The 140345-nt window shown below is 51.4% G+C and overlaps 4 protein-coding genes and 1 long non-coding RNA gene across 26 annotated transcripts in view; 3 read left to right on the plus strand and 2 right to left on the minus strand.

Moving 5' to 3' along the window:
* Positions 1 to 14748: 14748 nt before the first annotated feature.
* On the minus strand, positions 14749 to 27388 carry LOC120391409 (CD209 antigen-like protein C). Of its 2 annotated transcripts, XM_039515074.1 has the most exons (10): positions 27245 to 27388; positions 26238 to 26400; positions 23601 to 23726; positions 22241 to 22303; positions 20014 to 20076; positions 19754 to 19816; positions 17521 to 17610; positions 16740 to 16885; positions 16537 to 16643; positions 14749 to 15268 (listed from the first exon to the last, which is right to left on the minus strand). In XM_039515074.1, exons 2-10 carry the CDS (start codon positions 26326 to 26328, stop codon positions 15121 to 15123), a joined length of 897 nt encoding a protein of 298 aa, XP_039371008.1. In that variant the 5' UTR covers positions 26329 to 26400; positions 27245 to 27388; the 3' UTR covers positions 14749 to 15120. The 2 variants fall into 2 exon arrangements, with proteins under 2 accessions (XP_039371008.1, XP_039371007.1); XM_039515073.1 differs by lacking the exon at positions 27245 to 27388 and having other exon boundaries at positions 26238 to 26769.
* Positions 27389 to 42169: 14781 nt separating this feature from the next.
* On the plus strand, positions 42170 to 44804 carry LOC120391429. The gene is made up of 3 exons (XR_005591303.1): positions 42170 to 42464; positions 43292 to 43375; positions 44429 to 44804. It is a non-coding gene; the product is annotated as an uncharacterized LOC120391429 (long non-coding RNA).
* A 3435-nt stretch (positions 44805 to 48239) lies between these two features.
* Positions 48240 to 98444, minus strand: LOC120391363 (adhesion G protein-coupled receptor E3-like). 19 transcript variants are annotated; one of them, XM_039514955.1, is made up of 30 exons: positions 98383 to 98444; positions 86139 to 86195; positions 85091 to 85228; positions 83598 to 83753; positions 79506 to 79625; positions 78573 to 78728; positions 77614 to 77769; positions 75322 to 75477; positions 71078 to 71197; positions 70075 to 70230; positions 69519 to 69674; positions 68519 to 68674; positions 67961 to 68116; positions 66517 to 66672; positions 65960 to 66115; positions 64978 to 65115; positions 64420 to 64575; positions 62070 to 62137; positions 59220 to 59324; positions 58000 to 58177; positions 57349 to 57468; positions 56457 to 56659; positions 53064 to 53234; positions 52715 to 52909; positions 51941 to 52176; positions 51128 to 51194; positions 50271 to 50362; positions 49857 to 50025; positions 49633 to 49740; positions 48240 to 49104 (listed from the first exon to the last, which is right to left on the minus strand). In XM_039514955.1, exons 1-30 carry the CDS (start codon positions 98411 to 98413, stop codon positions 49099 to 49101), a joined length of 4038 nt encoding a protein of 1345 aa, XP_039370889.1. In that variant the 5' UTR covers positions 98414 to 98444; the 3' UTR covers positions 48240 to 49098. The 19 variants fall into 19 exon arrangements, with proteins under 19 accessions (XP_039370889.1, XP_039370873.1, XP_039370874.1 ...); XM_039514939.1 differs by having other exon boundaries at positions 52995 to 53234; XM_039514940.1 differs by having other exon boundaries at positions 52995 to 53234; positions 64438 to 64575; positions 85091 to 85246.
* A 26318-nt stretch (positions 98445 to 124762) lies between these two features.
* Positions 124763 to 131864, plus strand: LOC120391412 (maestro heat-like repeat-containing protein family member 2A). 3 transcript variants are annotated; one of them, XM_039515083.1, is made up of 5 exons: positions 124763 to 124890; positions 125610 to 125752; positions 130343 to 130465; positions 130960 to 131217; positions 131337 to 131518. In XM_039515083.1, the coding sequence occupies exons 1-4, from the start codon at positions 124851 to 124853 to the stop codon at positions 131074 to 131076; spliced, it is 423 nt and encodes a 140-aa protein (XP_039371017.1). In that variant the 5' UTR covers positions 124763 to 124850; the 3' UTR covers positions 131077 to 131217; positions 131337 to 131518. The 3 variants fall into 3 exon arrangements, with proteins under 3 accessions (XP_039371017.1, XP_039371018.1, XP_039371016.1); XM_039515084.1 differs by having other exon boundaries at positions 131046 to 131217; XM_039515082.1 differs by lacking the exon at positions 130960 to 131217 and having other exon boundaries at positions 131337 to 131864.
* A 214-nt stretch (positions 131865 to 132078) lies between these two features.
* The window catches only part of LOC120391223 (maestro heat-like repeat-containing protein family member 2B), a 10474-nt gene continuing 2207 nt past the window's right edge, over positions 132079 to 140345 (plus strand). The window contains exons 1-8 of the mRNA XM_039514695.1: positions 132079 to 132136; positions 133404 to 133552; positions 134084 to 134227; positions 137224 to 137316; positions 137789 to 137858; positions 137976 to 138089; positions 139123 to 139196; positions 139458 to 139580. Of these exons, the coding sequence (XP_039370629.1) occupies positions 132079 to 132136; positions 133404 to 133552; positions 134084 to 134227; positions 137224 to 137316; positions 137789 to 137858; positions 137976 to 138089; positions 139123 to 139196; positions 139458 to 139580 (825 nt within the window). The remainder of the gene's footprint in view (positions 132137 to 133403; positions 133553 to 134083; positions 134228 to 137223; positions 137317 to 137788; positions 137859 to 137975; positions 138090 to 139122; positions 139197 to 139457; positions 139581 to 140345) is intronic.

The raw sequence follows: 140345 nt of genomic DNA on the forward strand, positions 1-140345 counted from the left end.
CCCAGGAAGGTGTAAGCTTCTTGCCCTGGAGACAGTATGCTCAGAGAGGAGGCTCCGCCAGAGTCCTGACTGGCTTTGTATGGAGTTGTTCCAAAGAATCCCAGCATCCCCTTCCACACCATGTGCTTCCCGGAAGTCTGCACAGGCACTGACACTCCCTCCTCTGGCCTTTGTCTCTTTTCCAAGCATTAGGAGGCCACCTGATCTCTTTGTTCTCCAACACCTTGCAGGAGAGTGGCCCAGGCCATCAGTTGCCTGGAGACAGGGTGTCAGCCATTCTCTGTGCAGACAGCATCACACTGGCCCTCTAGGGCTTTACAACAATCACACCCCCTTATCCCACCATCTAGAGCCTTAAGAAATGCATTGGGGAAACTGAGGCACACAGACAGTATTCAGAGAAAACACCTGTATACGACCAGTTACATACTTTGAAGGGTGTAAAGTAATCAAATATTGTGCTAAATACAATGATACTCCAAACACCTTCAGTTGGCACCTTGCAGGAGAGTGGCCCAGGCCATCAGTTGCCTGGAGACAGGGTGTCAGCCATTCTCTGTGCAGACAGCATCACACTGGCCCTCTAGGGCTTTACAACAATCACACCCCCTTATCCCACCATCTAGAGCCTTAAGAAATGCATTGGGGAAACTGAGGCACACAGACAGTATTCAGAGAAAACACCTGTATACGACCAGTTACATACTTTGAAGGGTGTAAAATAATCAAATATTGTGCTAAATACAATGATACTCCAAACTGACCACCAAATTTAAGTTGCATGTTTTTCCCCTCAGGTGAGGGTTTTGGGGTGGGGCTGGGGATGAGGGGTTCACAGTGCAGGAGCGTGCTCGGTGCTGGGGGTGCAGGCTTTGGAGTGAGGCAGGGCTGAGGATGAGGAACTTGGGGTGCAGACAGACTGCCCCAGGGCTAGGGCCAGAGAGGACTCCCCATCACCACCACTGGCAGCAGCAAGCTCCAGGGGAGGGACCCCTCCTGCCCCCCATGGCACACACACTCTGCACATGCTCCTAGAGCCCCTTTCAGGTCCAGAAAGCTCACTCCCCTCCCCTATGATGGGTACTGGGGGGGGGCACAGGTGGCCTTCCATGTTGCCCCTCACCATAACTTCACTGTGGATGGGGGATGGGGCTGCCCCTTGCCCAGCATGGGGCAGAAGTGGGGTAGGCAGGGTGGTGGCTGGCTATGGGGTGGGGGAGCAGGGTGTCATAAAATTCACCCAAGCCCCAGCTGCTCAGGTCTAGGAAGCCTCCCTCTCCCATCCCTCCTGTGGCGGGTGGGTTGGTGGGTGCTGGGGGAGGGGGCATTGCCTTCACATGTGGCTTCCTGCCTCCCCTGTGCAGCCTGCTGTGCCTCACTGGGGGGCTGGGACTGGGGCTGGGGCAGGGGGGGAATCATAGGGTCAAACACTCAAACATAATAAAAAATCATAGGGTCAAACACTCACGAAAGTCCCAACTGCTGCTAAGGTGAATGATGTCTGTCTCCTGGCCCGTTTGTGTCTCCTCCAGGTAAGGGCGGGAGGGGAGGGGAGGCCCCCTCCACTCCCCTCCCCCTCCTGAGTGCTTCAGGAGTAGTTAGCACATTCCTCTTATGTTAATGCTGCAGCCCTTAGGCTACCGGCAGCAGCAGCAAAGGAGAGAGAGAGAGAGACATGCTGTGTGCTCTCTTTACATTCAAGCAGGGAAACTCCGGGGAGGGGGAAAAATCTAATATTTCCAAATATTGGTGGAGCAGAGCCCCTGATTATGAATATTCCTGGGGCTTTAGCTCCAAGAGCCCATATAAGTTGGCGCCCATGCCTGCACCCAAGGACTACCTACCTCCTCTGTAGCTCATTTCCTCAGAAGGTCTCAATGTCCTTTACAAAGGAGGCCATTATCCGTATCCCCATGTTACATAAGGTTCCTGGGAAGCAAGTGGCAAGTTTTGGAATTGAAGGGCCGGGAAGCGCAGTCCCTGGGGATTGTTAGATAGTGTTGGCAGACTCTCCACACCCGAGTCTGGTGACATGGAGCTGAGCTGCATCCACACTAGAAAAGGTTTGGGCTCTGACTTCCGTAACAGTGGGACTTTGGCTGTGACCCCACTCCCTAGCAGGCTGTGCAGGCCTGAGTCAAACTAACTTTTATGTGGACGGAAGCGGGGCTTGGTCTTGAACCTGAGACAGAGCCCCGCCTTAGTATGCTGTGTAGACGTACCATTGGTGCTTACCAAATAGGCATTGTAGGCACATGTCTAGGGGCATTGGGCATTCTAGGGGCACTTTACTTTCTAAAACTGTGTGTGCAACATGAAGGACAGTTGTAGGCAGGTGGGTGGGGGGCTGAAGATGCAGTGCCCAGGGGCACATAAAGTGTAAATCTGGCCCTGCCCTCCAGGGCTTGAGATTCTCCCATTTTAAACTTACAAACTGATGCGGAAACACCTCTCAGGCGCCTGAGTCACTTTGATTCTAAGTAAAAAGCTTGTACGTTTTTTAACTGCTGCTTCCATTGCTGTTGCTCAGTCTGTTGCTTTGGGCCAGGTTACATCCCCTTCTGTCAGACGTCGTCTTTGAATTCCCTCATTGCTTTGTGGTGTCACTAGTCTCCCCTGCAGCACATAGGACATTTCCAACCGAATTCTAGTCAGCTAATATTTTTAGTTCTTCCACAGACACAGCTACGGTTTCACCTCACCGCCTCACTCTGCGATGACACTTGAAATGTTCTATGGTAACGCTTGGCTGTGGTGTCTGTGCTTGCTCTGTTCTGATCTCTTGCAGATCTTCTGAAGTTTTACCTCCTGCTTCCTGGGAGTGCAACAAAATCTTAAAGAAGGAGTAGGTTTTATTTAAGCAGCCCTGAGGAATATCACTCTGTTTGTCTTATATTTATAATCTCATTTACAAGGAAATTACTGGCTCCGGTTCTCCATAGATAATGCCGAGCCTCACTTTCTATAGGAAACTTCAGTTTTCCCATTACTCTCCAGTCTTACATTTTTTCTCGTCACCAATGTTGTAAAGTGACTGCTCAGTGCAATGAAAATAAGTGCTCAAGAGAGCCTGCTGGGAACTCGCTGCTTCGCTTAACTGCATCCTCACAGAGTGTGCGTGTACAGGCCCTGGAAGCCCCATGGATCAGTGCCTCCCCCACCATCCAAGTGCTACCTGCCCGCTGTGATCAGCTGTTTATCGCTGGTGTAGAGGGGGTGGAGAGCGGAGGGAAGGGGCGGGAGGGGGCGGGGTGGGTTCAGGAAGAGGCGGGGCAGGGTTGCGTGCTTGGGGGAACAGGTGGAGTGGGGGCAGGCCCTGGGGCAGAGCTGGGCTGGGCAGAGGAGTGGGTGGGGGTGGAGGTTTGGGGAAAGGGTGGAGTGGGGGGTCAAGCACCCTCCAAGCAACTGAGGCAGTTGTCACCTGTGTGTGTGTGTGAATTCCAACAGGGGGGTTGTAGTGTTGTTGTTGTTGGGGGGGGGAGGGGTTCCCCATGACTAAAACAGGCAGTAAGTGGCACAGGATAGCACAGGCTGAGCTAGCAATCCAAGGCAGTTAGGGCAAGGTCATATCCCATAATATTCTGGGCAATTCTGCCAAGACCATTTTACTACACCCCCCTCCTCCTGCCCCAGGGAGATGGGGCAGAGTCGTGGGCCCCCATTTCCCACCCCCAGGAGCAGCAGCAGCAGTGTCTCTTTTCTCCCACAGAGCTGGCAGTGGGGCCCTCCCCATATTTACCTCGGCAGCCTGGGTGTCTTGGGCGGGGAGGGGCAGGCATGCTGGGCTCTTACCCTCCTGCCCCCACCTCACAAACCCCGTGCCAGGGAGGGCTGGCAGAGCCCCCGCCCCCCCTTCAGGGCTCAGAGTTAATGCCCCAGTGGGATACACAGTGCAGCTCCCCCTCTCTGAGCGACTGTCTCACAGCCTGGACGAAGGGTGGCTGCCACACGCACCGATGTCAATAACGTCTGGCGCAGGCCAGAGCACCCTCATCCCTGGGCAGGGCTCACCATGATCCCCGCCCCCCCCCCCCGATCCTCTATCCCCCAGGCAGGGCCCACCACAATCCCCTCCCTCTTGGGCAGGGCCCACCACGATCCTCTCCCCCTCCCCGATCCCCCTCCCCCCCAGGCAGGACCCACCACAATCCCCTCCCTCCTGGGCAGGGCCCACCACGATCCTCTCCCCCACCCCCGATCCTCTTCTCCACCCCAGACAGGTCTCACCACGATCCTCTCCCCCACTCTGGGCAGGACCCACCATGATCCCCTCCCTCTTAGGCAGGGCCCCTTCCCCCCCGATCCTCTCCCCTCTGGGTAGGGCCCATTATGATCCCCTCCACTCCGATCCTCTCCCACCCGGACAGGTCTCACCACAAGACCAAGCGCCTCCCCCTCCCTCCCTGGGCCCACCAAAAGGCCAAGTTCTCCCCCCCCCCCCCCCCCGGGTAGGGTGGTCAAGCCCAAAGCTGCCAACTAAAGCCCCTCCCTGATCTCTCACACCAGGCAGGACCCAGCACAGCCCCCCCACTGACCCCTCAGCTCTGCTTAGGGCCCAGCATTGGGCTGAGGCCTCCTGCCCCTGCACAGGGTGTTCTGCTCACAGCCTATGTACAGCGAGATAGGGAAAGGGGGAAAAAATCTTCCTGGCAGGTTGCCACGTAAACCAGAAATCTATCGGTGACCCAAGTCCCCGCTGATGGCAACTGGTCGAGGGGACAGGGGCATCTCAGAGATACAGGGATCCCCTTGGACATACTAGTCCATCGAAGCATCCACATGAGGGCGCTAATGAAAGACTGTCTCACACTGGTCTCCATAATCGTTGAGATGTCTGTATGCAAAGTAGGAGAACAGGTATGTACAGATCCTGGCAATTATCATCTCTAGGTCTGTGAGTTAAGGCAAGTCACCAAATGGTAATCCACGTACTCCAGGTATGGGGCGGGGGGAGAGATACTTTGCGGGGGGGGGGGGGGGGATACTTATCTCACTTGAAGCAGCAAAGAATCCTGTGGCACCTTATAGACTAACAGATGTTTTGCAGCATGAGCTTTCGTGGGTGAATACCCACTTCTTCGGATGCAAGCACTTGAGTTTGTCATGTGTGAATGAAGGACTGGATGGTTCACAAGGGGCACCTATTTACAGTCTGGGATAAGCCATCTTGTAGGAGACAGGGGAATGGCTTGGTAGTGAAGCTTAGGCTCTAGAAAGTGTGTTAGGATTTTCTTCTCTATGTGTAACTGTGACGCTGGCAAAGCAGATGTCAGCTCTGCCAGGGCATTAGGCCTCAGCCGAGCACTGACAAATTCATTGCTGACAACCAGTCTCACTTGCCTGTGTGTTAGCAGGGTTAAGATGGGTACTGGACTTATGACAATGTTTTTAGTGTTTAGAATTTAGGAAATGTTTGTAAGTTGCTGCATGTATTAATCCTATTTCTGACCCTATGCCATGCTACAAGGTCATATTACATGTTTGCCCTGTAACTGTAAAATGATTGTTCTGTTTAACTCACCAACCAGGGAAAAAGCTTCACCTAATGTAAAATGCTGAATCCTTACAGAAGGTGTCACCTCCTGCCCATCAGGGAGGACAATTGAATCCAAATGGGCCATTGCGGGACATCACAACACAAAGGCTTTGCTAATGACCCCATCACACCCATGGAGGCTCCCTGCAAAAGGGCTCCACCCATCAGCTTGAATTGTGGAAGAAGGAAATAAAACTAGATGACAAGAAACTTTTACATCTCTCTCTCTCCCTCTTTGCTGTTTGGAGTCTCACAGGGCTGGAGCTAGGAAACAGGAGCTGAGATCCTCTGGGTCAACCTGGGTTAGCCCTAAAAGACATTCAGTGCTGACAGGTTGCTACAACTCTGTCACCTTTTAGACCCACAGAGTGTAACTCATTTGCATACGCAGGCTGCCTGCTTTCACTCTCTTGTTTCATTTGCCTAGTTAATAAACTTTTAGTTCGTGTATTACAGGATTGGCAGCGAGCGTTGTCTTTGGTGTGTGATCTAAGGTCCAGCTTGCCTGGCAAGGTAGACTGCAATGCCCACAGGGACTGTGACTCCACAATAAGACTGTTATAGTGCTTCAGGAATTCACTCTTCTTACAGGGTTAGTGAAAGCTAATCATAGAACAACAGTTTGTCGTCTCTGTCCTGAGGTTGGCACTCAGGGTTGTGGGCCACTCCAGACAGTGTGACAGTGACCATTTGTCTCCAATATTCTCACTCTTGATTATGGGAATCTCTGTTTGTTGATCAACTTATTCTTGTTTTCACTGCAGCAGAACCTCAGAGCGGTTAACCACACACCTCATTTGGAACCAGAAATACGCAATCAGGAAGCAACAGAGACCATTCCTTTGCTAATGGTTGTGAGATTGCTTCAGTAGCTAGTTCCTTAAGTAGGACAAATTGCATTGGGCCCTGGCATCTTGAATACATCTAACTTATCGAACTATTCCTTAACCTGAGCATTCCCTAGTTTGGCTTGTGTTCCTTCCCCCTGGTTGTTAATATGAATTGTGCTGAGTCTCTGTTAACCATTAACCTGAAGCGAAATAGGCACTGAGTCACTGTGGGGGGAAGGGAGCTGTACCCCCTCACATTTTTCCAGGAACGGTGATTGTACGAAGGTTCCCAGCTGCTGGGGGAGATGTGACAGGGACATGGTTCTCTGCAGTTCTGAAGAGAGGAAGGGTGACTGAGTACATGTGTTTCTTTTTCAGACAAGACGACAAAAGGGGGAGCCAAGCCAGGTGTCCCTGAAGCTGGGATGTTTTGGGAAAGGGAAAGAAACCACAGAAAGCGGTTTGGACTGGCACAAAGAGCACCAGAAAGAGAGGTCATGGAATGGAACACCCCCAAAGGAGCCCAGGACTTAAACCCTCCTGAGAGCTGGAGCCATTTGGAGAGCACAGCAGACCCTTGGATGACCTGGGATCAGGACAGCACTCCTGTCCATCCTTCCCCTGTTATCATCTGGCATTACACCCAGGCCTGGCCAGTCTAGGATTGTGCGTGTGAGTATGAACTTGGGTTAGGGCTTGGGGCACTAATGCTTTCTTTCTTCCCCTGCGTGATGTGGGAACAGCCCCAGCACTCTCTGCTGTTGTTTTATTATTTTTATTCATAAAGCTTTAAAATTCAGACACTTGGTGTGCCTCATCATCTCCTCCCCAAAAAGATCCTGTGGTCCCAGCCTGATCAACAGTGGGCCGAGGCAGATGGGTAATGAAAATCTGTCACAGGAGAAGCTCAGAGCGGTGGCTTTAGACGGCATTTACCGGAAGTGTGAAGAGTGGGATCAAGTGGAGCTCAAGGAACAAGAGGGAGAAATTGCATCTGGAAGAGCAGGTAACACCCAGGCTGCAATAGTGGACGATCCCACCATCACTTCCTCCCAGTCAGCTGACTCCTTAATAACAAGCCCCGATCCTGCAGACCTCACACACCACTGAAACCGAGGGCTGGGCGGTTTGAGTGAGCTCTGCGGAATTGGGCCCGACATACGGAGCTGGGCGGTGCTCACCCGAGAAAGGGATCCTGTTCTCTGGAAGGGGATGGGGCGGGAACTGAGCAGGTTTCTACTCTGGCATGTGGCTTTTCAGACATTGCAGTCAGAAGGTGCTGGACAGAACCAGGCTGAGACTTCCCAACTTGATTCAGCAACATTTTGTCACATGTTTGTGTTTGGTGCTTGGGTAGTACAGCAACGAGGGATCTAAAAAGTAGATAGATAGATAGATAGATAAAGAGATAGAGAGCTAGTCTTGTAACTGTATTGGTCCCAGGATGTGTGAAAGACAAGGCGGGTGACAACCCTAACCCTGTTCTTGGACCAACTTCTCTTGGTGCAAGGGACAAGCTTTTGAGCTTCACTGAGCTCGTCTTCAGGTCTGGGGAAGGTAAACAGAGTGTCCAAGAGTTCAGTCTGATCACCATCCAGGCTGGCTGTCTGGCTGCAGGTGTTGGCTGGGGTGGGCACAGCTACAGGTGTCGGGGGGAGCTGTTTTTCAGGGTTTGTCTCCTCCTCTCTCAGCCTGATTCATTCCTTTCTTTTCCTAACATGCTTCCTGCCCTGCCCCGCCAATTCCATGGGGCACTAAATCTCCCCCCCAAAAAATACAAGGGTTTCTGTGATTTAATTTTAATGAAAAGAAAAAAATTAGGTAGAGAGATATGGGGTGTGTTGGAAGGAGAGGGAAGGTGGGGTTGGCTAAGGAGAGAGAGAAGCTTTTGCACCCACCCTGCACTCAGCACTATTGCTGCTGATGCACAAGTTGCTGGGCAATGGAGCCCGTTATACACATTAGAGCCCTACAGAGGGGCTGGGATCCCTCAGGAACTGCTGCCATAGTAGCAGGAGCGGGTAAAACATACTGTGTTGCGGGTGGGATTGGGTGGGCAAAAAATACAGCCTGAAGGAATTTGTGGGAAAACACGAAATCTCTCAGCGGTTTGCTGTGAATAGAATGGCAGCAATGGGAAGCAAGATGGATTTTTTAACTAAAGGTTCTTAAGTGATATTTAAGCGAAGGCTAGAAAGAGATTTGATGTCTGTTATAACAGGAGTTAAAATATATTTTACATGGTTTAAGCAAGATTTGTTTTATTCTTCTAGTGCTAAAAATTGTATCTCAGAGCATGACTATGCTTGCAGATGTAGATCGCTTTGAGTTAAACCCGCCTTCGGAGAGCGCAGTAGGGAAAGCGCCGCAGTCTGTCCACACTGACAGCTTCGAGCGCACTGGTGTGGCCACATTTGCAGCACTTGCAGTGGCATTGGGAGCAGTGCATTATGGGTAGCTATCCCAGCATGCAAGTAACGGCAATGTGCTTTTCAAATGGGGGGTGGGGGTGGGGTGGAGTGTGACAGGGAGTGTGTTGTGTGTATGTGGGGGGAGAGAGGGTGGGTTTTGGGGGAGCTGAGAGCATGTCAGCATGCTATCTTGTAAGTTCAGACAGCAGCAGATCCCCCTTCCCCGCCACCTCTCTCTCACACAGCATTCCACAGTGATGGTTGCTTTGTCTCAGAGCAGATAAGCAGCCAGCTGTCAGAAATGGAGCTTTGAAAGGGCATTTCCGCATTCCTTCAGTGATTCAAAACAATGACAAGAGTGGCCACTTGAATAAGAGGATTATGGGACATTTCCAGAGGCCAATCAGAGTGCAGTAATGCAATACCTAGTTCACACTGATGCCTGGGTGTTGTAGCCAAGGCGCAGCAAACGTTATTCCACTCGCCGAGGTGGAGTATCAGGAACGCTCTAGCTGCGGAGTCAGAGCGCTCTTCATGCCTTGCCAGTGTGGATGGGTAGTGAGCTAGGACACCCGGGGCTGCTTTAATGCACTCTAAATTGCAAGTGTAGCCAAATCCTGAACTGCATTTATATATAAAAAAACGAGTGGGTTTTTTTGTTTGTATTTTTATTAGCATGGGGGGATCTGTGTCTCTTGAGGGATCTAAGGTTTTTACGGGTGGGAGTGGGATAAAAATGCAAGAAGCAATGTGGGAGCGGGTGGGCCTGCGTATTGCAGAGCAGGACTAGAGCGGGATTAAAAAAATAGTCCCATGCAGGGCTCCCATACACATCCCAGGTCATGCCGTCAGCAGCCTTGTCCCCAGTGCCTTTCCTAGGCCCAGACGTACATGTCCTACCCAATCCGTTTCAGCTCCAGAGTCCTGCTGACCAGGCAGCACGACCCTGGGTTGCGCAATGGGAAGATGTCGTGTGCTTCCTGGGTACAAACAATTCTGCATTTGCAGCGGATTTTTGGTTCTTTTCTTCCTCTTTTTTTATTTTCATTCCTGGGAAGCGAAGGGGGGTGATGTGTGGGATGGGGTTGATGTCAAGGGGTTGGGGACACATCTGCTTCCTTCCCCCCCCCCCCCGACATTATCTTTCTGTAGCTGATAAACTTATCTGAATGTTTTATCCTTACCAGTGAGTTTATCTAAAGTGGTTGAGGAATCGGCTCAGATTATATTAGATGGTGCATGTCTACTGTCCTTTGGTGAAGCGGTGAACTAATTACTGAGAAGGTCTTAGCTGTGTACGATGGTACATTTCTGGGGTGCAAGAGGGGGGGGTATTTGCTGGTGTTTCCAGCTCTGTAGTTCATGAGTGGCTTGCACAGCATTCATATAACTTACCTGGGTGTATCTTGCTTGCTGGTGGCTGAGTGAGGTTTGCTGCTGTCACTAGTCAAGCATCATGACAGACAGCCCAGGCTGGCGAGTTAAGGGGACAGAGCAGTCCCAGTTCCAGGTTGTACCCTGGGGACCTGTCACACTAGGAAACAATGCAAACACAGGAGATGGGGAGTCTCCCATTTCCCCACTGCTGCAAGGCCACACTATGAGGAAGATGGCTTGCCAGCCCCACTCTGCTTTGAGCAAGGGAAGAAGTGGGAGTGTTTTCTTAAAAGCCATCAATATAAGTGGCACCAATATGGGCTGTCACTCCCTGAAGATTGCGCAGAACGGCCTATGAGCTGCTGTCTCCTCTGACACATCCCAACCAGCAGCATCAACATTTAAAGTGTCCTCGGGCATCTGAAGTAGCCAGGATGAGATGAATGGGGCTGGTCGCCCCCCGGAAGCTCCCAGCTCCCCCCGCGGCAGACATCTCTCACCACCAGCATTGTGAAGTGAGAGGGGAGCGCGAGACAGTGGCTGCCCTCCAGAAGGGTCCCCTGGGCTCGTCGTCTCTTCTCGCCTTAGCGTCAGGCCCGGGGGGTCCCAGGGCAGCGTGCCAGGCCCCGCAGCAGCAGCCCCCTGTTCTCAGACTGGGACATTAAGGAGAGGCAGACCTGGAACACACAATAAGAGCCCAGAGAACACCTCCTTTGGGGGCCAGCTTGACCTAACTGCAGCGCTCAGGGGGACAAGTGGTGATGTAGCGAGGTTTAATTTTTCAGTGAACATCTGGCCCCACTTACCCCTCCCTTACTGCCTGGTCCTAATCTGACCCATTAGGCTCCTCTCAGGTGTGGGGCTGGGGACCACCAGTGTAACTGAGCATACCCCCAGTGTCAGCCTCGGTGATGTCACTGCTGATGTGACACAGTTCGACAAGCCGGTGAGTCGCCAGTGCCTCGGTTTGGTCCATTATTATTGTTGCTGTCGTTGGATTGGGGCAGGAATCCCAGTGTGTGTGTGTGGGGGGCTCTCCATGGCCCATCTGGGCTCTAGACAAGTGTTGGGGGGACAGGCTCTTGCCTCCTTGGGGCAGGAAAGAACAGGATTCATGGAGGAGGGGATGCCACCTCAGATCCCTGCACCCCATAATAATCTCTAGCTTTTCAGAGCATGTTGCAAAGGTGGCCTGGTCTCACGAAGTCCCCAGCCCTTCACCAGAACATCTTGAGCTGCTGGCTCATGCTGGACCCTCACGGATGAAGAGGCCAAGGACTGTTGGAGGGAATTTGGTGGCCATGATGACAAGGGTGAGGCTCACGGGTGGTCAGTTCATGAGTGGGGGGATCTGGAAAGGGGGGAAATGTCTCTGATAACCCTGTCCTGGCCACACCCTGGTCCTTAACCCCAACCCCCCAGCACTGAGCGGGATGCACTTTGGATCAAGCTTGACAATAATTAAAGGGGCAGGGATCGGGTGTGTAGCATCTTTAGCTGAAAGAGCTTTTCTCCCCACTGTGTCTCAGGCATTTGAGTTAAATGGGCATCCGCAAAAATGAAAAGGATGAAGCTAAAGGGCCAAACTCTGCTCCCAGTTACACCAGTGTAAATCTAGTGTAAAGGCAATAGTGTGACTCAGGATTTACACTGGTGTAAATGGGAGCAGATACTGGATCAAATAGGTTCAAAAACTTTGTTGGCAAATAATCATGTCCCCTGCCAGCCAGTGTGGTTTCTCCTGCACAGGGTATGCTGCTGTCAGTCCTGACAGCTCCCCAGTCACCCCCAGGGCTTCCAGGGATGGCATAGTAAGTGAGACCCCCATTTGTGATCTGTTTTTGAAAAGAGGAAAATCCAAACTGCTTTTTGAGCTTTCTTCCAGCATCATGGAAGAGCAAAAAGGGAAGGAACCCGACCGCCACCCCCAGAGAATGAGCAACACATGGAGCAGCAGGTTCCTCATCAGCCAGCAAAGGAGCTTGCTTGTCTCACCGCGGGGAGTGGACAGACCCCAGCTCCTGTTCCTGGGTCCTCCTGGTCCCACTGAGGATCTCCAGCCGGGTTGGGCATCTGCTCTGGGTCCCCTTGGATCTCTCAGTCATGCAGGCGTCTTCCTGTCTAAGGCCAAGGGTAGCGGACTGGGTGAGTGCCCCATGTGCTCTGCTGTTAGCTCCCACTGGGCTTCCTGCCCCATAAGGGGGTGTCTTATACACACAGTGACTCAGGTGTTCCCGTGGTGCAGCCTGCATGGGCAATGTCAGGGCACTGCTCCATCACCCTGCCTCCTGTGCCAGGCAGTGGTGATCCTGAGTGAGTCACACTGTCAAAGAGGGAACAGCTCTGCTAGGTCCCATCTGGTCCATTGTCCCAGAGCAGGACTGTTCTCCCCAGGCTAGTTTTAAATAGAGCATAACCGGGTCGGTTGTCGGGATCAGAGATTGAACCCTGGACCTCTGGGATGAGCTGCTACCACCTGAGCTAAAAGAGCCACTGCAGTAGCAGGCTCATAAACATCTCTCTGGGGTCCCACCGCTGCAGGGAGACAGGGTTTGGCCATATGGGTTAGGCAAATGTCCCTAGCCATGGAGCTCCCAGTCTGCTCCCAAGGGAAGTGACTCCCAGCTGGCACCATCACAGAGTATTTCCTGGTATGCATATAGGGGGGTGAACAGTGAGGTGGCAAAATTTGAAGACAATACAAAATTACTCAAGCTAGTTAAGGCCAAAGCTGACTGCAAAGAGATGCGAAAGGCTCTCAGGAGACTGGGTGACGGGGCAACAAGATGGCAGATGAGATTCAGTGGTGACAAGGGCAAAGTAATGCACATTGGCAAACATAATCCCAACTACACACACAGACGGATGGGGTCTAAACTAGCTGTTACTACACAGGAAAGGGATCTTGGAATCATCCTGGAGAGGATGGGTTAGGCAAATGTCCCTAGCCATGGAGCTCCCAGTCTGCTCCCAAGGGAAGTGACTCCCAGCTGGCACCATCACAGAGTATTTCCTGGTATGCATATAGGGGGGTGAACAGTGAGGTGGCAAAATTTGAAGACAATACAAAATTACTCAAGCTAGTTATTGTATTGTATTGTATTCACACCTTGAATACGGCGTGCAGTTCTGGGTGCCCAGTCTCTAAACGGATATATTGGAATTGGAAAAGGTGCAGAGACGGGCAATGAAAATGATTAGGGAGCTGGAACAGCTTCCGTATGAGAACAGATTACAAAGACTTGGACAGTTCAGCTTAGAAAAGAGACGCTCGTGGGGACGGCTGTGACATCATGAGACAGTGACTAGGGACGTTTTATTTACCCCTTCACACACTGCAGCAACCAGGGGTTACCCAAGGAAATTATTAGGCAGCAGGTTTAAAACTCACAAAGGGAATCGCGAAGGCCAAAAGCATAACAGGGTTCAAAAAGGAATGCGATAACTTCCTGGAGGCTAGGTCCAGCAATGGTTACTAGCCAAGATGCTCAGGGAGGCAACCCCATGCTCTGGGTGTCCGTAAACCTCCACCTGCCAGAAGCATCAGACACTTACCACTGTCAGAGATAGAGACAGGACACTGGGTTAGGTGGGCCATTGGTCTAGCCCAGCGTGGCTGTTGGCCTGTTCCTCCTAATCTCCCCCATATGAGGCCCATGGCAGGATGAAGGCCTAGGTGCTACAAGCCCCTGGCTAGGGCCTCAGCTCCTGGGATCATGTTGGGGTGGAGGGATTTAGGCCATTACCCCTTCCCACCCCGGCCCACAGCGGGAGGCGGCGGCATTCTCAGCCCCATTTCACAGCAGGGTCAGCAGAGCACAGCACGGAGCAGCGTCACCCGGAGCTGAGACCTGACTCCCAGCCCCGTTTTAACCACTGCCCCCCCCGCTGCCTCTTCCCCCATAGGGCAACAAAACCAGCCCCGCTGGGTTCACACAGCGATGGGGGTTCAGAGCGGGTGGAAGCCACAGGGGCCCGATGCAGCCGGCGGAGATTGCAGGGGCGAAGGTGCTTGCACTGCGAACAGCAAGTTTGTAAATGTGAAGCAGTGGTGAAGGGGGGGGGGCAAGGTGGCACAGGCAGAGCGTGGAGCATCTCCGGTGGATGGCCTCCGTGGGAGAAATTCACCCCTGCGTGGAGAGGGGGCACATGGGCCCTATAGGCTGTAGGGTTGCCAGGTGTCTGGTTTTGGACTGGCGTGCCCGGTCGGAAAGGGACCCTGGCGGGTCTGACTGAGCTGCTAAAAGTCCAGTCGGCGGCACAGTGGGACAAAGGCAGGCTCCTGTAAGTGGCCAGCATAACCAGCTCCTAGGCACAGGGCACTGCCCCCGCCCCTAGCATCAGCTCCACAGGTCCCATTGGCCAGGAACCACGGCCAATGGGAGCTGTGGGGGTGGTGCCTGCATGTGCGGGCAGCGGGCCAAGACCCCTGGCCTCTCTGCCTAGGGGCTGGACAAGCTGCCACTTCTAGGAGCTGCCTAAGGTGAGCGCCACTCGGCTGAAGTCCGCACCCCAAACCCCGCCCGCACCCAAACTCCCTCCCAGACCCTGCACCCCTTCCCGCACCCCAACCCTCTGTCCTAGCCCTGATCCGCCTCCTGCACCCCAAATCCCTTATCCCTGGCCCCACCCCAGAACCCACACCTCCAACTGAAGCCCGCACCCACTCCCACAAACCCCTCGACCACAGCCTGGAGCTCGCACCCCCAGCCAGAGCCTGCACCCCCTCCCGCACCCCAACCTCCGGCCCCAGACGGTGAAAGTGAGTGAAGGTGGGAGAGAGCGAGCAATGGAGGTGAGCGGGGGAGGATTATGTGAGCAGGGCCTCAGGGCTTGGGCAGGGCAAGGGTGTTCAGTTTTGTGCGATTAGCCCTAATGAACTGGTGTGGGGCTGGAACGGTTCACAGGCCTCGTGGGCCGGGTACATTCCAGCCGGTGCTCAGAGCAAGGGCGGGACTCCGGCCATTTAGGCAGAACCAGCTTTTTCGCAGATCCACCTGTAGTGCAAGTTGCAGGGCTCATCGTTCCACTGGCCGTCCTCGTGCAGGTGGGCACAGTCCTCATTTCTGACGTGTAAACTGTACATGTTATTGGGCTCCCCTGGGGCCCAAAACCTGAAAGGGAAGGAAGAGAAGAGCCCTCAAGTCACTGGGCTACCGGTTCCGGCTGAGATGCTCCCATCTATGTGCTGCCTGGTAACCGGGTCTCCCCTCAGCATAACCTAGAGCAGCCTCAGGGTTGGTCTAACTTACGCTCAGGCCCCTGCGGCATTGTGGGCAGCCAAAAATAGCCAAAGCACAGCCGTGCTCCAGCCCCAGCCCTACGTATGGGGCTTTTCTGCTCTTCTCCAGGCCCTTGAGCTCCAGGCAAGTGTGCGTGTGGGAGATTACGTTCCCTTGATGGGGCCTGAGCTGCATAAAGGGGCATCAGGAAAAGGAGTGAACAACATGGCTTCCAAGGAAAGCAGGCTGCCCTCTCCCTGAATGGGGGTTTGTGGCATTTTCACCCCAAAAACCCAAGGGTTTATTAACCCCCCTCCCCCAAAACAGACAGATTTTTTTTTATTTTGAATGATCCAAATGAACAAAGGGCTGGGGACAGTGTCACTTGCTAGCAGAGCAGGCCTCGTTACTGGGCCCCATAATGGCTAGCTTGGAGATAGTACCTTTCATCGGGGGAGAGAAAAGCACTTTACAAAGCATCATTTGGCCATTTTTCAGAAGGGGAAACTGAGGCACAGAGTAGGGCAGTGACTTTCCCAAGGCCACCCAGAAGGCCAGCAGGACAGTTGGGAATGGAAGTCAGCACTACTGAGTCCCAGAGCAGGGCTCTAACCACCGGGCCAGGATGTTATTTTTACAGGCCCTTAGTTCACACCCATGCAGTGGAGAATGTCACATTATCAGTGGTAGAAGCTGCCACCTACAGACTATGGCAGCACAAAATTCTCCTTGCCGTGGTGTCTCAGACCTGTCCTGCCTTGGAGAAACCCCTCTGTCGGCTTAGAGGGGTGCTCCCGCTCCTTGGCCCATTCAGTCCTCGGCCCCTCGGCTGTGATGGCCGACAAGCCCCCAGTGCGATCTGTGGATGCTTTTCCCACTGGGAACTGGGCTGAGACCCATCAAGCTCATTTCACACAGAGAGCACCCAGCAGCAGCGCCATGTAGTCGCTACAGACTTGGGTCAGATTCAAACCAGTGACCTGCAGGGGACCGATAAAGGTTCGAGTCGGTCAGTCGTCAGGACATGAAATCAAACCCGAGTGGTGCTGTCCCAGACCTCAGCCTTGCAGCTACTGAGGTGGAAAGCACCTGCAGGAGCAGGGACAGCTGGGAAAGGTTGGGGGCAGGAAGGGGAGAGCAGAGGATCGCCCCATGCTTACGTAAATGTCACAGGAGTGTTGTCCACCCAGTGCCAGACGCCTTCAGTTGCTTGGTCTGTGAAGCCGATCCAGTGACGAACAGAATCAGCTTTAGTGGCCAAGTAATTCTAGAGAGGATGACACAGAGGATTGGGTGGTTAGAACCCTCTGCGTGGGTGCATTTTACCCAATGGGGGGGGGGGGGGGTGGTTGGTGGGTCGTACCTGCTCCATTTTATCGTTGATCACCACCAGATCAGCAGCATGGCTCAAACAGGAGCTTCTGGCCGCCTGCCAGCGCTGGGTAGATGTGGAGAAAAAGTAGCACCTCCCTCGGTACTGCTCCCAGCCAGGCTGGCACCGGAAAGTGCCTGCCGGAGAGAACACAGCAGAGCCAGTGCGTGACTAGAGTAGTATGGGTGGGATAAACCCAGCGAATGCCTTCAGCAGGTGCAGGAGCTTCCTTCAAGCAGACCCTGCCCCCTGGAAAGCATTTCAGCAAGTGCTCAGCTGTAAGGTCACTGGGAGAATATTATTCACCCAGTAAATGTGGAGGAAATTCTGAGTCACTTCCCGATAGAACAAATCACTATTTACTCTGAGCTTGCCAGCAGGGTTTTAGATACTTAGCTAATGAAAAGAGAGAGATGGATGGGTAGATACAATAGAGACTTTGCTTAATACTCAGCTGGAAACATTAAACGGACTCTTACAGCACAATCCTTCATATAACTCCGAGGGAAGCGCGCCCCCTAGGATCGTTCTGGGGGATTGCGGTCAGCACTGATTGTCAGGGAAGAGCGCCCCCTACAGACTCCCCTCCCTATGGCTTTGATGACTATGAAGGCCCCCAATGTTTGTGAAGGGCTTAGTATTACTCAGTGTTATTATCTGTATTGCCATAGCCCCCCCAATCTGGCCCCGTTGTGCCAGGCGCTGTACAGATGCAGAACAGAAAACGGTCCCCCTGCCGCGAAGAGCGAGCCGAGGCTGGCATGTATCTCACCGTTCCCTTTCTGCGTGGCACCCAGGATCTTGTAGGTCTCGGCCCTGATGTCATCTCTGTCACGTTTCGCTTTGGCCAGATCCCCGGACACTAGAAACACAAAACGCCATCGGGTATGGGAATGGGGTCCCATCCCTTTCAATCGTTTGGGAGCCTCGAGTGGCGCTCACCATGTTCCGTGCGTCCAAAGCCGCCAAAAGTTAGCCAGGGCCGCAGGTGTGTGCAGCTCGGCCCGGCGTGTCTGTGTACAGACCGTAAACACCGGGATTTGGGGCCTGGCTGTGACACTGAAACGGGGCCCCTTTCTCAGCAGCGGGAGGCACCGAGCTTGTTACAGTCAGTCCGATACAGTCATTAGGGACTGGAGCCTGGCTGAACACTCCAGCAGGACCCCAACCTTTCACCAGGGTCAAATTTATTCAGCTCAACCCTGCCCCCCCTCTCTCCCTAAACCCCAGCAGAAGCCCTGCCCCTCCCCACTGCCCTGCCCCCCAGTTCCCTACCCCGGGCTCCCCAACACCCCGAGCTTATTACACCAGGGACTCCTCTTTCTGCCCAGCCCTTGAATCTACCTGCCTCCCCTCCAAGGGCGGCTCTAGGCACCAGCAAAGCAAGCACCTGCTTTGGGCAGCCTATTTGCAGGGGCAGCAGAACCAAGAGGGGGCTCTGGGAGCTGTAGTTCCTTGGTTAGCTCCCTGCCTATAGAGCCAGCCCTGGAGCAGGGAAAGAACTACATTTCCCAGCATTCCCTTGGTCACTACCAACTGGAAAGGAAGGAGGGGGACCTCATGCAGCAGCCTGCTGTGAGTGCTGTGAGTGGTAGGGAGACCATACTTTAACATTCAAAAAACAGGACACTCCAGGGGGAGGGAGGGTCAGACACGCTGCTGCATACATGCTGCCGTGCTCCCCCACAGAGCCCACAGCTCCCCCTCCACCCCCACCCCAGCACGTGCCTTCCAGATTTGAACACCTCAAAATTCAGGAGTGCTCAAGTTCAGTTTGGGCAGCTGTTACTTCATTTCACCCAAATCAAATATACTGATCCACTGTAACTTGCTGTAGAAAAAGTAGGATAAAATTGAGCAAGAAATGCTTCCCAGTGGTTATTAGGATTGGAATTGCTATTTTCAACAGCCATTGCCTTTGTTTTTTGTTTGTTTGTTTAAAAGGAAGACAGTGATATTGCATTGGCAAATTCCCCAAAGAAAGAAAAAGTGGAACAAAAGAATAATAAAGGCACCTCAAGTTTTCTGCATTGATATGGAGGACAGTCTTATAATATGCATCCAGATATCCTCCAATCCCACAAGCTGAAAATTGTTCCACTTTACTGCAGTTCTGTAACCATATGGGAACCAATCCTGTCTGTGTTCTGTGCACATCCAAAATTCCTGCTGAATGACCCGCCCTGGGAGCAAGTTACCAGTGACCCAGGGCTGCGGCGGAAGGATGGTGCGGGGGCGGGGGGAGAGAGCCCAGGACTGGGGCGGCAGGAGGTGTGGGGGTGGGCACTGGTGGGAGCCCAGGGCTGGGGCGGCACGGGGGGGGGGGGTGGGGGGAGGGCACTGGTAGGGGGAAGGGGGAAGCACAGCGCTGGGGCGGCAGGGGGTATGGGTGGGGGGAAGAGCCCAGGGCTAGGGCAGCAGAGGAGTGTGGGGGGGAACCCAGGGCTGGGACGGGGGGCAGCCAAAATATTTTTTGCTTGGAGCGGCAAAAAACCTAGAGCCGGCCCTGCTCCCCTCGGCCCCTAATGGGTCCCTGTCCCCCACCTCCTCCCAGCTTTTCCCAAAATGATTTTGGGGAGCAAGAAACAGCCTCTCTGTAGCGGCCCAGCCCAGCCTGTTCCCTGAAGGTTAGACTGGGAACACACTGGGGTGAGAATCCCCAGCGCTAAAGGGTTAATCGGCTCCCCCCCGCCCCATTCAGAATGGGGACCCTGGTGCACACAGAGCCCTGAGCGTAGGCTCAGGGGGTTTTGGCTGCGTCCCTGCTGGGGTCCGCAAGGGTGGGGCTTGGTCCTGGGATTCCTGCCTCGGTTCCTCCATCTCAGGGAACAAATCACAAATGTCGCTCACTCGGGCTGGATCCGGGGGGGGGGGGGGAATCCCAGGTTGCCATGGCCACCCAGGGCTGGGATTCTCCAGCCCCATCTCAGCTTCCTGCTGCTGTTCCCCCCCCCCCACCCCTTTCTGCTGCCTGAGCCCTGCTCCACATCCCCACCTGCCCTCACCTTCCACTCTCAGTATGGCCTGGTCCAACTGCAGCCTCTTCAGCTCCTTGGCCAGCTCCTCCCCTAAGAGACAAACAGAGCCATCACACTCCTGGGGAGTCTTGGGGACCGGGGCTGAGCGGGAGCGGGGAGGGGTGGAGATGGGTCAGGGAGGGGCTTGTGAGGAGGAGGGAGGAAGGCCAAAGGGGTGAGATGAGAGAGGTGCAGGGAAGTCATACAGGGGACTTCGGGCTGTGGATCATGAGGACTCGGTTACGTACCAGTGCTGCGCATGGTGGATTGATTGAAATGAAGCATCCCCAGTTGCTTCGCCATCTCGGAGTCTGGAAGAGACAGAGCCCGGTGAGCTGGGGACCGTCTGTCTCCCCCACACTTGTCTCGTGGGGAAGGGCCGTGTTCCCCAGCAGAGCGGGTCTACGAGGGCCACCCAGGGCTGGTGTCTTTCCCTGGAGGAGGCTGCATGTGGGTGGATTTGCTTTAACCCCCCAGGCTCTGATGGTCATGAAGGCCCCAGATGGGAGAGAATTGCCCCAATCCAGGCAGTGAGGCAAGGTTAGAACTCAGGGCCCCCTGACTCCCTGCCCTGTGCTCATTCCCCCAGACCCACGGCTGTCAGCCAGCCCTGCCTAGGGGAGAGCCAGCTAGTGGGATTAGTTAGGGTCCCCCCAGACTAGTGAGTAATGGAGCACCACATCAAGAACATCCTTTGCAAACGGAACGCCCTGAAAAGTCGAGAGACAAAGCTGAGATTCTACAGAGCTGCGGTGCTCAGTATCCGGGCCTCTGGGACTGAAATGTGGCCCCGCACCATCAAGATTGGCAAGAAATTGGACACCATTCAGATGAAGTGTCTTCAAATGATCGAAAGCATCAAATGCCTGGGATGCAAGTCGAATGAAGGGATCTGCTTCCTAACAAATCAGGCCCTGCTCTACTAGACGGTCGCCCAATCCTCTCTCTTGCTCCAAAGTCCTGCCAACTTCCCTGAGAGACTCTCTTGGACTTGATGAAAGCTGGATGGGACCTAAAACACAACAGCCGAATAGTGTCAGAGACCTGTCCCTCACCGGCATCCTACCTCGTAAAGTACAGCTTTGGCTCAGGGCAGAATATCATGGAGGCCCAGAATGCCTTCAGTCACCTCTATGCTGTTCAAGCAACAGCAAGAGAACTGACCGGCCCTCTAGCCTAGGGAAATTTGCACTCATGTCTCCATACCCTGGTGCAAATCTCTAGTGTGGACAGATGGCACGGGGCTTGCACAGTGCCATTCCCTTTTGTAATTCACCAGCGTGAGACCCACTGGAGTGAGTCCTGCTTTGCATCAATGAAGCACGTCTACATGAACGGGTTTGCATCACCTTTTAACCATCGAGATAAAGTCTCCAGTGACAGGGCGGATTTTCCATCACTCAGAGCCTTTAACAGATTGGGCCTCTCTCCCGTAAAGCACCGCTATACTCAACCACCCAATATGGAATCGCTGGGTGGCCTCCTCTGGCCTGGGTTCTGCAGGAGGTCAGAACAGATGCTCCGAACAGTCTCTTCTGGCCATAACATTCACGGGTTTGTGAGCTACCAGGTGTACATTTCCCTGCTACAGACGGGCTCTTAGCTAAATAAAGCCTGATCCAAACGCTATTCAAGATCATGGGAGTCTTTCCCTCTGGCTCAACAGGCTCAGATCATTAATCAGGGAATTGGAGTGCAACCAAAACAATAAGAGGCTTGGTATGTCCTGTTCCCTTGTGCTCCCCCATCTGTTTGCCTGCCTTCACCTCTTGTCCCTTGTCTAATACGTAGGTTGGAAGCTCTTTGGGACACAGACTGTAGATTTGGTCTGTATTTGTGCTGCGCCCAGCACAATGGGGGTCTGTGAGTGGGGCTCCTAGCTGCTCCCGTAATGCACCTAATAGTGTTATGCGGGTGGGTGCTGTTGACTGCCCTCATGTGGGATCCACAGACAATGACAGACCTTGTTAAAGCCAACGGGTGCCAAGTGCGGGAGGAGCAATCAAGCACCTGAAGGCCGTGAAATAGATGCAGACAGTGAAGGCGACTGCCCAAAGCACCAAGCTGCATGGCAGGTCAGAGTAGAGGTGGGGTGGCCTGAGGGTGTCACTGGTTGCAACCCCAGGTGCTAGGAAACCAGCTGCCAGCTGCATGGGTGGAAGGCCGAAGAAGCTGCAAGTGGGACCCTGGGAGGAAGTGGAGACAGAGCTCCCTGGTCACAGAGCTCACTGAAGGGGAAGCTGTGGGGATTTCTGAGCAAGGAACCTGGCTGCTGCTGTTAGTTATTGTCCTGCTCAGTGGAACAGGACCCCGGGTAACTCAACAAAGTCACAGCGAGAACACACCTGCCTGGGAGCAGCATTTGCTCCCCATAATGGGAACAAACCCGACAAGGTCTCAGATTTTGTCTTGGGCCAAAAGGGTAACAACAGTAATACCAACAAACGGACGCCTGGGAGGAAGCTGAATTGTTACCGTTGGCTCTGAGCACAGATTGCTCAGTCCGCATCTGCTCCAGCTCCTTGGACATCTCTGCGTCTAGAAAGAAGGGCAGACGTCAGCTGTTGTTTATATGGTTTGGGGGACTCAGAGTAGGGATGGGTTTTCAGTTTGGAGTCATGGCCCAGGGAGGAATGCTGCATTTCTATTTCCCAGCTTCCCACTGCTCACTCGTGTCTGGGGGAGACAATCTCCCAGTCCTCTCTAAGCCACCCCTGCCCTGGTGCAGTCTGGCCAGTGCCAAATATTAAAAAAAAACAACCCATGATATTGGGTTAAAAATCATGAGCTTTGTAAAAAATAATAAATTTTGGACCCTTTTCTTTGCCTTCTGCTTCCTGAGCTGTTACGTCACTTTCTCAGGCTTTTCTCTGCAACTAGAAACTGTCTCAGTTTTTTAAATGAAAGCTGAGAGTCTCGCCTAATCACATGACTCCAGGACTCACATGACTCCACATAACTTCCACCACTTGGAGTTTTCAACACTGAAGCTGTGTGTAATCTCCCACCAGGGGTCATCAGCAAGATTTGAATATCTGACCCCTGCAGCAAAGACCTCTAACCACTTGAGCTAAAGGTGTAACTCTGTTAGCTGGCAGCAGTAGTTGGGCTGTCATCCATTGTGGAGCAGCTGCCAGAGGGGGTCCCACCACGCACTGTACTAGCTTGTCGAACACGGGGATACATTCAAACATCACACCCCAGTGTGTCCCTGCTCAGATTGCGGGCCCCGGGAAGGGGTCCCGCCAGAGGCGGTGTGATTTCCCTGGGTCTGCTGGACCTCCTCTCTGACCCAGGCCCCCGCTCTCACTCCACCCCTTTCACAAAGGCCCCACCCTGCCTCTTCCTGCCCCCACTCCTCCCCCTCCTCCCAGTGCCTCCTTCAGGCCGCTGAACAGCTGATCGTGGCAGGCAGGAGGAGCTTGGAGGGAGGGGAAGGAGCTGATTGGCGGGGCTGCTGGTGGGTGCTGAGCACCTGCTATTTTTTTTCCATGGGTGCTTCAGCCCCAGAGCACCCACGGAGTTGGTGCCTATCAGCCCCACTGCTGTGAGCTGGAGGTCGGGTGGCCTGACTTAATGAGCCTTGTCTTACATTTAGCAGTACTAGGGCACAGCAAAGTGCATTATGGGGGATTATACCCCAACCCCTGCAGCACCCCACGCTGCCCATTGACAGAGACACGGCTCCAGCTGGCAGGGACTTGTGGGGTGATATTTTGGCCTCACTGAAGCTAATGAGAGTTTGACCATTGACAATGGAGCCAGGATTGCACCCTGGGCTTTTCCACTGGGCCTGACCTCTGTCATGGTCCTAAACGCTCTCCGGGATACTTACACTTTGCAATCGCCACGGCGAGGAACACAGCCCACAGCATGAACGACACGGCATGCAGGACATAAAGGGTTAATATGGACTTTGGCGCCCCCTTCGGGCTCGTAGGAAACTGCAGCCAGGCACTCCCTGGATGGGAGCAGCAGAGACGGGGCGGTTAGAGCACGAATCCCTGCCCCATGGGGAAGGCACTAGGGAAATCAGCAGTCACTGTTATTAGCCTTCAGTAACTCATACGGCTGGACGGGCCTCTGGGGTCAGGCACCTCTGGGCTCCGCAGGGCCATTCACACCCAGAGGGCGGGAGGGACATCAAGTAGGAATTGGAACATGATTTTGTTTATTTCCATCCAGCCTTCCCTGTTCTATCTAATCTCTCTGTCTCCAGGATATCTAGAGTCCATCCACCGTCTCAGGCTTCCATCCCTCCTGTTGCCCTAGCAGTAAGAGAACCCCATTTCCTGGGAGTCCCCTGTGTTTTCCCAAGGATCCTTTGGCAAACCAGGGCTGGTGGAGCATGGCTCCATGGCTCCGGTCTCTGTGTATATCTTCCCCCGCCCCTGCCGCATCCCTTGCTTGACCTGTGATCCCCTTGTGATGGCTGCCTGTACCCCAGCCCTGGCCTCCTCTCCCAGTGCCCTGAGCTTCCCCCCAAGAGTCCTCCACATCGTGCCAAAGACTCATGGGCCATGAAGACCCCCAGCCAGGGAGGCTGCCCCCAGCTCTGTGCTGCTCCCCTCTGCTGCAGCCTCCTATAGGCAGGGACCAGTCGTTGGCTCAGAAGGTTGTTCCCTGCACAGTGCCCTGTGCACCCAGCCACCCCCCAGCCACAGCCCACTGTGCTCCTGTCATCGGGGGGGGGGGGGCTGGGGAGGAGAAGAAAGCAGCTGTGTCCCCAACCCCCACTTCAGCCCCAGCCCACACATCACCCCCCTTCGCTTCCCAGGAATGAAAATAAAAAAGAGGAAGAAAAAAAACTGAAAATCTGCTGTAAATGCAGAATTGTTTGTACCCAGGAAGCACACGACATCTTCCCATTGCACAACCCAGGGTCATGCTGCCTGGTCAGCAGGACTCCGGAGCTGAAACACATCGGGCAGGACATGTACCTCTGGGCCTAGGAAAGGCAATGGGGACAAGGCTGCTGACGGCACGACCTGGGATGTGTATGGGAGCCCTGCATGGGACTATTTTTTTAATCCCACTCTAGTCCTGCTCTGCAATACGCAGGCCCACCCGCTTCCGCATTGCTTCTTGCGTTTTTATCCCACTCCCACCCATAAAAACCTTAGATCCCGCAAATCCCACAAGAGACACAGATCCCCCAACGCTACTAAAAATAAAAACTGAAAAACAAGAGTCAGGTAACATATATATATATAAAAATGAAGTTCAGATCCAATTTTTAGCACTAAAAGAATAAAACAAACCTTGCTTAAACCGTGTAAAAATACTTTAACTCCTGTTATTTCTAGCCCTCGCTTAAATTTCACTATTAAAACCTTCAGTTAAAAAAAACCAGCTTGCTTTCCATTGCTGCCATTCTATTCACTGCAAACTGATGAGAGAGTTCGTGTTTTCCTGCAAATTCCCGCAGGCTGTATTTTTTGTCCACCCAATCCCACCCGCAACACAGTACGTTTTACCCGCTCCTGCTATTACGGCAGCGGTTCCTGAGGGATACCAGCCCCTCTGCAGGGATCTAATGTGTATAACCGGCTCCATTGCCCAGAAACTTGTGCATCAGCAGCAATAGTGCTGAGTGCACGGTGGGTGCAAAATCTTCTCTCTCTCCTTAGCCAACCCCACCTTCCCTCTCCTTCCAACACAGCCCATATCTCTCTACCTATTTTTTTTCTTTTCATTAAAATTAAATCACACAAGCCTCTGTAATTTTGGGGGAGAGATTCAGTGCCCCATGGAATTGGGGGGAGGGAAGTATGTTAGGAAAAGAAAGGAATGAATCAGAAAGAGAGAGAGAGAAATGAGGAGGCGAAAGTGTGCTGGGGGAAAAAAAAGAATGAATCAGGCTGAGAGAGGAGGAGGATGACCCTGAAAAACAGCTCCCCCCAACACCTGTAGCTGCGCCCACCCCAGCCAACCCCTGCAGCCAGACAGCCAGACTGGATGGTGATCAGACTGAACTCTGTTTACCTTCCCCAGACCTGAAGACGAGTTCAGTGAAGCTCAGAAGCTTGTCCCTTGCACCAAGAGAAGTTGGTCCAAGAGAAGATATTTCCTCACCCGCCCTGTCTCTCACACACCCTGGGACCAATACAGTTACAAGACTAGTTCTCTATCTCTCTACTTTTAGATCCCTCGTTGCTGTACTACCCAAGCACCAAACACAAACACGTGGCAAAACGCTGCTGAACCAAGTTGGGAAGTCTGAGCCTGGTTCTGTCCAACGCCCTCCAGCTGCGATGTCTGAAAAGCCACATGCGCGAGTAGAAACCTGCTCAGTTCCCACCCCATCACCTTCCAGAGAACAGAGGCCCAATTCCGCAGAGCTCACTCAAACTGCCCAGCCCTCGGTTTCAGTGGTGTGTGAGGTCTGTGGGATCCAGGCCTGTTATTAAGGAGTTAGCTGACGGGGAGGAAGCGATGGTGGGATCTCCCACTGTTGCAGCCCGGGTGTTACCTGATCTTCCAGATGCCATTTCTGCCTCTTGTTCCTTGAGCTGCATTCGGTCGGACTCTTCACACTTCTGGTAAACATGGTGTAAAGCCATTGCTCTGAGCTTCTCCCTCTCCTGACTCTGCGCCGGTGGGTTTTATAGCCGCTGAGCCTCCGAGCAGCTCTCCTTGAAAAGGAAACACATGCACCCAGTCACCCTTCCTCTCTTCAGAACTGCAGAGGTCCGTGTCTCTGCCACTTCTCCCCCAGTGGCTGGGAACCTTCGTACAATTATCGTTCCTGGAAAAATGTGAAGGAGTACAGCCCCTCCCTCCCCCAAAAAACAGTGACTCAGTGCCTATTTTGCTTCAGTCTTCAGTTAATGGAGAGCAGATACTCAGCACAATTAATATTAACAACCAGGGGGAAGGAACACAAGCCAAACTAGGGAATGACCAGGTTAAGGAATAGTTCGATAAGTTAGATGTATTCAAAATGCCAGGGCCCAGTGCAATTTGTCCTACTTAAGGAAGTAGCTGCTGAAGCAATCTCACAACCATTAGCAAAGGAATGGTCTCTGTTGCTGCCAGATTGCACACTTCTGGTTCCAAATGAGGTGCGTGGTTAACCGCTCTGAGGTTCTACTGCAGTGAAAACAAGAATAAGTTGATCAACAAACAGAGATTCCCATAATCGAGAGTGAGAATATTGGAGACAAATGGTCACTGTCACATTGTCTGGAGTGGCTAATAACTGAGTGCCAACCTCAGGGCAGAGACGCCAAACTGGTGCTATGTTGTTCTATGATTAGCTTTCACTAACCCAGTAAGAAGAGTGAATTCCTGAAGCACTATAACAGTCTTACCACGGAGTCACAGTCCCTGTGGGCATTGCAGTCTATCTTGCCAGGCAAGCTGGACCTTAGATCACACACCAAAGACAATGCTCGTAGCCAATCCTGTAATAAGCTAACTAAAGGTTTATTAACTAGGCAAAAGAAATCAGAAAGTGAAAGCAGGCAGCATACGTACGCAAATGAGTTACACGCTAAACATGACAGAGTTGTAGCAACCTGTCAGCACTGAATATCATTTTGGGCTAACCCAGGTTGACCCAGAGGATCTCAGTTCCTGTTTCCTAGCTCCAGCCCTGTGAGAGTCCAAACAGCAAAGAGGGAGAGAGAGAGATGTAAAAGTTTCTTGTCATCTAGTTTTACTTCCTTCTTCCACAATTCAAGCTGATGGGTCGAGCCCTTTTGCAGGGAGCCTCTCCATGGGTGTGATGGGGTAATTAACAAGGCCTTTGTCTTGTGGTGTCCCACAATGGCTCATTTGGATTCAATAGTCCTTCCCGATGGGCAGGAGGTAACACCTTTTGTAAGGATTCAGCATTTTACATTAGGTGAAGTTTTTTCCCTGGTCGGTGAGTTATTCAGAACAAACATGTAATATGACCTTGTAGCATGGCATAGGGACATAAATAGGATTCATACATGCAGCAATTTACAAGTATTTCATAAAGTCTAAACACTAAACCCTCATGGCTCACACTGAAAACAATCTTCAGCACATTGTCAACAAGTTTGCTGAGGCCTCGCAACTTTTCAGACTAATTATCAGCCTCAAAAAGACAGAATTTCTTCATTAACCTGCACCTGGATCAAATGCTTCTGTCCCGAGTATCTCCATTGATGGCACTCAGCTTAAAGTAGTGGAGAACTTTAAATACCTGGGTAGTGTCATATCCAGTTGTAGCGCCCCTCTCCACCTGATTACCTCCTTTACTGGCAATCTACTTACAGGTTCTGATGGACAGGTCTGGGTTCTTTTGGATCCCGCCACCCACTCAGTAGGGTGAATCTTTATGGTTATGAAATTAGTTGGCGGTGCCTCCACCCCCCTCGCTCCTTCCTGGCAGAGTCACCAGGGCAGCTTGGGCGGAAAATTCTAACTACAGAGGAATCTCCACTTATTTGCCAGATAGTTGGAGACTTCCAAGAAATAACACAACACATAAAAATATATTCAACACAACAATTATATTAAACAGGCAACAATACAACATAACAGGGGAAACACTATTTTTAGGGTCACCGGTGCCCACACTTAAAATACCCGTGTCTGGATGTAACAAATGCAAAACTAGTGTCCTGTTGGTACGCGTACTTTGCTGGGGCCCTTGATGACCGATACAATTCTCTGCAGAGGTGTAGCAGTGCGGCTGACTGGGTTCAGTACAGCCCAAAAGACCCACAAGTGGGAGGAGGTGGTGAATCCCTCCACAGGTGTAATAAGCGGTAAATTATAAAATCCTCAAACCCTCACTCCCTGGCTTGAGGACACAGTTCAGGGAGTAGAGGGTTCCCAAAACAAATTCCCTGACTAACTAACTAAAGACAAGGCACTCACGAACTCCACAAATGATCTTCAGGGTTGAGGATGACGCTGGACGATTTCAGGGGCTGCTGTCCGCTGGCAGGGATCCTCCTCAGGCAGGAATCAGCCTTGGACTAGCAGTGCTGACCATGTGGGGACTGGTCTCACCAGGGGAGCTGGAGGCGAACCCAGCCTGGCTGGGGAAATTTCTCAGCAAACATAACAATTGGGAATCATCCGTGAGGAAGGAAAACCCAGCTGGGGAATCTGGTGTCAGGTCCCTAGAGGCCAGTTCTCAGGGGGAACCCTGCTTGCAGGCCTGGGACTCACCAGCTCCCCTCAAAGCCTGTTTGGCCTTTGCCCTGGCTGGCTCCAGCCTCCCCTCAAAATGGCTTCTCCCTCTCCTCAACTCCCTGGGAGGGGCATCTCCGCTCCCTATTGGTTGCTGGGCAGACTCTGAGGTTGCCTTGGCTCCTCCTCCCTGAGCTGCCAGCAGACAGAGCTCCAGGAATCTCCTTGGGGGTTACACTCTCCCTGGGTGAAAGTCCTTGCCGTCCTCGGCAAGGGTCATTTAACCACAAAACAGCATGCAAGGTCCTCTTCATCAGGTAATAATAAACATTGCTTAATGGACAATAAATGTAATTTACCAATAAGTAGGTATTGCCGTGTCCACATACAATATTAATTTAAAATAACATGAAATTGTTATTCAATGTACATTAATAACATTCTTACTATATTGACATAAATGACTTAACCTTGGAGTCTCCATTGTTAACTATCAGACAGAAACAATAATAGGCCACCCGCACCCATCTGTTTACTAAGTGCAAAGGGACAGAGGTGGAGATCCCTGGAACGTCATAAGTGAGTTTCTGTACAGGCTTTCGCTCTCGTTCTGAACGTCGAAGTACAGGAGCTTCTTCATTCTCAGGGCTCTCAGCAGTAATGGCTGCAGGACAATCAATGATTTCCCTCTCTGCCGGTTGCATGGCTTCTCCCACATCCTCTAGAGGGGGAACCGTACTAGCTGGAAAACCACTTGCCTCTTCAGGCGGTGCCAGCAGGCAGGGGTTATCATGCTCTATTGTTGACTGATGGGGGACAAATGGTGCAGCTTCAGGGTTAAGAATTTGAGCTAGAGGAGGCCCAGATTCTCCCTCTTTAATAGTTTCTACCTCAGGTAACAGCTCATGAAGCATAGAAGGTGTTGGATAATAGGGGAAGAATTCCTCCTCACTGCTACTTTGTGAATGAGGATCATTTTCTCCAAGGGAGGTTAAAGACTCGCTGTCTGCCTCCTCAGCAGATTCAAGTTGTGCAGGAAGGCTTCTTTCTGCAGAAACTTGCTTCCTTAGTCTAGAGCGAGTAATGGGTCGCCGGGAGGGACCACATTCCCTATTGTTCTCTTCACCTATTAACTGCCCCACTGGCAAGAGGTGGTTTCGGTGAATAGTCTTACAAACATTTTTTCCATTTTCCATCCTAAGGCGGTATACAGGCAAGTCTGGTAGCTTATCAACCACTATGTAGGTGTCTCCATTCCACCGGTCAGCTAATTTGTGCTTTCCAGTGAGACCTAGATTTCGGATTAAGACTCTGTCTCCTACCTGCAGATCCTGTTCACGGACCCGACTATCATATCTCTGCTTGTTGGCAAGGTTGCTTTTCCTGGCTGCTTGGGAGGCCAGTTTGTAAGCTTCCCGCAAGTCACGTCTAAGATTTTGAATGTACTGGAGATAAGTTGTTTCGCTAGCTTCATCAGAGGATATCCCGAAACATAAGTCAATCGGTAGCCTTGCTTCTCTACCAAACATTAAATAATAAGGAGAAAATCCAGTGGACTCATTTTTACTGCAGTTATAAGCATGCACAAGGTAACTGACATGCTCACTCCATCTGGTCTTTCGGGATGGATGCAGAGTTCCCAACATGTTTAGCAAAGTCCGGTTGAATCTCTCCGGTTGTGGATCTCCCTGAGGATGGTAAGGAGTGGTTCTGGACTTCCTTATTCCTAAGGTTTTTGTCAGTTCATGAATTAGTCTGCTTTCAAAATCTCTTCCCTGGTCAGAATGGATTCGGGCAGGGAAACCATAATGTACAAAGAATTTGTCCCATAAAATTTTGGCCACTGTACTAGCTTTTTGGTCTTTTGTGGGATATGCTTGGGAATACCTTGTAAAATGGTCAGTAATTACCAGTATACTGGAGTGGTTTTTTCTATCAGGCTCCAATGACAAAAAGTCAATGCACACCAATTGCATGGGTGCATCTGTAGTGATGTTCACCATAGACGCTGCCCTTTTTGGCAGGGTCTTCCGCTTAACACACCGAGAGCATCGGTTGCAGTGGTTTTCCACAGATGCCATCATTTTGGGCCAATAAAACCGGTCTCTGACCAATTCCAAAGTCTTGTCTACCCCCAAGTGACCATGATCATCATGCAAAGACTTCAACGCCATCTCCTGGTATTCTCTGGGTAAGACCAGTTGTTTTCACACATGGCCCCTTATAGTCTGGATGGTCCGGAATAACAAGCCTTTGTTGACCACTAAATGATCCCACTCTTTTAAGAGAAGAATTGTGCTGGGGGGAAAGTTAGCCTTGGATATGGGTTTCTCACCCTTTTCCACAGCTTCCAGCACAGGCCTAATGTCTGAATCTTTCCACTGAGCTCTTCTCAATTCAGTCGGAGTTAACTGGGGCAATTCAAAAGTCTTTAGCCCAATGAGGTTGGCATAAAGTGTAGGTATAGCCTTGTCAGATACCCCCAGTGTATCAGCATATCTTTCATCATTTACATAAGGGGACTGCAGTTGTCCTATTATGGTCTTGCAGGTGGCACGAATAGCAGGAGAAGGTATTTCCATCCACTCAGACTCTTTCTCAAGTGAGTTATGAGGGCGACGGGACAATGCATCTGCATCTGCATTGGTTTGACCCGAACGGTACTGCAGCTTAAAGTCATAAGCAGCCAAGGCAGCCATCCATCGCTGACCAGTAGCATCTAGTTTAGCTGTGGTCTGCACATAAGTAAGTGGGTTATTATCGGTTTTTACTACAAAGGTCGCTCCATACAAATAATCATGAAGTTTGTCCACAACAGCCCATTTGAGAGCTAAAAACTCAAGTTTGTGCACGGGATAGTGTCTTTCCGATGCAGTCAGCCCTCGACTAACAAAGGCCACGGGTTTCCATTGATTCTCATAATTTTGATAGAGAACTGCTCCTAATCCATCAAGACTGGCATCTATGTGAAGTTCATAGGGCTTGGTAGGATCTGCAAAGGTTAATACTGGTGCAGTAGTGAGTTTCTCAATAAGGGTATGGAAAGCTTGGTTGCATTCCTCGGTCCAACAGTCCCCAAAGGGCTCATTCACCTTGAAATACCTCTCAGGAGGACTCGCAAGCTTATGTTGGGGTGATCTCTTCCACGTTGGGGGGTAGCCCCTTGTCAAATTGGTGAGAGGTCTCACAATGGAGGAGTAATTTTTTACAAATCGGCGGTAATATCCACAGAAACCTAGGAAAGACTGTAAAGCTTTCAGGTCTTTGGGTATAGGCCAGGTGGTTAGTGCCTCAATTTTCTCTGAGTCAGTCGCCACACCTTCTGCCGACACAATATGGCCTACATATTTTACTCGGGTCTGACAAAATTGACATTTATCAAGTGACAGTTTCAACCCACTAGCTTCCAGGCGGTCTAACACTTTCATTAGTCGAACTTCATGCTCTTCCAGAGTCTTCCCAAAAACAATTAAGTCATCCAGATACACCAGCACTTCTAACAAATTCATATCCCCCACCGTCTTTTCCATCAAACGCTGGAATGTAGCAGGAGCTCCCGAGATACCTTGGGGCATCCTCTCAAACTGGTAGAATCCTAAAGGGCAAATGAAAGCTGTTTTCTCTTTGTCTTCAGAGCTCATCGGGATCTGGTAGTAGCCGCTTCGTAAATCTAAGACAGAGAACCATCTGCTTCCTGCTAGGCAAGCTAAGGCATCATCTACCCTGGGTACAGTGTATTGATCTGGGATGGTCCTTTTATTCAGTGTGCGATAGTCCACACACATGCGCACAGCCCCATTTTCTTTCGCACCACCACAATAGGGGATGCATAGGGGCTACGGGATTCAGAAATTATTCCTGCTTCCAATAGTTCATGGATATGCTTTCTCACATCCTCAATGTCTGCAGGTGCCAGTCTTCGGGACCTTTCCCTAAAAGGCCTGCCATCTGCCAAACGAATGGTGTGTTCCACGTTAATGGCACACCCCACATCCCATTCCTCAGTGGAAAACACATTAGGTCTCTCACTTAGCTGTTTTTTCAGTCGGTCTTTCCAACTGGGAGATACAGGAGAATCACCAAAATTAAAAAGATCAGGATCCAATGCCTTACAGGTCTTTCTGGATGCAATTGCAGGGCTCACAACACTCTCTACCCTATACAATCGTGCCAACACCATTCCTTTCCTGATGGCTATGGGATGGTTGGTTTCATTTCTTACTCTTACCACAATGCCAGCTTCCTCCATCTGTGGTAAGGATAATAAACCTCTCTGAACCATCAGACCACTAGGGAGGTTATCTCCATCAGAAGGCTCCATCATCACTGTAGGAGGAAGGCTGCAACTATGCTTCTCAAGTTTTCCTCTCAAGTCAATCTCACCATGAGGGGGTATTGACAAAACAGCTTTGGATACTCTTACAACTTTCCCTAGTGAGTCATCGACAGAGCTATCATGGTCATTATACATCCTAGATTTGCCCAGGTTTGGCTCTCGCCCTGGAGGGCAAACCATGCCTGGGGTCTTCTGGCCCAAACTACCACAAAGAGTGGCCAAAGACTGGAACATGTTGCTGTTGGTCCCAATCAATATGGGAATGCCATCAGAATTTTGCGTCTCAGGACAAATCAAAGCCAGAGTATCACATTCCTGGAGATATCCAGCCAGTTCTGCAGGAAAACTTAGAGTCACTAGTACATACCCATCGTACGGATAACTAGCATTGCTAAGGCCCCATATTGCCAGTCCCTCTAGAGGATAGATCTTCACTTGAGGCAGGAATTGCCGATGGAACTCTCTAGTAATAATGGTGACCTGAGATCCACTGTCAAGCAGGGCCCTACAAGGAATTCCTTCTACCATCACATTAACTACTGCTTCCGGGCCTATCAATCCCTCTGGGAATGGGCTCCAGGAAGGCTGTTCATAGCACAACTTAGTGGAGTTCTGCCTGTGACGGCTCCCAGTATGCTCCCTTCTTCGTTGTGCTACTTTCTCTTCGTTCCTCGGGTTGTCACACTGGGTGGAAATGTGCCCATCCTCACCACATCGGTAGCAGAATCTCTTGTTCCTTGGGAGGGTCACCAAGGTCTTCTTTACAGGTTCTCTGTTGATGTCCTCTCTCCCTGGGCAAAAAGGAGGGTACTTCTTTTCCATCAAAGGTGGTGGAAGAATTTCGCTAGGTGACCCCTGAGGCATCTTACTTGTCATAAATTCAGTGAGCTGTGCTGTCAAGGTTTTAAGCTGTTGATGGAGGTCCTCAGTGGTGGACAGGCAAGGGTCATCCTTTGGTTTGTTAGGAGCAACAGTCCTGCTCAATGAGATCTTATTCCTCTCTCTAGCAGTTCTCTTTTCCTCCTCCTCTCGGACTTCTCGCAGCAATTTATGGAATTCTGGAGGGCTGTCCAATCGGTCCACGAGTTTCAATTTCATAATTAGTAAGTCATCATAAATGGCACCTCGTATGACCTGTTCTAGTCGTACTCGGTGTTCCTTGCTCCTCTCAGTGCCTTTACGGCGGATGCACAGTTGAAGGGATGGTTCCAATCTGTGAAGATAGGAAGACAGTTTTTCACCTGGCTGTTGGTAACAGGACCGAAATTGAAAATAGAGGTCTTCCCCTGTCTCTAGGCTCCCAAAGGCATCCTCCATCGCCGAGAGATAGTCATCAACAGTGGCAACAGGCTTGCTGGCTTTTAATGCATAGATTACATTCCCTGCAGGTCCTCGCAGGCTTTCTGCCACACGTTTCCTCTTTTCAGCCTCACTACATTGCCATTCCTGCATCACCTGATTTAGTTGATGCCTCCAAGTGTCATAGTCATCTTCCCCTACAGGCACTGGTTTAATACCTGAAAAGAACTTCAGCTTTCGGTAAGGGCCCGATTCATATGCTGTCTTTATGGACTCCCCTATTGCTTGTCCCATAGCAAAAATTATTTGGTCCATAGAACTGGGGTGAGGTACAGGACTACTTCCTAAAAGAGTCCTTAATTCACTCATGGTCTTCCCTTCCTGCCTAAGAAAGTCTCTCAATTTGGACTGAAAATTGATAGTTTCAGATGGTGAGGCAGGTGGGGAGGGAAAACGTGATTGTGCTTGTATGGTCACCTTCCATCCATCCTTCTCTCCATCTGGCAGAATTACACGGGGAGTCACCACAGTAGACAGTATAATCTTGCTCTCTACAAGAAGGGATAAAGTAGCTTCCCCTTTTCCTTGCATCTGACTCCGAACCACACAAGTTCCCCATTCTTTAACATTAGCAATCTCCTCTTCAATTTTTCTAATGTCCCATTCAGTGGGTACATTCGTGAGCAGGAAGTGGCATTCAGGGTCAGCCCCCTCCAGCTCACACCAAGTCACAAGCCTCTTCTGGTAATCCATACTGGGAACTTACGTAATTTCCCAGGAAGACAGCAGGGGTGTATATAAGGTCTGAGTTTAAAAGACGGGATCCCAGCGGTGCCTCCAATGTAGCGCCCCTCTCCACCTGATTACCTCCTTTACTGGCAATCTACTTACAGGTTCTGATGGACAGGTCTGGGTTCTTTTGGATCCCGCCACCCACTCAGTAGGGTGAATCTTTATGGTTATGAAATTAGTTGGTGGTGCCTCCACCCCCCTCGCTCCTTCCTGGCAGAGTCACCAGGGCAGCTTGGGCGGAAAATTCTAACTACAGAGGAATCCCCACTTATTTGCCAGATAGTTGGAGACTTCCAAGAAATAACACAACACATAAAAATATATTCAACACAACAATTATATTAAACAGGCAACAATACAACATAACAGGGGAAACACTATTTTTAGGGTCACCGGTGCCCACACTTAAAATACCCGTGTCTGGATGTAACAAATGCAAAACTAGTGTCCTGTTGGTACGCGTACCTTGCTGGGGCCCTTGATGACCGATACAATTCTCTGCAGAGGTGTAGCAGTGCGGCTGACTGGGTTCAGTACAGCCCAAAAGACCCACAAGTGGGAGGAGGTGGTGAATCCCTCCACAGGTGTAATAAGCGGTAAATTATAAAATCCTCAAACCCTCACTCCCTGGCTTGAGGACACAGTTCAGGGAGTAGAGGGTCCCCAAAACAAATTCCCTGACTAACTAACTAAAGACAAGGCACTCACGAACTCCACAAATGATCTTCAGGGTTGAGGATGACGCTGGACGATTTCAGGGGCTGCTGTCCACTGGCAGGGATCCTCCTCAGGCAGGAATCAGCCTTGGACTAGCAGTGCTGACCATGTGGGGACTGGTCTCACCAGGGGAGCTGGAGGCGAACCCAGCCTGGCTGGGGAAATTTCTCAGCAAACATAACAATTGGGAATCATCCGTGAGGAAGGAAAACCCAGCTGGGGAATCTGGTGTCAGGTCCCTAGAGGCCAGTTCTCAGGGGGAACCCTGCTTGCAGGCCTGGGACTCACCAGCTCCCCTCAAAGCCTGTTTGGCCTTTGCCCTGGCTGGCTCCAGCCTCCCCTCAAAATGGCTTCTCCCTCTCCTCAACTCCCTGGGAGGGGCATCTCCACTCCCCTATTGGTTGCTGGGCAGACTCTGAGGTTGCCTTGGCTCCTCCTCCCTGAGCTGCCAGCAGACAGAGCTCCAGGAATCTCCTTGGGGGTTACACAGTGATGGATCACTGGATAATGAGATCAACGCACGAATATCCAAAGCAAGCCAGGCACTTGGCTGTCTGTGTGTCAAAGTTTTAAACCACCACAACATCTGGATGTCAACAAAACTGCTTGTGTACAGAGCTGTTGTTCTCTCATCTCTTTTGTATGGGTGCGAAACATGGACACTATATAGGCGTCACATCAAGCAGCTTGAAGCATTCCACATGCTCTGCCTCCACAACATCATGAAGATCCGCTGGCAAGACAAAGTGCCCAATCTCAAGGTCCTTGAGAGAGCACAGATGACAAGCATCGAAATGATGATCATGAAGTCGCAGCTACGTTGGACTGGTCATGTCAGCCGCATGGATGCCAACAGAATCCCCCACCAGCTTCTGTATGGTGAGCTCTCCCGGGGCATCCGGCATATCGGTCATCCACAGAAATGTTATAAGGACACCATCAAAGCCAATCTGCAGTACAGCAGTATCAAACCTAGGGACCTTGAGCCAGCGACAGAACACAGTGGCATGCAACAGTTAGAAAGACCTGCATCGCCTTTGAAGAAGACCACTGCCGGCGTCTACAAGAGGCACGCGAATGACATCACAGAGCATCAGCAGCGCACAATCCACTGACCGCGAACTTCCCATGCACCATCTGCAGCAAAATGTGCACCTCTAGACTTGGCTTGTATAGTCATCAGAGGCACACCATGAGATCAACAATAGATGAGCTGCGCAGATTTGTCATCATCGGATCGGGGACTACCAAGAAACACTAAACACATTGTCATAAATCCAGTACCCATCTAGAACCCTGCTAACACATAGGTAAGTGGGACTGGTTGTCAGCAATGAATTTGTCAGTGCTTGGCTGAGGCCTAAAGCCCTGCAGAGCTGACATCTGGTTTGCCAGCATCACAGTTACACATAGAGAACAAAATCCTAACACACTTTCTAGAGCCGAAGCTTCACTACCAAGCCATTCTCCTGTCTCCTACAAGATAGCTTAGCCCAAGGGCTTTTCCTGGCACTTGCAACCAGTCAGGCGGAGATCTTTTCTCAGAAGATCAAGCCTGCTGGTGGCTTGTCCAGACAGATTGAAGGAATCACTGGGGGTTCATCTGTGTTATATCCTTGGGGGCAGCCAGTTTAGGAAGAAATCACTTGAGGCCAGAGAGCAGACAGCTAACAAAACCACCATTTTATTTACAGACCATAATACTCTAACTCAGTTGCCATAGCAACAGAAACCATGACAACCAAATACACAACATATTCCTCCCCCCCTAATAAGAACATCCCCTAAATAAAAACAAACAAACACACACTAGACTAGAGAAGGAGGGTAGACTGCCTCCATTCCCGGCTAAACCCTGGGGATTATTTTGCCCCATAACCGTGGGTTCGCCCTAGCTAGAGATCCAGCCGATGAGGAGGCCTTCTGTCTCTAGGTGGATTACGGCGAACTTCTGGTGTTATTGCACCCGAAAGCACTAGGGGCTCAGGGTCCGCAGCACGAATGGGTGAGGAGGTGGTATCAGCTCGTGCTGGGCAAAGGGGTATCTCAGCCGCCGGCAGTAATGGAGGAGAACAGTCAGGAACAGGTGACTCGTGATTCGGTGCCTCACCAGAAGAGGTGAAGTCAGACCCCTCAACTGCAGATGGGTCCTGAGGACTGGCATGACCTGGCAACAGCTGATCTACATGTCGCCTCCAGGTAACATTCTCTGCAGTCCGGACTGTGTAGGAAACAGGTCCTGTTTGAGTGATGACTGTGGCCGGAACCCATTTAGCTCTGGAAGTATAATTCCGAGCCAAAACTGGCTGTCCCGGGCTAAAGGTTCGGTCTTTTGCTCTGGGTGCCCGTCTGATGACTTGATATTGCTGCTGATGTTGCACAGTTTGTCGGGGTTCAGAAGGTTTCAGCAGATCAAAGCAAGTGCGCAGCTGTCGTCCCAACATTAGAAAGGCTGGGGATGCCTGGGTCGTAGCATGAGGGGTGTTTCTGTAGGAAAGTAAGAAGATATCAAGACGCTTTTGAATGGAGTGTTGTCCCCTTGCTGATTTCAAAGCGTTTTTCATTGTCTGCACAAATCTTTCAGCTAATCCGTTGGTGGACGGATGATATGGTGCTGACGTGATGTGGTGTATCCCATTTGCCTTCATAAAATTTTGAAACTCCTGAGAAACGAACTGCAGTCCGTTGTCGCTCACAAGTTGTTCTGGCAGACCAAAACGACTAAAGAGTCCTCGTAGTTTTTGGATAGTACTCTCTGCAGAAGTGGACTGCATTATAGAGACTTCTGGCCATTTAGAATGGGCATCTATTGCCACCAAGAACATGCTTCCTTCAAGGGGGCCAGCAAAGTCAACGTGAATACGTTGCCACGGGTTTTCAGGCCAGTCCCATGGGTGTAGGGGTGCCCACTGGGGTGCATTCCTCACACCCTGACATGACATACAAGCTTTTGCCTTCTCTTCAATAGCGCTGTCCAATCCAGGCCACCAAAAATAGCTTCGTGCAATTTCCTTCATGCGCACTATTCCACAGTGACCGGAATGTAGCTGTTCTAACATCTGTGATCTCAGTGGTGGTGGAATAATGACACGTCTCCCCCACAACAAACAACCAGATTGGACCGATAACTCCATCCGTTTGGACATGTAGGGAACAAGGTCGGATGAGACCGGAGAGGTTTGTCGAGATTTTCCATGCATCACCAGGTCCATAACTTGGGACAATACTGGGTCAACGCGAGTTGCTTTCTTTATCTGAGTAGCAGTGATGGGTGTATTCTCTACCTGTTCAAAGTAGAAGATTTCCTTTGGGCGCTATCTTGATGTTTGACCGGCAAAGGCAACCTCGAGAGGCCATCTGCATTGCCGTGCAGAGTGGATTTCCGATATTTAATTTCATATGTGTGTGCTGAAAGTAACAATGCCCAACGTTGCATACGACTAGCAGCTAATGGGGGAATGCCTGTGTAGGGTCCAAAATTGACGTCAGAGGTCGATGGTCTGTAAGAAGAGTAAACTTTCGCCCAAAGAGGTACTGATGAAACTTCCGAATTCCAAAACAATTCCTAATGCCTCCCGTTCGATTTGGGCGTAGTTAGTTTCTGCTTTGCTTAGAGTGCGTGAAGCAAAAGCAATAGGTCTCTCTTCTCCCGAAGGCATAATGTGTGACACGACTGCTCCCACTCCATAAGGGGAGGCATCGCAGGCCAATTGCAGGGGTAAGGATGGATCAAAGTGCGTTAGAACTTCAGAATTTAACAATGCATCCTTAGCTTTGTTAAATGCAACATCACAGGCTTCAGTCCACTTCCAGGCCTTGTTCTGCCCAAGGAGCTCGTGAAGTGGTTTTAGCAGTGTGGCTAACTGTGAGATGAACTTTCCATAATAGTTCAGTAGTCCTAGAAACGAGCGCAGCTGGCTTACATTTCGTGGTGGGGGAGCCTCCACAATAGCTTTAACTTTTGCAGGGGCCTTATGAAGACCTGCAGAATCGATGATGTGTCCCAAATATTCAACAGAGGGCTTGAAGAATTCACACTTGTCTTTGCAAACTCGTAGGCCATACTCTTCCAATCTTTGTAGGGTAGCCTCTAAATTCTTTAAGTGATCCTCTTCATTTCTTCCAGTGACCAGGATGTCATCCAGATAGCACTGAACTCCTGACAAGCCACACAAGATCTGGTCCATAGCTCTCTGGAACAGGGCGGGAGCCGATGTTATTCCGAAGGGTAGGCGACAGTATCGATAAAGCCCCTTATGAGTCACAATAGTCAACAGCTCTTGGGACTTTTCATCGACGTGCATCTGTAAATATGCTTGACTCAGATCAATCTTACTGAACTTTTGTCCCCCAGCCAGGCCTGCGAAGAGGTCATCGATGCGGGGAAGCGGGTATTGCTCTGCACACAACACTGGGTTGACAGTGACTTTAAAATCACCGCAAATCCGGAGAGAGCCATCTTTCTTCACTATTGGAACGATAGGAGTGGCCCATGAGCTATGGGTAACTGGTATTAGGACTCCATTGGTGACCAGGCGCTCCAGGTCTGCTTCAACCTTTGGCCTGATGGCATATGGCACAGTTCGGGCTTTCAGATATTTTGGTGGACTGCCAGGTTTAATGTTCAATGTCACAGTGATTCCCTTCATACTTCCCAAATCATCTCCAAAACCAGCAGCATGTTTCCTTAGTATAGGGGTTAGACTGGTTTCTTCTTTAGTCATCCGGTGCACTTCTGCCCAGTTCAGTTGAATCTTCCCAAGCCAAGACCTACCCATTAAGGCTGGGTAGTTACCTCTCACCACAAACAGTGGCAATCTAGCGGCCTGTCCATTGAGCTCCACCTTAACATCAATAGTGCCGACCATGGGCACAGCTTCTCCCGTATACGTCTTCAGAACAGTTTTTGTTGCCTTAAGCGGAAGATGCTGTAGCTTTTCTTTATACACAGTCTCAGAGACCAGCGAGACAGCTGCACCGGTGTCCAGTTCCATGCGTATAGGTTTGCCCTCCAATAAGGGGGTTACCCAGTATTCATGTGAGCCCGCTGCCAAAGACAAAACATGCAGTGGCACTTCCTCTTGTGATGAGGTGTCTCCTTGATCATCCTGGGTCTGCTCTAGAGTATGCAAGGTTCCTCTTTTTGTCGGCCAGACCACAGGCCTCTTTTTCTTTTGTTTACAGGCACACTCAATGTGTCCCTTTTTGCCACAGTGTCGACACACCAGGTCCTTACACCAGCATTCTGATGCCTGGTGTCCTGGCTTACCACAGCGGTAACATTCTTGATTCTGCACAGTTTTGTGGGTCGGTTCTTGTGACACTTTTTGCACCCTAGGGGGTGCACCGATGTATTGTGCCTCCCTTGTAGCCAGTTCCATGGAGACAGCAATATCAACAGCCTTCTGTAAGGTAAGCTGAGCCTCTGTCAGTAGACGCTTCCGTATAGCTTCACTGTACAGACCACACACTAACCTGTCACGCAGGGCATCATGTAACATTTCTTTAAATTCACAGTGTTCTGCTAGCTTTTTTAGAATGGCTACAAATTGTACAACTGTTTCATCTTCCTTTTGGTCTCTTTTGTGGAACCTATATCTTTCAGCAATTACCAGTGGTTTTGGGGAAAAATGGGACCCCAGGATTTCCACAATGTCACTGTAAGGTTTAGTTGCTGGCTTAACAGGGTGTAGTAAGCTGTGTAGCAGGGAGTAGGTTTTAGCTCCTACAACACTTAAGAATATTGGCACCTTCTTTGCTTCTGTAATGTCATTTGCAATAAAAAAAAGCTCAAAACGCTCAGTATACACATGCCACTGCTCTGTATTCTCATCAAAAGGCTCCAGAGGCCTGGTCAGAGTAGCCATGATTTTAGTTTCACTTTCACAGTCAGTGCAAAGAAGCAGCTTTTTTGTTTGTTTGTTCTTTACCTTGACTTCTACTTCCTTCTGTTACTGGAGCAGCACCGGATTCTCACCCTCGCCACTTGTTATATCCTTGGGGGCAGCCAGTTTAGGAAGAAATCACTTGAGGCCAGAGAGCAGACAGCTAACAAAACCACCATTTTATTTACAGACCATAATACTCTAACTCAGTTGCCATAGCAACAGAAACCATGACAACCAAATACACAACAATCTGCACCCCAGATATAGCTCCAAACATTCATTCTCTGACTACTAAACAGGATAACCCCTTTTGTCTTGGTGTTTCCTGCAATCTCAGAAGCTGGGACTAGGGGACTGAAGGGCCAAAATCCATGAATGTATATGTAAGATCTTAACCAGAGTTTCTGTTAAGAACTTTTCATATAGTCCACAGCTTGGTCTGGGGCATGAGGGCCAGCTAACAAGGAACAATATATGGCTAGAAGAAAGCTGGGGTAGACAGACAACCTTGTGTGTTTCAACTAGACAAGCGGAGTCACCATAACTCCAGATGGTGAGCCATAATTGGGTGCTCTTATCATAAGTTACAGAAACACAAAGTGCTGAGAGGGGCCTCCAGGTTAGCTTTCTGGTGCAGGAAGAAGATAGTGGTACAATACTCCTCAGATGCCAGACAGAGTTTAGGGAGAGACCTAAGATGACTGACCTGAGTTATCACACCCTCCCCTCACAGATGTATGCCAATCCCAATTCACAGAAATGCAAGGGTAAAACTATAAACAATTGTTACTGTTGAATACTAATTGCTGTTGCTTCACTTTAAATCTTCAGGAATGTACCTGTTGGTCAACCGGGAGAGCTGCTACCTCATTTCCCCTGGACCCCAAAATTAGGATTTAACTTATACTTATAATAGGAATAGTTTGAGGGAAAGTGCCTCTGTTTTAGCAATATGTTAACCTGAGCCATGGGCGGAGCCGTTATATAATCATTTCAACTATTGGCTTATTGTGCTTATCTTGTCTTGCTGCTAGAACCTATCCAGGGGCTTGGGACCTTCCACCCGCTCACTTCTCTCCGCCCAATGAGCACCCTGTATAATCTATTGCAACTTAATTGTTTTGCAGGGTCTCAGAGCCTAATAAGCAAATTGACACCAGCGCTGTGTGTAATAAACCCTGCTGCTTGACTCTAAACGGTGTCCATTGCTGTTCCTTCAGCGACAGGGGATGGATCACTTGATGGTTACCTGTTCTGTTCATTCCCTCTGGAGCACCTGGCATTGGCCACTCTCGGAAGACAGGAAACTGGGCTAGATGGACCTTTGGTCTAACCCAGAATGGTTGGTTTTATGTTTGTTTGTTCTTATGTTCTCTGCAGGTTAATGATTAGCATTGTGCTCAGACTGTAAATGGGCGCCGGTGGTGAACCATCCAGTCCTTCATTCAGACGTGACAAACCCAAGTGAGATAAGTATCTCTTCCCCCATCCCGTAGCCGGTGTAAGTGCATTGCTGTTTGGTGACCTGCCTTAACTCACAGACCTAGAGGCGATAAGTGCCAGGATCTGTACATACCTGTTCCCCTATTTTCCACACAGACGTCTCACAACGATTACGGTGACCAGTGTGACACTGGTTTTCCTTAGCACCCTCACGTGACATGCTTTGATGGACTAGTATGTCCAAGGGGATCCATGTAACCCCAATGTCCCCAGTGCTTCCTACCAGTTGGCATCAGCAGGGACTTGGGTCACAGTTAGATTTCTGGATTACGTGGCAACCTGCCGGGAAGAATTTTAGTTTCCTTCCCCCATCTCGCTGTGCGCAGAACACCCTTTGCAGGGGCGAGGGGCCCTCAGCCTCATTCTGGGCCCAAAGCAGGACTGCTTGGGGAGTGGGGGGGCTTGTGCTGGGTCCTATCTGATGTGAGAGATCAGGGAGGGGCTAATGTTGGCAGTTTTGGGCTTGTCTGGGGGGGTGCTTGACTCCCACTCCACCATTTTCCCCCAACCCCCCACCCCAACTCCAACTCTTCCTACCGTAGCTCTGTCCCAGGACCTAGCCCACTCCACCTGTTTCCACCAAGCACGTACCCCTGACCCCTCCCATGCTGTCCCTCCCCACTCTACCCCCTCCTGCCCTGCATGCCACTGAACAGCTGATTGCAGTGGGTGGGAGGTGCTGGGAGGGAGGGAGAGGCGTTGATCCACTGGGCTTCCAGTGCCTGTAGACTCATTCTGTGAGGATGCATTTAATGAAGCAGAGAGTTACCAGCAGGCACTGTTGAGCACTTATTTTGGTTGCACGAAGCAGTCACTTTACAACATTGGTGATAAGGGAAAATGTAAGACTGGGGACTTATGGGAAAATTGACGTTTCCTGTAGAAAGTGAGGATCGGCATTAATCTATGGAAAGCCTGAGCCAGTAATTTCCCTGCAAATGAAATTATAAAATAAAATTTAAACAAACTGATATTCCTCAGCGGCTCCTTAAATAAAACCTACTCCCTCTTCAGGAGTTTGTTACACTCACAGGGAGCAGGAGATCTGCAAGAGATCTGAACAGAGCAATAGACACCACAGCCAAGTGTTACCGTAGAACATTTCAAGTATCATGGCAGAGTGAGGAGCAAGGTGAAACAGTAGCTGCGTACGTGGAAGAACTAAAAACATTAGCTGACTAGCGATTGGTTGGAAATGTCCTATGTGCTGCAGCGGAGATTAGTGACACTACAAACCAATGAGGGAATTCAAAGATGATTGCTGGCAGAAGGGGACGTAACCTGGCCCAAAGCAACAGACTGAGCAACAGCAATGGAAGCAGCAGTGAAAAAAACTTACAAGCTTTGCACTTAAAATGAAGGGACAAATCGAAGTGACTCAGGAGCCTGAGAGGTGTTTCCGCATCAGTTTGTACCTTTAAAATGGGAGCATCTCAAGCCCCAGAGGGCAGGGCCGGATTTACACCTTTTGCACCCCCTAGGCACAGGATTTTCAGCCCCTTCCACCCCCCAACCCAAGCCTACAGCTGATTTTCATGTTGCACACAAATTTTTAGAGAGGTAAGGTGCCCCTAGAATGTCTCGTGCCCCCAGAGGTGTGCCTACAATGCCTATAGACCCCTATGGAATGTCTAAAGAGCATACGAAGCTGGGGCTGTGACTCAGGTTTAAGAACAAGCCCCACTTCTGTCCACAAGGAAGTTAGTTTTACTGAGGTTTGCAGAGCCTGCTATGGGGGGGGGGGGTGTCGGAGCCCAAACGTTTTGTAGTGTGGATGCAGCTCAGCTCCATGTCACCAGACTCGGGTGTGGAGAGTCTGCCAACACTATCTAACAATCCCCAGAGACTGCGCTTCCCAGCCCTTCAATTCCAAAACTTGCCACTTGCTTCCCAGGAACCTTAGGTAACATGGGGATACTGATAATGGCCTCCTTTGTAAAGGACATTGAGACCTTCTGAGGAAATGAGCTACAGAAGAGGTAGGTAGTCCTAGGATGCAGGTCCAACACAGGCTGGTCTGGCCCCTCTGCTCAACAAGGGGTCAGATGCTGCTCTGGAGGTAAAATGGTCTTGGTGTGTCCTCAACCACCAGGCCTTGTAAAATCCTAGGGACATTACCCTTTTGGGTTCCTGACCAGGATGTCGCTTATTCCTTCCCCTGAGACTCCACCCTTAAGACTGAAGACTGGCCACTTCCCAGGGCTTTGGGAGACGAGTCAGAGCTGTGGGACACCAGTGTGGTGCTGAGGTGGGCCAGCTACTGCTCTCGTTTACTCGGGTGCAGGGCAGGAGTAACTCTACTGAATTCAATGGGGTTACACCTGATTTTTCTGTGGAATATTCCAGCTGCTGGGGATGGTTCTGACAGGACTTCCCATGCCCAGGAAAGACAGAGCCTGCTCCCTTCCCCCACCTCGAGGAGCAGCAATTAGCTGTTTGTAATGAACCAGCAGCTTCCTCTCCCATGCGAAGGCTGCAGTGTCTGGAGCTGGGCGGGAGCAGGGAGGTGTTTCAGACACACAAGGTTCCGCTTTCCCTCCACGTTCTTCATTGCTGTGTAGGTGGGGTCGGACTGAGCTCCCTTCTGACATGGAGTGATGAGCTGGGGGAACAGACTCCAGGAGCAGACTGTGTTTGCCTAAGCGCCCTACTGTGCCTAGGAACTCAGCAGAGGGAACTGCTTTGCCAAAGTGACCGTTTTGGTGGGGTGTCGGGTTACAAATCACTTTAGCAGGGAGTGCAGGGGAATGGCAGGTTGTCACCCTGACTGTGTGAGGAAAGGGCAGCAGAACTGTGCTTAGCCTGCCCTGAGTGACGCTCACTCGCTAAGCAGTGGGGTAGGGACGCCAAATCCCCTGAGAGTGAGAGAGAAAGAGGGTCTGGACAGGTGTTTAAAGACAGAGCTGATTAGACACACTGGAGAGTCTTTGTTTTAAGTGATCGCTGGAGCTGAAATCACTGAGAACCAGGTCTAGCCGCTGAGCCTTAGGGCACGTCTACACTTAACACGCTGCATCGGCACAGCTGCACCGAGGCAAGTGTGCTACTGTGGTACTTTAATGGAGATGCTCTAAGCTGACGGGAGAGAGCTTCTCCCATTGGTGTAGTTAATCCACCTCCTTGAGAGGCAGGAGCTGTGTCGATGGGAGAAGCTCTCCTGCCAACGCAGTGGTGTCTATCCAGGGGGTCAGGTTGGTATAATTATATCGCACAGCGGGTGGGAGCATGTTGATTTCTCCTCCCTCCCCCCAGTGACGTAGTTATACCGATATTGGTCTGACCTCAGTTGTATATGTGGTGGCAGCAGCCACAGCTGAGACATTTCTCGATGCCATCTCCCCACCCCCCCACCCCTCTAGTGGGAGTTGAACTCACGTGAACACTCTGAACTCTGGGCCTTCGCCGACGAAGGACAGCAACTGTGAGTGGGGTGCAGTGGAGGGAAAGGGCAAAGGCAGGTTCAAGGAGAATTTGTTGGACTTTCACAGCACAAGGGGAGAAACTGAGGCAAAGGACACTGCCCAATATATTCTGGGGTAGGCGTTTGCTCATGTCTAAGGATATGATTATGCCATGGAGGTCAGGGATATGAGGCCTTTTCCCCTCCAATTAGTCTTCCCCCTAATAATCTCCACCCTAGAACTGACCAAAGGGCAGGGGGCTCCGTAGCCTGATGGGGGAGGAAGGCCACAGGGCATCCCCAGCCAGACAACTGGGCTGGGCCCTACCTGACAAGGCCCCGCTGCCCGCGATTATGCTGATCTTCTTGACTACCTGGAAGGGAGTGGCATGGGGCATTGCGGCATGGATGGGGAAGGCTGTCTCCACCACCAAGCGTCTCCTGCTCCCCCATGGTGGGTGGCAGAGGACCCTCTTCGGTTGCCCAGCCATGGCAGGCTTAGGGGGGACCCCCCCGGAGCTCTCAGCCACTGCGGTGGGTGAGGGGACCGCGCAGCAGCCCATCCCCTGTTGGGAGTGGGGGAACCTAGACCTCCCACTTGCCGCACGTGGTGAGGAACAAGAGCTCCCTGCAATCGCAGGTGGTTGGACCCCTCACAACTGCTCAGCTGCCATGGGTGCAGAGGACCTCCAAGCTCCCACTCACCACAGCGGCAGTGGGGGACCCCAGAGCTCCAGCATCAGTGGGTGCTGAGCTGAACCCGCCTCCCCATTTTTTCAGGATATTTTTAGTGGAAGTCAGGACAGGTCACAGGCTTCCATGAAGTTTTTTTTATTGCCCCTGACCAGTCCATGATTTTTGCTAAAAATATCTTAGCCTTAGTCATGGTCACAAGCTTTCGAATTGTGGTTGTGGGGTTTCCCAGATTACTGCCAGGTTCCTTTCCCCTTTGTTATACACAGACTCAGTACTTGTGGAAGGGAATGTATTGCCTCTTAGAAGCACCTGGGGTGGTCTGAAGTTTTCCCACATTACTGGGTGGGAGTGCAATGGGCTCAGTCACAGAGATCCCCTTCGGCCTGTCACCTGATGTGCTGAAATTACCTCTGAGCCACGTTTCACTGCCAGCTTGGGTCTCCAGAACCCTGCCTTGTTGAGCCAGACATGCTAGCCTGCTGCAACACAGTCCCAGGGTCTTCGCCACGCCCCCAAAGCTGCAGACCTTAACTAAAAACAGCTCAGCAGGTTACCTGTCTCCAGCACCCAAACACCCAACTCCCAATGGGATCCAAACCTCAAATACATCCGTTTTACTCTGTACAAAGCTTATACAGGGTAAATTTGTAAATTGTTCACCCTCTCTGTCACTGATAGAGAGAGATGCTCAGCTGTTTGCTCCCCCAGGTATTAATCACTTACTCTGGGTTTATTAATAAACAAAGGTGATTTTATTAAGTATAAAGAGTAAGATTTAAGGGGTTTCAAGTAATAACGGACAGAACAAAGTAAGTCACAAAGCAAAATAAAACAAAACACGCAAGTCTAAGCCAAATATATTAAGAAACTGATTACCGGTAATATCTCACCCTCAAAGATGTTCCAATAGGCTTCTTTCACAGATAAGACTCCTTCCTAGTCTGGGCACAAGCCTTCCACCAGGTACAGTCTTTGTTAAACCCAGCAGACATCTCAGGTGGTAAGCAGGGGTTTTCTCATGACTGGCAGCCCTTTGTCCTGCTCCACCCCCTTTTATAGCTTTGGCAGAAGGCAGGAATCTTTTGTCTCTCTTGGTCCCTACCCCTCCTTCTAAATGGAAAAACACCAGATTTACGATGGATTTCATTATCAGGTGACATGGTCACATGTCACTGTAAGAGCCCTAGTCTCCATTCCCCATGGGCTGGCCCACACAGACACAGGAAGGCTTTCAAATAGCTAAGGCCATTTACAACTGATTGTTTCTGGAGCACCCTTAATGGCCTCCACTTAATATGTTTATATCAGTGATACAAGTTTATATATTATTCTTCTAACTCCAGATATAGAAATAATATATGCAAAGAAATACGATGAACACACTCAGTAGACTACAAGCTTTCTAAAAACACAACATAAGGAGTATTTAGCGTAAAGCACATTCCAGTTATGTCCTATTCATAAGCATATTTCCATAAAGCACATGGAGCGCAACATCACAGGGGCTCCAGCTGGTTCTGTTTTGTATTGGAACCCACTAGGTATTGAACCCGGCCCTGGTTGCTGCCAACTCCGCCTGGCAGAAGGGTTACTCCTGGCAAGAAAAACAAAAAAATGACAATAGGTTTCAAGGCCACTGAGAATGTAATGTGCCAACTGATGGGTTGTCTCTGGGAGGTGACACACAAAGCCCCTGGATCCTGACCCATAGGGATAATGGTGCCAAGGGAAATTCTTCACGGTGCTCACTGCCCATTGGGGATGATTCGTCTGCACTGACAAGGTTTCAGGCCCAGGGGACAATCTGATCTATTCAGAACATTACACTGCAAGAGCCAATGCCTGCCTAGTCCACAGTGAGTGACCCCTGGAGCTCCCAGGAGAGCCGAGGGAAGGGAACACGGAGGTGCCAGGACAGGACATTCTGTTCTGGTGCCTAAGACATCTAGGATACTCCTCGATAGTGACCGACTCTCACTGACACTTTCAGTGAGGTTCCCAGCTGGCTCATAACCAATCCTGCGTCATTCAGGTGGAAAAGCACCTTTGCAGCACTAATGAGACCCAGCTTGAGATTACTGTGTCACAGGCTGGTACTGGAACAGAGCAGAGGACCTCTTACCATCTTGGTGCTGGTAGTGAGGACAGCAGACATGGATAAATCGGACATCTGAGATTTTGTGCTGGATGTTCGGAAACCCCTGATCCATCTCCTGTACTCCTCTGTCACCTGAAGAGTGAGGGACATGATCACTGCACTATGTAACTAATGCTGAGAAGATCAGACATGGCCACCGTGAGGCTGGTGAAGGTGCTGGGTGGGCGCTGATGGGCTGTGGGAATTACCTGGCGATTGAGGAGACAGTGCACCAGGAAGATGAAGGCTCCCTGCAGGCTGTTGACGATGGTGAATAAATACGCCATGACTGTGGCTGCTGGGCCGACTTGGAGGAGACCAAGGATCCATGAGCAGCCCAGAATGAAGAGCTGGGCAATGGCTTTAAAGGTCAGTAACCTGGATAAAGGCAGATGGAGTGATCCCATTAAAATAACGCTATGGAGAGCAATTGGGTCAGAAGGATCTGGGCAATGTTGGGTGGAGATACCATCCCCTTCTTCCCTGTGTGGGACAGTATTACTATCAATGCAAATACACTAGATATGTTGTTCCCCTTCTGCAATCCCTCACTCCCTTCTGGTGCCAAGGACCTTCCAAACCAAGGCATCTGACCCTCCGGGATTGTTTTGTTGCCTTCTCACCTGTGGTCTCTGAGGGTGGACACATCTGCATTGAGGGAGGAGAGTCTGTTTCTGAGGATCCACAGGGTCAGCACAAAGAACGTTATATTTATCTGTGGGAATAGTGGGAAATATTTTTTGTAAAACATCCCATCTGGGGCCGGTGACTCCAGCTGAGGCAGAGAACAATCCCAGGGGACTGATCCGAACACTGCAGAACTGCTCATTTCTGGTGGGAATCATCCCCTCACCTGTAATAACCCCTGGCAGCTCTCGGTCCCTCCCCATGCGTGGAGCTGACAGCACAGCCAGGGCTGAGATAGATCAATGGGATCACAGAGGCCAGATGTTGCTCAAAGTTAAATATGGAGCTTCTCCAGTGGAGTCAGGAGTTATTTTGAGTTTACACTGGTGTAACTGAGAGCAGGATCTGGCTCAGAGATTCCAGATCCTGCCTCTAGAATACTTCCTGCCACTTCCAGGCAGTAACAAATCCCCCCACCCCCCAACTTCTCCATGGGGTAGGGAGGAATATGTAGGGACATTTGTTTCCTCCCCTACAAAAACCACTGCAGAGTGGAGCCCTCTCCCTTCCTCGTTCCTTGGGTCATTAACTCAACTAGACTAAACTCTTCTGTCTTCATTTGGCAAAACTCCTACTGACGTCCCTGGGAGCTGTGCCCGAGTAACGGCTGCAGGCCTGGGGATACAGCACAGGGATTAATCCCATGACTGATCACAGCAGATGAGCTAGGTGGGACCTAACTGGGTCTTTCCTTGTGTTTTATGGACCACGTTCCCCTCCCTGCTTCACTGAAATCAATGGGGTCGCAGAGGTGAGAGGAGAATGGGGCCCTGTGGTTCTGTGAGGTACCCACCAGGATTATGGCACAGACTGGACCCATGAAGCTCCAGCGAAAGTCTCTGTCCAGGCTGAGCCAGCAGCTACAGGGAGGGGGGAAGAAGAATGTGACTTTAATGGGATTACTGCCCTTTTTCATCCCCGGGGGCAGAGAGGGGGTGTCACAGGGCAGTTGGGTCTCAAAAGCGAGATGGATCTCAGCCTGCCTGTGACATGGCCGACTCTCTTGCGGGCAGCAGGCAAACAGCCCTTCCCATGTACCTCAGCATCTCCTGCTTTCAGCCACCACTTCCTCTTCCACCTCCTCACATGACCCTTTCTGGTGGGTGGGCGCAGTATTGATGGAGGGCCAGACATGCAGCGGAGGGACATTGGCCTAGCTGCACTGAAGGAAGTGGAGCTGCCCTGATTTACACCAGCTGAGGATCTTGCCTGGGGTGTCTAGAACATGCCACGCCCTGTTTTAGTGGAGTCGCTCACTTTGGAGAGGGGATCCTCAGGGATTTGCACACAGGAAGAAGGTGCATTTTTTTCCTACCCACCAGCCCCACAAACCCAGCCTGGGACCTGGGAGTCAAGCTGGGATCTTTCTGGCTTGTTCTTCCGCATCGTCAGTGGGGTGAGGAGTGTAGATGTCTGACAGGGGGCAACTCAACTGCAGCGCTCGGGGCAGATTCGTGTCCCTGGGGATGGGAAGGGTCCCAGGGGGACATTCAGCTCCCAGGCAGGGCGAGCCGGGAAATCTAGGTTCAAGTCAGACCTGGGGTGAGCTGGACAAGCACATGGAAGCCCCATCCCAGCTCCCCTTCGGGATGGGCGCTGCACGTACTGTTCAGAAGTTCCGTAGCTGCCAGGATTCACCGCTGCAGAAATAGCCACCACCAGGGCTGGGAATCCGTAGCCGAACGGGAACATGAATCTCTTCTTGAACCGGCTGGCGCTGGTGTAATTCACGACCTTCAGGTTCCTGACGGTGAGGAAGAGGTGCAGCCCCTCCAGGAACATCCAGCTGAAGCAGGCCAGGAAGAGGTAGTGCAGGAGGCCAGCAATGACAGCACACACCACCTGGGGGAGACAGAGCGCCCAGGGACACTGCGGTGGGGAAGGGAAATGCTGAGTATGGGGGAGACCTGCCGGGGGGTCACACCAGGATTCTTGCTAGCACAGCTCTCCAGGTATAGCGCTCCGTGACCCAGAGACGGCAGGTTCCTCAGGCTATGGAGGGTCCTGTGGGTGCACATTGCTGATGCAGGAAGGGAGCAGAGATTAGTGGTTAGAGGAGGGGAGCAGGGCTCAGGGGATCCAGGTTCTGTCCCAGCCCTGCCACAGAGTCCCTGGGTGACCATGGGCAAGTCACTTAGGAGAGGAATCAAGGCACAGGGAGACTGTGACATAGGGATTGAACTGGCTGAACTCCAGGGGCTGGGGACACTCAGAGCACTGTGCCCAGTGTGAAGGGGCCTAATGGCATGGAAACATCCCCCCGGGAATCCCCTCAGTGTGCTGCACAGCCCAGAATCCAGGAATCACAAAGGGGTTCAAAGCCCCACACCCCAGTCCTGCTGCGCATGGAGGCACAGAGCAGGGGAGAATCAGGCCGTACCTGACTGCCGGGGTGGGTCACCACGGTGAGGAAGAGCAGGTCGGCCAGGAAGAGGCAGAGGCAGAGCTGCAGGCGAAGGGAGGTGCTGACATTGCGGATGGAGCGGCACAGGAGGAAGGTGAGGATGGCCAGGAAGAGGCACGGCAGAGAGAGGGTCAGTCCCACGTAGGTGATGATGGTCAGTGGGGAACTCTCCTGTAACACAGCAAAGGGAAAATCACCAGTGACCCCAACCCAGCCCCCTTGGTTTTGACTCAGCATTTTCCCCAGCAAATCCTACAGAGTCTCCAGGAAGAGCTTTGCCCATGGCTGAGTCCTGCCCTGCGATGCAAGTGTCATGGTGAGATACCGTCACTGCGGTGGGAGCCATTAGGATGGCGAAGCTGGAGAGATGGTCACAGCTGCAAGTGGTGTGAGTGCTGTTCGTGTGCACGGCGGTGCAGCCGTCCTCAGACCAGCTGCCATTCTCAGCCACCACTTTCCAGTAGACGCAGAGAGCCTCTTCCTCCTCTTTTTTGGCCTGGAAACACAATAGAATCATCCTCTTTCTCACAGGACCACAGAACGTCGTTTCTGTTATCACATGTCTATAGCAAACTCGAGGCCACCTACAGCTCCACGGCTCTCCCCAGGCAGCCCCCAGTGCCCACTGGAGCCATCCCGGTGACAGCGGAGAGAGAACACAGATCCTGCTGCTCTAAAAGCCCAGGCCCTGCTATTGGATCAAAAGGGAAATAAATCCTTGCTAGTCGTTAGCACTATAAGGAATGTGGCAAATGGCTGAGCAGTTCCAACAGCATCCAGCAGAGGGCAGTGCTGCGTGCACACATACACATATGCACCCTAACCACTTCATTACCATATCTAAGTGTTTCATTACCGTATCCGCAAATTGACTGGATACATATCACCTCAGGAAGGGATGCTGAGATAAAGTTTCTTGACACTTAAATGACTGCTTCTTGGAGCAGCTGGTCCTGGAACCCACAAGACGAGAGACAATTCTTAATTTAGTCCTAAGTGGAACACAGGATCAGGTCCAAGAGGTGAATATAACTGGACCACTTGGTAATAGTGACCATAATATAATAAAATTTAGCATCCCTGTATTGAGGGAAACTCCACAGTGGCCCAACACCATAGCATTTAATTTCAGAAAGGGGAACTACACAAAAATGAAAAGGTTAGTGAAACAGAAATTCAGCGGTACAGTACCAAAAGTAAAATCCCTGCAAGTTGTGTGGAAGTGTTTTAAAGACACCATAATAGACGCTCAACTGAAATGTATGCCCCAATTTAAAAAACATAGTAAGAGAACCAAAAAAGAGCCACCGTGGTTAAACAACAAAGTAAAAGAAGCAGTGATAGGCAAAAAGGCATCCTTTAAATAGTGGAAGATAAATCCTAATGAGGAAAATAGAAAAGAGCATAAACTCTGTCAAATGAAGAGTAAAAATATAATTAGAAAGACCAAAAAAGAATTTGAAGAACAGCAGGCCCAAGACTCCAAAAGTAAGAGCAAAAAATGTTTTAAATACATCAGAAGCAGAAATCCTGTTAAATAGCCAGTGGAGCTACTGGACGATCGAGATGCTAAAGGAGCGCTCAAAGATGATCAGGCCATTGCGGAGAAACTAAATGAATTCTTTGAATCAGTTTTCACTGTTGAGGATGTGAGGGAGATTCCCAAACCTGAGCCATTCTTTTTGGGTGAAAGATCTGCAGAGCTGTGCCAAATTGAGGTGTCATTAGAGGAGGTTTTGGAACAAATCGATAAACTAAACAGTAATAAGTCTCCAGGACCTGATGGTCTTCACCCAAGAGTTCTGAAGGAACTCAAATGTGAAATTGCAGGACTATTAACTGTCATCTGTAACCTATCAATTAAATCAGTTTCTGTACCAAATGACTGGAGGATAGCTAATGTGATGCCAATTTTTAAAAATGGCTCCAGAGGTGACCCTGGCAACTACGGGCCAGTAAGCTTCACTTCAGTGCTGGGAAAATTGGTTGAAACTATCGCAAAGAACAAAATTGTCAGACACGTAGATGAACATAATTTGTTGGGAAATAGTCAACATGGTTTTTGTAAAGGGAAATCATGCTTCACCAACCTACTAGAATTCTTTGAGGGGGTCAACAAGCATACGGACAAAGGAGATCCAGTGGATATGGTGTATGTAGATTTTCAGAAAGCCTTTGATAAGGTCCCTCACCAAAAGCTCTTAAGCAAAATAAGCAGTAATGGGAGAAGAGGGAAGGTCCTCTCATGGATTGGTAACTGTTTAAATGATAGACAACAAAGGGTAGGTATAAACGGTCAGTTTTCAGAATGGAGAGAGGTAAATAGTGGTGTCCCCGAGGGATCTGTACTGGGCCCAGTCCTATTTAACATATTCATAAATGATCTGGAAAAAGGGGTAAACAGTGAGATGGCAAAATATGCAGATGATACAAAACTACTCAAGATAGTTAAGTCCCAGGTAGACTGCGAAGAACTACAAAAGGATCTTACAAAACTGGGTGACTGGGCAACAAAAATGGCAGATGAAATTTAATGTTGATAAATGCAAAGTAATGCACATTGGAAAACATAATCCTAACTATACATATAAAATGATTGGGTCTAAATTAGCTGTTACCACTCAAGAAAGAGATCTTGGAGTCAATGTGGATAGTTCTCTGAAATCATCCACTCAACGTGCAGTGGCAGTCAAAAAAGTGAACAGAATGTTGGGAATCATCAAGAAAGGGATTGATAATAAAGACAGAAAATATCATATTGCTTCTGTATAAATCCATGGTACACCCACATCCTGAACACTGAATGCAGATATGGTCACCCATCTCAAAAAAGATATATTGTAATTGGAAAAGGTTCAGAAAAGGGCAACAAAAATGATTAAGGGTATAGAATGGCTTCCGTATGAGGAGAGATTAATAAGACTGGGACTTTTCAGCTTGGAAAAGAGGCAACTAAGCAGGGATATGATAGAGGTCTATAAAATCATGAGTGGTATAGTAAAAGTAAACAAGGAAATGTTATTTACTCCTTCTCATAATACAAGAACAAGGAGCCACCAAATGAAATTAATAGGTAGAAGGTTTAAAACAAACACAAGCAAGTATTTTTTCATGCAACACACTGTTAACCTCTGGAACTCCTTGCCAGAGGGTGTTGCAAAGGTCAAGACTATATCAGGGTTCAAAAGGAAGGTAGATAGGCCCATCAATGGCTATTAGCCAGGATGGGCAGGAATGGTGTCCCTAGTCTCTTTTTGCCAGAAGCTGGGATTGGGTGACAGGGCATGGATCACTTGATGATAACCTGTCTGTTCATTCCCTTTGGTGCAGCTGCCATTGGCCACTCTCAGAGGACAGGATACTGGGCTTGATTGACCTTTGGTCTGACCCAGTATGGCCATTCTTATGTTTCATGCTGATTCCCTGAACCCCACTATCTACATAAAGCGGCTTTCCAGATATTCCAGCTCAGGGGTGAGCTAGGCGGAGCTGTTACCCTAGAGCACTTTGCATGCCTATATGTCATGGCACGACCCCCGGTAACCTCCACCAGTAACACAGCCCCAAGGCATCAGGAATAAGGAGGCCTCCTCTTCTCAGGACCATCAGGAGCCAGAAAGGCAGCACGGTCCAAATGCCTGGCAGGAGATTGTGCCTTCTATATGCAACTCTGATAGTCCAGATACAGAGCAAAGCGAGGGGATCTCCGTCCACGCACCTGTTTATGTCGCAGGGTGAACTTTGCGGGTCTGGATAGGTTAATGGGTCTCCCGTCTCCGATGGCCCCACTCACCACCCTGGAGTTGAGGTGACTCTTCTCCAGCTTCCCACCAGCCCGTTGATTTCCCTCGCTGAGACGTCTCGCACTGATGATGGAGTCCAGGGTGGAGTAGGAAATAAAAGCAGCAGCCCCCACACCAGCTGGGAGAGGAGATGATCCCTCGTTAGGGAGATTGGGACACTATTGCAAAGAATGACCCTGCAAGGTGCCCAGAGGTCACAGCGAGTCTGTGGCAGATCTGGGAATGGAACCCAGGATCCTGGCCACGACTCTTAAGGCTACCTCCTCCCTCGGAGCCCCCAGGAACGTATCCTGCTGGAAAAGTCCAGCTGCAGGATGCAGAGATGAAGATTCAGTTTTTCTCAGTGAGACCAGGAGAGGAGCTGGCCGGGGATGAGCTTCCCCTGGTGCTGGAGGATTCGGGGCCCTGAATATGGCAGCTGAGGGTCCACGTTACCCTGGTCCCCCACATCTCCATTTGGGGGTCTAGCTAGACTAGGGCGTCTCTGCCCTTTCCATTCTCTGGGCCCACTTCATACCAGAGACCCTCTCATAAGCCGTCTCCCCTCTGTGCCCCCAACTCCTCACTGCTGGGGGCTCAAGCTGTGGGACAGGCAGGAACGAAGGTGTCAGCTCCATGGCCACAGCCTGAGAACCGCTGGCTCAGCCAGCAAGGAGCACTCCAGGGCTAGAGACAGAGGCCAGGGCCCGGCCTGGGGATCCATGGGGAGGGAGGGAGGAAGAGGGGAACCCAGACTGGGATTCGGTGCCCTGGAACCGCTCTGTGCTGTGGTTTGGGCCCTGGGTGTCTCCATCCCCAGGATGGTACCTTGTGTGGCTGTCCCGGTGACTGTATCACAGTGCACGACCATCGTCTCCTCATGAGCGCTCAGCGTGAAGACCTCGCTGTGCTGGCTGCAGTTCCCTGTGACGAGCCGCGTCTGGATAGCTGCGGGGGGTGGGGGTGAGGAATGACAGAGCCCCTCGCTGTGAAACCACTTCCCTGGGAATCTGTCCATTCTGGGCCAGATCCACCCCCCTCCCACTCCACTTGGAGCCGGGGGGCTTCAGGGCTCTTTCGCACCGCGGGAGGGGGAAGTTTGGAGCCCCCCCAAGTAACACTGAACACCCCCCATCTCCCCTCCCCCCATTCTGGCTGTGTCTCCCTGGGGATGCTGCATCCCCAGAAGGGGGAGTAGTGGGGGTGGGGGGAGGTGTCTGGCTCAGTGTGGCAGCCCCTAGAGATGGAATGCCAAATATTACATTTAAACTCTTCTCAGACATTGCTTCTGGGGGCACTGGCGGGGCTGGGTTATATTTCCTGGTGCAGGGGTCGTGCTGTTCTGTGTCTGTACTGAACACAGGCTCACATCACAATGGTATTTAGGCTCTAACTTCCAGTGGATTTGGGGCACAGTGTGTAACCCCGTATCTCACGGCAGCCAGCAGGTGGTGCTGAGAGCCACACGTCCCCCCTCACCCAGAGACTCTGTCATCACGTCCTGTGTTGTCCTCTCCGGAGACCGGAGAGCAATGGCCAGCGTGGACAGTTCCACTGTGTGCAGGACGAACGTTACAGCTGACACAACCTCGTCCTTGCCTCCACCCTCCAAGCGGGAGGTTCTGTTCAGGACCGAGTTGAAAGGGAGAGTCGCGTTCTGGGGACAGGAAAGGAAAATCCCTGGGAGCGAGGAGTCTGGGGGTTCAGGTGCCACGTCCCCTGTGTGTTCCCAGGGGGCATCGGCATCCCAGCCTCTCCCAGTTGAGGGGGCAGAAGTACTCTCAGTGGGGGAGCTCGTTACAAAGGGGGTCCACTGAGACTGACTGAGGGCCCCACTGGCACCTGAAGTCAAATGGGGCTAGAACACTTTGTCTTTCCTTGTTTGCTCCTGCTCCCCCATCCCTCCATTACAGATGCCAGGGAACAACATTGTCACAAGCCCACGGCTTCCTAGGCTGTCTCTATGCTGCATCCGGCAGCTGCTCAGAAATGTCAGGCAGGGCAGGGATAGAGCCCAGATCCTGCTGCCTGAAAAACCCAGGTCACTGACAGATGAGCTGAAGGAGAATCCCCATTAACTGTTAGCAGTATAGCACAGGGGTAGGCAACCTATGGCATGCGTGCTGAAGGCGGCAGATGAGCTGATTTTCAGTGGCACTCACACTGCTCTGCTCCAGGCCACTGGTCCAGGCGGCTCTGCATTTTAATTTAATTTTAAATAAGCTTTTAAACAAATTAAAAACCTTATTTACTTTACATACAGCAATAGTTTAGTTATATATTATAGATTTATAGAACGAGACCTTCTAAAAACATTAAAATGTGTTACTGGGACGTGAAACTTCAAATTAGAGTGAATAAATGAAGAGTTGGCACAGCACTTCTGAAAGGTTGCCGACTCCTTGTATGGCACCTCTGATGAACAACAACAGTTCTGAACACTAGAGGGGGCATGTGGGTGGACAAACACCAACATGCACTCACACCACTAGAGCACATGTGCACACAGACACAAACACCACTAGAGGGTGCACCCCCCCTCCCCACAGCAGTGGAGGGCACAGATCTTTTCTGAGGAGTATCTACATGTCTCCTTCCCCCCCAGTGAGACTCCTAACCTGGCACAGCAGCACACAGGGCTCTGGGGCACACACGGGGCACTAGCCTGCAAGGCACATTCAAGGGGCAGAGCCTCTCACCTCCAGTGATAACGTCGCACTCCCATCTCCAAACATGGACATCAAACTGTCGAAGGTCGAATTAAGGAAAGAGGAAAAATTGCTGCTTTCACCGCTCCGCTTTCCCTGCAGAGAGACCCGGGCAGAGGGTGAGTTCTGCAGGCGCTGAAGGGCGACCAACATTGGTGTTTGCCTTATGAAGGGCCTGATCCTGACACCCCTCATTGAGTGAATAAAGCTTTTATACCAGATGTGTCCAAGACATGTACAATGGCGCTGTTGCCACAGCGAGAGGTTCATGTGGAGAAAGGGAACAGTTTCTAGTAACACCTGGAATATATCAAGGCTTGGGACAAAGCCCCTTTTTGGTCACATGGGTGCTGGATGCATTGACAGAAAGAAGCCAGAGAGTGGCCCCTTGGCACGTGAGTTTTGCAGCTGATGTAGTGCTCGTGGGGGAGAGAAAAGAGGAAGTGAAAGAAGATGCAGATAGACATGGAGGTGCATATTGAAAGAAACAGCATGAAAATCAGCAGAAGAAATCACAGTACATGGTCTGTAGATTCAGTGCTCTCCTGCAGGAAGACAATGGGTGTGTAAGTCTGCGGACAGCCACTAGCAAAGCTACAGAAGTTTTAGAAGGTTCAATATCAATTTGAAACCCCCTAGAAATAATACGTTGATAAGTTTGTTTATGAGGTTATATGAAACAGTGTCAAAAGCCTTACTAAGGTCAATATGACACATGCATCTGACGAAGTGAGTATTCACCCACGAAAGCTTATGTTCCAATATGTCTGTAAGGTGCCACAGGACCCTTTGTCGCTTTTTACAGATCCACAGTAACACCGCTACCCCTGTGATACTTGACAAGGTGATAAATAACAGTTAGCATGGATTTGTCAAGAACAAATCCTGTCAAATCAACAGCTTTCTTTGGTAGGGTAACAAGCCTCGTGGATAGTTGAGAAGTAGTAGACATGGTATATATTGACCTTAGTAAGGCTTTTGACACTGTCTCACGTAACTGCATAAACAAACAAGGGAAATACAACCTATATGGAGCCACTCTAAGGTGGGTGAATAACTAGTTGGAAAACCGTTCCCAGAGAGTAGTTATCAGTGGTTCGCAGTCAAGCTGGAAGGGCGTATCCAGTGGGGTCCTGCAAGGATCAGTTCTGGGTCTGGCTATGTTCAGTATCTTCATCAATGATTTAGAGAATGGCACACAGAGAACACTTATAAAGTTTGTGGATGATACCAGTCTGGGAGGGGTTGCAAGTGCTTTGGAGAATAGGATTAAAATTAAAAATGATCTGGACAAAGTGGAGAAATGGTCTGAAGTAAATAGGATGAAATTCAACAAGGACAAATGCAAAGTTCTCCATTTAGGAAGGAACAATCAGTTACACACATTCCAAATGGGAAATGACTGCCTAGGAAGGAGCACTGTGGAAAGGGATCTATGGGTCATAGTGGACCACAAGCTAAATATGAGTCAACCGTGTAAAGCTGTTCCAAAAAAAAGCGAATTTCATTCTGGGATGTATTAGCAGGAGTGTTGTAAGCAAGACATGAGAAGTAATTCTAACGCTCTACTCTGCTCTCATTAGGCCTCAACTGGAGTATTGTGTCCAGTTCTGGCACCACATTTCATGAAGGACGTGGACAAGTTGCGGAAAATCCAGAGAAGAGCGAAAAAAGTGATGAATGGTCTAGAAAACACGACCTATGAGGGAAGATTGAAAACATTGCGTTGTTTAGTCTGGAAAAAAGAAGATTGAGAAGGGACATGATAACAGTTTTCAAATAAATGACGGGTTGTTAAAAGGAGGAGGGAGAAGAATTGTTCTCCTTAACCTCTGACGATAGGACAAGAAGCAATGGGCTTAAATTGCAGCAAGGACAGTTTAAATTGGACACTAGAAAAAGTTTCTTGTCAGGATAATTAAGAACTAGAATAAATTGCCTAGGGAGATTGTGGAATCTCCATCACCGGAGATTTTTAAGAGCAAGTTGGACAAACACCTGTCAGGGATGGTCTACATAATACTTATTCCTGTCATCACTGCAGGGAACTGGACTAGATGGCCTCTCAAGGTCCCTTCCATTCCTATAATTCTATGATATTACAGGAAAACAAAGAACTCAACAAAAAACATATAAGCAGACTGGGAAAGTCATGGAGTAAAGGGAGAGAAGTGAGGGAGTTCTCTGCGATAGGAGAACGCCTGTCAAATAGAAAAGTAAGATCTAGAAGATGGTCATCAGGCCTGCACTTTTGTATGGTTCCAAAATCCGGGGACTGAGGAAGAGCCAGGAGCTATTCATGAAGACAGAGGAAGTGAAAATGTTAAAATGGATGCTTGGAGTTACAAGGACGGGCCATGTTCGACATGAGGGAATTAGGGCAAGTGAAAGTAGGACCAATGATAGAGAAGCTGAGGGATCCAGGCTCAGATGGTGTGGGCGTGTGACAAGAAGGTCAGAAGAACAAACAGGAAACAAGGCACTAAACTTAGATGCAGAAGATAAGAGGATTGGGAGACTCCAGACTAGATGGGTGGCTCAGGCTGTCAAACAAAAAGATGTGATGAGCTGTGGAGTTTCTAAGGAACTGCTTCAAGACAAACTGGAATGGAGAAGGACTTGAATAGCTGATCGCATGTAGATGGGACCAGCCTAGAAGGATGAGGAGGATCGAGTCCCAGGGATGAAAGGAACAAACACAGTATTGCTCTGATCTTGGATTGGGGTTTACAGGGGTCACTGTAATAGCAACAGCAAAGGTTTTTGTCTGGGAATTTCCATATTGGTGGTAAAAAACACAGAGCAAAATCCCCAACAAATGAATAATGGGGTCAAACGTACCTCCAGAGAGAAATTCCTGAACGTCTCTTTGATGGCCACGAACTGAACGCTGGAGTTAATGCTGGGGACTTGGAGCGATGGGAAGAGAGGAGCAGACGTTAGAGTTTTCACATCAGATTTTCATATTATCTCACTCCTGCCTAGGGGAAAATCCCCTTCTCTTCCCAGCCCCGATGGCTGGTCTCTGTCCACATGCCAGTCCTGTGCTGCCAATAGTTTAACATGCGGCTGCTACAAAACTCCCGTCTCCCTCCCTTCCTCCCCGTCTCACTCTCTCTCTCTCTCCCCTCCATTTACACTCCACTTTGCCTGTCCCTGCTGCTCCTGTGGTTTGGTTCTGGACCCAGCTCCCAGTGGACGGGACGGGGGATTGGTGGAGAAGCTGGAGGTTCTGCGCTGTCAGGAACCAGAGAGCTCCTGCTGTGTGGACAGAACCACTGTATCCTACCCAGGGAAGAGTGGGCAGTGCGGGAATGGCCACCAGCACACGGGAGGGTGGCTTCATAAGTCAAAATACAGACCTGACATGATGAGATCATCTTTTTCAAAGGAAAAAATCCCACAATTTTGGGGCCAATCTACTGATTTTGGGGGTCTGACTCCTGATCTCTTCACTCCTGGGGTTGGTGTCACTGAGATTCCCACCCAGAGGGCTTGGCCAGCGCCCTCTCTGCTCCCTGCCAGCAGGAGGTGGGCCTGCTCTGAGTTCACATGGGAGGAGAGGGGAGCCACCAGAGCCTAACGGGCCTGGCCTCATAGTCACGGGTTCTGGGCACTGAAATCACTGGGGGCTGGGAACGCCCAGCACATCTGATAGCCAGCAGGGGATCCCACTTGAGAGAAAACTTTTTTTGATGGCTTAAGTTCACTCACAAGGGCCCCCCACAGCCTAGGCCTCCTCCCGGTGGGTCCAGATTCTGCTCTCACTCTGGGGTAAATCTGGAGATACTCTGGAACTGTGACCAATGGGAGCTGCGGAGGCGGTGCCTGCAGGTGGAGGCAGTGTGCGGGAGCCACCTGACCAACCCCCCACGAGCCGCAAGGACCTGCCAGCTACTTCCGGGAGCAGTGCAGGGCCAGGGTAGGAAGAGAGCCTGCCTTAGCCCTGTTTTGCTGTCGACCGGGACCCACCGAGATAAGCGTCACCCGGCTGGAGCCCACATCCTTTACCCGCTCCCGCAACCCCAATTCTCTGCCCTAGCCGTGAGCTGCCTCCCAGATCCCACACCCCTTACCACACTCCAACCCGCTACCGCAGCCCTGAGCTCCCTCCCTCACCCAAACTCCCTCCCAGAGCCTGCACCCCACCACCCGCCCCCCCCAAACCCACCTGCACCCCAACCCCCGTCCCCAGGCTCAGCCCAGAGCCCGCACCCCCTCCCACACCCCAAACCCCTGCCCCATACAGGGCCGGCTCCAGGCACCAGCATTCCAAGCTGGTGCTTGGGGCGGCAATGTGCAAGGGGCGGCAGTCCCTATTGTTTTGCCCCCAAGCAGCGCGCTGAAACGCCGCCACGGACAGCGGGGGCAGTCCGTGTGCCCTTAGGGCAGCACGCACATTTCCATGGTGGCAGCAATTCGGCAGCAGCTTCTATGTTTAGCTGTCTGGCGGCTTCGGCTAAACATAGAAGCTGCCGCCAAATTGCCACCCCCGGGGAAACGTGCCTGCCGCTCTAAGGGCACACGGACTGCCCCCGCCGTCCGTGGAGGCAATTGGTGCACTGCTTGGGGCAGCCAAATCTGTAGCGCCGGCCCTGGCCCCATACTGGTGAAGGTGAGAGAGAGAGGGAGGGAGAGGGAGGGAGAAATGCAGCTATTCCCTGCCCCCCAGGACCAAAAGCGGGAAGATTCGGGGTGTCATCATGGTGCCCTGTACTTCAGCTATTCCCTGCCCCCAGCACCTATGGGGGAGGATCGGGGGTGGGGCTGGGGCACACTGTGCTGTGGCTATTCTCTCCTCCCCAGGGCCCATAGGGGCAGAGCGCACGGTGCTATTTCCATAGCCCAGACACGAAGCCCCTTCCCAGCTCAGGGGGACACTAGCAGCCCAGATGCTGCGTGCTGGGGCCAGCGAGGGTCCCCTCCCCTCTCCCCAGCGCATCTCTGCAGCACAAGGAGTTTGCTGTGCTGGTCTGTTTATTCCCCATCCAAACGCCGGGCAGAGGTGTGAACTCGGCCCCATGCTCTGCGGGAGCAGGTGAGGGTCACGTCTCATCACAGCTTCACTGACGACCTCGGGCTACTGCCAAAGCGAGCAGCCACCATGGTGCAGCGACAGGCCTGGAATGAGTATTTGTGTGCCGGGGGGAGGGAGGGGGTCTCAGCAGGTGGGAGCCAGGGGAGACCTCACCCTGGCAGCTGTTCTCACTCGCGTGTGTGAACTTGGCTTTCCCAGAGCTGGGCTCGTAGCCAGCGATGCAGGTGCAGTAGTAACTCCCGGGCACGTTGGCGCAGTTTGCGTGGGGTCCGCAGTCTGCCGGGCTCGGGCCCTGACACTCATCAATATCTGCAACACAAGAGGGGACGCTCTGTACAGTCCTGCCAGGGAGACGTTCCTGCATCGTCCACCTGTACTGGGCTGGGTGACGGGACCTAAGTGACCAGGCCCCTGGGAGCTTAACAATCACAGGCCTGACTCTCAGCTGCACTCAAGCGGCACTAGGCTGCTCTGGCAGGGAACGTCCCCTTGAGAATCCTTTACTCTACAAAAGGGGCCACCCCAGCTGCTGTGGGGCTGCTGTAGGGGGTCTGTGGGAGCAGGTGAGGATCATGTCTCATCACAGCCTCGCTGACGCCCTCGGGCCACTGCCAAAGCCAGAAAAAGCCCCGGTGCAGCACCAGACCTGGAAGGAGCATTTGTGTGTGCGAGGGGGGGGGTGTCAGCAGGTGGGGCCAGGGGAGAGCTCACCCTGGCAGCTGTTCTCGGCTTTCCCAGAGCTGAGCTTGTAGCCATCGATGCAGCTGCAGGAGTAATTCCCAGGCACGTTGGTGCAGTTTGCGTGGGGTCCGCAGTCTGCCGGGCTCGGGCCCAGACACTCGTCAATATCTGCAACACACGAGGGGATGTTCTGTACAGTCCTGCTAGGGAGACGTTCCTGTATCACCCACTTGTACTGAGCTGGGTGACGGGACCCAGGCGATCGGGCCCCCAGCAGCTTAACAATCACAGGCCTGGTTCTCAGCTACACTCAGGCGGCACTAGGCTGCTCTGGCAGGGAACGGCCACTGGAGAATCCCCCACCCTGCAAAAGGGGCCACCCCAGCTGGTGAGGAGCTGCTGTCGGGGTCCCGCCCGAACCCTGCTCCTAGCCCCTGATGTAGAGGCTGAGGTCGGGGTGCCCAGAAATGCAGCTATTCCCTGCCCCCCAGGACCAAAAGCGGGAAGATTCGGGGTGTCATCATGGTGCCCTGTACTTCAGCTATTCCCTGCCCCCAGCACCTATGGGGGAGGATCGGGGGTGGGGCTGGAGCACACTGTGCTGTGGCTATTCTCTCCTCACCAGGGCCCATAGGGGGCAGAGTGCACTCTGCTATTTCCATAGCCCAGACACGAGGCCCCTTCCCAAGCTCAGGGAGTCACTAGCAGCCCAGATGCTGTGTGCTGGGGCCAGCGAGGGTCCCCTCCCCTCTCCCCAGCGCATCTCTGCAGCACAAGGAGTTTGCTGTGCTGGTCTGTTTATTCCCCATCCAAGCGCCGGGCAGAGGTGTGAACTCGGCCCCATGCTCTGCGGGAGCAGGTGAGGGTCACGTCTCATCACAGCTTCACTGACGACCTCGGGCTACTGCCAAAGCGAGCAGCCACCATGGTGCAGCGACAGGCCTGGAATGAGTATTTGTGTGCCGGGGGGAGGGAGGGGGTCTCAGCAGGTGGGAGCCAGGGGAGACCTCACCCTGGCAGCTGTTCTCACTCGCGTGTGTGAACTTGGCTTTCCCAGAGCTGGGCTCGTAGCCAGCGAGGCAGGTGCAGTAGTAACTCCCGGGCACGTTGGCGCAGTTTGCGTGGGGTCCGCAGTCTGCCGGGCTCGGGCCCTGACACTCATCAATATCTGCAACACAAGAGGGGACGCTCTGTACAGTCCTGCCAGGGAGACGTTCCTGCATCGTCCACCTGTACTGGGCTGGGTGATGGGACTTAAGCGACCAGGCCCCAGGGAGCTTAACAATCACAGGCCTGACTCTCAGCTGCACTCAAGCGGCACTAGGCTGCTCTGGCAGGGAACGTCCCCTTGAGAATCCTTTACTCTACAAAAGGGGCCACCCCAGCTGCTGTGGGGCTGCTGTAGGGGGTCTGCGGGAGCAGGTGAGGATCATGTCTCATCACAGCCTCGCTGACGCCCTCGGGCCACTGCCAAAGCCAGAAAAAGCCCCGGTGCAGCACCAGACCTGGAAGGAGCATTTGTGTGTGCGAGGGGGGGGTGTCAGCAGGTGGGGCCAGGGGAGAGCTCACCCTGGCAACTGTTCTCACTCGCGTGCGTGAAGTTGGCTTTCCTAGAGCTGAGCTTGTAGCCATCGATGCAGCTGCAGGAGTAATTCCCAGGCACGTTGGTGCAGATTGCGTGGGGTCCGCAGTCTGCCGGGCTCGGGCCCAGACACTCGTCAATATCTGCAACACAAGAGGGGATGTTCTGTACAGTCCTGCTAGGGAGACGTTCCTGTATCACCCACTTGCACTGAGCTGGGTGACGGGACCCAGGCGATCGGGCCCCCAGCAGCTTAACAATCACAGGCCTGGTTCTCAGCTACACTCAGGCGGCACTAGGCTGCTCTGGCAGGGAACGGCCACTGGAGAATCCCCCACCCTGCAAAAGGGGCCACCCCAGCTGGTGTGGAGCTGCTGTCGGGGTCCTGCACCCACCCTGCTTCTAGCCCCTGATGTAGAGGCTGAGGTTGGGGTGCCCAGAAATGCAGCTATTCCCTGCCCCCCAGGACCAAAAGCGGGAAGATTCGGGGTGTCATCATGGTGCCCTGTACTTCAGCTATTCCCTGCCCCCAGCACCTATGGGGGAGGATCGGGGGTGGGGCTGGAGCACACTGTGCTGTGGCTATTCTCTCCTCAGCAGGGCCCATAGGGGGCAGAGCGCACTGTGCTATTTCCATAACCCAGACACGAGGCCCCTTCCCAGGCTCAATGGGACACTAGCACAGGGCCGCCCAGAGGGGGGGGCAAGAGGGGCAATTTGCCCCAGGCCCCGCGTCCTGCAGGGACCCCCACGAGTGTTTTCTGGGGCCCCTGCGGTTCCGGTTGAGCTCCCGCAGGCATGACTGCGGCAGGTCAAGCGGAGCCCGGGACGAGTGGACCTGCCGCAGGCATGACTGCGGAGGGGGCGCTCGTCCCGCGGCTCGGCTGGACCTCCCGCAGCCATGACTGCGGCAGGTCAAGCGGAGCCGCGGGACCACGGCACCCGCCGCAGTCACTGCCCGGCTCCGGTTGAGCTCCCGCAGGCATGCCTGCGGGAGCTCAACCGGAGCCAAATGCCGCCCCCCAGGTCTTCGGCGCGCTGGGGTCTAGAGCCGCCCCTGAGCGGGGGCCCCCCGCCGCCGAAGACCCCGGGCCCCCGGAATTCTCTGGGCGGCCCTGCACTAGAAGCCCAGATGCTGTGTGCTGGGGCCAGCGAGGATCCCCTCCCCTCTCCCCAGCGCATCTCTGCAGCACAAGGAATTTGCTGTGCTGGTCTGTTTATTCCCCATCCAAGCGCCGGGCAGAGGTGTGAACTCGGCCCCATGCTCTGCGGGAGCAGGTGAGGGTCACGTCTCATCACAGCTTCACTGACGACCTCGGGCTACTGCCAAAGCGAGCAGCCACCATGGTGCAGCGACAGGCCTGGAATGAGCATTTGTGTGCTGGGGGGAGGGAGGGGGTCTCAGCAGGTGGGAGCCAGGGGAGACCTCACCCTGGCAGCTGTTCTCACTCGCGTGTGTGAACTTGGCTTTCCCAGAGCTGGGCTCATAGCCAGCGATGCAGGTGCAGTAGTAACTCCCGGGCACGTTGGCGCAGTTTGCGTGGGGTCCGCAGTCTGCCGGGCTCGGGCCCTGACACTCATCAATATCTGCAACACAAGAGGGGACGCTCTGTACAGTCCTGCCAGGGAGACGTTCCTGCATCGTCCACCTGTACTGGGCTGGGTGACGGGACCTAAGCGACCAGGCCCCAGGGAGCTTAACAATCACAGGCCTGACTCTCAGCTGCACTCAAGCGGCACTAGGCTGCTCTGGCAGGGAACGTCCCCTTGAGAATCCTTTACTCTACAAAAGGGGCCACCCCAGCTGCTGTGGGGCTGCTGTAGGGGGTCTGCGGGAGCAGGTGAGGATCATGTCTCATCACAGCCTCGCTGACGCCCTCGGGCCACTGCCAAAGCCAGAAAAAGCCCCGGTGCAGCACCAGACCTGGAAGGAGCATTTGTGTGTGCGAGGGGGGGGGTGTCAGCAGGTGGGGCCAGGGGAGAGCTCACCCTGGCAGCTGTTCTCACTCGCGTGCGTGAAGTTGGCTTTCCCAGAGCTGAGCTTGTAGCCATCGATGCAGCTGCAGGAGTAATTCCCAGGCACGTTGGTGCAGATTGCGTGGGGTCCGCAGTCTGCCGGGCTCGGGCCCAGACACTCGTCAATATCTGCAACACAAGAGGGGATGTTCTGTACAGTCCTGCTAGGGAGACGTTCCTGTATCACCCACTTGTACTGAGCTGGGTGACGGGACCCAGGCGATCGGGCACCCAGCAGCTTAACAATCACAGGCCTGGTTCTCAGCTACACTCAGGCGGCACTAGGCTGCTCTGGCAGGGAATGGCCACTGGAGAATCCCCCACCCTGCAAAAGGGGCCACCCCAGCTGGTGTGGAGCTGCTGTCGGGGTCCTGCACCCACCCTGCTCCTAGCCCCTGATGTAGAGGCTGAGGTTGGGGTGCCCAGAAATGCAGCTATTCCCTGCCCCCCAGGACCAAAAGCGGGAAGATTCGGGGTGTCATCATGGTGCCCTGTACTTCAGCTATTCCCTGCCCCCAGCACCTATGGGGGAGGATCGGGGGTGGGGCTGGAGCACACTGTGCTGTGGCTATTCTCTCCTCACCAGGGCCCATAGGGGGCAGAGCGCACTGTGCTATTTCCATATCCCAGACACGAGGCCCCTTCCCAGGCTCAATGGGACACTAGCAGCCCAGATGCTGTGTGCTGGGGCCAGCGAGGGTCCCCTCCCCTCTCCCCAGCGCATCTCTGCAGCACAAGGAGTTTGCTGTGCTGGTCTGTTTATTCCCCATCCAAGCGCCGGGCAGAGGTGTGAACTCGGCCCCATGCTCTGCGGGAGCAGGTGAGGGTCACGTCTCATCACAGCTTCACTGACGACCTCGGGCTACTGCCAAAGCGAGCAGCCACCATGGTGCAGCGACAGGCCTGGAATGAGTATTTGTGTGCCGGGGGGAGGGAGGGGGTCTCAGCAGGTGGGAGCCAGGGGAGACCTCACCCTGGCAGCTGTTCTCACTCGCGTGTGTGAACTTGGCTTTCCCAGAGCTGGGCTCGTAGCCAGCGATGCAGGTGCAGTAGTAACTCCCGGGCACGTTGGCGCAGTTTGCGTGGGGTCCGCAGTCTGCCGGGCTCGGGCCCTGACACTCATCAATATCTGCAACACAAGAGGGGCGCTCTGTACAGTCCTGCCAGGGAGACGTTCCTGCATCGTCCACCTGTACTGGGCTGGGTGACGGGACCTAAGCGACCAGGCCCCTGGGAGCTTAACAATCACAGGCCTGACTCTCAGCTGCACTCAAGCGGCACTAGGCTGCTCTGGCAGGGAACGTCCCCTTGAGAATCCTTTACTCTACAAAAGGGGCCACCCCAGCTGCTGTTGGGCTGCTGTAGGGGGTCTGTGGGAGCAGGTGAGGATCATGTCTCATCACAGCCTCGCTGACGCCCTCGGGCCACTGCCAAAGCCAGAAAAAGCCCCGGTGCAGCACCAGACCTGGAAGGAGCATTTGTGTGTGCGAGGGGGGGGTGTCAGCAGGTGGGGCCAGGGGAGAGCTCACCCCGGCAGCTGTTCTCACTCGCGTGCGTGAAGTTGGCTTTCCCAGAGCTGAGCTTGTAGCCATCGATGCAGCTGCAGGAGTAATTCCCAGGCACGTTGGTGCAGATTGCGTGGGGTCCGCAGTCTGCCGGGCTCGGGCCCAGACACTCGTCAATATCTGCAACACAAGAGGGGATGTTCTGTACAGTCCTGCTAGGGAGACGTTCCTGTATCACCCACTTGTACTGAGCTGGGTGACGGGACCCAGGCGATCGGGCACCCAGCAGCTTAACAATCACAGGCCTGGTTCTCAGCTACACTCAGGCGGCACTAGGCTGCTCTGGCAGGGAACGGCCACTGGAGAATCCCCCACCCTGCAAAAGGGGCCACCCCAGCTGGTGTGGAGCTGCTGTCGGGGTCCTGCACCCACCCTGCTCCTAGCCCCTGATGTAGAGGCTGAGGTCGGGGTGCCCAGAAATGCAGCTATTCCCTGCCCCCCAGGACCAAAAGCGGGAAGATTCGGGGTGTCATCATGGTGCCCTGTACTTCAGCTATTCCCTGCCCCCAGCACCTATGGGGGAGGATGAAGGGCATGGCTGGAGAACACTGTGCTGTGGCTATTCTCTCCTCACCAGGGCCCATAGGGGGCAGAGCGCACGGTGCTATTTCCATGGCCCAGACACGAGGCCCCTTCCCAGGCTCAGGGGGACACTAGCAGCCCAGATGCTGTGTGCTGGGGCCAGCGAGGGTCCCCTCCCCTCTCCAGCGCATCTCTGCAGCACAAGGAATTTACTCCGTGGGTCTGTTTCTAACCCCGAGGGTTTATTTCCCATCCAAGCTCCGGGCACAGGGGTGAGCCCTGCCCCATGCTCTGAGGGAGCAGGTGAGGGTCATGTCTCATCACAGCCTCGCTGAGCCCTCGGGCCACTGCCAAAGCCGGCAGCAGCCTCGGTGCAGTGCCAGGCCTGGAAGGAGCATTTGTGTGTGCGAGGGGGGTCTCAGCAGGTGGGGCCTGGGGAGCTCACCCTGGCAGCTGTTCTCACTCGCGTGCGTGAACTTGGCTTTCCCATAGCCATCGATGCATTTGCATAAGTAATTCCCAGGCACATTGATGCAGTTTGCGTGTCCCTGGCACTCGTCAATATCTGCAACACAAGAGGGGATGTTCTGCACAGTCCTGCCAGGGAGACGTTCCTTTACCACCCACCTATACTGAGCCGGGTGATGGGACCCAGGTGACCGGGCCCCTGGGAGCTTAGCAGGCACAGGCCTGATTCTCAGCTATGCTCAGGCTACACTAGGCTGCTCTGGCAGCAGAACAGCCAGTTGAGAATATGGTGTATTGGAAACTGTGTTAGCATTACAAGCTCTCACTTTACGTCTGCAAGGGGCTTTCCTGGACCTGCTTGCGGGCTAGGGGCTCGTGTGACCAGGGCCGGCTCTAGGTTTTTTGCCACCCCAAGCAAAAAAATTTTTGGCTGCCCCCTGTCCCAGCCCTGGGCTCCCCCCCGCACTCCTCTGCTGCCCCAGCCCTGGGCTTTTCCCCCCACTCACACCCCCTGCCATCCCAGTGCTGTGCTTCCCCCTTCCCCCTACCAGTGCCCTCCCCCCACCCCCTGGCGCCCCAGTCGTGGGCTTCCCCCTTCCCCCCTACCAGTGCCCCCCACCCACACCCCCTGCCGCCCCAGTACTGTGCTTCCCTCTTCCCCCGCATACACCTCCTGCCACCCCAGTCCTGGGCTCTCCCCCGCCCACCTGCACCCTCCTGCCGCCGCAGCCCTGGGTCACTGGTAACTCGCTCCCAGGGCGGGTCATTCAGCAGGAATTTTGGATGTGCACAGAACACAGACAGGATTGGGTCCCATATGGTTACAGAACTGCAGTAAAGTGGAACAATTTTCAGCTTGTGTGATTGGAGGATATCTGGATGCATATTATAAGACTGTCCTCCATAAATGAGGAAAAGTTGAGGTGCCTTTATTATTCTTTTGTTCCACTCTTTCTTTCTAGGGGGAATTTGCCAATGCAATATCACTGTCTTCCTTTTAAACAAACAAACCAAAAAAAAAAGGCAATGGCTGTTGAAAATTGCAATTCCAGTCCTAATAACCACTGGGAAGCATTTCTTGCTCAATTTTATCCTACTTTTTCTACAGCAAGTTATAGAGGATCAGTATATTGGATTTGGGAGAAATGAAGTAACAGCTGCCCAAACTGAGCTTGAGCACTCCTGAATTTTGAGGTGTTCAAATCTGGAAGGCACATGCTGGGGTGTGGGTGGAGGGGGGGCTGTGGGCTCTGCGGGGGAGCACGGCAGCATGTATGCAGCAGCGTGTCTGGCGCTGCGCAGAGCCAGCCACGCTCATCTGAGTGGCACGGTAAGGGGGCTGGGGGGTTGGAGAAGGGGTAGAAGGTTCCGGCGGGGGCAGTCAAGGGACAGGGAGCAGGGGTTGGATGGGTCAGAGGTTGGCGGGGGCAGTCAGGGGACAGGCAGCGGTTGGATAGGCATGGGAGTCCCAGGGGGTTGTCAGGGGACAGGTAGGGCGTGGGGTCCTGGGGGGAAGTTAGGGGGAGGGTCTCAGGAGGGGCCAGTTGGGGACAAGGACCAGCGGCGCTTAGATAGGGGGGTGGGGTCCTGGGGGGCAGTTAGGGGCAGGGGTCCCAGGAGGGGGTGATCAGGGGACAGGGAGCGGGGGGAGTTGGATGGGTTGGGGTTTCTGTGGGGGGCAGTCGGAGGGAGTGGATGGTGGCAGGGTGGGGCTCCCCTCCCTCCCCCTGGAGTGTCCTGTTTTTTGAATGTTAAAGTCTGGTCTCCCTACCACTCACAGCACTCACAGCAGGCTGCCGAATGAGGTCCCCCTCCTTCCTTTGCAGTTGGTAGTGACCAAGGGAATGCTGGGAAATGTAGTTCTTTCCCTGCTCTGGGACTGGCTCTATAGGCAGGGAGCTAACCAAGGAACTACAGCTCCCAGAGCCCCCTGTTGGTTCTGCCGCCCCTGCAAATGGGCTGCCCCAAGCAGGTGCTTGCTTTGCTGGTGCCTAGAGCCGCCCCTGCCTGTGACAAGCTTAAGCCCTGAAGTGGGAGCTTTTCCCTCCCTCCCAGAGTTATTGTCCATTAACTAGCACAGCTCCAGGCATTGTCGTTCCCCTTAGAAACAGCCAGTCCCTCTTTAAAACTGGACACATTCACAGCTCCCTTGCCGCAGTGGCAGTGAGTTCCAGAGGCGAATGCTGCCTCAGGTGGAGGAGTATTTCCTTGTATCTGCTTTGAATTTGCCTCCTTTTCAGTTCAATTCAATCCACATGCTGCCCCTTTGCTCATTGGTCTTTCTAAAGCTTGTGATTTTCTAAGCTGATCTGATTTTTTTTAATGCCTGGGATTGTCGTCACGAGCTCAGCCATGCACTTAAGACCCACTGGAGCCGAGTTCAGTGCGTAGCTGTGCAGGGCTGGAGCTAAGCATGTGCTTTGCTGACTCGGGGGGCTCAGGGAGCACAGACAGGGATCAGCACAAAGCGATTTAGCAGCTGGCAGCTTCCAGCGTCCCCCGGTGGAGACACCAGCATGTGGGTATCCCCTGCCAGGGGACTGGCATTGGTGCATGCGCCAGCTTCACCAGCACAAAGGGGTCTCCGAATCCACTGGACTGCGAGCCCAGAGAGACCTCTCGGTCTGTGCCCTGGGCAAACTCCCTGCCCTGGGGGAGCGACGCGGAGCTGCCCAGCCCGTGTGTCCCTGTGCCATGCCGCTGGAAGCCAGGGTGTCTGAGGGAAGCCTGGGGCTGGGCTGGCAATGCCAGTCCCAGCACACCCCCCTCACAGCACAGCCCTGGGGGAGCGACATGGAGCTGGAGCAGAGAGAGGCTGGAGCAGGGGCCTGGTACAAGGCCAGAACCAAAGTCAGCAGAAGTGACGCTCTGAGCAAAAGTCCGGCCCTGTGGGACACTGAGCCAGAAAGGGTTAAGCACCTTGCAGGCTAAATGACCCAAATTCTGCCTTTAAAGCCACACTAGAAAAGGAGCCGGGAGCTGTTTCTGTCTCTGGGGAAGCAGCGCGGTATCGGAGCAGCTGGTTTGTTGCTGGCTCGGTGAATCTAAGTATCAGAAATAACCAGCAGTTTGGGGGATTGTCGGCCCCACTCTGCAGTTTGCCCTGATGGAGCAATCTCAGTGTGGCCCCCCCAGGCACCAGTCACACCCTGTCACAAAGCAGAGGGTTGCCGGCAAGTTCACCGTCCGGTGCACGAACTCGGCACCGGTATTGCCGGCATTGCTACAACACAGTGATTGTGTAACCACATCCCAGCACAAGATTCCCCTGCCTGGCGCACGATCAGATGGTTTGGTGGGTGGGGAATGTTTTGTCTGAAGCAGCAGGAGAAAGGCGCAAGGGGGGGGTAACAAGCATGTTGTGAGACACCCAAGCTGGGACGTCAGTTGTTTAGCCCGGATGGTTTGTCTCAGTCTGTAACTGTCGGGGTCCATTGGCAGAGGCAGACGTGTGGCCGTGTCCCTGTGGCATCTCTGGGCGCCGGCACCGGGCTGCATTGGGGATAAACCTGGCCGAGCGCCTTCGCCACTGCCCCGACTCTGGGCTGTCTGGGCACTTCGCTGGAGGTCTGCCGGGCCGGCGACCCGCCCAGAGCCGGGACAGCACACGGAGTCGACGAACGCCAACGCCACGTCCCCGCCCCAGACTGCTGGAACTCGGGGGGCCTCAGGGCAGCCTGGGGCTGGGCTGGCAATGCCAGTCACCGCACATGCCCCTCCCAGCGCTGCCCACGCAGGGAGCTTGGGGCAGTGGGAGGGTCCCTCGAACTAGCAGCTGCGCCCCCTAGAGGCCAGAGCAGAGCATGGCTGCCTGCCCCCAGTGGAAGCTCAAGCAATAGGGGACGGGGGCGAATTCAAGAACGCTTTAGGCCAATTTCCAGAGCCGTTCCCGGGGCCACTTCCCAGGCTCAGCGGGGCACTAGCAGCCCAGATGCTGCGTGCTGGGGCCAGCGAGGGTCCCCTCCCTCCTCCCCAGCACAAGGAGTTTGCTCCGTGGGTCTGTTTCTAACCCCGAGAGTTTATTCCCCGTCCAAGCACCAGGCACAGGGGTGAGCCTGGCTCCATGTGCTGCAGGAGCAGGCGAGGGCCACATATCATCACAGCTGACGGCCTCAGGCCACTGCCAAAGACGGCAGCAGCCCCAGTGCAGCGCCAGGCCTGGAAGGAGCATTTGTGTGTGCGAGGGGAGGTCTCAGCAGGTGAGGGCAGGGGAGAGCTCACCCCGGCAGGTGTTCTCCCTCACGTCCCTGAATTTGGCTTTCCCAGAGCTGAACTCGTAGCCATCACTGCAGGTGCAGTAGTAACTCCCAGGCACGTCAATGCAGTTTGCGTTGAGGCCACAGTCTGCCGGGCTCGGCCCCAGACACTCGTTAATATCTGTAATGCAAGAGGGGACGCTCTGTACAGTCCTGGCAGGGAGACGTTCCCCGTATCACCCCCCAACCTCCACACTGAGCTGGGTGACGGGACCCAGGCGATCAGGGCCCTGAGCGGTTAATGATTAAGGGCCTGATTCTCAGTTACTCATTTTTGCTGCTGCAATGTCAGAAACAGCCTCCCCCCCCCGAGCCTCCTGTCCCAGGTACGGGGGGGTCGGGGGTCGGCCCCACAAACACCCACATCCCCCATGTGAGAGGAGGGTGGGGAGACGTCCCCCTGGGGCTCCAGGCTCCCTGTGTGTTGGGGGAGGGGTGACCAGCTGCCTCTCCTCTGCCCCCCTCCCTCCTTGGATCCCTGCAGGATGGGGTGAGGGATAGTATAGCCAGCACTGCCCCATTCTCTCCTCTGGGCAGGGATCTGTGGGGCTTTTCTGCCCCTGGACACCCAGGGGCTGACTAGGGCCCAGGCTGGGATTCAGGTGGGTCAGCGTGATGGGCCCCCCCCACCGTGTGCCCAATTCACAGAGCCCAACACTCCTGGCTCCTGCTGCTCACTCTGGAGGCCCCGGTTCGATCCCCAGGAGGGCGGCCCTCACCCGAGCTGCTGCCCCACTCATTCCCCAGCCGGGCTGAGCACCCCCAGCAGGCCCTGGCGTCAGTGGAGTTGGCTGCTCTGGCCCGTAATGCCCTGCTCTGTCCCAGCCCCCCCAGGACAACGTGGGAGCCCCGTTACCGTCACAGGTCTCTGTTGGGTCAGTGAAGAAGAAGTGATTCCCATGTGGCCGGTATCCATCCAGGCAGGTGCAGCTGGGCACATGGGTCCCAGGTTTCAGTTTAGCCCAATTTTAGAGGGGGGGGGCACCTACAAATGCCACTTCTAACATCTGAGCCATCAGGGGTTTGGTTTGGGCTGGTCGATAACCCGGCCCTTGGCTACAAAGGGGACCTGCCCCTCACTCCAGCCCCCAGTGTAGAGCCCTCGGCCCCAGGGTCTATTCTCTGCTGGCCACGGGGCTGGGAAGGGAAGGGGAAGGCTACACAGGGGCCTTCTCCTCTCCCCTGCACTCACCCACCCTGCTCTATAAACCCACCCCAAGACACCCACGCCAAGGGGCTGCTCCCGGCTCCTCAGACCCCTGACTCTGCTCTCCTCCCACAAGGGAATGGGACCGGAGGGGGCGGAGGCTGGCGACCCTCACCCGTGCTGCTGCCCCTCCTCATTCCCCAGCCGGGCTGAGCACCCCCATGTCATGTGCTCCAGCCCCCTAATAATTTTTGTTGCCCTCCGCTGGACTCTCTCCAATTTTTCCACATCCTCCTTTTAGTTTGGGGCCCAAAACTGGACACAGTATCCAGATGAGGCCTCACCAACGCCAAATAGAAGGGAATGATTGCATCCATCAATCTGCTGGCAATGCCCCTACTTATAAAGCCCAAAATGATGTTAGTCTTCTTGGCAACAAGGGCACACTGCTGACTCATGTCCAGCATCTCATCTACTGTAACCCCTAGGTCCTTTCCTGCAGAACTGCTCCCTAGCCATTCGGTCCCTAGTCTGTAGCAGTGCATGGGATTCCTCCATGGACTCTGCACTTGTCCTTGTTGAACCTCATCAGGTTTCTTTTGGCCCAATCCTATAATTTGTCTAGGTCCTCTGTATCCTATCCCTACCCTCCAGCATATCTACCAGAGTCCATGCGGGATGAGAACGGAGATTCTGGACTAAGGCTGAGTTGCCCAGCACTGCAGCTATTCCCTGCCCCCAGGACCCATGGGGGAGGATCGGGTGTGGGGCTGGGGAACACTGTGCTGTGGCTATTCTCTCCTCACTGGGGCCCATAGGGGGCAGAGCGCACGGTGCTATGTCCATGGCCCAGACACGATCCCCTTCCCAGGCTCAGGGGGACACTAGCAGCCCAGATGCTGCGTGTTGGGGCCAGCGAGGGTCCCCTCCCCTCTCCCCAGCACATCTCTGCAGCACAAGGAGTTTGCTCCGTGGGTCTGTTTATTGCCCATCCAAGCACCAGGCACAGGGGTGAGCTCGGCCCCATGCTCTGCGGGAGCAGCACCAGGCCTGGAAGGATCATTTGTGCGTGCAAGGGGGGTCTCAGCAGGTGGGGCCAGGGGAGCTCACCCTGGCAGCTGTTCTCACTCGCGTGCATGAAGTTGGCTTTCCCAGAGCTGGGCTCATAACCATCGATGCAGGTGCAGTAGTAACTCCCAGGCACATTGGTGCAGTTTGCCTGGGGTCCGCAGTCTGGCGGGTTCGGGCCCTGACACTCGTCAATATCTGCAACACAAGAGGGGATGTTCTGTACAGTCCTGGCAGGAAGACGTTCCTGTATCACCCACCTGTACTGAGCTGGGTGATGAGACCCAGGAGACCAGGCCCATGGGAGCTTAACAATCACAGGCCTGATTCTCAGCTATACTCAGGCGGCTGCTCTGGCACTAGAGAATCCCCCATCCTGCAAAAGGGGCCACCCCGACTGGTGTGGAGCTGCTGTCAGGGTCCTGCACCCACCCTGCTCCTAGCCCCTGATGTAGAGGCTGAGGTCAGGGTGCCCAGAACTGCAGCTATTCCCTGCTCCCCAGGATCAAAAGCGGGAAGATTCGAGGTGTCATCATGGTGCCCTGTACTTCAGCTATTCCCTGGACCCAGGGCCTATGGGGGAGAATCGAGGGCGTGGCTGGAGCACACTGTGCTGTAGCTATTCCCTCCTCACCAGGGCCCATAGGGGGCAGAGCGCACTGTGCTATTTCCATGGCCCAGACACGAGGCCCCTTCCCAGCTAAAGGGGCACGAGCAGCCCAGATGCTGTGTGCTGGGGCCAGCGAGGGTCCCCTCCCCCCTCCCCAGCACATCTCTGCAGCAAAAGGAGTTTGTTTATTCCCCATCCAAGCGCCGGGCAGAGGTGTGAACTCGGCCCCATGCTCTGCGGGAGCAGGTGAGGGTCACGTCTCATCACAGCTTCACTGACGACCTCGGGCTACTGCCAAAGCGAGCAGCCACCATGGTGCAGCGCCAGCCCTGGAATGAGCATTTTGTGTGTGTGGGGGGGTCTCAGCAGGTGGGGCCAGGGGAGAGCTCACCCTGGCAGCTCTTCTCACTCGCGTGCGTGAAGTTGTCTTTCCCAGAGCTGAGCTTGTAGCCATCGATGCAGCTGCAGGAGTAATTCCCAGGCACGTTTGTGCAGTTTGCGTGGGGTCCGCAGTCTGCCGGGCTCGGGCCCTGACACTCGTCAATATCTGCAGCACAAGAGAGGATGTTCTGTACAGTCCTGCCAGAGAGATGTTCCCCTTATCACACGCCTCAGCCCTGGCACTGAGCCAGGTAATGGGACCTAGGTGACCAGGCCCCAGCCAGTTTAATAATCACAGGCCTGATTCTCAGCTATACTCAGGCGGCTGCTCTGGCAGGGATTGGCCACTGGGGAATCCCCCACCCTGGAAAAGGGGCCACCCCAGCTGGTGGGGAGCTGCTGTCGGGGTCCTGCCCCCACCCTGCTCCTAGCCCCTGATGTAGGGGCCGAGGCCGGGGCCCAGCACTGCAGCTATTCCCTGCCCCCCGGGACCCATGGGGGAGGATCGGGGGGTGGGTCTGGAGCACACTGTGCTGTGGCTATTCTCTCCTCACCAGGGCCCATAGGGGGCAGAGTGCACGGTGCTATTTCCATGGCCCAGACACGAGGCCCCTTCCCAGCTCAGGGGGACACGAGCAGCCCAGATGCTGCGTGCTGGGGCCAGCGAGGGTCCCCTCCCCTCTCCCCAGCACATCACTGCAGCACAAGGAGTTTGCTGTGTGGGTCTCTTAATTCCCTGTTCAAGCTCCAGGCACAGGGGTGAGCCCGTCCCCATGCTCTGTGGGAGCAGGTGAGGGTCAGCTCTCATCACAGCCCCGCTGACAACCTCAGGCCACTGCCAAAGCTGGCAGCAGCTCCTGTGCAGCGACAGGCCTGGAATGAAGATTTTGTGTGCGGGGGTGGGGGGGGGTGTCTCAGCAGGTGGGGCCAGGGGAGAGCTCACCCTGGCAGCTGTTCTCACTCGCGTGCGTGAACTTGGCTTTCCCATGGCCATTGATGCATTTGCAGAAGTAATTCCCAGGTACATTGATGCAGTTTGCGTGTCCCTGGCACTCGTCAATAACTGCAACACAAGAGGGGATGTTCTGTACAGTCCTGCCAGGGAGACGTTCCTGTACCACCCACCGGTACTGAGCTGGGTGATGGGACCCAGGTGACCGGGCCCCTGGGAGCTTAGCAGTCACAGGCCTGATTCTCAGCTACGCTGAGGCTACACTTGGCTGCTCCGGCAGCAGAACAGCCAGTTGAGAATATGGTGCATTGAAAACTGTGTTAGCATCACAAGCTCTCACTTTACGTCTGCAAGGGGCTTTCCTGGACCTGCTCGCGGGCTAGGGGGCTCGTGTGACCAGGGCTGGCTCTAGGTTTTTTGCCGCCCCAAGCAAAAAAAATTGTTGCTGCCCCCCGCCCCAGCCCTGGGCTCTCCCCCCGCACTCCTCTGCTGCCCCAGCCCTGGGCTCTCCCCCGCCCACCTGCACCCTCCTGCCACCGCAGCCCTGGGTCACTGGTAACTCGCTCCCAGGGCGGGTCATTCCGCAGGAATTTTGGATGTGCACAAAACAGAGACAGGATTGGGTCCCATATGGTTACAGAACTGCAGTAAAGTGGAAAAATTTTCAGCTTGTGTGATTGGAGGATATCTGGATGCATATTATAAGACTGTCCTATATAAATGAGGAAAAGTTGAGGTGCCTTTATTATTCTTTTGTTCCACTCTTTCATTCTATGGGGAATTTGCAAATGCAATATCACTGTCTTCCTTTTAAACAAACAAACAAAACAAAGGCAATGGCTGTTGAAAATAGCAATTCCAGTCCTAATAACCACTGGGAAGCATTTCTTGCTCAATTTTATCCTACTTTTTCTACAGCAAGTTACAGTGGATCAATATATTTGATTTGGGTGAAATGAAGTAACAGCTGCCCAAACTGAACTTGAGCACTCCTGAATTTTGAGGTGTTCAAATCTGTGTGTGTGTGGGGAGGGGGGGGGAGCTGTGGGCTCTGTGGGGGAGCACGGCAGCATGTATGCAGTAGCGTGTCTGGCACTGCGCAGAACCAGCCATGCTCGTCTGAGTGGCACGGTAAGGGGGCTAGGGGGTTGGAGAAGGGGTAGGCGGTTCTGGGGGGGCAGTCAGGGACAGGGAGCAGGGGGGGTTGGATGGGGCGGAGGTTCGGGGAGGCAGTCAGGAGCAGGGAGAAGGGGGGGTAGATGGGTCAGGGGTTTGGGGGGGCAGTCAGGGAACAGGGAGCGGTTGGATAGGCATGGGAGTCCCAGGGGTTTGTCAGGGGACAGTTAGGGGGTGGGGTCCTAGGTGGGAAGTTGGGGGGTCTCAGGAGGGGGCAATCAGGGGACAAGGAGCAGTGGTGCTTAGATAGGGGGGTGGGGTCCTGGGGGGCAGTTAGGGGCAGGGGTCCCAGGATGGGGTGATCAGGGGACAGGGAGCGGGGGGAGTTGGATGGGTTGGGGTTTCTGTGGGGGGCAATCGGAGGGAGTGGATGGTGGCAGGGTGGGGCTCCCCTCCCTCCCCCTGGAGTGTCCTTTTTTTTTAATGTTAAAGTATGGTCTCCCTACCACTCACAGCACTCACAGCAGGCTGCCGCATGAAGTCCCCCTCCTTCCTTTCCAGTTGGTAGTGGCCAAGGGAATGCTGGGAAATGTAGTTCTTTCCCTACTCCAGGGCTTGCTCTATAGGCAGGGAGCTAACCAAGGAACTACAGCTCCCAGAGCCCCCTCTTGGTTCTGCTGCACTGCAAATGGGCTGCCCCAAGCAGGTGCTTGCTTTGCTGGTGCCTAGAGCCGCCCCGTGTGTGATAAGCTTAAGCCCTGAAGTGGGACCTTTTCCCTCCCTCCCAGAGTTATTGTCCATTAATTAGCACAGCTCCAGGCATTGTCATTCCCCTTAGAAACAGCCAGTCCCTCTTTAAAACTCGACACATTCACAGCTCCCTTGCCGCAGTGGCAGTGAGTTCCAGAGGCTAATGCTGCCTCAGGTGGAGGAGTATTTCCTTGTATCTGCTTTGAATTTGCCCCCTTTTCAGTTCAATTCAATCCACACACTGCCCCTTTGATCATTGGTCTTTCTAAAGCTCGTGATTTTCTAACTTGATCTGATTTTTTTTAATGCCTGGGATTGTCATCACGAGCTCAACCATGCACTTTAGACCCACTGGAGCCGAGTTCAGTGCATAGCTGTGCAGGGCTGGAGCTAAGCATGTGCTTTGCTGACTCGGGGGGTTCAGGGAGCACAGACAGGGATCAGCACAAAACGATTTAGCAGCTGGCAGCTTCCAGCGTCCCCCGGTGGAGACACCAGCATGTGGGTATCCCCTGCCAGGGGACTGGCATTGGTGCATGCGCCAGCTTCACCAGCGCACAGGGGTCTCCAAATGCACTGCACTGCGAGTCCAGAGAGACCTCTTGGTCTGTGCCCTGGGCAAACTCCCTGCCCTGGGGGAGCGACGTGGAGCTGGCCAGCCCGTGTGTCCCTGTGCCATGCCGCTGGAAGCCAGGGTGTCTGAGGGAAGCCTGGGGCTGGGCTGGCAATGCCAGTCCCAGCACATCCCCCCTCACAGCGCAGCCCTGGGGGAGTGATGCGGAGCTGGAGCAGAGAGAGGCTGGAGCAGGGGCCTGGTACAAGGCCAGAACCAAAGTCAGCAGAAGTGACGCTCTGAGCAAAAGTCCGGCCCTGTGGGACACTGAGCCAGAAAGGGTTAAGCACCTTGCAGGCTAAATGACCCAAATTCTGCCTTTAAAGCCACACTAGAAAAGGAGCCAGGAGCTGTTTCTGGCTCTGGGGAAGCAGCGCGGTATCGGAGCAGCTGGTTTGTTGCTGTCTCGGTGAATCTAAGTATCAGAAATAACGAGCAGTTTGGGGGATTGTCGGCCGCACTCTGCAGTTTGCCCTGATGGAGCAATCTCAGTGTGGCCCCCCCCAGGCACCAGTCACACCCTGTCACAAAGCAGAGGGTTGCCGGCAAGTTCACTGTCCGGTGCACGAACTCGGCACCGGTATTGCCGGCATTGCTACAACACAGTGATTGTGTAACCACATCCCAGCACCAGATTCCCCTGCCTGGCGCAGGATCACATGGTTTGGTGGGTGGGGAATGTTTTGTCTGAAGCAGCAGGAGAAAGGCACAAGGGGGGTAACAAGCATGTTGTGAGACACCCAAGCTGGGACGTCAGTTGTTTATCCCGGATGGTTTGTCTCAGTCTGTAACTGTTGGGGTCCACTGGCAGAGGCAGACGTGTGGCCGTGTCCCTGTGGCATCTCTGGGCGCCGGCACCGGGCTGCATTGGCGATAAGCCTGGCCGAGCGCCTTGGCCACTGCCCCGACTCTGGGCTGTCTGGGCACTTCGCTGGAGGTCTGCCGGGCCGGCGACCCGCCCAGAGCCGGGACAGCACACAGAGCCGACGAACGCCAACGCCACGTCCCCGCCCCAGACTGCTGGAACTCGGGGGGCCTCAGGGCAGCCTGGGGCTGGGCTGGCAATGCCAGTCACCGCACATGCCCCTCCCAGCGCTGCCCACGCAGGGAGCTTGGGGCAGTGGGAGGGTCCCTCGAACTAGCAGCTGCGCCCCCTAGAGGCCAGAGCAGAGCATGGCTGCCTGCCCCCAGCGGAAGCTCAAGCAATAGGGGACGGGGGCGAATTCAAGAACGCTTTAGGCCAATTTCCAGAGCCGTTCCCGGGGCCACTTCCCAGGCTCAGCGGGGCACTAGCAGCCCAGATGCTGCGTGCTGGGGCCAGCGAGGGTCCCCTCCCTCCTCCCCAGCGCATCTCTGCAGCACAAGGAGTTTGCTCCGTGGGTCTGTTTCTAACCCCGAGAGTTTATTCCCCGTCCAAGCACCAGGCACAGGGGTGAGCCTGGCCCCATGTGCTGCAGGAGCAGGCGAGGGCCACATATCATCACAGCTGACGGCCTCAGGCCACTGCCAAAGACGGCAGCAGCCCCAGTGCAGCGCCAGGCCTGGAAGGAGCATTTGTGTGTGCGAGGGGAGGTCTCAGCAGGTGAGGGCAGGGGAGAGCTCACCCCGGCAGGTGTTCTCCCTCACGTCCCTGAATTTGGCTTTCCCAGAGCTGAACTCGTAGCCATCACTGCAGGTGCAGTAGTAACTCCCAGGCACGTCAATGCAGTTTGCGTTGAGGCCACAGTCTGCCGGGCTCGGCCCCAGACACTCGTTAATATCTGTAATGCAAGAGGGGACGCTCTGTACAGTCCTGGCAGGGAGACATTCCCCGTATCACCCCCCAACCTCCACACTGAGCTGGGTGACGGGACCCAGGCGATCAGGGCCCTGAGCGGTTAATGATTAAGGGCCTGATTCTCAGTTACTCATTTTTGCTGCTGCAATGTCAGAAACAGCCTCCCCCCCCGAGCCTCCTGTCCCAGGTACGGGGGGGTCGGGGGTCGGCCCCACAAACACCCACATCCCCCATGTGAGAGGAGGGTGGGGAGACGTCCCCCTGGGGCTCCAGGCTCCCTGTGTGTTGGGGGAGGGGTGACCAGCTGCCTCTCCTCTGCCCCCCTCCCTCCTTGGATCCCTGCAGGATGGGGTGAGGGATAGTATAGCCAGCACTGCCCCATTCTCTCCTCTGGGCAGGGATCTGTGGGGCTTTTCTGCCCCTGGACACCCAGGGGCTGACTAGGGCCCAGGCTGGGATTCAGGTGGGTCAGCGTGATGGGCCCCCCCCACCGTGTGCCCAATTCACAGAGCCCAACACTCCTGGCTCCTGCTGCTCACTCTGGAGGCCCCGGTTCGATCCCCAGGAGGGCGGCCCTCACCCGAGCTTCTGCCCCACTCATTCCCCAGCCGGGCTGAGCACCCCCAGCAGGCCCTGGCGTCAGTGGAGTTGGCTGCTCTGGCCCGTAATGCCCTGCTCTGTCCCAGCCCCCCCAGGACAACGTGGGAGCCCCGTTACCGTCACAGGTCTCTGTTGGGTCAGTGAAGAAGAAGTGATTCCCATGTGGCCGGTATCCATCCAGGCAGGTGCAGCTGGGCACATGGGTCCCAGGTTTCAGTTTAGCCCAATTTTAGAGGGGGGGGCACCTACAAATGCCACTTCTAACATCTGAGCCATCAGGGGTTTGGTTTGGGCTGGTCGATAACCCGGCCCTTGGCTACAAAGGGGACCTGCCCCTCACTCCAGCCCCCAGTGTAGAGCCCTCGGCCCCAGGGTCTATTCTCTGCTGGCCACGGGGCTGGGAAGGGAAGGGGAAGGCTACACAGGGGCCTTCTCCTCTCCCCTGCACTCACCCACCCTGCTCTATAAACCCACCCCAAGACACCCACGCCAAGGGGCTGCTCCCGGCTCCCCAGACCCCTGACTCTGCTCTCCTCCCACAAGGGAATGGGACCGGAGGGGGCGGAGGCTGGCGACCCTCACCCGTGCTGCTGCCCCTCCTCATTCCCCAGCCGGGCTGAGCACCCCCAACAGGCCCTGGAGTCAGTGGAGTCGGCTGCTCTGGCCCTTAATGCCCTGCTCTGTCCCAGGCCCCGCAGGACAACGTGGGAGCCCCGTTACCGTCACAGGTCTCTGTTGTGTCGGTGAAGAAGCGATTCCCCCTTGGCTGGTATCCATCCAGGCAGGTGCAGTGGGTGCTGTTCACACACTTGGCGTTTGCTGGGCACAGCTTATGGTTGTTGCAGTCCTCAGTGGTACCTGCAAGGGCGGGAACAGCTGGGCAGGGTCAGCCAGTGCAGAGTAGCTCTCCCCCCCCCCCTCCCCCAGACACAGGGGGATCGACTCCTTTCACAAGCCACATTCACTGATTTTCGTCACAGACAGGCAGAGCCACCAGAGCCAGGCGTCGGTTCACGTGAAACGTTTTCAATCTAAATAATTGTTTCTCCTTTTTGTTGCTGTCGTCGTTACTCTCATTAGCGTCAATTTCAAACCAAAACCTCACTTTGAACCAGAAAATGAGAATTTTTCATTTTGTAAATTATTTCATCTCCCCACACACACACAATTTTTTTCTTGAGTAAAACCAAACATTCCTCTGAACCGAATCAGCATTTTCTGGCAAAAAATGGTTCCCTGGGAAATTCCTGCCCGGCTCTGCTCTGGATTGACTGAGAGCGGAATCGGGCGTGAGGCTAGTTTGGATCATGAGCTGCTTCCCATGACCCAGATTGTGACCTGCCTACTGGGGGCTCCTGGATCCTTTAGCTGCCCAGTGTTTGGGGCTCCGCTGGGATCCGTCCCTCTGGCCAGCATGAGGGGAAGGGTCCCAGCGCAGCTTAGCAAGCTGCAGGGCTTGGGATGGGAGCGGGGGTGGTGGTGGTGCAGCACTGGGGGACCCCAGTGGGTCAATGGGAATTTGTCTGAATCCCAACTTAGGATTCTTAGCAAAGACACAGAGTCCAAATCCCAAACGCCCCCTCTTCTCCTCTCCCCTGCATGCACCGACCGTGCTCTATAAACCCACCCCAAGAAGCCCACGCCAAGGGGCTGCTTCCGACTCGCCAGACCCCTGACTCTGCTCTCTCCACAAGGGGGAGGGGGCGGAGGCCGGAGCCCGGGCAGCCGGGAGCGCTGGGGAAGGTTAGCCAGGAGGAGTCAGTCTTACCTTGTACGCCATGATTCTGGGCCACGGTGCCCCACAGGCACAGAGCGATGCAGAGCCCTGGAAGGCAGAGAGACAGGGTGAGGCACCATGGGCAGATGATAACCAACACTCAGTGCCACTCTACCCAATGCCAGCACCCCTCACCCCGTCTGCCCAGAGCTGCCCCATGAACTCCCCCACAGACCCACTCCCAAGCCGTGCCCCCGGACCACACTCACTGGCAGCCCTGGGAGGTGACACTGTCTGCGGAGGGAGGAGCGCTCCAGCAGCAGGGCTGTGTGGGGCTGTCTCTCCCTTTGCTAGCCCTGCCCCATGCTGGGACCTGAGAGTGGCAAAATTTGAATTTTTATGCACCCCATAGAATGCCGGCATCCCCAGGCACATGCCTATAGTGCCTAATCGGAAATCCGGCCCTGCCCATTGTGCCAGGTGGCACCCAGAGCCCACCAAAATCAGGGCCCCCATTGTGCCAGGTGCCACCCAGAGCTGACCGAGATCAGGGCCACATCACGCTCGGTGCTGCACAGACACACAGTGAGCCAGTCTGTGACCCAAAAAGTTCATGGCAATAGGCAAAGGGAGGAGCATTCTCTCCACTTTACAGATGGGGAAACTGAGGCACGGTGAAGGGTAACAACTTACTGTAGCAGGGTGGACCCTGCTCCAGCCCTGAGGGCTTTGAAAAGCAGCCTGGCAGGGCTTGAGAGCTGCGGCTGGAGGCTGGGCTGATTGGGAAAGTGGCTGCAGCTAGGGGCCACGCCCCAAACTGAGGATCAGGGCCTTATAAGAAGCAGGGAAGCCAGAGCCCAGACAGTCTCTCGCTGGCTTCAGAGAGGGATAGGCCTGGCTGCTTATGAGCAGAGGTGAAGTACCTGGGTGAAGCAGGGCTGGGAACAGGCTGAGGAGCTAGGGAAGCTCCAGCCTGGAAAGCCCCAGGCTGCGGCCTAGCAAAGGGCCAAAGGTACTGTGGGTTGCAGAGGGCAGCCCAGGGGTAGGACAAAGCAACAGGTCCAAACCCCTATTGCCTGTGATGAGTGGGCTGATACTGCAGTCTGCCCCAGGGTATGGGGCTAGACCATGACTGTCAGTGGCCACTACTGAGGCAAAGTGGGGATAGTAGGGTGGGGGTTCCCCTGGGAGGGGGGGAGACCCAATTATAGTGAAAGGGGCACCGGGTTCAGGGAGGGACACGGGGGCCTGCGAACAGGGGGATCACCAGCCTGCCGAGGGTGCTCCAGGGCTGGACTGAGCGACATTCCTGGAGCAACCAGCAGGAGGCGCGGCAGGGGTGAGTACCCCCCGTTTACACTTACCCAAGGTCACCCAGTGTGTCCATGCAATGGCCAGACCCACTTGGAAAGGGGAAGCACTGGGGCGGGGGATGGGGCACAACACAGGCTGCTGTTGATCTGCTTTTCCATCAGGTATCGGCCCAGATCCGCCTCCTCCTGCTGGTGTTTATTTAGAGCCTGTTGCTCTGAGTCATTAACCACACGTGGGTGCAAAGAACCAGATGCTAAAGGACCTGGGGGCTGAGTGCCTGAGGTGCTGTGCAAAGGGGAAGCACAGCGGGCTGGGGAACCACATTGTGCTTTCCTAGGACGGGAGCTAGAAAGGGGGCGCGGCTTTGAAATTCAGCTCTGGTCAATCTCCCCCAGGGAGACTCCGTGGAGGATGAGGGAGCTGGGGAGGTGACGGCATCACAGGTCCCCTGGGAGCGAAGGCCGAACCATTAATTCAGAGAGTCTAAGGCCAGGACGGGAGCAGGCTGATCCGGCCTCTCACACTACACGGGCCAAAAAATGACCCAGGGATTCCTGCATCCAGCCCATAGCTGGGGATGGAGCTGGCACAGAGATTGAGAGAGGAGAGCCCGTCTGTTCTACTGAAAGTGATGGAAACGGCTGTTGTGTGTTCACATTGTCACCTGCCTGTGCAATAGCATGTTCACACTTGCGGTACTTGCAGCGGTATTCAGAGCAGTGCACTCTGGGCATCTATCCCACAGAACACCTCTTTCTCTTCTGCCACTCAGAGTTGTGGGAAAGCAGAGAGGGTCTGGGGGAATCTTGGGTCCTGGCAGAGTACCCCATTATGCATTGCTTCGCATCCCAGCATTCCCTGTGGTTCTGTCTGAATTTGGCACCATCTTTCAACAGTTTGTGTATTGCGCATCTTGCCTCTTCGGGTTGCAGGAATGGATCCCAACTGTTGACCAGTATGCTGCTTGCTCTGACCAACACGTCACAAGTGGCAGTGCAGTTATTCTTTAAATTACAAAGGCAAGAGGAGTGCGACATTGATTTCGCCATGGGTAGTAGCTACGATACGAGATTGCTTGTGGCATTCACGGAGGTGCTGACCACAGTGAAACACCGCTTTTGGCTCGGGAAACAAGCACTGAGTGGTGGGATCACATCGTGATGCACAACTGGGATGATGAGCAGTGGCTGCAGAATTTCTGATGAGGAAAGCCACATTCATGGGACTATCTGATGAGGTCACCCCACCCCTGCGGCACAAGGACAGGAGAATGAGAGCTGCCCTGCCATTGGAGAAGTGTGTGGCGATTGCACTGTGGAAGCCGGCTACTCCAGAATGCTACTGATTGGTTGTTAACCAGTTTGGAGTGGAAAGTTGATCGTTGGACTCATGTTGATGGAAGTCTGCCGGGCCATTAATCACATCCCGCTCCAAAAGACCGTGACTCTGGGCAACGTGGGCAACATTGTGGATGGCTTTGCACAAATGGGCTTCCCTAACTGTGGAGGGGTGATGGATGGCACGATTATTTCAGTTCTGGCACCAGACTACTTAGCCACTGAGTACATTAATCTCAAGGGGTATTTCTCAATGGTTCTCCAGGTGCGTGTGGATCACCAGGGGCATTTCACAGACATTAACACAGGCTGGCATCCGACGAAGTGGGCATTCACCCACGAAAGCTCATGCTCCAAAACGTCTGTTAGTCTATAAGGTGCCACAGGATTCTTTGCTGCTTTTACAGATCCAGACTAACATGGCTACCCCTCTGATAGTTGTGCATGACACAGGCATCTTTTGGAACACTGGCCTGTTCAGGAAGCCGCAAGCAGGAAGCCAAAAGCAGAAGATCACTGTAGGGGAAGTTGAAATGCCCATTGTGATCCTGGGAGATCCTGCCTACACCTTAATGTTGTGGCTTATGAAACCATACTCAGGGCAAATTGACAGCAGCAAGGAGTGGTACAACACCAGGCTGAGCAAGTGCAGAATAGCCATTGGATGTCCTTTGTTTCCATTTAAAAGGCCGCTGGTGCTGCCTCTGTGGAAAGCTGGACCTGGCTGATGGCAATATTCCCATGCTTATAGGCACATGCTGTATGATCAATAATATTTGTGAAGCAAAGGGTGAAAGCTTCACTCAGGGCTGGATTGTAGAGGCTCAGCACTTGAAGGCTGAGTTTGAACAGCCAGAGACCAGGGCTATTAGATGGGCGCAGCACAGGGTCATAAGGATCAGAGATGCCTTGAGGCAGCAATTTGAAGCCGAAAGCCACTAATATTTTTTGCTATGCTCAGGAGTGCAGTGCTTGCAATGCTAGGAGGTGATTGATGCAGACGATGCAATATGTGGGTTTAACGTAATGGTATGTTGCTTTGCAGGGCTCTCTTTACTTTCAATTAATAGAACAAAGATTGCTCTCAAACCAACACAATTCTTTTATTAAAAAACAACAACTGGAGGAGAGAGTCAAACAAATAAAAAACATCAGCAGTGAGGGGGATGGGGGAAGGGAAGGTCCCAGAAGGAGGAGGGGTCCTGGGAGGGCTAAAGATTTGTGTATGTCCAGGGATCATATCCAACCTTCTCCTTTGAATTACAATGCAGCAGGGCCAAACTGCAGAGGGATGGGTGTTGAGTGCAACCCTCCTTCCCGCAACAACTCACTTCAGCAATTCCCAAAATCAAATCCACGTATTGGGGCCTCCTCTCCTGTTTGCACTTTGCCAACATCCAACAGCTGTGATTGGCTAGCCTCCACTGAGGTGGAAAAGAGCTCCTGGATGCATGCATCTCTGACCTCCGAGTCATCCTCTGCCTCTGTCCCCCTCCCACTCCACATCCTTGTCCAAGATTTCCTCCTCCTGGCTCGGTTGACTTTTAACTGACATGTGAGCCACTGAAGTATCCACAGTGGCCTTTGCAGTGGAGGTGGGGTCGCCACCGAGTATCACGTCCAGCTTTTTGTAGAACCGGCAGCTTGTGGGTGCAGCACCAGAGTGGCGGTTTGCCTCCTGCACCTTGTGATAGGCGTTCCGCAGTTCCTTCACTTTGACCCTGCACTGCAATGTGTCCCGGCCCCTTTCTGTCATGCATCGTGAAATCTGTCCGTAGGTATCATAATTCCTATGGCTGGAGCCCAGCTGGCACGGAACAGCCTCCTCTCCGCAAATGGTGATGAGGTTCAGCAGCTCGGCATTGCTCCAAGTGGGAGATCGCCTGGTGTGTGGAGCAGGCATGGGCACTTAGAAAGATGTGCTGAGACCACTGCACGGGTCACCAAGCGAACAGGAAAGGGATTTCCAAAGGAATTTATGGGATGTGGATGATGGTTGGTCACCTGAGGGAAGGGCAGTAGAGTTCAAACCGATGACCAGAGAGGCAAGAACGAGCATTGTGGGACACCTCCCAGAGGCCAATTGAAGTGCTGGAATTGGCCAGGGTCTCTATACTGGCACCGACGCAGATAGCCTTTCGCCTCTTGTTGAGGTGTTTTTTTACAGTGCTACAACAGCACAGTTTCTGTGCACTAAGTGGCCTGGCAGTGTGTACGCCTTGGGAGTTACAGTGCAGAAAGTTGCTTTACTGCGCAGAAACTTGCCAGTGTAAACAGGGCCTAAGATGTTTCCAGCAGTCATCCTGGGCAGGGATTCAGTGAAGAATGAAACCTGATTAACTCACTTCCCTGCCTTAAACAGGATTTAAATATGGCGGGAATCCTTTGTTTTCTAGTTTGATCCTCACCCCCTATTAGTGGAAAAATACTAGTAGTCCAGTACCAGGTGACATGATCCCATGACCCTGAAGTGTCAAAGCAGCATCCCAGGAAGCTTCTCAGGGAAGTGGGAGATTAGCATCTTCAAAGTTCTATTGTCCATCTTAAATGGCCAAATAAGGCTGGTTGCCTACTGTCTGGTGGATGTTCCCCAGGTATTACATAGTCAATATTCTTAAATTGATACATACATGCAAATAGGATAATCATATTCAGTAAATCATAGTCTTTCCAATGATACCTCACATTACCTATCTTGCATAGAACACATCTGTTATGCCAGATTCATATCATAACAATATCCTATGAAGAATATGGGGTGTAACTTTCCATGACCTCCGTGACTTCTGCAGCAGCTGGTGTGGCTGGCCCTGGGCAGCCGCTGCTGGAGCAGTTTTGGGCCACCGCACCTCCCAGCCGCAGCAGTAGTTTGGGTGTGGGAGGGGTCTCAGGGCTGGAGCAGGGGGTTGGTGTGCGGGGCGCTGCTTACATTGGGGAGGGGCTCCATAGAAGTGGTTGGCATGTCCATGCAGCTCCTACGTGGAGGGGCAGAGGGCTCTGCGCACTGCCTCTTCCTGCAGGCACCGACCCCGCAGCTCCCATTGGCTGTGGTTCCCAGCAAATAGGAGCTGTGGAGCCGGTGCTCATGGCAGGGTCAGTGCATGGAGCCCCCTGGCCTTCCTCCCCCTCCAGGAGCTGCAAGTACAGCTCCTGTCAGCCCCACCAACCCTCCCCCCAGCACCAGCAGGGGTCCCGAACCATGTGCCGCCACCCACCCAGCACCTGTGACATCCTTTCCAGGCTGCCCCCCGGACCTGTGGTGTCCCCCGGGCCACCTCCTCCCAGCACCTGCTGCACCCCCAGGCCACCTCCCAGGGCACCCATGGCTCCCCAGACCAAGTGTTAGTTAAGGGTATATAGTACAGGTCATGGACTGGTCACAGACCTGTGGTGAGAAGCATCTAAGTTTGTAAGGGCACTGAAAGTGTTAAGATCATCTTAGAATGTGTTTTGCTTTTATTTCATTTGACCAAATCTGACTTGTTCTGCTTTGACTTATAATCATTTAAAATCTATGTTTATACTTAATAAATTTGTTTGTTTATTCTACCAGAAGCAGTGCGTTTGGTTTGAGGCCTGTCAGAGACTCCCCTTGGGATAACAAGCCTGGTACATATCAATTTCTTTATTAAATTGATGAACCCATATAAGATTGTAGCGTCCAGGGGACATAACTGAACACTGCAAGACAGAGGTTCCTGGGGTAGTGTCTGGGACCGGAGATATTGGCTAATGTCATTCAGCAGCAAAATCCAAGGAGCAGCTTACATGCCAGAGGCTGTGCGTGAACAGCCCAGGAGTGGGGGTTCTCACAGCAGAGCAGGGTAAGGCTGGCTCCCAGAGTCAAGGATTGGCGTGACCTAGCAGATCACCGGTCCAGATAACACCAGAGGGGAACGTCAAAACCCTTTGTTCTGGAATTCCAGGTACCAAAAGCGTGATGGCACCTCCTAGGCTTGTCCCATATATATTGTCCTTATCTTTGAGACATTCCAGTGAGAGTAACTGCCTGCCTGTTACTACAGTAGAACACCCATATGTGCTGATCCTGACAGTTTTCCTGGCTAATGCAAGGTGTTATGGGATGCTTAGCATAGGTGAACAAGACTATAGGAAGACACCGGCCACCATTCCAGGCCATGTAACTGATAGAAGTGTGTATACAAATAATGTTATATGCATTAAGCACATACTATCCATATTAATATAAGTAATGGGAATAATACCTATTGATCATATGATATATTATATTAGCCCGGCATATATTGGTGAACACTTCAGAAATTGATTTAACCCCCACCTAAACAATTCAGCTAGTCCTAATGACCCAGATCCAATGACCCCACCCCTCATTACAGTGCCAATAACCCCTTCGAGAGCTGCCAAGCCTGTGGCAGAGACACATTCTGTGAGACTCTCATGATGGGCACAAATGCGGCACATACAGCATTACATTCTGCCAGCCTGGGAACTTAATGGTTAACACTTGAGTGCTGCCTGGTGGCAGAGAGGAGAACAGAACGAGGAGGAGAAATACTTGAGAGAAATAAAAAATAAATATGCATTTTAAAAATGTTATACACAGAAATAAGCAACAGAGAAAGAGAGAGAGAGATGTCTCCTGGCCCCTGTCTATGAACCAAATTTTGCTTATTTACCCCACTGTGATTCTGGTGTTAAACCAATGAATCCAATTATTTCATTAATAACTATTATTACTATCATAATATTTTCGAATCCCAGCTTTGTGCCCCTACAGAAAGCTGCCTCAACCAGCTACCTGGAAATTCCCCTTGGGTACTGGCTTTATGTTACAGCCCCCAGGCACAGTGGGCATTCCAGAGGTGAGCGGTGTGGCCAACGTACTCCTACACTCTGGCTCTTGCCAGCTGCTGGACTGGTCTCTTGGGGCTACGGACAGTTGAGGATGAATCAGGGAAGGCTTTGGGCTGCTCTGCTTCCAGGGACCAGACTGATCTGCAATTATCCCCTGGGATTCAGTAGCTGTGAAAGTAGTGGAAAACCATCAGTGATAAATGAAGTGGGGTGTAGCCCCCTTTGATGGACACCCAGCCAGCCAGTTAGCTGTAAAATCCCTCTTGGTAACTGTTCTCTGCTTGCTTTACCGGTACAGGGTTAAAAAGTCCCCAAGGTTAAAAAAGAAAAGTGGACTCCTGACCAAAAGAGCCAATGGGAAGGCTAGAACTTTTTAGAATTAGGAAAGAAACTTTCCCTTTGTCTGTTCTCCGGAGAAGGAGACAGGGAGCAGCAATGCTGCGTAAGGCTTGAACCAGGTATGAAAACTCATCAGATCATACCTAGAATTACTTATTTAAAACCCTCCAAATATGTAAGTAAATTAGGAATGTTTAGCTAGACGTGATCAGGTTTATTTCTGTTTATTTTGGCTTGTAGATCTCATCTGGGCTAACCCCAGATGCTTTTGTTTGCTTGTATCCTTTAAGCTATTTTGGGTGCTTCATTTTTGTAATTGTTTCTTTTAAGATCTAGCCAAAAATTCTACGTCCCAGAAGTATTTTTTTCCTTTTTGTTTTTAATAAAATTTACCTTTTTTAAGAACAGGATTGGATTTTTGGTGTTTCAAGAAGTTTGTGATTGTTGTTTGATTAGCTTATTTAATAACAATATAACATTAGGGATCTATTATCGGCCACCTGACCAGTACAGTGATCGTGATGATTAAATGCTAAGGGGAATTAGAGAGGCTACCAAAATTAAGAACTCAATAATAGTGGGGGATTTCAATTATCCCCATATTGACTGGGAACATGTCACCTCAGGACGAAATGCAGAGACAAAACTTCTCGATACTTTAAATGACTGCTTCTTGCAGCAGCTGGTACGGGAACCCACAAGGGGAGAGGCAATTCTCAATTTAGTCCTGAGTGGAGCGCAGGAGCTGGTCCAAGAGGTAACTATAACAGGACCGCTTTATAACAACACTTAACATCCCTGTGGTGGGAAGAACATCTCAACAGCCCAACACTGTGGCATTTAATTTCAAAAAGGGGAACTATGCAAAAATGAGGGGGTTAGTTAAACAGAAGTTAAAAGGTACAGTGACTAAAGTGAAATCCTTGCAAGCTGCATGGACGCTTTTTAAAGACACCATAATAGAGGCCCAACTTAAATGTATACCCCAAATTAAGAAACACAGTAAAAGAACTTAAAAAGAGCCACAGTGGTTTAACAACCATGTAAAAGAAGCAGTGAGAGATAAAAAGGCATCTTTTGAAAAGTGGAAGTCAAATCCTAGTGAGGTAAATGGAAGGGAGCATAAACACTGTGCAATTAAGTGTAAAAACCTAATAAGAAAAGCCAAAGAGGAGTTTGAAGAATGGCTAGCTCAAAACTCCAAAGGTAATAATTTTTTTTAAGTACATCAGAAGCAGGAAGCCTGCTAAACAACCAGTGGGGCCCCTGGATGATCGAGATACAAAAGGGCGATAAAGTCATTGCGGAGAAACTAAATGGATTCTTTGCTTCAGTCTTCACGGCTGAGGATGTTAGAGAGATTCCCAAACCTGAGCTGGCTTTTGTAGGTGACAAATCTGAGGAACTGTCACAGACTGAAGTGTCACTAGAGCAGGTTTTGGAATTAATTGATAAATTTAACATGAATAAGTCACCGGGACCAGATGGCATTCACCCAAGAGTTCTGAAAGAACTCAAATGTGAAGTTGCGGAGCTATTAACTATGGTTTGTAACCTGTCATTTAAATTGGCTTCTGTACCCAATGTCTGGAAGTTAGCTAATGCAACGACAATATTTAAAAAGGGCTCTAGAGGTGATCCCAGCAATTACAGACCAGTAAGTCTAACGTCAGTACAGGGTAAATTAGTTGAAACGATAGTAAAGTTCTCTGAAGGAGTCAACAAACATGTGAACAAGGGGGATCCGGTGGACAGAGTGTACTTAGATTTCCAGAAAGCCTTTGACAAGGTCCCTCACCAAAGGCTCTTACATAAATTAAGTTGTCTTGGGATAAGAGGGAAGATCCTCTCATGGATTGAGAACTGGTTAAAAGACAGGAAACAAAGGGTAGGAATAAACGGTAATTTTTCATAATGGAGAGGGGTAACTAGTGGTGTTCCGAAAGGGTCAGTCCTAGGCTCAATCCTATTCAACTTATTCATAAATGATCTGGAGAAAGGGGTAAACAGTGAGGTGGCAAAGTCTGCAGATGGTACTAAACTGCTCAAGATAGTTAAGACCAAAGCAGACTGTGAAGAACTTCAAAAAGATCTCACAAAACTAAGTGATTGGACAACAAAATGGCAAATGAAATTTAATACGGGTAAATATAAAGTAATGTACATTGGAAAAAAAATAACTCCAACTATGCATACAATATGGTGGGGGCTAATTTAGCTACAACTAATCAGGAAAAAGATCTTCAAGTCATTGTGGATAGTTCTCTGAAGACGCAGTGTGTAGAGGTGGTCAAAAAAGCAAACAGGCTGTTAGGAATTATTAAAAAGCGGATAGAGAATAAGACTGAGAATATATTATTGCCCTTATATAAATCGATGGTACGCCCACATCCTGAATACTGCATACAGATGTAGTCTCCTCATCTCAAAAAAGATATACTGGCTCTAGAAAAGGTTCAGAGAAGGGCAAGTAAAATGATTAGGGGTTTGGAATGGGTCCCATAGAAGGAGAGATTAAAGAGGCTAGGACTCTTCAGCTTGGAAAAGAGAAGACTAAGGGGGGTTATGATAGAGGTATATAAAATAACGAGTGATGTGGAGAAAGTAGATAAGGAAAAGTTATTTACGTATTCACATAATACAAAAAGTAGGGGCCACCAAATGAAATTAATGGGCAGCAGGTTTAAAACAAATAAAAGGAAGTTCTTCTTCACACAGCGCACAGTCAACTTGTGGAACTCCTTGCCTGAGGAGGTTGTGAAGGCTAGGACTATAACAGCGTTTAAAAGAGAACTGGATAAATTCATGGAGGGTAAGTCCATTAATGGCTATTGGTCAGGATAGGTAAGGAATGGTGTCCCTAGTCAGAGGGTGGAGATGGATGGCAGGAGAGAGATCACTTGATCATTACCTGTTAGGTTCACTCCCTCTGGGGCATCTGGCATTGGCCACTGTCGGTAGACAGGATACTGGGCAGGATGGACCAGTACGGCCATTCTTATGTTCTTGTAGCCACAGCTAATTTCCTTTGTTTTCTTTCTCAGCTCTTCCCTGGGTGAGTGGGGGTGAAAGGGCTTGAGGGTACCCCACAGGGAGGAATTCCCAAGTTCTCCTTCCTGGGTTCAAAGGGGTATTTTGCATTCGGGCGGTGCAAGTGGTTACCAAGCCAAGGTCAGAGGAAAGCTGTAACCTTGAGAGTGTAATACAAGGCTGGAGTGGCAAGCAGGGCTGTCCTTACCCATACGCAAACTACACAGCTCTGTAGGGCACCAGGAAATTTGGGGCACCAAATTGCCCCAAAATTCTAGGTACCCTACGCAGCTGCATGCTGCTCCAGTGGCCAGTCCGATCCCCTGGCTGGCTGAGCTGGCCAGGAAAGCTGCCCTTGCCCCTGCTCTGCCTCTTCCCCCAGACTCCCACCCCTGCTCAGCCCCAGCAATGCCTCCACTGCCCCTCTTCCCCTGAGCTACATCCTGGGGGACAGCAAGACAGGTCGAGCGTGCCCCGCACTCACCAGGCAGCAGGGAATGGAGTAACCTGGACTCAGGCTGCTCCACTCTGCTGACTCTCAGCCGCACCACTGGTGAATGCTAGGGAGTGGTTCCCCCCTGCTCCCCAAGCAGGGGCGGCTCTAGCAATTTGGCTGCCCGAAGCACGGCGGCATGCTCCAGGGGGCGCGCTGCCGGTCGCCGGTCCCGCGGCTCTGGGGGACCTCTTGCAGTCATGCCTGCGGGAGGTCCACGGGAGCCGCGGGACCAGCGGACCTCCCGCAGACATGACTGCGGAGGGTCCGCTGGTCTCTTGGCTCCAGTGGAGCATCCGCACCCATGCCTGCGGGAGGTCTGCTGGTCCCGCGGTTCCAGTGGATCTCCCGCAGGCATGACTGTGGAAGGTCCGCCGGAGGCGCCTGCCGCCCTGCCGGCAAACGTCTGCCCCAAGCGTGCTCTCGGCGTGCTGGGGTCTGGAGCCGGCCCTGTCCCCAAGTCCCAAGGTTGGGATCCAGGGGAGCAGAGCGGAGCAGGCAGGGGCTGGGTCACTCCACTTCCCGCCACCTGTGAGTGCAGGGTTGGGCCCACCCTGCAATCACCAGGTGGCAGGAAGTGGAGCGACTTAACCCCAACCCACTCTGCTTCACTGGCTTGTGATGGGGGTGGTTTCCTTCCTCCCCCAAGGAGGCTCCCTGTGGAGGCCTGGTACCACCTAACCCCTGCAGAGGCCTGGAGCCAGCTCTCCCCCCGGTGGGGGGGCGGGGGGTTGCATAGGGCACCAAAATGTCTAGGGATGGTCCTGGTGGCAAGCCTCTCTCAACACCACGGCGACACTTCTGTTTCAAGCTAGATGAGAGCTATTGCAACTGTCTTCTCGAGCTGGAACATTCTCTTTCCAGCTCCATTGCAGACAGACCCGTGGGCCCCCCTGGACTCTCCTAGTCCCAGCTGAGTTCAGCCCATGGAATTTGTTCCACTCACCCAATGGATACACGTCACTTCGGGTTCCCATGGTGGCTCAGACGCTGTCAGGGCAGGTTGAGTTCTGTGGATTCTGAGCTTTGCAGCCTCCTTATCTTGGGGAAATTAGACAGGAAACCAAGTTGACTCATGTCCTGTTTGATTATATTGTATCAACCAACAGCACTGCACACAGGAAAGCACCCTCTTCTCAGCGTGCCCTGCTCTCCTTCCTTCTGCCCTACCACTTCCCCCAGCCCCATAAGTATTAACTTTGCTGAGTACCTATGGGGGAAACTGACCACAGTGCAGAGGGCCTAGCACCGCTTCACAGAATCACAGAAATGTGGGGTTGAAGGGACCTCAGAAGATCAAACAATCCATCCCCATGTGCTGAGGCAGGACCAAGTGCACCTAGACCATCCTTGGCAGATGTTTGTCCAACCTGTTCTTAAACCCCCCAATAACAGGGATTCCACAGCCTCCCTAGGTCACCTGTTCCTGTGCTGAACCATCCTTAGAGTTAGAAAGTTTTTCTTAATATCTAACCTAAATCTCCCTGGCTGCTCACTAAACCAATTCCTTCTTGTCCTACCCTTGGTGGACATGGGAACCAGTTGATCACAGTCCTTTTTATAACAACCTTTTGCATATTTGCAGATTGCTTTCATGTCTCTCCTCAGCCATCTCGTCTCTGGACAAAACATGCCAAATTCTTTCAACCTTTCCTCACAGGTCATGTTTTCTAAACCTCTGATCATTTCTGTTGCTCTCCTCTGGACTCCGTACAATTTGTCCTCATCTTTCTTGAAGCGCAGCACCCAAACCTGGACATGGTTCTTCAGTGCCGAGTAGAGGAGAACAGTCGCCTCCCATCTCTGTCCCACCCCACTCCTGTTAATACATCCCAGAATGGCATTTGCCTTTTTTCAACAGCATCACACTGTAGACTCACTTTCCTTTTGTGGTCTGCCAGAAACCTCATACCCTTTTCTGCAGTGCTGCTGCCAAGCCAGTGAGTCCCTATACCTCTCCTGTGAGTAAGGACTTCCAACTATCTTTGCACCTTCCTTGTGGTAGTTTTATCTATACTATATTTCCTCAGTTCAAGTAGGAAAATGTAATGTGGGACTGTGTTGAAAGACTTACTAACTTCAAGCTACATCACGGCCACCTCTTCCCCCCATCCACTGGACTGGGTAACCAATCAAAGAAGGGAATTATGTTGTTGTTTGGCATGACTTGTTCTTGACAAATCCATGTTGGTTATTACTTTTCACCTATTATCCTCTAGGTTTTAATAAATTGGTAGTTTAATCATTTCTTCTAGTATCTTTCTGGGTATTAAAGTTGGGTTCTCTGGTCTATATTTCCCTAAGAGCTGCTTTTTACATTGTTTTGAACTTTGCCCTTGTTATGAACGTCACCCACCCTCCATGAGTTCTGGAAGGTAATCGCTAATGCTTCAGAGATTGCTTCAGCTAGTTTCTTAAGTACACTAGGGTGAATTTCATCAGGCCCTGCAGAGTTGAATAGATCTAACTTAGCTAAATATTCTTCATCTGTTATTTCCCTATTCTGGCCAGTGTTCCTTCCCTCTTGTTAAAATTAACTGGTGTGAAGGATCTGGACACAACTAACCTTTTTAATCCTGCATTCAGTAAAACTGAAGAGGTGCCCATACTGAGTGGCTGGTTGCTAACATTATGGTCAGAGATATCAGTGTCCTGGGTTGTTAATGAGTCTTGCTGTAAGCAGTCATCTATGGTGGTGCAGCTGTAATGCCGAAGTCACTTTCTGAGCTGTGGCTCTTCTTAACAGAAACAAACAGAAGAACAGATCTTCATCCAGCTCACAGTGTGGCTCCCTGTGCGTGAGATGGTGCTGTCCAAGTCTCAGCTGTGATTGTAGCTCTTGTCTGCAGCTGTTGTCTTGGAAAGCCAGACAGAACATCAGTCCTGTTCCAGGTGGTGCCATAGTAACAGGGTTAACACAGGAAGAAGATGGAAGAGGCAGCTAATGACTATCCATGCTTGACAGTGTCAGAGAGTGGGATGTGGGTGGTCAGGTCTAGTGATCAGAGCAGGACCTGGCAGCAAATAACCGGAGCCTCGGGTCAGGGTCAGAGCCAGGGGCCAAATGCCAGCGCCAAGGGTCAGAGCCAGTCCTCCCATCCAGGTGTCCATGAGCTCAAGGTGAAGAGAGGCAAAGAAATACACTCAAGCTCCTCCTCCTATGATCACTCTTATGTGTGGGTCTTACCAGGTCCCCTTTTCTTGTGGCCCCTCCTATAGGAACAGCTCTGGTCCAATCAGTGTCACAAACGTGCTTCTTCCAAATAGATCAACCTTCCACTGAGGAAAAACACTGCACACACACGTGCGTTTTTCCCATATAAAGTCAGTTTCTGCTCAGTGAATTCCTCTTTCTCAGGTGTTTCCTGGTAGTTTGCTCTGTCCTTTCTGGATTATGGTGAGCAGTGGGGTGTGGTTCACCTGCCTTATTTCCTCCTCTGTCTGCTTTAGAATAACACATTCCCTGTGGCTAAAGACATTTCTTTGCTCTCCTGTTTGCCATTGACCAGCGGAGTCTATGATGGCATGTGTGCTGGCGTCATTAACTGGGGCCCCATTATACTGTCCTGACAACCAAGACTTCATTCTCCAAAGCTTCCTCATTCGAGTGCCTTCCTGAAGACATGCATAAACTCAGCTGTCCCTGCCTGAATGAGCATCGGCAAAGCTGTTCTGAGCAGGCGCCCTTAAGGGTTAGATTCACAATCACAAGTTACCAGTGTAGAACTGCAGATATTCCCAGATCCCCAACTGGTGTAAATCGGCATCGATCCAAAGGAGTCCACACCCCCATTTACACTAACTGAGGATCTGGCCTTATTTTATGAACTGCCAACTATTGAGGGGTGGTGTTGTGCCCAAAACTAGCCCATGGCTCATAAATGGGGAGTTTATCGAGAATGAGGAAGCTCGTCAGAAACGACCCGACGTCTACACTGAGGAAACTGAGCTCAGACTCAGTGTTGAGGCTGCTGGAACCAGAGCACCAAGCCAAGGATGGAGGCAAAGCCCAGACACCAAGACCTAGAGAGGCTCCCTGCTTACCCCTGGCTGAGTTACACATCCCCATACGCCACAGGCTGCGCACTGCGACCTGAACTCTGCTCCCTCCCCAGCTCAGTTCTTCCCCAGCTCTAGTGGCTGTGGCTGTTTGGTGCCGTAGCTGGTTCTGTTGGCAGAGTCACTTGGCAAAGGGCTGAGCGCACACGGCTGACGACAGGCTGGCGTTCCTGGGGGGGCAGAGCTCAGCTTGCAGTGTGTGGCGCAGTAGCCAGGGTAACGGTGCAGCCTGCCGGGAGTGGAGAAGCTGAGGGCATGTGCTGGTCGCTGGCAGAACTTTTTATTTCCTTTCTTCTGTGTGTTTCATTTCCTAAGTGTTTTTCATGTTTCACTGGAGGTTGCAGTGTGGAGAGGGGGAGAAGAACACCTGTTGGTGGAGAATGCTTGATCCAGCAGCTGCACGAGCTCTTCTCTGCTGGAGGAAAGGGTGCATTGGGAGGAAAGCAGCCCCAAACAGATTTTATATGTCCCCCCATCCCCACAATCAGGCTTGGGTGAACCTGCTTCCCCCAATCACCCAGTGACGTTTGTGCACACCTGGCCTCCATCCATAAGGTTTCCATGCACAGTTGTTGTTACAGCCAGTGAGAGTGAACTGGGAATAGCAACCGTGATATTTGCAATATGCCCTGTGGTCTGAGCCTCTGACCCACTCTGCTCCCTATGTACAGACACTGGATGCACCTTCCAGAGGATGCCATGGTATCCTCTCCCACTGAGGCTACCTCTCCAGGGGAGGGAACTCCAGTTATTAGGAAGAGACGGGAAATCGTGATACATGTAGGTACCAGTGACACAGGGAAGGATGGGAGAGAGATCCTGGAGGCCAAATTTGGCTGCACTGTGCCTCTCACTGGGGCATCAACTCTGAGCCCAGCAGCAGGGCTCTGCCAGCACCCCCCCCACCCCTCCAGCATGGGGGGGTTGTGCGATGGGGCAGGAGGGTAGCTCCTGCCCCTCCCGAGACACCCAGGCTGCCGAGGTAAATATCTGGAGGGCCCCACTGCCAGCTCTGGGGGAGTAAAGGGATGTTTCTGCTGCTCCTCAGGGTGGGAAAGTGGGGGAGTGTAGTACAGTGCTCTTGGCAGAGTTGCCTAGAATATTATGGGATATAACCTTGCCCTACTCTGCCTTGGATTGCTAGCTCAGCCTATTCGATCCTGTGCCACTTACTTCCTGTTTTAGTCAGTGGGATCCCCCCCTCCCGCCCACACACACACAGACAATACCACACTACCACCCCCGTTGGAGGGGAGGGGGTGCTCGACCCCCAATGCACCCTTTCCAGCAAACCTCCACCCCGCCCCACCTCTTCCCACCCACACCCAAACCCCCACACCCCTTCTTTGCCCCCTCGCCCCCAGCACCTCCTGCATGCGGTTGAACAGCTGATCGCAGCGGGCGCGGGGCGCTGGGAGGGAGGGGGAGGTGCTGATCCACGGGCCTCCCAGTGGGTGCTGTGCACCCATGGAGTTGGGGCCTATGCACACACACATTCTTTGAGGATGCAGTTAAGCGAAGCAGCGAGTTCCCAGCAGGCTCTCTTGAGCACTTATTTTGGTTGCACTGAGCAGTCACTTTCCAACACTGGTGATGTGGAAAAAATGTAATACTAGCAAGTTATAGGAAAATTGAAGAGTTTCCTGTAGAAAGTGAGGATCAGCATTAATCTATGGAAAGCCGGAGCCACTAATTTCCTCGCAAATGAGATTATAAATAAAAGACAAATGGATTTAACCTTGCACCTCAAACAATGTCTGCACTGTCAATGCTACCCTTGTGCTTTGCATTCTTTGCAGCTGAAACCTTGATATGCCTCAGAGGCTGCTTAAGTAAAACCTACTCCCTCTTCAGGAGTTTGTTGCACTCCCAGGAAGCAGGAGGTAAAACTTCAGAAGATCTGTAAGAGATCTGAACAGAGCAATAGACAGCACAGCCGAGTGTTACCGTAGAACATTTCAAGTGTCATCGCAGAGTGAGGAGCAAGGTGAAACTGTAGCTGTGTATGTGGAAGAGCTAAAAACATTAGCTGACTAGTGATCAGTTGGAAATGTCCTAAGTGCTGCAGGGGAGATTAGTGATACCACAAACCAATGAGGGAATTCAAAGACGATTGCTGGCAGAAGGGGACGTAACGTGGCCCAAAGCAACAGACTGAGCAACGGCAATGGAAGCAGCAGTTAAAAAACGTACAAGCTTTTTACTTAGAATCAAAGTGACTCAGGCGCTTGAGGTGTTTCCTTATCAGTTTGTAACTTTAAAATGGCCCAGTCATTTTAATGTCATAAATGTCTCAAGACTGACACATAGCCAGGCAACACAGAGATGATTATCAAACAGCGTCTCAAGGCCCGGAGGACAGGGCCGGATTTACACCTTACACACCCCTAGGCACTGCATCTTCAGTGTCCCCCCGACTGCAGCTGACCTACATGTTACACACAGGTTTAGAGAGGTAAGGTGCCCCTAGAATGCCGGCACCCCTAGGCATGTAGTTACTGTGCCCAATTGGAAATCTGGCCTTGTCTGTGGGTGTACCCCTATGGTGTGTCTACACAGCATATTAAGCCAGGGCTCTGACCCAGGTTTAAGACCAAGCCCTGCTTCTGCCCACAAAGAAGTTAGTTTCACTCAGGCCTGCAGAGACTGCTGGGGGTGCGTCAGAGTCCAAGTCCCAATGTGATGTAAGTCAGAGCCCTGACATTTTGAAGTGTGGATGCAGCTCAGCTCCATGTCACCAGACTCGGGTGTGGAGACTCCACCAACACTATCCCACAATCATAGAATCTTAGGACTGGAAGGGACCTTCATTGGTCGTCTAGTCCAGTCCCATGTACTCATGGCAGGACTATTTTTTAATCTAGACCATCCCTGACAGGTGTTTGTCTAAACTGTTCTTAAAAATCCCCAATGATGGAGATTCCAAAATCTCCCTAGGCAATTTATTCCAGTGGCTAACCACCCTGACAGTTAGGAATATTTTCCTAATGTCCAACCTAAACCTGCCTTGCAGCGATTTAAACCCATTGCTTCTTGTGCTATCTTCAGAGCTTGAGAATAACAATTTTTCCCCCCTCCTGGTAACAACCTTTTATGTACTTGAAAACTGTTATCGTGTCCCCTCTCAGCCTTCTCTTTTCCAGACTAAACAAACCCATTTTTTCAATCTGCCTTCATAGGTCATTTTTAGACCTTTAATCATTTTTGTTGCTCTTTTCTGGACTTTTTCCCATGTGTCCACAGCTTTCCTGAAATGTGGTGCCCAGAACTGAACACAATATTCGAATTGAGCCCTAATCAGCGCAGAGTAGAATAGAAAAATTATTTCTTGTGTCTTGCTTACAACACTCCTGCTAATACATCCCAGAATGATGTTTGCTTTTTTTTGCAGCAGTGTTACACTGTTAACTCACATTTAACTTGTGGTCCACGCTGACCCCCAGATCCCTTTCTGCCGTACTCCTTCCTAGACAGTCATTTCCCAGTTTGTATTTGTACAACCAATTGTTCCTTCCTAAGTGGAGTATTTTGCATTTGTTCTTATTGAACTTCACCCTGTTTACTTCAGACCATTTCTCTAGTATGTCCAGATTATTTTGAATTTTAATCCTATCCTCTAAAGCACTTGCAAGTCCTCCCAGCTTGGTGTCGTCCACAAACTTTATGAGTGTACTCTGTGTGCCATTATCTAAATGATTGATGAAGATTTTTAACAGAACTGAACTCAGAACTGATCCCTGAAGGACCCCACACATTATGCCCTTTCTGCTAGACTGTGAACCACTGATAACTACTCTCTGGGAACAGTTTTCCAACCAGTTTTGCACCCACCTTAGAGTACCTACATCTAGGTTGCATTTCCCTAGTGTGTTTATGAGAAGATTATGCGTGACAGTATCAAAAGCCTTACTAAAGTCAAGATATACCACATATACCGCTTCCCCACATCCAAAAGGCCTGTTACCCTGTCAAAGAAAGCGATCAGGTTGGTTTGACATGTTTTGTTCTTGACAAATCCATTCTGACTTTTACTTATTGCCTTATTATCTTCTAGATGTTTTCAAATTGGTTGTTTAATTTTTTGATCAATTGTCTCTCACTGTACAGAAGTTAAGCCAACTGATCTCTGGTGAGTACACTCTCCTGAGTTAAATGCTATTATTTTTAATGTTTAATCTGAATTAAAAAATTGGTATAGTAGTTAGTGGTGGCCAGTCCAGCTACAAAGAGAGTGATCTCTGAAAGTAACTTTTTCTGTGTCTGGGGATGGACCGGGAATCCTCCATGGACATTTTTAGAAAGCTCTCAAGGAGGTTCTCTGCAATCCTTTACAGAAGGTTTCTGGGAAGAGATGCCTTATTTCCTCCACCATGGTAGGACACTTTCCCACACCACTCCAATATTAACTCTTCTGGCGTCATTGCGGCACACAGCATTGCAGCATAAGGACCAGGTAAGTAACCAGATGCTTGCAGCATCTGCTGTCTTTTCACTTCTGTTACCCTCAGGAGAATGATGTCGCATATGGTTACCTAGGGGAACTGCGGGAAGTTATAAGTTATAAGCCCTTATGTCGCAAGCAATTCAGCAAGTAAATCCACTCCGATTTGGTGAAATCTCGGTCACACAACCACGCTTTCCCAAGCATGCCCTTTGTGGTTGGATAGGATCACCCCAGAGTGCAGCCAGCATTTCCAAAAAAAAGGCGGGGGCACACTTCCTGTTCCTTTCCACCCTAATCCAGTGCTGCTTCTTTAACAAGCAAATTGTTTGTGCAGGGCTTGATGTTGGTGCCTGTCCTCAAGCACCGTCCAGGTTGCTATGGGAAAGGGGGCTGTGCTGAGATGGGAACTATTGATCCCAGATGTCTGAAAAGCTGCAGCACGAGACCTCCCGCCCCTGCCTCGTGGGCTCACTCACCATGGCTGTGGCAGCAAAGCGACTCTTGCAGTAGCCAGTGGTTCTGCTTATGTTGTGGCTTGTGGGGAAGTGCACTGAGGGCTGTTATATGAAAAGATTTAACCTTGCAACTTAAACAATGTCTGCACTGTCAACGCTACCCTTGTGCTTTGCATTCTTTGCAGCTGAAACCTTGTCCATGGGTTCATCCTCCACACCGGGACAGTGACTTTCCCAGACTAGAAGGTGGAAAAAGAAGACTCAGGAGGACATGTTCAATGAGTTAATGTGTGCCGAGAGTGCAGGGCAGGAGTAACTCTACTGAATTCAGTGGGGTTACGCCTTATTTTTCTGTGGAATATCCCAGCTGCTGGGGGTGGTTCTAACAAAGCTTCAAACTCCCAGAAAAGACAGAGCCTTGTCCCTTCCCCCACCTTGAGGAACAGCAATCAGGTGTTTGTACTGAACCAGCAGCTCCCTCCCCCATGTGAAGGCTGCAGTGTCTGGAGCTGGGCGGGAGCAGGGAGGTGTTTCAGACACACAAGGCTCCACTTTCCCTCCACGTTCTTCATTGCTGTGTAAGTGGGGTCAGACTGAGCTCCCCTCTGACGTGCAGGGGCCATGAGTTGTATGGGCCTGTGGTGCCCAGGTTCCAGGAATATTCAGGGCCCAGGGGCCTGGCTCCACCAATGTTCAGAGCTGGGTCTCTCCCCCGGCCCCACCAGCTGCCCCTCTTCATCTCCCCCTTTCCCTAGAGTGTCCCCCGGTCCCTGCCTGCTCCCCCTGTGCACTTTCCCCTGGCACCAGAGCGTCCCTGCCTCAAGCGGGTGGCTGCCCTGCCACTCCGCGCTGCCCTCCCTCGCTGCTGCCGCCGACTGCTGCTGCCTACAACACAAGAGCGGCACCGGCGGCAGGCTGAAGCAGCTGTTGCACCTGAGGAGGGAAGGAGGCGCACACATGATTGGCAGCCCTCCCCTCCCACGACACCCACGGGAGGTGACACCGAGGAGCTGCTGGGAGACGGAGTCCGGATTCACCTCAGCAGCTGCTTGGGTGAGTGTCCGACCGCGTGAGCCAGCCCCGCCCCTCCCCTCTGCAGCCACCACTCCTGCCCCACACTGGGCAAGGGCAGCCCCATCCCCCGTGGGGCTATGGTGAGAGGCAGGAGGCTGAACCAGGGGAGGAGACCACATGTCATGCAGCCCCCTCCCACTCCCATCACACACCACAGGGGAGGCGACAGGGCTTCCTGGACCTGAGAGGGGCCCGGCCCCTGGGAGCAGGTGCAGTGATGGTGCCGGATGAGTGTGCTGCCAAGGGAGAGAGGGTTGGGGGGACTGTAGCCCTAAGGATTAATCTGCTGGTCTGTATAACTATATCTTTCTTATAAATTTGAGTATTTAATGTAATAGGCTTATAGATTTATATTAAGAATAAGTTTGCCTGTAATGCAAGAGACCTAAATCCTGTATGTGACGCTAAGGCAACTTTAGCACATTTTGGGGCCCTTACTCAGAAAAGTAATAATAGACAAAATACCTACGCAGATGTCTAGAGACCTTTGACTGAACCAATAACAGTAAAGGGTGGAAAAAAGGAATTTTTGCCCACAAATCTAACAAGTACACCACAAATGCGTACATACCTGTCATTCATACGCACATACATACCAGCCTATGGGGCAAGTGTACCCTAACATTTCCATGGGGGAAGGATGAAATTTGGGCATAGGAGGAAGGATTTCCGACTAATGCCCTATAAAAAGGTGAGGCAGCTCACCATTAAGCAGGCAATCTACCCATCTATCTGCTCTCGTCTACTCTTCATTGCCTCCACCTTCAACTACGTCTCGATGCTACCCATCTACAATAGCTATTAACTATTAATAGGCCATAGTATTATTATTTCTTTTCAAACGGTAAGTCTATATTTCACTGTACATAAAGCACATATAGTGAAAATAGAGCGCAAATAGCTCTGCAATAGCTTCCTCTGCCAGAGGTGTGAAAATGGAAATTGCCACAGGCGTGGCCCGTACCTTCCAGTTACTAAAACAGAGTGTGAGTATTAATCACGTTTGCAGCTTATAATATTGTATTACCATAAATATAATCTCTTAAAGAACTGTGATACTTGTAACTCTGTAATCCTAACTGTTTTACCATTTGCCATTTCATTGATTTTAATAAAAAGGTCTTTATGGCAATATCTGTCTCAGTGTAAGCTCCTGTCATGACCCCGAAGTTCCTTTTATAAACTCTGTGAAGCCTGATCAGGATGAACTTTATCTTCTGATCAAACAAATTGGCGAGCCAAACCCATACTAATTAATATCCAATAATTATTAGTAATATTAATTAATTAAAATCAATTAATTAAATATTATTTAAATTAAGTGGATAAATTAAATCAACACTACTAACACACCCCAAATCAGGCTACAGGACTGTGGAGTCTTCTTCTCTGGCCCCTGCCTGCCTGCACCCCAAACTCCTCATCCTCAGCCCACACCCTCACCTGCCCCACCCTAACCAAACGCCCTAGCCCTGACCCCCCTCCCACACCCCAAACCCCTCATCCCAACCCAAGAGACCGCACCCCCGGCCAGAGCTCTCACCCCCCAAACCCCAATCCTCAGCCTCACCCTGAGCCCCCTCCTGCACTGTGAACCCCTCATCTACAGCCCCACCATGCAGCCCGCACAGCCGCATATCAACCCTCTGCTCTAGCCCACAGCCCAAACCCTTCATCCCCAGCCCCAGCCAGAGCCCTCACCCCTAGACACCCTCCACATTGTGCAATATAGGGAAACTGTGAAACGCTTACCGTTTCCAGTCCATTTTTACATTATTTTAAAAGTTATATATTGGCCTACAAGGTAGGTTTGAGGGTGGGGACCTGGACCCGTTCTGGGCACCACGAAAAATTATACAAATCTGCTGCCCCTACTGACATGGAGTGATGAGCTGGGATAAAAGACTCCAGGAGCAGACTCTGTCCGTGGCTCCCCCAGCTTCAGTACCCAGAGGGCTGGTGTAGGGCTCCTTGGTCTCCAGGCTCTGAGCCCACTAAGGCTGATGGGGCATACAACCATGACTGTGCTGGGAATCTCCGGCTCTTCCTGCACCTGGATCACCATGACCAGGAGTGGGGTAGGTCAGAGATGGGAGGTGACTGTTCTCCTCTGCTCGGAGCGGGAGAATCATGTCCAGGTTTGGGTGCTGCACTTCAAGAAGGATGAGGACAAATAGTACAAAGTCAGGAGGAGAGCAAAAGAAATGATCAGAGGTTTAGAAAACATGATCTGTGAGGAAAGGTTGAAAGAATTTGGCATGTTTTGTCCAGAGAAAAGAAGGCTGAGGGGGGACATGATAATTATCTGCAAATATGCAAAAGGTTGTTATAAAAAGGACTGTGATCAATTGGTGCCCATGTCCACCAAGGGTAGGACAAGAAGGAATTGGCTTAGTTAGCAGCAAGGGAGATTTAAGTTAGATATTAGAAAAAAAACTTTCTAACTCTAAGGATGGTTCAGCACAAGAACAGGTGACATTGGGAGGCTGTGGAATCCCTATTATTGGGGGGGGGGTTAAGAACAAGTTGGACAAACACCTGCCAGGAATGGTCTAGGTGCACTTGGTCCTGCCTCAGCGCATGGGGATGGATTGTTTGACCTTCTGAGGTCCCTTCAACCCCACATTTCTGTGATTCTGTGAAGTGATGCTAGGCCCTCTGCACTGTGGTCAGTTTCCCCCATAGGTACTCAGCAAAGTTAATACTTATGGGGCTGGGGGAAGTGGTAGGGCAGAAGGAAGGAGAGCAGGGCACGCTGAGACAACAGTGCTTTCCTGTGTGCAGTGCTGTGGGTTGATATGATATAATGCAAAAGGACATGAGTCGACTTTGCTTCCTGTCTTATTTCTAAAAGATAAGAAGGCTGCAAAGCTCAGAATCCTCAGAACTCGACCTGCCCTGATAGCATGTGAGCCACCATGGCAACCCAAGGTGACGTGTATCCATTGGGTGAGAGTGGAACAAAGTCCATGGGCTGAACTCGGGTAGGGCTAGGAGAGTGCAGAGGGGTCCATGGGTCTGTCTGCACTGGGGCTGGAAGGTGAATGTTCCAGCTTGAGAAGACAGTCACACTAGCTCGCATCTGGCTAGAAATAGAAGTGTCGCCATGGTGGTGGGAGGGTCTGGCCACCCTGAGTGTGTACCTGTGGTCTTGGACGGGATCGTAGTCGGGGCAGGGAGTCTCTCCTGTTATTTGTCCAAACGTGGCCGCGCTTCTATTTTTGGCATGCCAGCTGGGTCAGAGCAAGCCCGGGTATGTCTCATTGAGCTCGAGTTTACACCTAGGCATATGCTACCTGCATATGCCGCTCTGCCTGGGGAGGCTTGCTCCTCCAACATTCCTGATAGCCAGGCTCCTTCTCTCTCTCTGCTTTTCCCCCCTTCCTTCCTCCCAGGAAGGGGTTTAAAAAGGTCTCAGGCAGCTCCAAGTTGGAACCAGCTGATCCTAATTACCCTCAGGTAGCTCCCCTCAGCTGATTCTAATTTGCTACCTTGGTAACCCTTTCTCAGCTGAACCTGCTTGACCTGTAGTTGCCTCTCAGTTGATAAGGAGGAGGGCCTTTTAACCCTCTGGGACTGACTCCTCCCCGCCCCCTCTGGCAACTGTCTGTCCTGAGTTTATCACACATCCCCGCTCAACGCTACAGGGTTGGGCTACTTGGGTCGGCAAAACAGTGTACCCTTGAAAGGCCATCCGCGTTGCCATGCTTGATTCCAGACCTATGTTGTACTCTGAAGTGGAAGGGTTGTAGCGACAGGAACCACCTGGTCACTCTCGCATTTTTCTCTTTGTTTTGGTGCATCCACTTCAGGGGAGCATGGTCCGTGACAAGGGTAAACTTCCGTCCGAGTAGGTAATAGCGAAGACTTTCAATGGCCCACTTTACGGCCAGGCATTCCTTTTCAACTACGGCATATTTCCGTTCCCTGGGCAGGAGTTTCCTACTGAGGAACAGGACGGGGTGTTCTTCCGCTCCAACCAGTTGTGAAAGCACCGCTCCCAACCCAACTTCTGAGGCATCCGTTTGCAAGATAAACTCCTTCTCCCAGTCTGGAGCTACCAGCACTGGGTCAGTGCAGAGCGCGGTCCGCAGATCTGCAAATGCCTCTTCAGCCGCGCTAGACCATTTCACTATATCTGGGCCACGGGCTTTCGTTAGGTCAGTTAGCGGGCATGCCCTGGTGGCGAAGTGGGGGATGAACCGCCTGTAGTACCCTACCAGCCCCAGGAATGCTCTGACCTGTTTCTTCCGGACAGGTCGGGGCCAATTCTGTATTGCCTCTAACTTGTTGAGTTGGGGCTTTACCACACCTCTCCCCACTATATATCCAAGGTATTTGGCTTCTGCTAGACCAATTGCGCATTTGGAGGGATTTGCAGTCAGCCCTGCCTTCCTCAAGGTGTCCAGGACTGCTTCCACCTTCCCCAAGTGTGTCTCCCAATCCGGACTATGTATAATGACGTCATCAAGATAGGCGACCGCATACCTGCCATGTGGGCATAACAGTTTGTCCATGAGTCGTTGGAAGGTGGCAGGAGCCCCATGTAAACCGAACGGGAGGACAGTGTATTGATACAGTCCCTCTGGAGTTGAAAAGGCCGTCTTCTCTTTGTCGGCCCTGGCCAAGGGAATTTGCCAATAACCCTTAGTCAGGTCAAGGGTGGACAAAAATCGTGCTTTCCCCAGTCGGTCAATTAGCTCATCTATCCGGGGTATAGGGTACGCATCAAATTGGGACACCTCATTCAGTTTCCGGAAGTCATTGCAAAACCTCATACTGCCATCCGGCTTAGGTACTAGGACCACTGGGCTTGACCATTGGCTATGAGACTCTTCAATGACCCCTAACTTCAACATTTTCCTGACTTCTGACTTGATCTCTTCTCTTTTCGCCTCCGGGATCCGGTATGGCTTTACATTCACCTTCACTCCAGGCTCTGTGAGGATGTGATGGTGAACCTCAGTAGTCCTGCCTGGCTTTTCCGAGAACACGTCCTGGTTGCGTTCAATCATGTGGATCACCTCCGCTCGTTGGTCAGAGGTCAATTCTGGGGATATTCCCACTTGGCCAGGCAGGTTGCTCTCGGGAGGGGGTGACCCTATAGTGACCACATGCGCTTCTCTGTCTTGCCAAGGTTTCAACAGGTTCACATGATAGATTTGTTCCAGCTTCCGGCGTCCAGGCTGTCGGACTTTGTAATCGACCTCTCCAACGGCTTCTATTACCTCGTATGGCCCCTGCCATCTGGCCAGGAGCTTGCTTTCTGCTGTGGGTACGAGTACCATCACCCGATCTCCCACCTGGAATTTTCGGGTCGTCGCCTGGCGATTGTAATATGTTTGTTGGGCCCCTTGTGCTCTCTCCATGTGTTCCCGCACTATGGGAGTGACTTGGGCTATCCTGTCTTTCATCTGCAACACATGCTCGATGACGTTTCTCCCTGGGTTTGGCTGTTCTTCCCAACTTTCTTTGGCAATGTCCAGTATGCCGCGGGGGTGGCGACCATATAACAGTTCGAACGGGGAAAACCCAGTCGAAGTCTGAGGCACCTCCCTGATCGCAACCATTAGGTACGGTAGCAGGGTGTCCCAGTTCCTCCCATCCCGGCTCACCACCTTTCGTATCATGTTCTTCAACGTCCTATTAAAACGCTCGACGAGGCCATCAGTCTGCGGATGATAGACTGATGTCCTTAGGGTCCTTATGTGGAGCATTGCACATAGATCCTTCATTAATTTAGACACAAAGGGAGTTCCTTGATCTGTCAGGATCTCTTTGGGTATTCCCACTCTAGCGAAAATTTGGATTAATTCTTTAGCTATGGTCTTGGACGTAGTGTTCCGTAGGGGAATGGCCTCGGGGTATCGGGTGGCGTAATCTAGCACCACCAGTATGTGCTGATGGCCCCGGGCTGATCTTTCTAACGGCCCTACTAGGTCCATAGCTATCTGCTCAAAGGGGACTTCAATAATCGGGAGAGGTACCAAAGGTGCCCTTAAGCGGGGTCGGGGCCCGTGTAACTGGCATTCTGGACAGGAGGCACAATATCGTCGGACCGCTGCATATATTCCAGGCCAAAAACCTCTGTAGAATTCGGTCCAGGGTTTTATCTACCCCTAGATGTCGCCCGAACAAATGGCTGTGAGCTAGCTCCATCACGCCCCTCTGATGTTTCTGTGGTACTAGGAGCTGTTCCACGACTTGCTCTTGGATACGGACAACACGGTACAGCAGATCCTTCTTGATCATATAATACGGCCTTGGGCCCTTGGCTCTCCCTTCCACAGGGACCCCATTCACCTCCACTACTTCTTTGCGAATGTTCTGGTATACTGGATCATTGGCCTGATCCTGTCCAAAATTCTCTAGTGAAGTTCCAAGTTGCCCAAACTCAGAGGGTTCTATCTCCCCCTCCCCTTCAAGGGAGGTCCCTGGGGAACTGGGCCCGGCTACTAGCTCCCAACCTCCTGCCTAGTCCCCTCGTCTGTTGGGCCAACTCTCCCCTACGAGTATAGGCTTCTGATTCTGGGCCAAGATGCTCGTTCCCCTCCTCTTATCTGCCCTCCTTTCTCGCCGAGTCTTCCTGGTTTTCCCAGGGGGCGAGAATAAGTCCTGGGCAAATTCTTGGAAGGCTGGGGGGTTGCTAACTATTGAGGCCACCCCATTGCTCTCTGGGGTGTTATCTTCTTCTGACTCCTCTCCAGGAAGTAGACTGCCAAACCCTGGGAAGTCTCGTCCTATGAGGACTGGGTAGGGGAGTTTCGGGACCACCCCCGCCATCACCTTAGTGGGGTTTCCTTGGACCTCTATTTTCACTCGGATGGTCGGATAGTAATTTACATCCCCATGGACACAGGATATCCCTGTGCGCTTGGCCCGGGATAGTTGATCATACCCGACCAGCTTTCCCGAGACCAGCGTGACTGCACTTCCTGAGTCTACTAACGCGGTGGTCTTTATACCATTCATTTTAACTTGCCTAGTATATCTATGAGGGACCATCGCTACTCCTACTAGGCTTATCAGGTCACATGACTCTTCTAGATTTCCCAGGTCGCATTGCATGGGCTCCTCTAGGTTTGGGCATTGGGCAGCTATATGCCCTATCTCTCCACATGCATAGCATCGGTACCCTCCTCGGGGCAGCCCCTTAATTTTTGGGCTGTGGGGCCTTACCCCCCGAGTCTCTCTCTCCCAGTCCCCAGGTCCCTCCGAGTACTTTGGCTGCTCTTCGTCCTCCTTCTTCCCTGCCATAGTTCGGCCTGGAGCTATGGCAACTCGGGCCCTTGGTACGTAGCCTTGCCTCCTATCCTGGCGCCTCCCTTCCCCAGTGGTCTGAGAGAGTTCCTGTGCTGCTAGACATCTCTCTACAAGGGCAACTAGCTCATCATAGGAGGAGGGATCATTTTGACTGACCCATCCTCGTATGTCCGGCGGTAGCCCTCTCATGTACCTGTCCACAACTATGGTTTCCACGACTTCCTCCGGCCGGCGGGTCTCGGGGCACAGATGGATCAGGTCAAACAGCTGGGACCTCGGGGCTTTGTTGGCTCGGTATTTCCACTCATGGAACCTCTGCGCCCTTATAGCTGACGTCACGCCCGACCTTGCCAGGATCTCCGCCTTTAGCTGGGGGTAATCGGAAGCTGCTTCTGTTGCCATATCAAAATACGCTTTCTGTGCCTCCCCACACAGAAAAGGTGCCAGGATACTGGCCCACTGGTCTTGGGGCCAGGCCTCCCACCGGGCCGTCCTCTCAAACGCAAGGAGATACGCCTCCACGTCATCATCCACTGTCATCTTCTGTAAGTAGCGGCTGGCGTGCAGGGGCCGAGTCCCATGGGGGCCGTGCGTTAGGGTGGTCAGGGCCTTTAGCTGGTTCACAACCTCATGCAAGGTGGCTCGATCCTGAGCCGCCTGGCTCATCAGGAGTTGATTTGTCTCCTGCTGCATTCGTACCGCCTCCTGCTGGGCAGCCATCTGCACCCTGGTAGCTTCTTGCTGGGCCGCAGTGGCCTGTACCAATGCCTTCACTACATCTTCCATTTTTTTGGGGGGTGCTTTTACCCTGCCCCGAGACGGTTTGCTGCAAAGTCTCACTCAAATCCCACCCCTGACACCACGTGTGGCAAAGTCCCGTCTCAGTCTCCCAGTCTCTGCTGTTTTTAGCTCTGGTGAGACCGCAGCCCCCCTTAGGACTCAAGGGAAGTCTGTTCCCTGTCTTCTCACCAGTCTTAATTAAAGTATTTTTACCCTGCCTTGTAGGAGAGCGTCCTGCCGCTCTGCCTGGGGAGGCTTGCTGCTCCAACACTCCTGGTAGCCAGGCTCCTTCTCTCTCTGCTTTTCCCCCCTTCCTTCCTCCCAGGAAGGGGTTTAAAAAGGTCTCAGGCAGCTCCAAGTTGGAACCAGCTGATCCTAATTACCCTCAGGTAGCTCCCCTCAGCTGATTCTAATTTGCTACCTTGGTAACCCTTTCTCAGCTGAACCTGCTTGACCTGTAGTTGCCTCTCAGTTGATAAGGAGGAGGGCCTTTTAACCCTCTGGGACTGACTCCTCCCCCCCCCTCTGGCAACTGTCTGTCCTGAGTTTATCACAATAGTCTGCAATAGAGCTGTATAAGTAACCAGCTACTAGGATCATGGGTGCATGAGAAACACCTTAAATTAGATTAGGATGGACAAGCATGAATGGGTGGCTAGATACGCATGGATGGATATTTGGGAGAGAGTACCACTGTGTGCCTAGGGTGACCACACAACCGGTTTTGGCCGGGACAGTCCCTTTTTTCAGCCCTGTCCTGGCCATCCCAACTTTTTGTCAAAAAAGTGGGATTTTGAAGAATGTGCAGGGAGAGGAGAGCGGCGATGTCACTCTTCAGTCTAGAAGATACCATCAGAGATGCTTAGTTTTGCAGGTCTCAAACTGTGGATTTGTGTCTCCAGAGATAATATGCTTGTTAACAGTAAAGATGTTTTTAAATAAATACATAAATATATAAAAGTGAGAAATAACAGGCCTCAACCCTATTGTCCCTCTGCAAATTTGTGTACACAGAGTCAATCCCTAACGTCTCTCTAAAAATGCAAAGTTTCAAAAAGTTCAGTGAATAGAACAGGGGTTGGCAACCTTTCAGAAGTGCAATGCCGAGTCTTCATTTATTCACTCTGATTTAAGGTTCCACATGCCAGTAATACATTTTAACGTTTTTAGAAAGTCTCTTTCTAGAAGTCTATAATATATAACTAAACTATTGTTTTATGTAAGGTAAATAAGGTTTTTTAAATGTTTAAGAATTTTCATTTAAAATTAAATTAAAATGCAGAGCCCCCCAGACTGGTGGCCAGGACCCGAGCAGTGTGAGTGCCGCTGAAAATCATCTCGCGTGCTGCCTTCGGCACCCATGCCATAGGTTGCCTACCCCTGGAATAGAAGATTCTTGGCGGCAGAATAGATCTGGACAAGGAGAAGTCTGGGACAGGCAGTAGAAACAAAAGTGAAACTGTTTGAGCAGCATATTCCGGAAGTCTTGAGGACTTTGAGTGTAGCCTTCACTGATTTGAAATCTACCATACCATTCTCGTACTAGAAGGGAATATGTATAATGGCAGCAGGCTGTAACAGAGACCCAGTTTGGGAATAAGAACCATTCAAGAAATATGTTTGTGGATGTTTTAAAGAAAGTCATACCAGTGAACTGGTGGGAGTCACTTAAGCACTTGGATTCAGAGACTGTTGAGGTGATACTCTCACTTTTAACAGAAATAGGTATATTTTCTTCCTTTGGATTAATTCATTCAAAATTGAGAAATTGTTTGGGACCTGAGAAAGAAGGAAAGCTTGTTTTTCTTTTCCAGATTATGAAGAAACAGGAAAATGAAGGTGAAGACAACTGAGTTAGCTGCAGAAGCCAATATTTTAATTTTCTCATGTTGACCTGGCTGACATAGTCGATTTAATTTTTTTTATAATATTTCATTTAACTATTTTAGTTAAACAATTTTAACAAAAACAAACCTGATTTTAAAAATGTGAATTTTTAAATAAATTCAAAAATTCATATGCTGTTTTGTTAAAATATTATGTTTGTTGTTGAAGAAAAAAATCCAGAATACGTAATGTTGTTGTTGTTTTAGTTAAATAAATCAATTTAAATGTCTGTCTGGTGATGTTCTCCTAATACAGCACAGCAAGAAAATCCTCCAACTATTAATGATTAACCTGTCGAATTGGAGATAGTTCACCTCCCAATGACTTCATTAACATCTGCTTCAATTACCTTTGGTAAATGAAATAACCAAACAGTCATTCATTTTCTGATATAGCTGTAAAACTAATCTGAAAAGTTTTCAAAATAAATCACTTTAAAATGTATAGTGTGTACCTTCTAAAAATGAAACCTACATCTATCTCTGAGTTGTGAAGAATATGTATTAAGGTTATAACAACCAACAAGAATACAGTGTTATGTAGAAAACCATGATTAAATTGAGTCTGGCTCCTGGCATGACACTATCCTGCCCAGACTCTGGTAAGTTCAGCCCTTAAAGGCCTGTTTCCCCATACATGGGGTGACCAGACATCCCATTTTTAAAGGGACAGGCCTGTATTTAAGCCCTCCTGCAGGTGTCCTGACTTTTTCTTTAAACTGGGCAAATTGTCACATATTTTGTGGTAATATGGTAAAGTGAAAATATGTGTTTTACAGGTCGAGGGCTGCAAACCAATCCCCCTGTTCCAGTGCTGGAATGATTGTAGCTAACATAACCCTCCTGAATCGTTGAGTTCTGACAAATATGTTCAGTTTCCTGAGATCAAGGATGGGTCTCCATCCTCCAGGTTTCTTCTGCGTTAGAAAATAATGGGAATAGAAACCCTTCCCTCTCTGACATACTGGCTCTACCGCTCCCAGTTGTAGGACATATTCCACTTCCTGTCTCAGAAAGGGCTCCTGAGAGGGGTCCATGAAGAGGGATGGGGGGTAGATGGGATGGAGAGAAACTGGATAGTGTAGCCAGTCCTGATGATTTCCAGAACCCATCTGTCAGAACTGATAGTTTGCCAGATTGGATAGAACAGCATCAGGCGGTTGGTGAAGAGATGGTTGGTGGGATCTATTGTTGGCAGCAATAGTTGGGGTAGATTTGACAAGCCCTCGACCAAACCTTCAAATCTGCTGTTTGGATGTTGATCGTTGAGTCATGGTGGAATGGGAGTTTGGTCCGCGTCTGGTCAGCGTCTGTCTATGTCGCTGCTTAGCATATTGTCTCAGTTGCTTTGTGTATGGGATTTGTCTGGGTCACTCTGATGTATAATACTTGCCTTATTTGCATTTTGCTGTAGGTGTATAAATGCCAAGAGATCTGAGAGTGGGTCTCAAGTCTTTCAACAAGTGGAGTGACGCATTAGTCTTGTCGGCGAACAGTTTTAGACTCTCAAATGGAAGGTCCTCTACCGTGGCTTGGACTTCCTTGGGGAATCCTGAGAGGTGAAGCCAGGAGGCCTGGCGCATTACTATGGCGGTAGTGATGGTCCTTGCCGCTGTGTCAGCAGAGTCCAAAGATGTCTGGAGGGCTGTCCTAGCCAAGAGGTGACCCTCAGAGATGAGTGATGTAAACTGTTCTCTTTTGTCCTCTGGTATTCAGTTGAAAAAGTCAGAAAATTTGGAATAGTTTATGTAGTCGTACTTCGCCATGGGGGCTTCATAACTGGCGATGCAGCAGTGAAGTGTTGCTGATGAGCAGGCCTTGCGGCCAAGTAAGTCTAGTCTTTTCCATTCCTTATCAGAAGAGCTGGTTCTGGATACGTGTTGTTTGCCCTTTTTGTTAACTGCATCAACTACCAGTGAATTTGGCTGAGGGTGTGTGAATAGAAATTCCATCCCTTTTGGAGGGATGTAGCATTTTTTGTCCGCCGCTTTAGATGTGGGCGGAATGGTAGCTCGGGTCAGCCATATGTTCTTGGCAGGTTCCGTGAGTGCTGAGTTAATCGGAAGGACAATCTCGGAGCAGGTGGACATGTGGGGTTTGTCCAAGAGAGAGACTTCCTCCCAGGTGATCTGGAGCATGTCAGCAATTTGTTTGAAGAGATCCTGGAAGTTCCTGAGATCTTCCCCAGCAGTGGGTAGAGGGGGCATAACATTCTTCTCTGGCGAGGAGTTACAGGTAGCAGGAGCTGCCTCCTGATCTAAGATTTCTTCTGCCTCCTCAGAATTCTGTTTGGCAGGGGCGTCTGGTGGCACTGTGCATTTTGGTGGAGATGTGTACCTGTGTACCTGTGCACCTGTGTACCTCCATGGTGCCAGTTCTGGTGTTAGAGCAGAACTGTGTATAAGCTGCCTGTGGGTGCCAGAATGACCGCTGAGGTGGGAAGGGAATAGGTGGGGAGGTGACCAGACCACCCTTGAAATTCAGGCCCTAGAGGAGGTGTGGGACGCTCCTGATGTGCAGACCAAACACTGCCTTGCATCAGTGAAGAGTGCTGGGAGAAAAAAGCCTCCCCTTCCTCATCTTCATCCTCCTCATGAGAGGAAGGAGGAGCGGCTGTAGCTGGAGGAGTGAATGGAAGTGAAAGTGCTGAAACAGTGTCCCTACCGAGGAGAGGTGAGCAAGGAACTGTGGATGCTGGGGTGCCAGGGAGGAGGTTTTCTGCCCACTCTCCTTAGCACCTGCCTGCTTAGGGTCTGCGGCTTTGACGTTACCGCCAGTAAGTTGGGGAACGTTTCCACTTGGACGTGGTCTTGGCAGAGGCAGTGTTAGCTCTCCTCTTCCCACGTCCTCTAGGGGACAGGTTCCTTCCCTTCAGGGGCGGGGGTGGGGGAGGGAGGTCTGTAGGAAGCTGCCTGTGGCCACAGGGCAGCAGCAGAAGTTTGCAAGCCCAGGTGTGAAGTGCCACTGAGGGACGTCTCCATGAGGATGAGCTTCAGTTGAGGGGCCTGGGCTTTCCTAGTCCAGGCCTCAAGAGATTTTGGCACATGAGTTTTGCCGCAAGCCCCAACCACTGGCCAAATTGTGCGCGTCCCTCAGAAAGTGGAATGGCCTCGCAGCGTTTAATGCCAGATGCCCCCGGCATTCTGAGGAAAACAAATGAACCAGCAAATACTGAACTGTGCCTGTATTTGCATCTTAAAGGTAGGCACATCTGGGCTGCCTGTCCACACCCCACCCACTACTTACCACGGCGTGGGCAGCCACTTACAGGTAGGAGGTGGTGACGGCTGTTTTCCCTCTCCCTGCCCCGGTTGGGAGGACAAGCTTGCAAGCTCTGAGTCCGGGAAAGAAACTGAGCAGTGCGTCCCACTGGGTAGACAGAAAAATTAACCTAAATAATCTATTGTCTATTGCCCCAGCCTGTTCCAAACACATTACACAAGGCCAATTTCACTCTCTTCCTGGAAGTTGGCTTTATTAGCAAACCAATAACCAGATACCAGGCTTCCCAGGGCAGTTTCCGTTTCCCAGGGTTGGCTGTTTCTCAGGTTCCCCGGTAGGATCGCTGTGTCCCAGGTCGCGCCAATAATGGGCTCTGTGGATGCTGAGTCCCTGTGAAACTCAGGCCTTCATAGCTCACACTGGGCACTCCCAAAATCAGAGGCATTCAGAATTAAAGGCTGCTTTTGCTATTTTGGTTCTGAGCATCTTGGGTAATGTCACATAGCAAGCCCATGACAGGCGCAGAACCAGGTGTCCTGCCCCCTCCCCTTCTTCTCTAACCATACTCCCCTAGCGAGGAGTAGAATCCAGAGCCCCAACCACTCAATCTACTCTCCAGCAGCTCTGCCTTGCCATTTTCTGAGCTGCGGGACAGAGGGTTCCTGCTGCCCTGACCTCTCGGGGCAGACCGGCCGCAGGAGCACATGCCAGCATGCAGCGGTCACACACAATGAAGCAACGAAGGACAGCACCGCAAAGACACATTAGTGCCCTAGCTGTTCTGCCATCCCACCCCGCCTCCACCTGGCCATACCATCAGGTCACTAACGTGAGGGGAGGATTGAAATTGGAAAGGAGGTGACGGGAACCACCACCCCATGCACGGGGCTTGGGCCTTCCCCCACGCAGAATACAGCATGGGCTGTTTGTGCGCCAGGAAATCACCCCCATGCGCAGTGAGGGGCAGATGCTGTGTCTCCCCCTCTGCTGGAGGGGGAATGGTCGGGCCTCCACCTGCAGCTGCTCTGAGGGGAAGTGTGTGCACAAGGCTTGTGTTGTGCAAACCTTGCCCCGTGTAAACACACTCAGAGTCAACCTATGATCCAGCTCTTGTAAAATGCAGCCAATTAACACCACAGTGACCATGGGTGTAAAGCTGTGGCCTCCTTTTAAGGGTCTACTATTGCCCAAGATCTAAGTCAAGCTGAGCCAGTGTTCGGGTGATGATGTGCTAATTTCCGAGCTCCTTGATGCCTGCACAGTGTTTGTCATGGCTTTGCCACACATAATGTTGTTCTGTTATTGATCTTAATTTGTTCTGTGGCATTTAATAGTTTATGGTGTTACTTGTCACATGCATGAACACTCTTCCTATCACTGGTCCATCTGTAGTGGACCTATATGTGGATGCCTTGCCCTGATGTTAACAGCTGCAATGAACAAGCGTTATTACAATTACCCGTGCTCCTACACAATGCTGCATTCTTGAAAGGCCGAAGTTTATGGAGCCAGGTGTAGACACTGAGGGGTGCATAACATCAGCACAGAGACAGGCAAATTCTCTGTGCTGACCATGCCCTTAGCTTCTTACGGAGTGGCCTCCTGTTTATGTACTAAAAATGGGGTAGGCCTCGACTGTGTGCCACTGTATACCTTCCATCTTGTACAAGTCCCCAGTTTACACAATGGTATGGAACAGGGGCTTAGTCACATCAGACCCTGAATCAGGGAGAAAGTTCCTAAATATGTAGCATTCTATTAGTTACATGCTGGTACCTGGTTCAAAGGGGATTTGTTTGCTTGCTTTATTATCCTCTTGTCTGTTTATTGTGCTGTTACTATGTCTTAATTAATGACAGTTAAGGACTATTTTGTTCTATGTCTGTACAGGTCCTAGCGCAATGGGATCCTGGTCTGTGACTGGGACTATGAGGCAGTGCTGCAATACAAATAATCACATGCCAATCTACAGAAATACTTTTGTACCGTAGCCATTCCCACTGGCTTAAGAGATTAGTCACTGAAAATGGAAGTATGTGAACTTGACATCTGCAGTTTAACTCAGTCCCTTCATCTCCTGCAGTGAGTGTGCTTTCTGCTCAATACACGCTCAATGGTCCACATAATAGGGTTATGAAGATGGGTCTATGGGAGGGTTTGACTTCCTCTGCCATGGGCTGCTATTGCAGGAAGGAGGTTTGCTGGGAAGAGATGGGGTCCATCTAACCAAGAAGGAGAAGAACATCTTCATGTGCCGACTCACCAACCTTATGAGAAGAGCTTAAAACTAAGTTCAGAGGGGGCGGGTGAAAAAAGCCACCAGGTAAAAAAAGGTGACCTTAATAGAGGACTAGATGTTTGGGGAAAAGCAGATGTGGAAAATTGTAGTAGCATTATAGGAGTAACAAAAGGGAAATCCATGGGAGTATCTGCTTAACATCTTAGATGTCTATACACAAATGGAAGGAGTAATAATAAAGAGGACTAAACAGTAAAATCTGGGAGTTTTAGTACATAAGTCATAATTGAGCTTAACTGGCATCACAGATACTTGATAGGCTAAATCTCAGGACTAGAATATTGGTATAGAGGGCTATAGCTTGGTCAGGAAGGACAGGCAGGAAAAAAAAAAAGAGAGGACGTCTTGCATTGTACACTTGTTCTGAGGTCCAGAAGGAGGTGAGAAGCAGACCAGTTGAAAGTCTCTGAGTAAAGATAAAAGAAGGAAAAAACAGGGGGGATGTCCTGGTAGGGGTCTATTACAGACCACCCAATCAGGAAGAGGAGGGAGATGAGGCATTTCTAGAACAAAAACCTGAAATATTCAAAACACAAATCCTGATGATAATAATGGGGGATTTTACCTACCTAGACAGCTGTTAAAAAAGAAATATGGCAAAAAACAAAATTATCCAGTAAATTCCTGGAATGTACTGGGGACAATGCTTTGTTTCAGAAAATGGAGGTAGTAACCTGAAGGACAACCATTTTAGACTTTATTTTGACCAACAGGGAGGAGCTGGTTGTGAATGTGAAGGTGGAAGGTGATTTGGGTGAAAGTGATTACGAATGATAGATTTCATGATTCTAAGGAAAGGAAGGAGTGAGAATGACAGAAGGAGGACTACAAAAAGCACACTTCAATATACTCAGAGAATTGGTAGGTAGCCACCCATAAGGAAAATATCTAAGGCATAAAGGAGTTCAGGAAAGCTGGCAGTTTCTCATGGAGACAATATTAAAGGCACAACTGCCAATACAAAGGAAAGATAGGAAGAATAGTAAGTTTTTTAATGACCTGAAAATCAAAAAGAAATCCTACAAAATGTGAAACGGAAGAATTACTAAGGAGGAGTACAAAAGAATAGCATATACGTGTAAGGATAAAATCAGAAAGGGTAAGGCACAAAAACAGTTATACATAGCAAGGGACAAATGTAATTGGAATTATTTTTCCATATGGTTTACTGCAAAGAGTGTCATCACTCTGAATGCTTTAAAGGCAACATAACTTCCAAAATCAAGAGTTGGCTCTACATATGACACCACACTGTATCAAACACAATAAAAATTAATGTAGTTGATTTGTCTGGCAGGACATGAAAATTAAGTATACATTTCAATTCATTGTAAAAGAATATAAAATCAATATTTGTAATACAGTTCAATAAGGTTTCATCAGGCTTTTTGATCAACCAAATTAAAAAGCAGAGGGAAACCAACCAACCACACTCAAGGGTCACTGTGCATTCTCCAAGGCAGTTTCTTCTCTTTCTTTGTTTGGTGCTTTTATTTATATAAATTCAACCAGGAGCAGATTTTCAGGTAAAACCAATACTGGAAAGTGTGGTAAACTGAGAGAGGGACCAAACCAAAATTCAAAGTGATGTTGAGAGAATGAGAAATTCTACACTGGAGCAAATGTAGCCACCTATTGAACTGCTTACATGTATGGGCCCAGATATTGAAATGTATTTAGGTTCCTAAAAGCTACTGATTTCAGTGTGAGTTAGGAGCCTAAATACCTTTGAGGATCTTGTCCATGTAATTACAGCACATATCTGGTCAGCAGCTGATTGTGAGGTATGCTGCAGTCACATTGATGTCATAATAGTGCTTGCATAATCTGAACTGGCTATCCTGGCCATGACAGACTGAGAGGCCAACTGCCTACCAGGACAGGAGCTCTTTGGAGAAAGGACTGGAGGAAGTGGTGAAAAAAGACTAAAACATGAATAATCTTGTGAGTGAACAGGAGGTAACTGAGAGAGGTAAGGGTCAGCATTGTATTTTCTAGATCCAGTCTATTCACACACACATTCAGAAAGCCTAGGCATACAGATAGATTAGTTGTAATGTTCTCCATTTGTATGACCAGAACCTCAGCTGCTGTAAACCAGTGTTGCTCTGTTGTCTTCCTTGTAGCTGTGTTGATTTACACCAGTTGAGGACTTGGCCTACAGCCTGTGGACCTGGAAACTTTCCTGAGAATCTGAGTTTCTATTGAATGTTATGGGGGAGGTCTGACTAAGTAAAACTCTTAAAGCATGTGCTTAACTTTAGGTCTCTTTGTTGGCTTAGAGTTAAGCATGTGATTAGGATGCTGAATCAGGGTGTAGGTGCCTTAATATGGATTTAGGTGCTTAAGTTTAGGCACCCAGTTTTGAAAATTTGGGCCATAAATTATTATTCTGTATGCTATCAAACCTCATCAATTGATAGTAAAGAGGGAAAGGAAGATTATTTTACATGGGGATATACTTGAAAGGAACAAATTTTCTTCATTATGATTTTCTCCCAAACACACTGGGTCCTTCAGCACACAAACCTGGTCATCAGGAGAAAGGAAGAGAATTTACATGATTCCCAGGTTGTCTTCTCCTCACAGTGTTTGGGCACCTGCAGAATCTTTACTGGATAGTGAATTTAAGAGGCCAGCACCAATTCTACTATCAGTGGTAACCAGCCAAATCCTTTTATTAAATTTCAGGTGTTTATAATGAGGTTGTTTCCCTCCTGGCACACATGGATGACCAAGATAAGGACAGAATTGCCCTCAGGATTGCCTCTATAGCTAGAACCAAGCTGGCTAGTGTTGTGAGAGTTCTATTGGAGAAACTGCAACAGGATAAGGTAGGGCAGTTTCATGAAATTAAATCTGCTTTCCATGTGTCCACACCAAATTCTGCCTGACTTCCTGGGGGAATGCATGGGGGTAATTCAGTATAGAACTTGGCCTGGTGCACCAGCAGCATAATCTGTATTCACCCTTCTATCCTCATCATGCAAAATGCTGTTATTACAGATCAGGCTGATATAATGCTCTATAAAAAGAGCATTGTCTGTTTACACACAGTGGAGTACATGGGTTGTATATAGTAAAAGTACACTATAGGACCTGCAGTAATCTCTTCCAATAATACTTTGCCCTTCTTTAGCATCTTCATCCAAAAATCTCAAAGCACTTACCTAACACTAGTGAATTAAGACTCACAGCACCCTTGTGAGAATGGTAAGCATGATCCCCATTTACAGATGATTTGTCACAGGCAATTAAGTTACTTGCTCAACACCACTTAGCAAGTTAGTAAAAGAATGTGAATAAAACCCAAGTGAACTGACTCCCTGCTCTTATTCCTAACCAACACTCATGTCATCAGAAGAAAGATTATTGAGATTATAGCACTGAAGGGACCTTATCTATATATTTTCCGGGGGGGCGGATTCTGCAACAAAAAAATAAAAATGATGCGCACAGTATTTTAACATTTCTGCAAATATACAATATAATTGCACCATTTCAAATTATTTATTTCAAAATCCCTGTCAGCAAGTATGTCTGTATCAATAGACAACAAAAAGGATTGAGGAAATCTTTTTTGACAAATAGATTCCTTACTATGCATATTAATACAGAACTCTGAGTAACAATTCACTTCAACTCACTACAGAGCCATATTTCTTGCACCCCTCATGGCTTGGTGGAGTCAGGGGTAATGGAGGAGCTGAGGGAGAGGGAGGTGAATTGCTGGGAAGGAGCCTGGGTGTGAACTTGGAGGGTTGCTGGGTATGGATGGGAAAGGTGTGGAACAGTTTTTTTGGGAGGGGCGGGGAGGAATTGTTAGGGAGCTCTCCCCATGCAGACCCTGGCTGACTCCTAACCTCTCCCATTCAGTAAGGCATCTGCCCCTGCCTCCATGTGTTCCTGCACCCCCACTCAGATACCCACTCCCCCCATCCCAATGTGGCTCTATGCCCCACCCAACCATTCCCTGTCCCTGTGTAGCTCTGCACCTCCTCCCCCATCACTATGTGGTTCTGAACCTCCCTCCCCCCTGTAACACTGGGTCTCCACTCCCATTCAGCCCCTGCCCCAGTCTGTCCTCCCCCACTAGCCCTTATGAGCAGAACCGAACTGCTTGTCTTGGCCTCCTAGTACTTTAATTATTTGAATTACTTGATTAATGATGAATCTCTTTTGGTTTTAAAGAATAAAATTATTGCCTAATCCAGAGCTACTTGTATTACATAGTGCTTATGTATTCATAAATTATCAGTGACAATTTTCAATTAAACAAATCCTCCTGACATTTAAAAATGAATGGAAGGAGCTTCTCCCCAGTGGAGCTGTGTGTTCTGATTGCAGTTTGCAGAAGCCTCCTTTTCAAGCAGCACCAATGGAATGTTTAGCCAATCGAGAGATCTGATTGGCTCTGAACATTCCAAAGGGCTTTATGACCTTGGCATGCAGATCACCTAGATATAGAGACTCCCAGGAGACAGAGATGGTAAAGATCTATTGGATCATCCAGTCCATGTCCCTGTGAATGCAGAACCATTCCAAATGGCCATTTCCCACTGGTTTGGCCAAACTAATTTTAAAAGCCCCTAATGACTGAACTTCCGCTATTTTCCTAGGAAGACTATGTCATAACCTTATAGACCCGTCTCACAGGTGAGGCATTTTTCCTGTTATTAAAGTCTAAATTGTATGTCTTTTTTTAGTTTAATCCCATTACTCCTACTTTTACCTAAATGCAGTGATGAGCTGCCAAAATATTAACAACTGGTTCCCTCCTCCTCACCTCATGAGGGGGTCGTGCCCCCCCGGGGGTCATGCCCCATCCAACCCCCCATGTTCCTTGACACCCCCCTGGGACCCCTGACCCATCCCTGTCCTCTGACTGCCCCTTGCAGCCCCATCCAATCTCTCCTCTTATTCTTGATGGCCCCCTGGGACCCCTGCCCCATCCAACTACCCCTTCTCTCTGTCCCTGACTGCCCCTGCCACCTCATCCAACCCCTGCTCCTTCCTGACTGCCTCCCGGGACCCTTGTCCCCATTCAATCCCCCTGTTCTCTGCCCTCTGACCACCCTGACCCCCCCAAAACACACCGAACACTGCCTGCCTGCCCCCTTACCACACTGCCTGGGTCCTCCACCTGCCTGCGGGGGCCGCTCTGCCGGGGGCGAGCGGCCGACTGGGCCAGGCCAGAGCCGCTCGGCCGGCACTGGGGCCGAGCCGCGGGGCCCGACTTGCTGGCCGGAGCCGCCCGGGCCGGGGCCGGAGCCACGGGCCCGACTTGCCGGGCCGGAGCCGCCAGCCAGCACGGCCGGGCCAGAGCCGCTGGCCGGGCCGGGCTGGCCGGGCGAGCCGCCAGCCGGGCCGCTGGGCCCGACCGGCCGAGCCGGCTGGCGCCGGGCGGGGGCCGGGCCCGCCCAGCCGGGCCGAGCCGCTCGCCGGCACCGGGCCGGGCCCGACTCCCAGCCTGGGCCGGGCCAGGGCCGCTGGCCGCGCCAGGGCCGGAGCCGCTGGGCCCGACTCCGGGCCAGGGCCGCTCGGCTGGCGCTGGGGGCCGGGGCTGGGGCTGCTCGCCGGCGCCGGGGCTGCTCGGCCAGCGCGGGGGCCAGGGCCGGGCCGCTCCGGCCGGGGCTGGGAGGCCGGGGCCGCGGTGCCCGACTCCCCGGGCCAGGCCGGAGCTGCGGGTCCCCAGCTGGGCCGGGTCCGAGCCGCTCAGCCGGGACCAGCCCCAGCCGGTGGTGCTTGGCTGGGGTGCTCGGCCAGGGCCAGGGGGAGCAGGACTGGGCCATGCACACACCGTCCCCCCCGCGCCCAGCTTACCTGCCTGCTGCATTTTTCAGGCTTCCCGCGAACATTTGATTCACGGGAAGCAGGGGAAGGGGAGGAGAAGGAGGGTGGAGCATTCAGGGGAGAGAGTGAGGTGAGTTGGGGCCGGGCCGGGTGGACAGCTGCCCTAGCCTTTGTTAAATTTAAAAGCTTTTTAGAACCGTTTGTCCTGGAACAACCGGTTCTTTCAGTCTGTCTTCAGAAGTAGAGGTCTGCTCAGGCCCAGTTTTGAAGCCCAACCCGAACTGGCCCCAAGCCCACTCACCTCACCTTGAGAGGGTTGAATCATTTTCCATCCTGGTCCCAACCCTTCCCCCCAAACCAGATATTGCCACTGCATCCTGCTCATGGAGCCGGCGCAGCGGCAACGATGTGCATCGATGGCTTCATCCTCTGACACTGCCCCCTGTTGTGCCGATCCCATGGGCTAAAGGAGGAGAGCCGACCTGACCTGAGCCCAAGAGCCAGTTGTTTTTTCATCCAACCTGACCCTGATGCCTGTAGTCAGGTCCCATAGGATTTGGGTCAGGTTGCAGGGCTCTATTCAGAAGTCAGTTCTGCCACCCCTGCATTCTTTTTTGCTCTCCCATGAATTACTTCCAGTTTGTTGCTCTCTCTGGGAATGTGGTGCTAGAAAATGCAATAATCCAGATGCAGTCACACCTTAGATGAACAGAGAGGAACTGTCATCTTCCTGCTTTGTGCCATGATCCCTGTGTGGAAAAGACCCAACCCACATGGCTCTTTGTGGTAGCCGTCACCCCTTGCATATACACGTTGACTTGGTTTTTCACTGTCACCCCCAGGGCACTTGTTGCTTCCCACTTTTCTCCCTCCCATTATGTCAGTTACATCCTTTCCAGATGTGCTAGTTTGCAGTTTTCTGAAAGGAATCTTGTTCTCTGCTCAGGTTTTTAATTTCTCTGTGTCCCTCTTTATTTTTTCTGTCCCAGCTGATACTAAACTCCCCCATATTTAGTATCATCTGTGAATTTCTACACTGAAGGGCCTCATAAAAGACACCTTTAACTGTGCGACTGTCAATGTAGATCTAACTGCTGAGCTAATTTCTGCTAGGAGCTGTTGAGGACTTACTGCGGGAGTTGGGTATTTTGTAATTACACATTTACCAATTCTGTCTGGAATGACTAGAGCAAGGGCAAGGGGCTCCTTTTTATTGTTTGTTTTCAATAAATGAAACTCGAGAAGGGGGCAGTGAAGGAGGCTTCTTCTGGCTTTTTTCTCTGCAGGAAGATTAAAATATGTCAATTGTTCGGCTGCTTCTGAAGTGCTGCTAATATGGTGATTATGGAGGGCATGGCATGTTTTACACCAATTAAGTCAATGGAGTAGTTGTGTGAGCATGCTGGCTGAGGAGTCAGTGTGGCCTAGGGGATAGGACTCTGGATAATGACTCAGGAGATATGGATTCTCTTCCTGGCCACAGACCTGCTCTGTTATGATAAGACTTAGGCTAATCATTTCATGTTTGGATTGGAAGCTCTTTAGGGCAGGGGCTTATTTGTCAAATTACTGTGTGGTCATCAAGAAAAACTTTTCCGAATTTTTTTTTCTCTTTTCTGGTTTGTCCCCAGCAAAACAGAGTAGCCATCTACTATATCCTGGAGGGGGTGTTACAGCAGGACACCGGGGGCCTAGAGATAAGGCTAGTGAAAAACATTGTAAGCCTAGCCTCAGACCAGATGAGAGAGACTCAGGTAAGTTAGTTCTCCTGAGCTACTAATCAAAGGATCCAAAGCTTTAACTAATTAAAACTCTCTTTTTTTTGGGGGGGGGTAAACTATATACTGAAATGAAAATGTATTCTTCTGTTAGAGGCCCACACCTTCCTCCAGACCAAAGCCCAGGTCCTAGACAGCACTTGTGCACATGCATAAGATGGGAAAACTCACATGTGAAAGTTACACATGTGCTTAAGTGCTTTGCAGGATCAGGACCCGAGACACATGATCTCAGACACGGAGACAGGCCTGTGGTTTCTTAATGAGCACGTCTTTCCCAAAGTCTACTAGGGATTTCATTTTTGATACTGATGTTATGTGGGAGGCGCTCTGATACTATAGGGATAAGTGGCAGTATAAAGCTCTAAGACAGACAGAATCTGAGCTATCTCCAAAAGCAGCAGCATTGGATTTAGAATCTAGTTTGGCAGCAGGAAAACCCATGGAAAAATCTCTCTCTTGTTCCAAAGGAAGTCAGCCTCCTTTTGGGGGACAGTTTATTCCAGGAAAGCTCTCTGAATATCTTGAAGCTGTCTGTGTCTCACTACCTCCTCAGGGAAGGGCAGGGCAAAATATCACGTGACTAAGGTGACCAGTCATCCACCCACAAGGAGCTAATAATGAATAGTCTAACTAAGCAGCTTGCAAGCAACTCGAAGGCTGAAAATTGTTTAGCCAAACGACTCAATGAATATTTATGACTAATGACTGTATCCGCAGAAAGTTGGGTGAGTTCATTCGGAACTTATGCACAGAAATAAGATCTTGACTCATATAAACAACTCTGGCTAGTGCAACCGGCTTCAGTTACTTCAGTCTTTCTCTTTTTGTTTTGTTTTTTTTGTAGGAAGCAACAAATGAAGTAAAAGTGGCAGCTAGCAACACGTTAGTGACTCTGGCAAGCTGCTATTTTGATCATGTCATGTATGAGCTACACTGTCATCTGAAACCACCGAAGCTGCCTGAAGAGTTTATTTTAGTTACGCTGGCCAACCTGTCATCAGCCTATGGTATGGTAACTTCCATCTTTTGTTTCAAAGTTATCGTCTTTCATTTAAGGACAGGGGATTACTCTCTCTACCTAAAAATGTTGCAGCTAAACAGAGCTCTGCTTGAGTGTGTGCGTGCGTGTGTGGAGAGACAAAGGATTCACTGCTCTTGCTAGTTCTGGCTTCCAGATCATGAGCTGTCCAGACGGCAGTGGAAGCTCTAACTTCTGCCCCCAACTGAAGTTCCTTAAGGATGGGAATGAGTGGAAGATCAGGTCTAGTGGAGCTCTTCTCCACCCCACTTCCCATCCGGCCCCAGTGCTCTCTCCCCTTATGCTGGGAGTGAGTTGAGCATCGGGCACAGCTGTGCACTGGTGCAGGATTCCTCTCTTCAGGGTGAATCCCCCACTGGCTTTCAATGGCTCCTTTAAAGCCAGTCTGCTCTGCTTACGCAGCGCAAAATGACCCAGGAGCCCACAGTATCCTGCCCTCAGTGTTTCTAAGTGTGTTCTAAGAAGGCAGAGAGCAGCCGATTATCTATCTTCCTTCTCTTCTGCAGCACTTAAGTGTATCCCTTTGTTGAGAGTGACCCTGAACACCATGTTCTCCATGCTGGAGTTCGTCAAGGACGGCAGGCTGAGACAAGCATTTTGCGGTGGTAAGTGCCAGCACCTGCAGGTGCCCCAAATGGATATTTAGGGGGTCTTGGTACAGATTGGAGTGACTGACCAAGTTTGCAAACATGCCCTGAACTGTGCTCCCTGCCCTGGATTGCACCAGGTGGTGCGTTCCTTGGCTCCCGCAGCACTCAGTGAAGTTGAGAGTGCTCTGTACTTTGCAGGAGGCACTGAGCATTTGTAAGTTCAAGCCCTTTATGACTCATGGATATAATTTAAAATAAACAGACACAAAGGCTGAAGCTGCCCATCTGCCGGCAGTCTCCTGGGGGAGGAGGTGAAGGGAACAGATTTCAATACTGTACATTTAAAAATCCCATTTCCCACTCCTTCACCCATTCTCTCCTCTTAGTTTCTTTATCATCATCTCCTTTCACCCTCTTTCTCTGTCTTCTCTTCCTGTCCACTTCTCTCTTCCTTTGCTTTTCAGGTGATGCTCAGTAAGGTTAATCCTGTGCCTTTGAGGTAAATGGGAATTTTGCCATCGACTTCATAGACAACAGGATTGGGCCCTAATTCTTCTTAGCAAGGACACTAGATACACCTACCTTTAGGCAAAGTGCTCCCCACTACCTTCAAATCCCAGTAAAGCCAATGGCAGTTAGGGGCACTGAACATCTTTCAGACAAACTGTAACTCGAGATAAAATCATCCAGTGTTAGAGTTAAATAAACAATAACTGCAGAGGACACGAGTCGTTCAGAGGAGAGCTTGCTGAAATATTTTGATTTTTAATTATATTTTCCATAATTTTTCCCCAAATTTGATGAAAAACAAATGTGAAAATGTCAGTGACAAGTCTGATCAGGAAGTGTGCATCCAGTGTTTCTGAGTATCTAAAGAGGTGGCTGGATTTTTGATTTTTGAAAATAGAAATGATTTTTAAACTTTGCAATTTTGAAAGAAAAATCACCATCAGTAAAGATTTGTAATTTAATTTAAACTGTTTTTTCAAGCAGCTCTAATTAAGAGGTAACAAGGAAGGAGAAAAAATTGTCTTCAGATGCTGGTAATTGAAAAAGATTGAGAGATCTGCAAATTAAAAGCCTTTTGAGAAACAAGACACGGAATGGGGAAGAGAAATAGCTCAAAATTGATGTTGGATTTCAGCGTCTAGTCCTGAACAGAGCAGTAGCTGCCATGGAATTGTAGTAAACTTTTGGCCTGGGTGTCTTCATGGATAAAGCAACTTCTCCTCGTTACTAATGTGTCCTTTTCACATTGCCTGTCTTCTCTCCGTCCATGCAGTTCTGGAACAATGGTCAAGGGCAGTAAGTCTCTTTTGGCTAACTGGGAAAAGTGCTCATTCCCAAAGTGGGCCAATTGCGACTCTGCAATCATTTTCTTCCGTCTACACTCATGTGACCAGCAACTGGCTGACCTGTGAGGAGCCGGAGGTGAGAATTGCTGGTTCTCTAAACCTTTAGCAGAAATTGTAACGTTAAATTCTATGTGTCTGACACTCATTGTGATGATGGCATTTAGTGGTAGGTCCTTTTGGATGGAACAGAGTGTCATGTAAAACATCTAAAACCCAAACATTTATAATGTCACCACATCATGGAAATTCTGTCAGTACGCAGTGTACATGGATTCTAGTTTTATGCACCTAACGTGCAGATAAACATGGGATAGTGGCTTAAATTAATTCCTCCATTCAGCCCCAGTGGAGTTCCAGCAGGGATGAGTTGGCCTAGAATGCATACTAATCTGGGGAATATTTTACCTGGTATAGTTGTGAGGTGCATTAGGATATAATCCTGAAACCAACCCTACGAGTCCCGGTTCTTTACCAGGAAATATTGAGATAGGCCCATTCCTACAGTGGAACAAGGGAAGTTGCAGGCATTGGAAGTAGAAAAGGTGTGCCCATTGGATGATACTGAATGAATTAGTAGGAACATAAATTCTGTGTCTCATCTATGCAGCTCAAGCAGGCTATCATCAAAGCCCTTGGTCCCATGATGAGCCTCCTGCTACACAAAGAGGAGTATCAAGATCAGATATTTGAACACCTCTCATGGCTCCTTGAGCAATATAATGAAAACACTGATGTTTTTCACGTCACCAAGGTGAGGTACCACTCCTTAAGGTAACTGTCTATGTGTGTGCATGTATGAACTGCACAAGGAATTTGCTGCCAGTGGGGTTTCCTGGTTGAGACAGTGACTTGTTAGAAAATAAATATCCACACGAGTTCTGGGTTTATACACATGGTGAGCCAGGCAAGAAGATTTGTAGGTAAATGCCTCTTATGAAAAGCATCCTCTGTTTCCTGGGGAGGATGATAAGGAAATAAAAAACAAAACACCTGCCCCCCTCCCCAACAAGATCCTCCTCATGATTTCCCAGTACATCCTGTCAACTCTGCGTCTCTCTTTTAGTTCATAAGCTCCTCAGAGCATGGTCTGCCATATGTTGTCTCTGGTCAGTACCAAGCCAATGGTCAATGGCTGAAAATTAATACTAAGGAGGCTTGAGGGTGATTGCTTTGGATTATGTAACTAGATGGATCTAAAAGCATTGCCTGTCTATTTCACCTCCCGTTCTATGCAGTGTTGTTGTAGCCATGTTGGTCCCAACAGCGCCAAGGTGGGTGAGATAATCTAATTAAAGATATTGTCTCACTCCCCTTCTCTCTCTATTTCATCTACCCTGAGTACCACATGAGCAAGAATTAACGGGCCATATTCTGTCTTCAGTGCGGCTACACTGTTGTAAATGAACTCACGAGACAGCTATAACTTCTTGGTAGTGATATTTACTCACCATCTCTGTTGGTTGAAGCTTTCTGGTACAGAGTATGTGGTCACTTTTGGGGTTGAAATACCCATGATTTGGAGGGAACCAACGCATGATGGACTTGTTTGATAGCATCAGAGCACTACAGAACTGCTTCAATATAGTAAAATCTGTAGATGGCATCAGAGACATTCTGGAAGCTTGAAGCAGCAAAGGAGAATCTGATTGTCACCTTTTATCAATAACCTGGCAGAGGACATAAAAACATCTCTGATAAAGTTGGGAGATGAGATAAAAATTGGGAAGTGGTAAAAAATGGCGAGGACAGATTCACAGAGATCTAGATCACTTGGTAAACTGGGTGCAAACAAAGGTGCATTTAAATATGGCTGAATGTAAATGTGAGCATCTAGGCACAAAGAATTTAGGCCATACATACATGATGGGGGATGCTGTCCTGGGAAGCAGTGACTCTGAAAAAGATTGTTCATCATGATCACCACAATCAGCTGAACATGAGCTCATGCTGTGGCCAAAAAAGCTGAAAAGCATAAAAAGGGGAATCTCTAGGAGGAGTACAGTGGTTATTTTACCTCTAAATCTGGCACTTGTGTGACTACTGTTGGAATACGGTGTCCAGTTCTAGTGCCCACAACTCAAAAAGGGTGTTGATAAATTGGAGAGGAGATTGAGAGAAGAGCCACAGTGATTAATGGATTAGAAAACATGCCTTACAGTGGTAGAATCAAGGAACTCAATCTATTTAGTTTAACAAACAGAAAGTAAAAGGGTGTGTGATTGGGTTTAGCTACCCAACATTGGTTCAACACGGGATAATCATACTTTATGGGTTAAGGAGGCCATGGCCCCTCATCTCTGCTGGGCATGCTTCAGCTGGAACCAGGATATTAAAGAGAGCCACTCAGCTCAGTCTGGGATGGCTGCCGAAGAGAGCAGAGGTGCATTCAGGAGCAGTGCCAGGGTTTTTGGCACCCTAGGCGCAGGGCCGGCTCTACCCATTTTGCCGCCGGTCCCGAGCTCCGTGGACCTCCCGCAGGCGTTCCTGCGGAGGGTCCGTCCCACGGCTCCGGTGGACCTGCCGCAGGCATGCCTGCGGATGCTCCACGCGAGCCGCTGGACCAGCGGACCCTCCACAGGCACATCTGCAGGAGGTCCACCGGAACCACCTGCCGCCCTCCAGGCAAAATGCCGCTCCCCCCCCCAAATCCTGGCGCCCTAGGTGACTGCCTAGCTCGCCTAAATGGAAGCGCCGGCCCTGGGTGCATTGGAGGCTCCTGCAGAGAGACTGCCAGTGCTCCAGGATTCAGAGATCAGCCAGACTGTGGCTGCAACCGACCCCCAGCCGCCCAATGCCAGAGATGGAGGAGAGACCACAGAATTCCTGAGTGGAAAGTATCCTAGGTAGACTAAGCATTGATCCAGTTGAGGCACTGGGCTTTGACTTGGTGTGTTTTGGAAGGATCCCCGCTGATTTGGTGGCAGATACCCCTGCGGCAAGACAGGGCCCTGGCCTGGGACCTGTGGAATACGTAGGACCCAGTGGAGAAGGGCTGGCCACTAGGCAACACTTCCCTCCTGCAAAAGGTGGTTCTAATGACTCTGGCCACTAGGCCGCATTGCTCTGCTGCCAAGGGTGGTTCCATTGACTTTGGCCACTAGGCCGCACTGCTATACCTAGAAGGAGCCCTACAGACTCAGGCTGTTTGGCCGTGGAACCTCACTGAAGGGCTGCTGCGCTGATCCCAACCATTAGGCTATGCTGCCATAGGAGTCAGGACTGCTGCGGTGGCTAAGGAGACTAGGCCAGCTGGGCCGCCCGAGATCTACTTCATTTCCTCCACAACCTGGTACCACCCTGACGGGGTGGACCTATCCTGTGACAGGTGACTTCATGACAGTCTATAATATCTTACATGAGGGACTCATGTTTTATAACGGGCTCTTCAGTCTAGCAGAGAAAGGGGTAACTTGATCCAGTGGCTAGAAACTGAAGCAAGACACATTCAGACTGGAAATGTGGTGTCCATTTTTAATGGTGAGATAATTAACCATTACAACCATTTACCAAGGGCCAAGGCAGATTCTCCCTCACTGACAGTTTTTAAATAGAGATTGGGATGTTTTTCTAAAAGCTCTGCTCTGGGAATTATTCTGGGCAAGGTCTGTGGCCTGTGTTATACCGAGGTCAGACTAGATGATGGCAATAATCCGTTTCGGCCTTGGAATCCATGAATCCTGAATCTGCTTCAGTCACTACATATTGCTCCTGTGTGTGCCACCATCTGACTTTCACCCTCTGTTGCAGAGTCTGAGCCAGCTCTTGGAGGTCTCTGGTGAATATAAGATCCCTCTCCCTGACGGGAAGTTTCAAGCCATCTGCAGTGCTCTGCATAACCAGGTGAGGGGTGGTTTTGCTTGGATCCCTTGAGCTTAGGCACAGCAGATCTGAAGCATATTAACAATCCAAATCTATGAAATGATAGTGCAGAGCCTGGGGACTGCCTCATGCCTTACTGATTTCTGCAGGCTCAAGAGTAAGCAGGTAGTGGTCTCACTTTCTTGGCTAATATCCAGCTCAGTTTGTAAAGCAATTTTACCATAAGCCGTTTATCAGGGGGAGTCAGAGTTGTACAGTAAACACTGTGGCTGTGTCTTGATTCGATGAGCTCTGCTGCTCAAAACACTCTAGCTTCTCTCATCTAATGTATTGGACATTGTGTTTGATTCTTGCTGTGCATTCAGTACCATCCACCTGGGGTTCAGACCTCTAGTTGGACAAGTAGGAAGTGGAAGCTTAGAAATTAATTGAACATTTTCTTTTCAATTGCTTCTGATTAGTTTTTCTTTGACCATTTCCCTTCTTCCCACAGATCTGTTCTCAAGCTAAGCCGCTCAGCATGGAAAATCACACAGAGCTGGTCCATTGTGTAGTTCAACTAGGTAAGGGGAAGAAACTCTGAGTTACACAGTAGTTTCCTTGTAACTTCCTTACCTTTGTAAGGTATGGTAACAATAAGAGTTCTGTCATCAGCGAGGACGTGATTTCTTGCCTTGCAGCCCGTTCTTCTCCTGATGATCTGATAGCCTTTCTGCACTCGCAGCTGGAGATTGAGAATGAGGCTGTTCGTGTGGCATCTCTGAATCTGCTCAGAGCTATTGTTGGTGCTGACTGTGGTAACACAGGAGCAACTGTGCCAGTTGCCCTCTTGGCCGACATGCTGAGGGTTGAGTTGGGGACGTCCAGGGCAGGGCCGGCTTTAGGAAGTGCGGGGCCTGATTTGTGGGGCTTGTACTCACCGGGCGGTGCCCTGAGACTTCGGCTGCACTTCGGCGGCGGGTCCTTCACTCGCTCTGAGTCTTCGGTGGAACTTCAGCAGCGGGTCCTTCACGTGCTGCAAGACCGAAGGACCCGCCACTGAAGTGCCGCCAAGACCCATAGCGCTGCCGGGTGAGTAAAATTTAAAAGGTCACTGGGCGTGGGGTCCAGTTATGTGCAGGGCCCTGTCAGGCACGGGGCCCAATTCAGGAGAATCAGGGGAATCGGCCTAAAGCCAGCCCTGATCCAGAGCTAAAAGCATGAGCTACTATAGATTGAGCTAAAGAACCAAGGCTCTGTAGGCCCGGCAGGGCTGTAACAGACTCATCACCTCTGCAAATGGGGCACAGAATCTCTATAACACACAGTCACCAGTGGTCTGGATATCCACTAAGGGGCAAAATGCTGCCCTAAGTTACCCCCCTATGGCCACACAGAAATCAACAGGTTCAACTAAGAGCTGAATGTAGCCCAAGGTATTTTTCAACTTCAGATACAGAAGTTGACTTGGGGCTAATGCACATTAACGATAATCAAAAATAAAATAATACCCCTGACTCGATAATCGTCAGTATTAGACACTGTAGACTAGATTCTGAGTTCTGTTAGACTGTGTTAAACACAGATTGACCTCAGTCTATCTAATTCTTTTATACTATTTCCATCATGGCAGCATGATGGCACTATTTATAGAACTGGAATTACTTTCGATTTACACTAGTGTAACTCAGACCAGAGTCTGGTCCTATGTTTTCCCCATTGATTCTGTGTATGAGAGAAGCTTGGTATTACTCTTAAATAGGGCCTTTTGAAATCCGGGATTCATTCCAATGTGGAAAGTGAGTGTGTGGAACAAAGAAGTACTGTACACCTCTCCTTATCTTTCAGTGCCCGAGACAAGACCGAAAAAGTGTCTGATTGTGAAGGCAGTGAAATCCACTTTCAGTGATCAGAATGCTACGGTAAGATTGTGTGGAGCAGTGAAATATTTCAATTTTTTTCAATGATATGGGATGAATGGACATCTGGGTGGAGCTTTCATTCAGATCCAGAGGAGAGACTGCAGACTAGAGAAGGCATGTCATTATCCTGACTGTGTTAAATGGATCCATGTTTATAAGCCAAGGAGATCAAATCAAAAGCATAAGGACTCTCATATCCTATCTCCTATTTCAGGCAGAAGGGATAACAATAACTCATGTGTGTCATCTCTGCCCTTGCAGGTGAGGAAGGCAGTTCTTCATTTCATCCAGAGGCTGCTCAGCTTACAAAGTGTGGAGAACTGTGCAGCTTGGGATATGGTAGCACATGTTTTCACGGAGTTCAGCGTGTCCACCAGCAAACTAGTAAGGAGACTTCTTAACACTTAAGACTCGGTCCTACCATTCTTGCATGCTGACTGCTCCTTGCCTTCAGTGGGAGTTTTGACTCAAGGACAACTGGACTGAAGGATTAGAGCCAGAATCTGATCAGTTATATTGGTGTAAAGTCAAGGTAACTCCACTGACTTTAGTGGCGTCACTCTGGATTTATACTAGTGTAACAGATCAGACTCTCACACTGGGTATTTACATCTAACAGAGTCATCTAGGTTCTCAACCCTCTGATGAGTCATTGAAAATTCTGAAAACACCATTTTTCAGTGAAATGTTCTTGTACAAGAAAGCACATCTCTTTGTTTTCAATAGACTCTCCAGAGAACATAATGGTGCCCAATTCGGTGGCTGTTGAAGCAAACATAAACTATCAGCAAAATACCGAGGTTATGCAGGTTGCATCCCAGACTGTCAAGAGCCTGGAAAAGCTTGCTGCATATTTCCCTCACTACATGCTCTAATCTACATGTACTAGTTTAAAAATGTCTTCAATCCGTATTTCTATCCATGGACACAGCCAGAGGCTCCAGAAACTTTGTGCTCCATGATTGGATCCATGATCTGTATTAACATAAACAGTTCAACTTTACAGTAAGTTGTTGAAGATCTTAGCTCTGCCTGGCCCCTTTTCTTCAAAGTTGGAGCTTGTGGCAATACTCCAAGGGCCTTTTTCCACACACACGCACACACACCCCATCTTAAGGAAGGCTGATTTTTCTCCTCGGGCCAGTTTTG

This window comes from Mauremys reevesii, linkage group 25 (genome assembly GCF_016161935.1).
Source record: "Mauremys reevesii isolate NIE-2019 linkage group 25, ASM1616193v1, whole genome shotgun sequence".
Classification (NCBI taxonomy): domain Eukaryota; kingdom Metazoa; phylum Chordata; order Testudines; family Geoemydidae; genus Mauremys; species Mauremys reevesii.

Excerpts from the sequence above, each read along its gene's own strand:
- LOC120391363 (XM_039514937.1), bottom strand. The coding sequence starts at position 98,413 with ATGGGAACCCGAAGTGACGTGTATCCATTGG. Across the intron at positions 65,116-65,959 it reads GAGTGAGAACAGCTGCCAGG|ATATTGACGAGTGTCTGGGC; the intron begins GTGAGGTCTCCC and ends CGTGTGTTGCAG. Across the intron at positions 64,576-64,977 it reads AGCCGAGAACAGCTGCCAGG|ATATTGATGAGTGTCAGGGC; the intron begins GTGAGCTCTCCC and ends CTTGTGTTGCAG.
- LOC120391412 (XM_039515082.1), top strand. The coding sequence starts at position 124,851 with ATGAATAATCTTGTGAGTGAACAGGAGGTAACTGAGAGAG. Across the intron at positions 125,753-130,342 it reads AGAAACTGCAACAGGATAAG|CAAAACAGAGTAGCCATCTA; the intron begins GTAGGGCAGTTT and ends GTTTGTCCCCAG. Across the intron at positions 130,466-131,336 it reads ACCAGATGAGAGAGACTCAG|GAAGCAACAAATGAAGTAAA; the intron begins GTAAGTTAGTTC and ends TTTTTTTTGTAG.
- LOC120391409 (XM_039515074.1), bottom strand. The coding sequence starts at position 26,328 with ATGGCTTTACACCATGTTTACCAGAAGTGTGAAGAGTCCGACCGAATG. Across the intron at positions 20,077-22,240 it reads ATCTGTGCTCAGAGCCAACG|ACTCCGAGATGGCGAAGCAA; the intron begins GTAACAATTCAG and ends TGTCTCTTCCAG. Across the intron at positions 17,611-19,753 it reads GGCCATACTGAGAGTGGAAG|TGTCCGGGGATCTGGCCAAA; the intron begins GTGAGGGCAGGT and ends TTGTGTTTCTAG.